Below are 144,179 nucleotides of genomic sequence, written 5' to 3'. Positions count from 1 at the left end.
TTTTTAATACGTTAGCGTAATACTGGGATATATGGCTGTGATTTTTTCAGTGCCAATATCAAACAATAATAAATAAAAAACACTAGGAAAATTTACATATATTGTTTTATATATCCATAAAAACTGAATAAGACGTCGTTCACGCAATTAGACGAAATTTCAGACTGCCTACGCAGGTTATCAGATTAGATAACGTGATAGATATTAGCTTAGATCAGGGTTAGATAGTCGGAATAGATAGTCATGTAGCAAACTACTTAAAAGGAAAGAGGAAATCATGATAAAAGGGAACCTTAATGTGTTTTTATTGAACTACTTGTTACATGTAAATTTTGTCGTTAAAATAATTGGAAGTCACGTAAGTGGTTCGTCAACGACTAAACCCTAACAGAAGCCTAGACCCACTGCAGTTTTTCAATGACAACTGGGGTTTATATATCGATCTACGGTTTCCCTTCGAAATTAAGCTCTATAGAACCCTTTGTGAATGAATAACTATTGTTTTCTTTTTTACTTTATTTGTAGCAATTTGTAGTCCTCCTCTCTCCACCCGCTTTTAGTAGAACCGATGTTGGGAACGTACTTTGTTGGCGTCTGTCAAAAAAAGAGAGAAAATAAAGAGAGAGAGATTCCCGAGAAAACTGAATAACAAAAAAAATATGGATAACCATCCCAAAGGTGATATCGCCATCTCTCCAGGCCGGAGGGGAGAGATGGCCAGGGCGTGTCATCAAACATGGTCGACGAGAACGCAAAGGGAAATAACGTGACGGTATGCAGCTAGATCTATACAGCCCTTAAATGTAAGTTTCCCAATACTCACAGTTTGTCTTTCAGAAAAATGGAAAATTATTCTCATGCTACTTAATATGAAGATGTATTAAAACCATGAAAAACACTTACTTTTTGTTGAAATAAAGAGTTAAGGGAAGCATCAACTTGTCACTCGAAAGAAGTACTCACTGCCAAGTGAACGCCGACGCGGTAGTTGTAAAACCACAGCCATTGGCTATCTCCGTGTATGGCCGTACATCCCAGTTTTACCCAAATTTTTCATTAGGCCTGCTGTAATAAATAAATGTTTATAAATTATTTTTTGTTATAATTACTACGAGAACTCGAACGAAGTAGTTGGTGCTAATCTTGTATCATTATTAGTGTATCTCTGCATTTGTTGTGATTCCTATAACGAATGGTGTGTAATTCATGAAAATGACTGATGGTTTGAGAGTGTTATAAAAATATACGCCTCCCATCAAACCCCAGCCATGCTCTACACGTGAATAATCAGGGACTGTGCAGACCAGTCAGTGATCCATACATTCTTCGAGAATGTGTTGTTAACTTAGACGTAGGCCTTTGCATCATCCTGCTGGAACGTACCGTTTGGTGCTTCAGCCATGAAGAATATGACAACAGGATTTACCAATCACATTTTGTATTGGCGAGCATTCAGCCTCCCTTCAACGGTCACATTGCCATATGCCACTGCTTCCTACTCCATGATACCAGGAGTTAGAGAGTTGTTAGTCACGTGAGTCGCTGCGTCAACGTTTGACTAGTTGATTGCGCACACTTTGGTGTTGATCTCACAAAGAGAAGTGGGAGTTGTAACTGGACACCACAGGAAATTACTCTGTGTAAAAGTCACTCTGGTTATACACCATGGAAGTCTCTGGAAATCTGTGATGTCCGCGATAAACGAAAGTTGGGAGCAAAGTTTGTCCTGGTAACCTCTACACTGTTGCCACATTTATTCAAGATGGCGGCTCTTCTTTGGTGGTCCCCTCACCTCCTTTCCCTGGGGTGTAGGTGTGGCAACGTTAAATTAAATTTATGTGCAAAACTAATTACATTCAAGAATGGTGGAAGATTAAAAAATACGAATTTAAAAAAATGTTTGGAAATTCTAATGCCGAGGTTTCAAATTTGTATACATACTTCATGATACTATCACCAGGGGATGCTGTTGGATCCCCCTCTCCCACTTCCCCTCTCCTGTTCCCCACTTCCGAATGCGCAGTAAGAAGACTCGGTCAGTACTGAGTAGCTGGAGAGGAAGGTACAGAATTTACTTTATTAATTTTGAGGGAAAAGATCAGTTCTTGGTTAGGAGATGCATGTATTGATAACTACGTGTCCTATTTACATATCATTATATGATTCAAAACATCGATAATTGATATGAATAACAAACAGCAAAAGATCACCTAATACATACCGCAAGTTAAATAGTTCATGCACGAAACACTATCAACTCTGAGCAGGTGTTTAGCACTAGAAAAAACTGTCATTTTAGTGTGCCAGCGCTCCGATTTCATACCACCTTCATGATCGTGATAGTGTGTGCTTGATGTCTGCAGTGTTATGGGAGCGTGTAGTCCATAGCCATCTACAGGTCATGACAACTGGGTGTGCAATGCAATGCATTGCAGCTGACTGTCCCAGGAGTTGTATCAGAGTGTCAGCGACTTAAACATGCGGCAACTCGTGGAATTAAGGCAAGGAGAGGCTAATCCCCTAGTGGTAACACAAATTACCGGCAACATGGTTCGTGTTTACCTGTTAGCTACACTCACTCACCTGGGAGGTGCCTACTGTTCCACCTACATCACCATCATCATCATCATCATCATCATCATCATCATCAGTGTTCTGCCAGGCTGTCCGGTCTTTTGCCATCCTCTTCAGCTCCACATAATTTCCTCTACCCTATATGTCGTCTGTCATGTTGAATCTTCTTCTTCCTCTCTGTTTGCTCCCACAAATCAGTCCTTCCAAAGCATCTGTTGCCAAGCTCTCCCTTCTCAATGAATGTCCCAACCAGCTCTTTTTCCTTTCTCTTATAACATTCAGCAGACATCTTCTCTCACCAACCCTTCCCAATACTCTTTCATTACTCACTTTTTGCATCCAGCTTATCGTCTCCATTCTCCTCCACTTCCACATCTCAACTGCTTCTAAGATGTTCTTGTCCTCTCGTCTCAACGTCCATGTTTCTGCCCCAGGGCTTTTTTTGTCGGTCAGCGAGACGGCTTCCTTTGATAGTTGTAAAATATTGAGAAGATAAATGAGTCTACGCCAATACCAGAATTCTTTTGGCATAGGCCTCGAAAGCCATGACGGCTTCAAAGGTCCTCCTAGGAAGACCGGAGATCACAGACAAACAATGCTAGCCACCAGACCTGTGTAATCATTCAGCAGCTGTTTGAAAGCCATACTTGGAGCTGGTGTGAGTTTTACGGGGGTTGGAACCTCCTCATCCTAAGTCGGTGGTTTCAAAGGTTTCCTAGAAAAAGTAATGCGGAGCATCTGCTGTCAGCGGCAAATGCTTCGAGCAACTGCTTCATTCTTCAAAGACGTCTATGACTATGAGGAAAATTATGAAGCTGGCTGCCTTGATGTGGCCGTCAAAGACTCTCCTGGGAGGCGTGCCCAATGCCAACAAAGATATTCCTATATCTCATGTGTTGGAACAGCTGATGACTTTGATTTAGATGACACCAGTCTCTCGTGATAGTTATTACTGAATTTACTCTCTAAACTGTTGCTACTGGAGTTGGAGCACTGTCTGCCACTTTCTACAGATGGACAAATTACGAGAATTTCAACGAAAAACTATTTTGTACAGATACAGATACATACAGCAGCCATATTGAACTGAGATTTAAACCCTGCAAAAGTGGTCAACAAATCATTAAATACAGACGCCTAGTCAGCTACACTGCTCTGCTACTGCTGAGGAAAGTTTGAATAATTCGACATGAAACCGATCTCCAACGAGCCTATATCACCACAAACGGTTGTACCACCATTCCATATCGCAACATCGCTTTAGTAAACACAATTCGTCTGGTTCCTCTGGCACAAAGGCGTCTGCTAGTAGCTGTGTTTCCGGTTCGCCCTGCTTCATACCGTGGTTTCTGCAACGAGTTGTGATCATTTTCAAAACTCTGGGATTACAAGAATATTTACTTTCTGAGGTCTCTTCTAACACATGAGTTATAGGAAGGTCTTTGTTGCCATTCTGCATCCCTCCCACGAGAGTCCTTGGGACAGCCAGCGAGCCGCAAGGCTCTCTGCAGCCAGTTGTTTCGACGTGTAGGCAGCTATGGACTATGCACTCCCACCATTCCGCAGGCACCACACATACATGACCATGATGAAGAAGGTGGCATGAAGTTGAAGTGCTGGCACACTCCAATGATTGAGTTGTTTCTAGCGCTGTACATCTGCTCATAGTTGATAGCACGAGTTGCATGAATTATTTTGCTTGTGGTATGTATTCGATGATCCTTTGCTGTTTGTTTTAAATATCAATTAGTGATGTTTCTGAATCATATAATGATATGTAGTTATACATGCACCGCCCACACCAAGAGCCAAGATTCTCAAGAAATGGTTCAAATGGCTCTGAGCACTATGGGACTCAACTGCTGAGGTTATTAGTCCCCTAGAACTTAGAACTAGTTAAACCTAACTAACCTAAGGACACCACAAACATCCATGCCCGAGGCAGGATTCGAACCTGCGACCGTAGCGGTCTTGCGGTTCCAGACTGCAGCGCCTTTAACCGCACGGCCACTTCGGCCGGCTCCAAGATTCTCCCTCAATAAATAAAATGAAAATCCCTCTCCTGCAGTTCAGCAGAGACAGTCCTTTTTCGGTCAATTCACACATGGGAAGTGGTCTAAGGGCGAGGTGAAGTGGGAGGGGGCGGAGGGGGGAGTTTATTAGCACCATCTGGTGGTGGTATTTTGAACTATGTTTCCATAATTCTAAATCCTTGCCATTTTAAATTTGCCGCCGTTTTTTTAAATTTCCTACCATTTCTGAATTTCATTAATTTGCATCATTTGTTTAATTTATTTGCTTACAAGTTTAATTAATTTGCATATCAATTTAATTCTGATGCTGTCACATCTACACCCCAGAAGGAGGAGGTGGGAGACCACCCAAGAAGAGCCGCCATCTTGAATAAATTTGGCAACAATGCGGGCTGAACCAGAATGAACTTTGTTCTCCAACTAACAAAGCATCCTAACTTTAGATCACTACATAGGTTTCAATCATATTTTCCTGAAGCTCATGCTGACACTCTATCGGTAAACTGTGCCCTGTTATCAGATGTTGTCATCCGTCGATTCGTCATAAGCAGTCAAAAAGTCCTATGACCTTATGGAGATGTAGTTCTTCTAGAACGATCGTTGCCTCCTCCGTATGCAACAACACTTTTGTTCTTCACATCATCACCAGTCGTTCTACAGGTGTTGCTTTAAATGTAACTGTCCATAAGATTAGTCAGTTTGATGGCAATGATTCGACCTTTCTGATAGTCTGAAAGATGACGACAAGCTGTAGGTGCAAGTGCGCTGTCCTTGCTGTATCTCGACCTCTATCTGAAAGGCCTCAGTGATTTTGGACATCAACGTGTATTTACACATTCTTTATCCGTTATTTGTTCTGCACCAAGAATACTGACAATAAGCTAGCACGAGGAGGACGATTTTCTTCAAACCAGCAGCCATGGGCGTGGCGTAATATTAGTTGCGTTGCATTCGATCAAAGTGGGCATGGTGCAAACTTTATGTTCTCTGTCAGTGGATGTTCTGTTTTAAGATATGAATAAAAATCAAGGACAAAGAATTTGAAAATTGACAATTATTTTCAGCTCATTCATGAGACATCATTAAGTACAAAATGCAGAAAATTATATATAATATGTGAACAATAGCAAAATACATTTAATATTGAACTTCCATTCTACGATATGTATCAACAGAAAATTATTACTTAATTCCTTGTGTATTTGCCACTACGCATTACACATCGTCATAATCCATTCAGTTGATTTGCTCTGTTTGTCACGTACCTAAAAAATATAATAGATCGTGACAAAACCAAATACATGCAAAAGTACATTTGTAGGATGTGAGGTCGCCAGTTATGCAGAACACCATTTTTTCTTAGTACCCAAACATGTTTCAGCACTTGTGTATTATTTAGTACAGGTAGCCTGTTATCTGCAAGCAAACAATGCTGATGAGAAACATCGTTTGATTGCAGATGACAATCTACCTGTAGTAAATAATACACAAAAGATCTGGAAAAATCATGAACACCAAGTGGAAAGTTATTAACAAAAAGAAACGAACTACTGTTTGAAGTAAATATCCACATAATTTTTTAATCACTTAGTAAATATGTTCACATTGCAGAATAAATAAAACGGAAACCCACTGATGATGGCACTGTGTAGGGAAGCAGCCTACTTACGCCTTATAAAATTCACATCAGTCTTTCCATTGTGTGCCAGCCAGTCCGCTGTAACTAGCTCTGACGTCATAAATGTTGCTCAATACTTTAAAAATCAAGTAAATAACCTGAAACGTTTCTAGCTTGTCAGGAGTAATACTAAATCAATATGCGTTGAATATCAGTTCAATAACTTTAACCATTTTCGAAATTTGGATGTTTCTCTGTAGAAATCATTGGCGCAACAGAAAAGAGCTAGAAACTTAAAAATTTATATTTAGATTCCTTTTGCATAATAATTTAGTAGAAACAGTATTCTGGATCTCACAAATTAAAAGTTTAGTTGAAATTCATGATTTTCTGGTTTTTGTCTTAGAAATTAAGGAAGCAAGATAGATTAAGTAGGCGAATGAATAAAGCTAGGATGTTTAAATTTAAGTAGAAGGGAGATCCGCTATAATCATAAAAATGTGAGAAGTTTCAACAGAATAACTATAAAACTATAGCTACAGCGTATCTCCAAAGAGCAAGTTCAGAGCTCATCTACTGCGTGTAGTGTAATTAAATTAATTCTCTCGCCCAAAATATTTGACTTAGCCACGTCAGACTTTTATTATGATTACTTACCTGTGTGCTGATTGCACATTTAAATTGAGAGCTTCATCGGCCATCAGCAAAGGAAGCAACGATTTATTCGATAACAAAGTGGTGCATTACTAGCCCAGCGGCTAGTCGGGAGAGCAGATTTGATCAGTTGTTCCCTTAGCCGTCCGCACCGCGGCTTTATATGCAAGAAAGCTGTGCGAGAAGAAGGCCCCAGTTCTCCTAGACGCTGATTAGCGCACCACCTGTGCCGAGAGTCGCGTCACGTCGATATCGTTGATATAAACAGCCACGGATGCAGTAATGAGTTACTCGGGATACGCCTAACCATGAAATCGTTCTCGAGTGAAGTGTTAATTTTGGGATGACGTTAATGATCTATCTTTAGTTTGCGTATCTCGTATTTTCACGTGCCGCCGCCGGACAGACATTCTACTACTATTACCGTGGTGTTTGATGAACATTATCATCAAATTATGGCGGGCATTCACTTAAACATTTAATTTGAACAGTTATAGTTGCATCAGCGCATTAGACTCTGAACTGCTCTGGTAGCTGGATTGTGTGGATTCTTTTTGGTCTGTGACTTTCAGAATATAGTGAACATTTTAGAGAGAATGGTTTTTGATTATGAATCCCAGACAATCTCCTAATTCCTCAGAGCTATAAGTTGTAGCTATAAATGTATTTCTCAGATGAAGTGGGCACTAGGAATTCTAATTACAGGCTTCACGTTTTGCTAATCACTTTCTGGTTGCCAATATTGTAGTTAGAGAGCCAGTGTTGAGAACGGCAAACAACAGCATTAAATAAATAATAGGAACATTAACACTTATTCCACCAGCCGCTCCACATATGGAGCATCAGCCGGGAAAGATACTGAGTAAAAGTGAAAGTGATTTTTAAATATTTGAATTCGGGAGTGAAATGCGATACGCAACTGAGTAATAGAACAGTGATAGTGTTACGTGTGCATATGGACGACACAATTGGATTTACAACGCATCTGGATTGACGGAGCTGGCACTGAGTCTACCGGCACTGCCTGCATCGCGAGAAGCCAGTTTCGCCTCACCACAGTTGCAGTCCACGCAAACAGCAGCAGCCGTCGAAGTGCCGTCTGCAGTTCAACGCGCCGCGTCGCATCAGTAATCCTGGTACGCCCCGCCGACAACGCCATACGTCGTGCAGAAGGTACTAAGTTAAGTGAAAAGCTGTTAACATTTTTACTAACCTGTACTAAAAGACTGTCGGCGATGGAACCGCCAAAAGAAACTGAGGTTAAACTTAAATCAGCACCTATGTCTGTTGAGGGATCTGTAAATCCAGACAACGGTTCAGGTGTAAATAATCATGAATATAGTAATGTTAAAGTGAAATATGAAGTATTGTCTCCTGACAGTAGTGTGAAAAGTGGCAATGATTCAATTATAGAGACCCCTGTAGTAAAGCAGAAATCAGAAATTGTTAATTTATTGGATGATACTTTATCTGGTAAGTTAAAAACGAAACAGTCATCAGAGGTGGTAGAGTTTAAAAAGGATAAGTTAGATATGACTGATCAATCAGATGTCTCATTTCGTTTTGCTGATTCTGATATTGGACCTAGTTTTTCGTCACCTGAGTGTGATAAGAAACCAGCTAGTGAGCAACCCAAAGATACTGGGGCTATTGATTTAAATGTTATATTACAAGCAATAGCTACCAGTAATGCTAAAATGACAGCTGAATTAAAGTCTGAAATAACTGAGGTCAAAAGCGGTAATGCTGAATTAAGGTATGAGATTGTGGCCAGCCGAGCTAATTTTAATAAACGATTTGAGGTAATGGACAATACCTTCAAGGCTGGTTGCAATAAGTTAAAAGAGGATCTGGTCAGTTTGAATTATAAAATTGATTACAATCATGAGGATATTAAGAAAAAGGTTGCTCAACAATGTATAAAACAGTAAAATACGAAGTTGCTGAGGTTCGCAAAGACTTCCAAATGGAAGATGCGAAGCTGGAGCACAAGTTAACAGAAAAGATCGAGGTGGAATCTGAACTGTGCTCAGATAGGTTTAAAAATGTTAATATAAAAGTAAGAACATGTCAAGCAGAAGTAGATGCAATCAAAACTGATACTACTGATATTGTGCAAAAAGTAGATAATGTTGAAATGAGAGTAGAAAATATTATTGCCAACATTGAGAGTAAAGTAGCTTCAGTAACTTCTGGTAATGGTAATATACAACACGTTGTAGCTTTCGGTTCGATCCAGACAAAAATATCCACCCGCTAGATTTCTGGAACGATTTTGAAGATGTGATTCCACCAACGTGGTCTGACGAGAGAAAATCTCATTTATTAGAAGCCATTTAGCAGGTGACGCCATGCGTTGGTCAGCTGATGTTATGATGAAGTGTAAAACATTAGCGGAATTTAAAACAGCTTTCATTAATGAGTATTGGTCTAGCAATAAGCAAAATGAAGTGTTGAGAGAATTTTGGAGTGGAAAACGCTTCAATGCAGGCAAGGAATCTATTAAATAGTTTGCTAGGTCATGGATTTCACGTTTGTCACATTTGGCGGAAAGACTGAAACCTGAAATAATAATACTAGGTCTTGAAGCCAAACTGCCATGGTATTGGCAAACTAGAATTATATCTGCCCCTACAGACAATCTTGATCGTTTCATTGAGTATTTGGAAGATGTAGAACGTGTTGCTGCCAATGAGGAGCAAGCACGTAATAACAGAAATGGTAATAACACTAGTAGTAATTTTAAGAACGAGTAGAATGGCAATGTAAACATCAGAACAGTAGGTGTTCGCCATCCTAAGAGAAGTAGGAATTGGATAAATAATTATCAGAACCAACAATGTCATCCAAATGATAGTAATTTTGTTCCGAACAAAATTATGCAGGTAAACAACAGTGCGGAAAGCAATATGCTGTGCCAGTTAACTATAATGGAAATAAGGGAAACAGTAGTAAATCGAGGCAGGAAAACTAGTTCCCTTCTATGAGGACACTGGCGCTCACCAGGCGGTTACTTTTCCTAAGCCAGTAATTATAGTAATTGGTAAGACAGATCAGAATACTCAGACTGAACATGTGGATAAGGGGTGGTATCATCTAAGGATACCTCAGAAATATTAGATCACTCACAGTATTTAATAGATACCATGTTACAGACGCTTTCTAAAGTGTGAAGAGAAAGAGAAGGCACAGCAGTGTAAAGGTAGGGAAGAGCTACAAAATACTGAATTGTCAGGTGAAGAAGCAGAAGAAATTCATGCTTATATTTACGATAAGGATGATGTGCTCTTATCTAATGTGCCTGTGCAGAATGTTGATACTGCACTAATAGATTTAAGACAGGAGGTAAGTGAGAATGTAGAGGATAGCCTATTGTGGGTCGATGAACCCAGTAGCTGTGAGCAGTTGTCACTTGAGAAGGAACTCGACGATAATGGTGACAGTGGTTTAGCTGTAACTAGTGTTATGCCCGGTCTGGAGGCGCAGAATCGCTCAGACTACAGTAATTTGGGTAAAGTTCAGCAAACTAAATGTAATGAAGTCGTGCGGTGTTTCGATTTAAAATTAATAGACCGACTGGAAAAAGCAGCTGAAAATGTAATTCAGGAAACCCCTACACACTTTGACCTAAATGTAATGAAGACAGATGTCGATCACTTTAGTTGGAGACAAATCCAAAAGGAACTATTGGATGAGTTAGAGGAACCACCTGTACAACCTAGAATAAGCCACCCTACAATAATAGTGAATATGTTGGGTATCAATGTACGTTGTCTCTTAGACAGTGGAAGTGAGGTGAGTGCGATATCTCAGTCCTTCTTTGATGCATTACCTAGTAAAGACAAGCTTACCGTAATGAGGGTATCAGGACTAAGAATAATTGGTGCTACTGGCAAGGTGCCAGAAACGGTAAAACAAGTAGCTTTGCTGCCCTTTAACATTAATGGTAATTTAATAGATCATCCATGCTTAATTGTAAATAATCTCAGTATTGAGGTTTTAATTGGCATAGATTTCTTGTCAGAGTGTTGTTGACTTTGAAAGAAGCTAGTTAAAAATGGTCTTGCCGATAACCGGAGTAATTACGGTATCTTTTATTGATAAACATGTAGTAACTATTGATGAAACTTGGGAGCTGCCTATACGAGTTCTGAAAAATAGGAGATGTTGGGACGAAGGTGTTAATCTTAGTAAAAGTAAGCTAAACGTAGGAGAAGAAGAAGAAGAAGAAGAAGAAGCAATTATTTTGGACAAGATAGAAGCTAAATTGCAGGAAATCGATAAAATTTCAGCTAATCAGAAGGAAGAACTGAGACAGGTTTTAAAAAGGCATCATAAGGTATTTTCAAATCGACCTGGCGTGGTCAAAGGTTACGAATGTCAATTAAAGGTGAAACCTGGCCAAGTGTTTTTCAGGAAGCCATACCAAATTCATGTAGCTAGGAAGGAGGTGGTTCGAAAGGAGATACAGAGAATGCTAGAGTGGGGTGTGATTGAAAAATCGGTCAGTGAGTACAATAATCCTCTTGTTCTTGTACCAAAAAGATACTGGAGTGTCAGATTAGTCTTGGACGCTCGTTGGTTGAATGAAATAGTGGTTAGGGAAAGTGATAGACCGCAGAACACGGACGAGTTATTGCAAAAGTTCCAGGGAGTGAAATTCTTAACTTCTACGGACATCTCGTATAGATATTGTAATTTGCCAATGGCGGAAAGTTTAAGGAAGTACACAGCTTTCTTGTACGAAGGAGTTTGTTACCAATACCGTGTGGTACCTTTCGGACTTAATAGATCTGTTTGTGCCTTCGTACGTGTGATATGCCATGTTTTAGGACCAGCCTTAAGTAATAAAATAACAGTCTACGTTGATGATCTGTTTATTGTAACTCCTACCTGGGAAGAACACATAGTTTTATTACAGGAAGTGTTAGAGGCTACTGAGAGAGGTGGCACGAAACTAAAGATTGAAAAGACAGAGTGCGTTAAAGAGGAAATAGGTTTCTTGGGATATATGATGAGTGTAAAGGTATTCTGTCTGACCCAGGCAAGCTAGCATTGAAAAATTTGAGGCTCCCAGAAACAAGAAGCAGTTGAGATCGATGTTCTGTCTTTTCGGCTTCTATAGGCGTTTTGTTGGTGATCAGGCTTTTAATGCACCCTGTCTTCACCTCCTGCTGAAAAAGAATACCCCTTGGGTTTGGACAGCAGGATGCCAACAGGCGTTCGAGGTGCTTAAACAATCTTTAATTAGTAGTCCTATTTTACATCATCCTGATTTTGAAAAACCATTCTGTATGTCTGTTGATGCTAGTGGCTATGGTATAGCTGTGGAGATATTCCAAGTAGAAATAGAGAACTAACAAGAAGTGCACAAGACTATAGCTTTCGCAAGTCGATTTTTACAGGCAGCAGAGAGAAATTATGGCATCTGAGAACTGGAAGCATTGGCAATTGTATTTGTGGTACAGTAATTTGAACAGTATCTATTAGGTCACAAGATAATTGTTTACAGTGACCATAAGGCGTTGATCTTTTTAAAGACCTGTAAGCTGAGGAATGCTCGTTTGGTAAGATGGTCATTGTATCTCCAACAGTTTGACCTTGAGGTTAGATATATTCAAGGGAAAGACAATCTGGTAGCTGAGGGGTTATCTAGAAGTGCGGAGCTATGTGATGACGCGGGAATTATAGCAACTGACCTAAGTGAAGTACGAATGTTTGCGTTGCACGAAGTAAAGGAAGAAAGTGCATTAAAGAGGGTGATTAAGAACTTGACACGTGAGCAGAATGCAGATGACCAGCTGAAATTAGTAAAGAGCTATCTGGGAGATGCGAACTATCATAAGATTTCGCAATACTACTGTCTGCATAAAGGTATACTGTTTAGGAGGAAAAAGGTAGGTGTTTCTGAGTGGGAGATGTGCTTTCCCTCACAACATGTAGACTTACTAATCGACTATGTTACCTGAGGTATGGGCACTATGGTGCAAAGAAATGCATTGTAAAATTAAAAGAGAAAGTTGTGTTTGACAACATGTACCGCAGTGTTGCCAAGCGTCTAGCATCTTGTGTAGTGTGCCAGAAAGTCAGTGCTGCTAACACTAGAATACAAGGGGATATGCATTCAGTAGAGCCAACTGAAACCCTAGAATTACTGGCTTGTGATTTGTTTGGCCCTCCTCCTGCTTCGAGAGGTGGGTGCACCCATGTTCTTGTTGTTGCGGATGGATTTACTAAATATGTTAAGCTATACCCAATTAAAAGAGCAAATGCGAAAACGTTGGTAGAAAAGTTGGAAAAAGGTTTCTTCATGAACGTTGGCGTTTCGAAGAGTTTGCTGTCAGACAATGGGTCTCAATTTACTTCTGATAGATTTAAAGAATGTCTGGATAAGGCCGGAGTGAAACATCTGAAAATATCCGCGTATTTCCCCCAAGGAAATATGAGTGAACGTATTATGAAAGAATTGAATAGGCTTTGCAGGACTTATTGTGCTCGGAAACACTCAAGTTGGGCAGAGCACATGAAGAATTTTGAGAATGTAATTAACAAGTTAAGGCATGATGCAACTGGTTTTGCGCCTTGCGATTGATGTTTGGCCAAGAACTGCACAATGCGATTGCAGATATGGTAGAATTCCCTATTCTAACGCAAATATCCATAGACGAGAAGAAGTTAAAGGCTAGGGCAAATATAAGAAAAAGAGCATTGGAAAGGAAGAAGCGTCATGACGCAAAAGCTGCACCCGCCAGTTTTGAAATAGTTCAGTTAGTCCTTGTCAAAACCAAGGAAGAATCAAAGAAAAAAAATGCAGAAATAAAGAAATTCATGTTCGTATACCAAGGACCTTTCAGGATCATAGAAAAACCACATGCCAAAGCATGTAGGCTAGAGTACCCTAAGAGTAAAAAGCTATTCCGTCTCAGGAACGTGATCGACATAAAGAAGTTAATAGGTAGTGAATGCTTTCTGTAGGGAGGAGATTGTTCTGTAACCTCTACACAGTGAGGCAGCTGTGCAGTCCCAGCTGTGTGAGATTTTCCTTCCATTTCAGGTCTCACTCATTCTTCATCTTTCCTATCCACCAAAATTTCGGCTCTTACTCTCAAATACTAAAATCTTCCGGTATGACTATCAAGCCAGCATTAAGCTAATGAATTCTGTAGGGAGGAGGTTGTTCTGTAACCTCTACACAGTGTGGCAGCTGTGCAGTCCCAATTGTGTGAGATCTTTCCTTTTCAGGTCTCACTCATTCTTCATCTTTCGTATCTACCAAAGTTTTGACTCCTTCTTTGCAATACTAAAATTTTCTGTCATGGCTATCAAGCCTGAGTTCTGTAACCATTCTATCCACCGATTAGTGAAGAAAATACCTAATGTGACAAACCTAACAGTGACATAAACAATAGAGAAGTATGACATAATTAAGATACAAATGTATTTGAGTAACAAGTATGTATAGAACCCTGGTAATATTGTAAGTACAAAGTGTTGTTTTATTGGAAATCGTCCCACAATAATATTTAAAAAAGATATAAAAGTTCGTTTATAAGCAGGATCTGAAGTGGCAATGAGACCTAGTGTATGCATTAGAGCTAACTAATAAATAGTAAGAGAGAGTGCTTAGTGTTATGAAAAATAGACAGATAAGTTGTAAAAATGAACTCACCCTACGTAGCAAGGAATGGCAGTGTGATAGAACTGAGTAGTGTTTGTGGTTGAGACGTGAAGGACACGACCCTGAAGTATTTATAAGGTTGGAGCTGGCCATTATTTTGGTGTTGGGTGTGTGGTGACACACCTACATGTATTGAGGTTATGAGTTGGAGCCGTGAATGCGACCATAGGTACCCTTATGTTAGATGAGACACAGCAGCTCACGGTGTCCTATAGGTTTAAGGAATTTAGCATTACGCTCGTCCATAATTACTTAATGTACTTTAGTGGTAGGTCGAGAGAGACTACCTGTGGTTTCAGCGTCCGACCGAGTGGAAATGGATTGCCACGTGAGCAAACTGATCAGCTGCAATACACTATAGTTATGAAATAAATGTGCTATCCTATGCTTTAAATTTTAATGGAGTGAGTATTACTTAAGTTCATACACTAGCAAAGTAAGTAAGTACATAATTGCAGATGTGGAACTGACACAGCAGCAGAAGACCAATAAGTGGATTTAGTAGTCAACTAAACGTAGTGTGTTTTGAACACTCAGAACTGTACTATTACCACAAGTTACTCACATGTACAAAGAAGCTGAGAAGACAATTACTAATCAAATATACTCATACTATCTCTAATAATAAGGTAATCGAAGATGAGTCAGCTAAGTAAATAAAATACAAATGTATCAAGAATGTACCGAGCATTAGTTCAGTGTTCTGGCCCAGAAATAATAAATTGAGATTAAATAGGATTCATGATTGTATGCCTTGAGCATAAATTTTCTCTAGTAAGTGACTAACGGCGTTTTGAGCCCTTTGTTTACCGATTTTATGACAGTTAAGTAACCACGAGAGTAAAATTGAAAAAGTTCTGTTAACTTTGTTCCAGTAACATATTGAAAGATAAAATGTATATATCCCCGTTTCATTGTGACCCACTCTTAGATATTAAGTGAACAGAGTCTGAGGCACTCTTTTTGTTTGTTCTGCAGGACAAACCAGATAATGGCAGCCTGGTAGCTGCGTTAAAGTGTGGAGTGACTTGGACACAACTCACGGTGACCCCTCCCCTTTCCCCATGTAATTTAGAGTGAACGTGAAGGACGCACACCATAGTAAATTCCCTCCTCTACCCTTGTGAATGGAAGGGTAGAACGCCAGCCAAAGCGGCTACAACCACGTGTGTAAAAATGAAATTGTCATGATTTGTGAAATTTTCTTTCAGGTTTAGAAAATACTGCTAAGATATAATTATCTGTTTATGTATCATGAATAACTGTGTTATTTTCTTTGTATTTGTGCATGTAAAAATATTTACAGACAATTTAATGGATTTAAGATTTTCGTAAGTTTACATATTTTTGTGTGTTTGTCTGTCTAAGGCAATATGTATGCCAAAGTGTTTCACTGATTTTGCTTAAATTTTGAGTGATAATGTGGCTTAAGAGGCAGGGAACATGCCAGCAATTTCAATAACTGAAGTAGGTAATAAGTTTTCTTTTAATATTTCTGTATGTTTACATTTCAATTTTAATTTTCATAGGGAGTTAAGCTGTACTCTTGCTCCCTTTTTGTAATTAATTTTTTTCATTTACATTCAAAACAATTAAGTAGTGGGTGATGTAGCGAAGCAGCCTACTCACGCCTTATAAAATTCACATCAGTCTTTCCGTTGTGTGCCAGCCAGTCCGCTGTAACTAGCTCTGATGTCATAAATGTTGCGCAATTCTTTAAAAATCAAGTAAATAACTTGAAACGTTTCTAGCATGTCAGGAGTAATACTAAATCAGTATGTGTTGAATATCAGTTCAATAACTTTAACCATTTTCGAAATTTGGACGTTTCTCTGTAAAAATCATTGGCGCAACAGAAAAGAGCTAGAAACTTAAAAATTTATATTTAGATTCCTTTTGCATAATAATTAAGTAGAAACAGTATTCTGGATCTCACAAATTAAAATTTTAGTTGAAATTCATGATTTTCTGGTTTTTGTCTTAGAAATTAAGGAAGCAAGATGTTTAAATTTATGTAGAAGGGAGATCCACTATAATCGTAAAAATGTGTGAAGTTTCAACAGAATATTTATAAATCTATAGCTATAGCGTATCTCCAAAGAGCAAGTTCAGAGCTCATCTACTGCGTGTAGTGTAATTAAATTAATTCTCTCGCCCAAAATATTTGACTTAGCCACGTCAGACTTTTGTTATGATTACTTACCTGTGTGCTGATTGCACATTTAAATTGAGAGCTTCATCGGCCATCAGCAAAGGAAGCAACGATTTATTCGATAACTTAAAGTGGTGCATTACTAGCCCAGCGGCTAGTCGGGAGAGCAGATTTGATCAGGTGTTCCCTTAGCCGTCCGCACCGCGGCTTTATATGCAAGAAAGCTGTGCGAGAAGAAGGCCCCAGTTCTCTCCAGACGCTGATTAGCGCACCACCTGTGCCGAGAGTCGCGTCACGTCGATATCGTTGATATAAACAGCCACGGATGCAGTAATGAGTTACTCGGGATACGCCTAACCATGAAATCGTTCTCGAGTGAAGTGTTAATTTTGGGATGACGTTAATGATCTATCTTTAGTTTGCGTATCTCGTATTTTCACGTGCCGCCGCCGGACAGACATTCTACTACTATTACCGTGGTGTTTGATGAACATTATCATCAAATTATGGCGGGCATTCACTTAAACATTTAATTTGAACAGTTATAGTTGCAACAGCGCATTAGACTCTGAACTGCTGTGGTAGTTGGATTATGTGGATTCTTTTTGGTCTGTGACTTTCAGAATATAGTGAACATTTTAGAGAGAATGGTTTTTGATTATGAATCCCAGACAATCTCCTAATTCCTCAGAGCTATAAGCTGTAGCTATAAATGTATTTCTCAGATGAAGTGGGCACTAGGAATTCTAATTACAGGCTTCACGTTTTGCTAATCACTTTCTGGTTGCCAATATTGTAGTTAGAGAGCCAGTGTTGAGAACGGCAAACAACAGCATTAAATAAATAATAGGAACATTAACACTTATTCCACCAGCCGCCCCACATATGGAGCATCGGCCAGGAAAGATACTGAGTAAAAGTGAAAGTGATTTTTAAATATTTGAATTCGGGAGTGAAATGCGATACGCAACTGAGTAATAGAACAGTGAATGTGTTACGTGTGCATATGGACGACGCAATTGGATTAACAACACATCTGGATTGACGGAGCTGGCACTGAGTCTAGCGGTGCTGCCGGCATCGCGAGAAGCCAGTCTCGCCGCACCGCAGTCGTCCGCTGGAGCAGCCGGTGCAGCGCCTGCAATTGCGGGCCACGCAAACACACAACAGCCGTCGGAGAGCCGTCTGCAGTTCAACGTGCCGCGTCGCATCAGTAATCCTGGTACGCCCCGCCGACAACGCCATACGTCGTGCAGAAGGAACTAATTTAAGTGAAAATCTGTTAAAATTTTTACTAACCTGCACTAAAAGATTGTCGGCGATGGAACCGCCAAAAGCAACTGAGGTTAAACTTAAATCAGCACCTATGTCTGTTGAGGGAACTGTAAATCCAGACAACGGTTCAGGTGTAAATATGCATGAATATAGTAATGTTAAAGTGAAATATGAAGTATTGTCTCCTGACAGTAGTGTCAAAAGTGGCAATGATTCAATAATAGAGACCCCTGTACTAAAGCAGAAATCAGAAATTGTTAATTTATTGGATGATACTTATTCCACCTGCCGCCCCACAAGTGGTGCTGAAACATGTTTAGGTACTGAGAAAAAACGGTGTTTTGCATAACTGGCGGACCTCACACCCTACAATTTTAACTGAAAACACGGTCAACACGACAAGCTTCAAATCCAAATGATAAAAAAGTACATTTGGTAAGTGGTATAGCTGTGATCTTATCTAAAGAAGAAGATCTTCATGGTTGCATAATGCATTGTCTCGAAAATTCTTAATTCTGACACATAACATGCAAATTACCAATGACATGGGTCCCATGCTACACGCCACAAATGTTGTGAATCACTGTCTGTGGTATCATATTGCATGCGAATTACGAATGAGATCGCGATATTCTGGGAGCCATAATCTAACGAATCGTTAATTTTTTTGTGATAACACACAGCATCAAAATTACCAACAACATCGCCCCACGGTTGGTGCCAAAATGTAGTGAACCGAGGATTCTTCGCGGCTCTCTGACATGAAGTGACATGTAGATGACTACTGAGATTGTCCCAAGTTCGGAGCCAATAATATACATCAGTAATTAAATGAAATAAAACAGAAAAGTTTATGCGATTACGGGATTGATAAGCGAATGGATGAATTAAATGTGAAATGAATTCGTTTATTTCGGTAAATTTTGCAAGCAAAACAAAAAAAAGGAAACAGATCTCAGGGCACAAATCCCAGAACCGATTTGACTGGGCGTGAACACGAGTTGGTTATGAAGGGTGGAGGAGGGATGAATGTACCATCTTACCAGTCTTCACAGATGCTTCTGGTGTAGCGGTAACTGCGGCAGGCAGATGGCCCAGGACAAACGTCGCCTCGGAGCTGTGGTGCGGAGAGTACCAGAAATTATGTCCGCACTGACAGACCTCCGTGTGTTGCCGTAGCCAAAGCAGCATTATTACGTCGTCGGGAGGCGGATGTAGGCAATAGATGGAAGAGAACCTACGTCCTCTTGCTTCGGCACTGTCTCACTGACTCTCCATCTCCACGCTCAATTATTTCTCGAAATTTTTCTGCTTTCGACGTTGCCATTGGCAGACTAAATTCTGAATGCCGCCCAATGACAGATCGTTGTTTCAGGTCCATCGCTTCCAGTGCAGGGTGGAAATTCTCTGTCTTGCGTAAGCTGGTGTGTGACTCGATAATTGACGCCTTTCTCACAATGTCACTGCCTCTGCTGTTCTAAATTCTGAAAGCAGCCACGCAGTACATCTTTGTAACAGCTCTCTCTGCGTGAGACCTGGACATTCTCAAGCTTATGTTTCGTGTGAAACCTGCTGGCATTCGTGATTTATAATGAACGTCTCTACTGTACGGAAAACAATTATTTTAAGCAAGCTGACTTCTTGTGCAATTCTTTAGTTCACACGACTCCCTCTGGGAATTCTTGTTTTTGTGTGCAGGCGTCCTGAAACGGTCGATACGTTCTTGTTTTCTGCGGTAGGCTTAATGGCTGCTGCTGAGCCATAAGACTCAGATGCCTCCTTGTGTGCATTTTGAAGCTTTTTCTTAGTGGCTTCAGGGGTCCATCAGTTTTCGGCGCACTCGTCATTGTGCGCCAGGCTCTTCGCAATGTGTTCATTCTTACGTGAGGCTTAATCGATGCTGGCTGCCTACTTGGTGATTGCAGAATGGCTCCAATATCTTTGCTAGCACATAACCACAAACTGCGAGACGCTTCTCTTTGTCATTGGGGTTGAGAGCCTGCACAAGTTGTACTCCACAGTCGCCATCTCACTCGCAAATGACAGTGAAACGGAATGACGGCCCTATTGCAGCAATTAGCTGAAGCAATCACAGCCCGCCCGCCGCCGCCGCCGCATCTAAAATCTTTGAAACTTCCTCTTTTCGTCGGTATAAAGGTAGTTCATTTTGGATTCGTACTCGAATACATACGAATTTTTGAAAACGGGTCCATCATTTAGAATAACCCTGTAATTTACAACGTTAAACGTGTTCTGCTACTGTTCATCTGTTATACGCCATTTGCTGTATTTTAGAACTGAAGGTGGCACGTCAATGAGCTGAAACAAGTTATCAATCAAGGAATTTCTCTGACGCTAACTTAAAATTTTTATAACACATTTTAATATGACAGATCGCCTCCTCCGTATTCCATATTGTCGAATAACAAGGTATATTCTGTTGTTTTTCTGTATGTACGCCGCGTGTTGAGTGTATTTCTTCACACGTACGCATCGAAACCTACAGTTGCATGTAATACTACGAGGTTCAGATTTGTAGCTACTATAGGTCGGAAATTATTTACTTTTTTTATGTTTTAGAAATACCTGAAGTGTGACATTTGTAAAAATATGTAATTACTAGTCAGTTAATTTGTGTGTACAGTACACAATACATAAAAATGAAATTTATGCTGTATCTCACTGATCAATGAAGAATTAGATTGCTCATTGAGACTTGTCCTTAAGCTATCACAGATAACTGACTGTTGTCCTGAAACTCTGTCTTCTTCTGAGAAAATGAGCGCTCCACATCACAATATGGCTGGTTACTGAATTTATAGTAGACCTCATCGTTCACATTCACATCGATATCCTCTTCTCGATGGTCATGTGCCACATTTTAAATTCTGCACACTGCTTGAAACCAACTACTGTTTTCAAACACATGTCTGAATTTTCTATGTAATATTTTTGTCACAGATGCAGCAAGACAGTTAAGTTTCCCTTCGGGATCATGAACAAGCGAAACTGTTGCTGAGAGAAAGATCAATCCCGTTTCAAGTTTGTCGATTGTGCTGCTACGGAAATACAAGTATACTGATATACGTGCGATATTGGGAAGTCGGGAAATGGCAAGGTACCGGAAACAATTTCAATCAGGAAATTACCACAATGCTTACATTTAACCAAATGACAAATATTGTGATACCTCTGCTGGGTGCCATTTTCGCCAATTCACAGTGTCAGTGGTCCAGGCGAGGAGAGAGCAAGTCCCAAGCAGTGACCGCTGAAGATCCGGATACTGGTGGCATTTTCCAAGAACAAGAGTGTAGAGGGGTCAATGCCCTCACCTCGCTTAAGAATGAACAACTTGTGAAGGGTCTATTGGACAATTTACACCTGTAGCCACTAAGAAAAAGCGTAAAGAATGATTTTTCTGGATTGCAGCAGCCTATATATCTGCCTCAGAAAGCAAGAACGTGTCGCCAATTCCAGGACCCTTGCAGACGCAAAAGCACCAAGAATTCGCACAAGGAGGCATGTGAAAATAAAAATCTGCAAAAGAAGCTAGCTTGTTTAAAAAATGTTTTCTGGACAGCAAGGACATACCTTGTAAATTATGAATGTTAGCAAGTTCTTAGACGAAAGACAAACTTGAGACTGCCAAGACCTCACGCAGAGTGAGCCGTAACAATGAAGTATTGTGTGGCTGTCTTTACATCTACTTAGGAATTCAGAAAAAACATCGAAATGTTGTACGAGCGAAGCTGGAAACATCCTCGGCGCCAGTTCCTGGGTCACACACCTACTCTTGCAAGACAGAGAATTTCCGCATCGTACTGGGAGGCGTAGTCATGAAACATCTATCAGTCATTTGGCGACACTGCAAATTTAGCCCGCCAGAGACAAAGTCGAGAGAAGGAAAATTTCAGGAAATCATTGAGTTTAGAGATGGATGAGAAATGAAGAGTCATTGAGACAGCTTGACTTCCGCAAGGCGTTCGATACAATTCCCCACAGTCGTTTAATGAACAAAGGAAGAGCATATGGACTATCAGTGTGTGACTGGATTGAAGGGTTCCTAGATAACAGAATGCAGCATGTCATTCTCAATTGAGAGAAGTCTTCCGAAGTAAGAGTGATTTCAGGTGTGCCGCAGGGGAGTATCATAGGACCGTTGCTATTCACAATATACATAAATGACCTTGTGAATGACATCTCAACTTCACTGAGGCTTTTTGCAGATGATGCTGTGGTGTATCGAGAGGTTGTAACAATGGAAAATTGTACTGAAATGTAGGAGGATCTGCAGCGAATTGACCCCTGGTGCAGGGAATGGCAATTGAATCTCAATGCAGACAAGTGTAATGTGCTGCGAGTACACAGAAAGAAAGATCCCTTATCATTTAGCTACAAAATAGCAGGTCAGCAACTGGAAGCAGTTAATTCCATAAATTATCTGGGAGTACGCACTAGGAGTGATTTAAAATGGAATGATCATATAAAGTTGATCGTCGGTAAAGCAGATGCCAGACTGAGATTCATTGGAAGAATCCTAAGGAAACGCAATCCGAAAACAAAGGAAGTAGGTTACAGTACGCTTGTTCGCCCACTGCTTGAATATTGCTCAGCAGTGTGGGATCCGTACCAGGTAGGGTTGATAGAAGAGATAGAGAAGATCCAACAGAGAGCAGCGCGCTTCGTTACAGGATCATTTAGTAATCGCGAAAGTGTTACGGAGATGATAGATAAACTCCAGTGGAAGACTCTGCAGGAGAGACGCTCAATAGCTCGGTACGGGCTTTTGTTAAAGTTTCGAGAACATACCTTCACCGAAGAGTCAAGCAGTATACTGCTCCCTCCTACGTGTATCTCGCGAAGAGACCATGAGGATAAAATCAGAGAGATTAGAGCCCACACAAAAGCATCCCGACAATCCTTCTTTCCACGAACAATACGCGACTGGAATAGAAGGGAGAACCGATAGAGGTACTCAAGGTACCCTCTGCCACACACCGTCAGGTGGCTTGCGGAGTATGGATGTAGATGTAGATATAGAAAGCAAAAGGACATGGGTTCTCCTCCATCCATCGCCTACATACGTGTCCCCACAACTCGATAACGCTGCTTTGGCCACGGCGACCTTTCAGAGTGGACATCGTCCCGGGCCCTCGCCGCACAACCGCGAACCACAGGGCAGAGCGGCCGACTCCCCACCACACAGCTCCGAGGCGACGCGCTATACCTAGCCAGCGCCTGCCGCCGTCACCACCACACCACAAACGTTTATGAGTAATGGTAATATGATGCATTCCCCCCCTCCTTACCATTCATAACATCCTCGTGTACCCCCCCCCCCCCCCCAGACGAATCGGTTTAAGCCCTGAGATTTGTCATCTTGTAACGTTTACCGAAATAAGTGCATTCATTTCATATTTAATTCATCTTAACATCTGTTTGATTTCATTTAATTCTTGACCCCCAACTTGGGGCTATCTCATTAATCATTTACACGTCATTTCATCTCAGAGAGCAGAGAAGAATTCCCAGTTCATTATATTTTGGCACCCAGGCTGGCGCCATCTCATTGGTAATTTGCTTACGATGTGATATCACAAACAATTCTCCGTCCTCTACATTTCGGCTACTCATCTCTCTGGTAATTTGCGTGTTACGTGATATCACAAATAATTCACAATTAACTACATAGAATTTTTTTTACATTCTCATTTCGAAAATTCATCATAAAATACTGGCAACGGCCGTGCCGCAGTGGATACACCGGTTCCCGTGAGATCACCGAAGTTTAACGCTGTTGGGCGTGGCCAGCACTTGGATGGGTGACCATCCAGCTGCCATGCGCTGTTGCCATTTTTCGGGTTGCACTCAGCCTCGTGATGCCAATTTTGGAGTTACTCGACCGAATAGTAGCGGCTTTGGTCAAGAATACCATCGTAACGACCGGGAGAGCAGTGTGCTGACCCCATGCCCCTCTTATCCGCATCCTCCTTGAGGATGACACGGCGGTCGGATGGTCCCGTAGGCCACTCGTGCCCTGCGACGGAGTGCTTATCATAGAATACTATTAGTCAATTTAATAGTAAATAAGACGTATTCAAAAATTTAGTGACAAGTATAACCTTCTGCTACATGAATTGTTTAATAACCTTTACGTCAAATATCGGTAAGATTATTAAAGAATAAAATACTTTTGACTAGTAGTCTTAATTAATCATTCGTCTCAAAACAATAAACAAAGTATACTTGTGAGTCACTTGCGTTGGAATAACCAGCCCACTGGCGTCTTGCGTTATTAAAAACAAATGGAAAGGGTAACACATAACGGACTACTATAACAAACAGGAAGCAGCAGAATCAAAAACAGAACTTAGACCGTTAAAAATCTAAATCCAAACGCAAATCAAATCTCGGCAGTGAAAGCGGGAAATATGCAAAAACAAGTTTTGCTAAAGCTTTCAAACATTTAAAATTGCAGCAGAGCAGAAACAAAGATAAATACGGTCGAGCGCTGTTAACTGTATTCTGCTTTGCCACTCCCGGAATCAACATAGCTCAGGGGCAACAAACAATAATTATATTAAAAGGATTCCACAGCTGAGATAGTAATTTAAAAAAAGAAACATGATATTTATCGGTTATCCTGTGAGTGAGAGGAATAATGATATATGCTACCGAATGGTTCAAATGTCTTTAAGCACTATGGCACTTAACATCTGAGGTCATCAGTGCCCTAGAACTTAGAACTACTTAAACCTAAATAACCTAAGGACATCACACACATCTATGCCTGAGGCAGGATTCGAACCTGCGACCGTATCGGTCACGTGGTTCCAGACTGAAGCGCCTAGAACCACTCGGTCACACCGGTCGGCTCATATATGTAATCACCTGCAATAAATGACACTAGTGAACAGCAACACGAAATGTCCATCATGGCTAATAGCAACAAATCAAAGTTCAACTACAACGTTTAACATGAGATTCTCGCCGAAATAACGATCTTCTGTGACCGTCATGGAATAACACTTTCATAGCAGTCGCTGTCGTGCACCAATTCTAATAGACTCGCATTCATTTCGTTCTGAAGGCACGTCCAGAAGTTAACAGCCAAGCTTGGACTGCAGATAACTCACCAAAAACAAAGACCTGAAGTAGAAGCTATCCGCTCGGCCACAACAAGTAGCATATCAGTCATGGCGGCTGCCCAGGTGAGGACGACCTCTCTGCCTACGTCGGAATACGTTGTTGTCCCCTCTGGGCAAGTAAGATAAACACGTACTCACGAGCCCGGCAAAGATGAAGGCACTGACACTCGAAGTCTAGGATTGATACTGTGCACTCGCGTATCTCAATATTCCTAGTCATTTTCTTAGCACTGTGTCACTTAAGATTTTCTCAAGGATTCCAACTGACGTTGCGTCATCTTCGTCCAATACATTAACTAGTGACGTTAAACGGTAAAAATTACAGCGCAATGCTGGACTACAGCGAGCCAAGTTCCCCACCATGTTACTACAGTGGATGCCAGGGGCACACTGGAATTTTTACAATTGAATGCGTGAAGTCTTCTGGGTGACTTACGCTGATTCGTTTGGGGAGTAAAAGGACAAAACTACGGGGTCATCAGTCCCTTTTTCCTCATTCAAACAGGTGTCGAGTTAGAAACAATTCGAAAAGGAATCAGGGAAAGTAAAAGGCTTAAAACTAACTTCGTATCACACTGAAAGACAAAACGACATTAGATAACAGAAAGTGGAAAACGTACCCTAAAAAGGAATAACTAGTGCAAGGTATTAAAAACTACAGCAGATAGCCTGGGCCAGCTAATCGTAAAAATAAAAAAGGATGACCCAGCCGCCCTGCAACACACTAAAATCTCAAGCCTGAAAGACAAGGCTAGAGGAATACAGATAGGGAAAAGACGAACACCAAGGTCAACAAACAACAAAGAAAGAGTGAGAAAGAGTTGAAATGGAGGAAGGGTGGAGGCCTGGGGGAAAAGGCCAGACGCCCATCCTTAGATTCTGTGATAAAAACACCCTCTCATGAATAAAACGTAAAACAGCATCATCCATTGAGGCATTCTCTCCCAACACCGTAGTCTGTGTGGTGGGAAGGTTAAAAGTCTGCCACAGAGCGGTTAAAATTTTTGCAATCCAACGAAATGCGGACGATAGTCATGTGAGAGCCACAGCGACACCAATGTGGGACCTCGCAATGGAGGAGGTGACCATGTGTTGGCCAAGTATGGCCGTTGTAGAGCCGACAGGGGACAACAGAGTCACTATGAGTGGCTTGCATGATTGAATGCCACTCATTCGTTGTCTCCTTGATAACACGTAGCTCATTTGGTGTACTGAGGGTGAGCCACTCAGCATCGAAAATTGCAAAAACATTACGGCGGAAGACCGATCGGAGATCAGTTTCTAGCAAGCTGATCTCCAGAGTTGGTTTACTGGTAGTCTGTTTGGCCAGGCTGTCAGCAAGTTCATAGCCAGGGATTCTGACACATCCTGGGGTCCAAATGAAGGTCAGTGAACGTCCACTGCTGCCGAGGGCATAGACTCCTGGATAGTCATTACCAAAGGAAGGCGAACAAAGCATTGTAGAAAGCTTATAGGCTGCTTAAGGAGTCACTACAGTTGATGAAGGACACATACGCTCAAGCATGCGACAGATGGCTACCAACACTGCAGTGAAAACACTGAACCAATCTGGCAAGGAGCGCTATTCAGTATGTCCAACGTGAGCGTAAGCGAAGCCAGCAAGGCTGTCAACAATTGATCCATCAGTGTGTACTATTTTTGAGCCCTGGAACTCGCCTAGGATAGAGAAAAATTGCCAGCAGAGGGCCTCAGGTGGAACTGAGCCTTTTGTGCCTTGTGATAAGTCCAGACGAAGCTGTAGCCAAGGCATCGACCATGGAGGTGTACATAAATGGACCCGTAGGAGAGCTGCTAGAGGGATAGTGTCGAGTTCAGTAAGAAGCGACCGGACACGGCGTTGAAGACCAGTCCCAAAAAGCGGTAAGTCTCCACTATATAAATGAGTTGGTCATCGAGGTAAAGTTGTGGATGGGGATGGACAGTACGACGACGACAGAAGTGCATGATGCAAGCCTTGTCAATCCAAAGCTGAAAGCTGCGCCTTTCGTATGGCTCCTTGCAACCAGCTTTCAGCCACATCAATAGAAGAGGAGCAGAAGGAAATACATAAATCGTCAGCGTGTAGAAGGGGAGATACTGTGGATCCCACTGCTACTGCAAGACCATCAACGGCAATCAAAAAGAGTGGGACACTGCAGGACTCAATTCTCTTGGATATGGGGTGCACTGTGGGAATCACCAAAGCAACTCTGGAAATGCAGAGAGACTAAAAGTTTCGTATAAAATTCGGGAGCGGGCCCTGGAGACCCCACTCATGCAGAGTAGCGAGGATGTGGCGTCGCCAAGTAGTATCTCAGGCTTTCGTCAGGTCACAAAAGGCAGTAATAACGTGTTTTCGCCGGCTAAAAGCCGATCGACTGGCAGACTTCAAGTGGACCCAAGTTGTCGGTGGTGGAGAGCCATTGTCGAAAACTGACTTGGGACAGAGTCAGAAGGTTCAAATGGCTCTGAGCACTATGGGACTCAACTGCTGAGGTCATTAGTCCCCTAGAACTTAGAACTAGTTAAACCTAACTAACCTAAGGATATCACACACATCCATGCCCGAGGCAGGATTCGAACCTGCGACCGTAGCGGTCTCGCGGTTCCAGACTGCAGCGTCTGAACCGAGCGGCCACTTCGGCCGGCAGAGTCAGAAGGTCCGAGACTGAAGGAGCCAACACAACCACCGGTTCACCATACTTTCGAGCAGGTTGCACGAATGTTGCTGAGGCTGATAGGACGATACCTACCCACATCTAGCGCGTTCTTACCAGGCTTTAGCACTGTAACGATGATCCTTTCCCGCCATTGCAACGGATATTCGCCATCGCTCCAGATGCAGCTGAAAACGGCAAGTATATGGAGCTGGTAAACCGCTGAAAGACGTATAGGAAAGGATGTCGTCTGGGATAGGGAATGTGTCAGGACAGTCTGCAAGGGCATGGAGAAATTCACACTCACTGAAGGGAGCATTATATGGCTCAGGGTGGTGTGAAGCAAAAGATAGATATTGTCATTCCACCCACTGTTTGAGGAAACGAAAGGCAGGGTGGTAATTCTCAGAGGCAGAGGTGCAAGCACAGTACTCAGCAAGATGCTCAGCGATTATGTGTGGATCGGCAGGTACAGCTCCATGTGTGGAAATTCCAGATATACGCGCAGGGGTTTGATAGCAGTAAAGGCGTCGGAGCTTGGTCAAAACTCGGGACGGAGACGATCGTGTTCCAATGGTGGAGACGTATAGTTCCCAACAGTCCCATTTCAACCGTCCTGATGAGTAGGTGGACCTGGGCACAGAGCCATTTGAAGGCAGTGAGGTTCTCAAGGGACGGGTGGCGCTTATGACACTGGAGGGCCCACCTACAGTCCCGCAGCAATTTCTTGCGACCAGCAAGGCACCGACTTCCACTGGGGTCAATCTGAGGAACAAGATATTGCCGATTCAGCTGTGGTAACAATGATAGTAGTGATGGTGTGTATCACCTCATTGATGTTGCCATTCAACGGGTATTCAACGATGGTAGTGGAGGTGAAAGCATCTCAGGCAGCTTTGGGAAAAGCTCATCTGGGTAAGCGCCCAGATAAATGACGCTGGGATAGGGACAGGAAGAGTGGAGAGTTGTCAGTACTAGTCGTGAGCTCTCCAGTGGATAGACAGGAGAGGGCTAGGATGCAAACTGAGAGATAAATGGCTGAGTACGTTCCATGTGCCACACGGAAATGTGTGGGGGCACCTGTGTTTAGGCAGCAAAGGTCGAGTTGAGTTAGCAGGTCCTCAACATCTTTGCCACGAACAGTAACCTTGTTCCACCCCACAAGAGGTTATGGTGTTAAAGTCACCCACAAGTAGAAAAGATGGGGGAGTTGGGAAATTAGTGCAGTCAATCCATGGGGCTGCGCTTCACCATCCGTAGGGAGGTAGATGTTACATATGGTAATTTCCTGCGTTTTCCTCATCCTGACAACCAGAACTGCTGAAGGTGTTTGAAGGGGCGCAGGTTTGCAGCATACAGAGGTAAGAACGTAGATACAATCTCTACCTGAGAGTCTGTCATTGTCAGTAAGGTTTTTGTAGTACTCCCGATAGACACGAAGGGTGGGGGGGTCTGGATTGCAGGAAACCAGGTTTCCTGAAGGGCAGCGCAAAAATCAAGTGTAACGCTTAAGAGTTATCATAACTCAACCAGGTGGGAAAAAAACCGCCACAGTTCCACTGGAGGATGAAACTTTCTGTGGTCAGGGAAGGCATGAAGTGACCAAGGGGGTAGTTTATGCATCAGCATCACTTGCTGCCACAGGTTGAGTTTTTGTATCGATTTCCATTGTGGATGAGGCGTCGGCGACATCCAGATCCTCAGAAGATGCTAAAATCTCCACCTTGTCCTGAGACACAGAACTGGCAGGGAGTGGCAATGTTCAGGCCACCGCAAGGTCCTGTTACTTAACAGACTTCCTCTTCGTTTGCTTGCTCTCTCGCTTCTCTTTAGGGGCATTCCAGAAGGACTTCTATGAAGTAGCTTCAGGCATGGAGGAACACCCTGAAGCTCTTCGTCCAGCAGCTTGTGGCTCCTTCAGCCACTTTGGTTTTACTGGATACCTAGGAAGCCAGAGTCCAACGGATCCCTTTTGTGTGAGAGGAGCTGGAGGAGGCTGTGGCCACTCTGGCTGTGGGGAGATGACCAACGTTATCAACGTTTGGAGGGGTATTACTCCAGAAGTAGGTGTATTGGGATCGCAGACTTAATGAATAGTTTTTCCCATTAGAGATCAATTTCTCCATATTAGGATGTACTGCCGTAAGTTCTTTATATAGCCTGTGTAAACCGTATGCAATACATATAACATGGATCTTTTCAGGGTAATAACCTGTGCCGGTATCTTATTCACATACGCTAAAGTACCTGTTGTTAATAGTGAAACACTGTCAGACTTTACAACATCTCGCCTCAAAATTTTCATTACTTCGTTAAATAATTTTGCAGCCACCACATGGTTCACAGTAGTCATTTCTTGTCTTTTTAACAGAAAACTGATCTTCGAAAGCGCTTCATCCTTTTTAATAGCCCGCAATGACATTCAAAATTTTCAAGCCCGTAGACTCAGAGGTTTCGTCTAACATGCCAAGATTTTCTTATTCCCACCCATAGAACGAATTTGCCTTGGAGCTTGTTAGTAACACTTTGGAAAATACTTGCTTCTCAACATCGACTTTTCAGGAGTGTCACAGTTTGAGTATTTGGAAATAAACTTCCTTAACTCTAGATTATTTACCTTAGGAACTGGCTAACACAAATGCTCTACATGAATCTTCGCAATAGACGCAAAATGTATCACGCGCTGCAGAAGAACCTGGATTTGCGTCGCCAAATACGCCTTGTCTCTTAATCAGGCGAGAAAATGTAGCTATATGTGTAACTTGAGATCTCTGTTCAGCCTTTATTACTTTACCACATGGGTGGCAGATCAGAAAACTTCCATCTGAACTAAAACTATCATCAAATTCTGCAACATACTGCTTCGGACGATAAACTGTTGTTGCTTTTACTTTAGGTACTTCAGCATTCCCATGCACTGCATAACACTAGAAATGGTCTACATCCGAATGGGTTGAAAAGAAAGGTCAGACACGTTGTGCAGTATAGCTATGGCATAGAAATCGCCTCCTATTTTAAGTGCGACCAATAATGAGCAGCAAGCCCTTCTTTAAGTAAAAAAAAAAACAGAAATAAAAGGAACTGAAAGATCCAGGTTACTGATAAAGAGATGTAGACATTGTGCTCTAATAACTGAAAATCGGGCGTATTCGTACTTATAGAAAAGTATTTAAAATATTTATTTCCATAGAAAGACATTTATTCACCTAAAAATCAATGCCTTACTTGTAACAGTTACAAATCTAGGGCAGGGTGTAACATGATTTATTCTAGCGTGAATGTTTCCTGATACACATTTCCTTAAATTTACTTATTCATTGGACTAAGTATTTTTAGTTAAGTTAAAACTACACTGTCAAAGACAATATCTACTTCGTTTTTCACATAGCTCCCCATGTATAAGATCCATTTAGCGTCGTTCCTAAGCCTGTCTCCTGTTCGATGACGACAGTTATAATCTGTATGCTCAAGTCCTGTTAAATAAATTAATACTGTAGGATATCCAAATTTTGTGCCTACCGTTACAATGGAATAAGCCATAGTTGCGAAATCTTAACAGTAATATTGTTTACAGAACGATGGAACTATAATAGGAACAACTGGGTTGTAAGGTACTACCCGCGAGGCAGCACTTATCTCAGTAAATAATTTTAAGATAAGCACATCTATATGCACAAAATCTGTTGACAGTTGAGCGCCCGTAAACTGCAGCATCTGTCGCTGCAGGAAAATTTTCTGACTATGTTTCCACGTGCCACTTTTTTAAAGAAAAAAAAAATCTTCTGAGGGTACCAAGAACAAAATACCGGAAGTGAAAGGTTATCTACTGCTTGTATATATACCAGACTGGCATTACAACAGTCAATAGGCTTGAAACAGACGGAATGGTTCACACTCTGATAAGACAGCGTGGATGTCTTTCTATTCGTTATTCAACCTGTACATAGAACAAGCAGTAGTGTAAACTATCGAGAAATCTGAAAAACTAGTTTCAGTTTAGGGAGAATAAGTTAAATAATTTAAAGTATTCCCAATGTCATTGCGATACTGTCAGAGGCGGTATATGACTTGGAAGTTCTATTGGAATGAATCGCGGCAGCCGAATTACGATAGGTCAATGAAGTCTAGGCGGACTGTCAGGTAAAGCTAAAAGACATATGAAAGGCTAAAAGGGGTAGACAGTTTTTGCCGTTTGTGAAGGAAAATAAACGAGACAGAAACAAACACTATATAATATGGGAAGTAGTAAAAGTCTTTTTCTGAAAGTATTTACCTGGAGCGTTGCTTTGTACGCAAGTGACACGCGGGCGATAAACAGTAGACGAAAGGGAGACTAGAAGCTATCTGATACAAAAGAATTATGATAGTTAGGTAGGAAGGTCAGACAACTAATGATGGGGTAGTGAGTCGACACAAAAAGACCAGCTGATAGGACAAATGTGAGGCGTCAAGGACTGCTAAATTTGCTATCATAGGGAAATGCATAGGATAAATATTATAAAATTACAGAGAAAAGTAATACTTGATTACAACAAACAAAACTGAGGTGAATGTGAGGAAGCTCCACAGAGTTCAAGAGAGGGGTCGAAGATAAAGTAGTGTGGAGAGCTGAATCAAATCAGTTTTCCACTTAGGGCCATAGGAGCGTGCATGGGCAGCAGAATATTTACATCGACTATTTTTTGTGGCTGTAATGTTCGTTTCGTTTTACATGCAAGCGTTTCATTAAAATGTGCATTACTTTAGTACTTTACTTTGTATTCTAAGTAGGATCTATCCTGTTTCTAATATATCTTATAACTACGTAAAACCATACCAGTGATCTCAGAAAGTTACCAGTTAGTTGAATGTAGTCAATTACAGGCATTGGAAAAGGAATGCACAAGGTACAGGGACACAGTACTAGAAGTGGCTAAAGAATTCTTGGAACAGTGGTGCGTAAAGGTAGCATGAAGCAAACAGATTGGTGAAATGACACAGTCAAGGCAGCCTGTAAAAGGAAAAAGAAGGCGTGTCAAAAATGGTTACATACTAGAACTCAGGTAGACAAAGAAAGTTATGTTGAAGAAAGAAACAAAGCCAGACAGATAATTGCAGCATCCAAGAAGAAATCTTGGGAAGACTTTGGAAACAGGTTGGAGACTTCGGCTCAAGCTGCTGGAAAACCATCCTGGAGTGTAATTAGCAGTCTTCGAAAGGCAGGTAAGAAGGAAATGACAAGCATTTTGGACAGATCAGGAAAACTGCTGGTGAATCCTGTTGATGCCTTGGGCAGATGGAGGGAATATTTTGAAGAGTTGCTCAATTTAGGTGAAAATACTATCAATAATGTTTCAGATTTAGATGTACAATGGGATAGGAATGATGATGGAAATAGTATCACATTTGAGGAAGTGGGGAAAATGGTCAATAGATTGCAGTGCAATAAAGCGGCTGGGGTGGATGAAATTAAGTCGGAACTCATCAAATACAATGGAATGTTAGGTCTTAAATGGCTACACAGGATAATTGAAATTGCATGGGAGTCGGGACAGGTTCCATCAGACTGGACGAAAGCACTATTCACACCAATCTTTAAACATGGAAACAGAAAAGATTGTAACAACTACAGAGGTATCTCTTTAATCAGCGTTGTGGGTAAAATCTTCTCAGGCATTGTTGAAAGGAAAGTGCGAGTATTAGTTGAGGACAAATTGGATGAAAATCTTAGAGGTTGTCAGGACCAGATCTTTAGCTTAAGGCAAATAATGAAGAAGTGGTACGAGTGGAACAGAGAAATGTATCTGCGCTTTATAGATCTAGAAAAGTCATATGACCGTATTCCTAGGAGGAAGTTATTGTCTGTTCTACGAGATTATGGAATAGGAGGAAAACTTTTGCAAGCAATTAAAGGTCTTTATATAGATAGTCAGGCAGCAGTTAGAGTTGACGGGAAAATTGAGTTCATGGTTTAGAGTAGTTTCAGGGGTAAGGCAAGGCTGCAACCTCTCTCCACTGTTGTTCATATTATTTATGGATCATATGTTGAAAATTAAAGACTCGCTGGGTGAGATTAAGATATGTGAACACAAAATAAGCAGTCTCACATATGCGGATGACTTAGTTGTGATGGCAGATTCGATTGGAAGTTTGCAAAGTAATATTTCAGAGCTATATCAGAAATGTAAGGACTATGGTACGAAGATTAGCATCTCCAAAACGAAAGTAGTGTCAGTGGGAAAGAGATATAAACGGATAGAGTGACAAATAGGAGGAACAAAGTTAGAACAGGTGGACGGTTTAAAGTACTTAGGATGCATATTCTCACAGGATGACAACATAGTGAAAGAACTGGAAGCGAGGTGTAGCAAAGCTAATGCAGTGAGCGCTCAGCCACGATCTACTCTCTTCTGCAAGAAGGAAGTCAGTACCAAGACTAAGTTATCTGTGCACCGTTCAATCTTTCGACCAACTTTGTTGTATGGGGGCGAAAGCTGGGTGGATTCAGGTTACCTCATCAACAAGGTTGAGGTTACGGATATGAAAGTAGCTAGGATGATTGCAGGTACTAGTAGATGGGAACAATGGCAGGAGGGTGTCCACAATGAGGAAATCAAAGAAAAACTGGGAATGAACTCTATAGATGTAGCGGTCAGGGCGAACAGGCTTAGATGATGGGGTCATGTTACACGCATGGGACAAGCAAGGTTACCCAAGAGACTCATGGGTTCAGCAGTAGAGGGTAGGAGGAGTCGGGGTAGACCAAGGAGAAGATACCTGGATTCGGTTAAGAATGATTTTGAAGTAATAGGCTTAACATCAGAAGAGGCACCAATGTTAGCACTGAATAGGGGATCATGGAGGAATTTTATAAGGGGGACTATGCTCCAGACTGAACGCTGAAAGGTATAATCTTAAATGATGATGATGATGATGATGATGATGATGATGACTATGTAAATAATCAGTACATTGAGATGCAGTCAGCATCAGTACTTTCGTCTCGATACTGCGATTTCGATGTAATTTTAGGTATTGGTACCGATAGAAAATATTGTTTAAAATCTGGCATTGTATCATCTCTATCACCATTCACATCAAATCAATTTGGAAGCCCATGGGGAAAAATAAGTTTGAGCTGCTCTATGCAGAAATTTAAAGCGGAGATCGGAGAAGTTCCTGTGTTAAATAGTGTCATGATTACGCACAGTCTGGGACTTAAAGGGGCACTCAGCACCTTTAATCCTAACAATGTCAAGGGAGGCCGGTGGGGGAGGGGGGGGGAAGGAGAGGGGGGCGATAAGTGGGAAGGGAGTATACTTTGTGCCAACCTTTCGAAAATATTTTAATTCAGTCACTTACTTCATATCTAAAAACTCTGAAAAAATATTTATTCTTTTTGATAACTTCTGCTACCAGATTTCATTTATGTTTTAATTTTTCAGTTATACTTAAAGCAAAAATTTGAGTCTCAGCGGCAGATGTCAGTTTTCCCAATGTATGTGGTATCCAGTACTTAGTATCAATATTTCCAGGTTCAGGCCTTTACTTTCACATCAATATTCCTTTAAAGAGTATGTTGAGAGTAAAATTCAGCAAAAATGAACGAAATTTGTTTTTTCAGTTGCTTTTTTTTGGTGGTCATAAAGTCGACAGCAAATGATACTGAAAGTGAGTTGATCTTGGTAATAGTGTTCTAAGCAGTATTTTTAGGTTCTGGGCTCTATTTGTGCATCATGATTACATTAAAGTACGCTTTCATATAATACAACAACAATTGACGAATTCTGTATTTTCTTAAAATTTCTTTTTGGATGGGCATAAAGTAGCTCCCCAGCTCCCCTTCGTAATGTCCGTTATGGAAAATAGCTTGATGTCGCTAGGGTTAATTGTGATGGAAGGCGAGAGAGTATGTCACGACACGTTAGTTTCGTTTAAACATCAAAGATGAGGATATAATTGTACAATTTCATTAACTATAATTTTAATGTCTCATTAAAGTCATTCTATAGTTACGTCGCTTCGCTGATTTAGCGGCCCATAATCTCACAGATACTGTAATGCACGTATTGAACACATTGCTCCGTTCCATTAGCATTCTGTGTGTAGCGTACATATCTGCACTAGCGTAATCAGTGGTGATATCATTTCCACTCTAAATATTCCTCTCATGTAACTCTCAATTACTGGACATAAAGGGCTGAACAATGGCGGCAAACAGAGCCTCGCAAAACCATTCAGGGGGATCCTCCGAACCACCATAACTTTCGTCGTTTACGATTAACTCCATACCTTTCACGATACAAAGAAACGGAGGAAAACGTTCTAGAGGAAATCGAAATTTTTAGTCATTTTAAAAATCAACCAGTTATACTTATCAACCAACAAACTGAAGACACATCAATAATTTTACTCGCTTTCTGCTTGCGGCTTATCAGCACCGAAATAGCATTTCCATTCACAATTCCCACACTGAAAGGTACGAATAATCATTTGTGGTTTCCACGCCAACAGATACAATTGTTCATGTCGTCCATACAATAATTTTAAATAACCAAACCAGGATCGTCCAGTTAAGTTTATCAGAGATATTCAGTACTAAGCCAGTTGAAGTGCAGTGTTTAGTACATCGAATATACATTATAGACATAACTGTCAAATAACGAGTTGTATTCGACTAAATAAATATGGGTGGACCCAAAAATGGAATAGAAATAAGAGGAATACTACCTATAGCTAAACGACAACGAAAAGATAAAGACAAACACAAACCTAGAGAACGACATACTGCACATGAGATCTGAAAGCGATGACAACACAGACAGTGATTCTGATTACGCCATATAAACATACGAAATGAATAGAACACAGATACACACGTTTGATAACTACATCTAGGTAGAATAGATTGAACTGGGTGTTGCTAATGATAAATCACTCAAAAAGTGGAAAATGTAAATAGAGATTATTGGTAATTGTAACTACAGATTCATCTAAGAAGTGTAAGTAACATGCACATAGACTAAGCAGACATGTTCGACTAATCGACTAACAGCATTTCATAGTAACATAGGAATAGCACAAAAATAACTAAGGCTACTGGTCCTTGGTAGGATGGATGAGAACTTGACCGTACTGAAACTCACAATCACTTTACATCACAGCTAAATTAGAGTAAGAAATTGACAACCTAATCAGCTACAACGTGATGATTCTTGACAAGATCTTCATCTTGGGTTTGCATTGGAACAGACATTACTCGACTTCCTTATAGATGTCTCTATTTTCTTTTCTTTCATTCTTCAAACATTTGTTATGGTTCAAATGGCTCTGAGCACTATGGGACTTAACATCTAAGGCCATCAGTCCCCTAGAACTTAGAACTACTTAAACCTAACTAACCTAAGGACATCACACACATCCATGCCCGAGGCAGGATTCGAACCTGCGACCGTAATACATTTGTTATGTAAATGCTACACCTCCCTTAAGTAATTTATAATTAATAATTTGCTGAAATATTTTTTTGATTCTTTATTGTTACTTTTATTTGTTTAAATATTGCGACATCCATTGCTAAAGCCAATACGAAAGTGTAATATGGATCAATTTATTTGTTATAAGATGAAAATTGTAAATGTACAAACAATTTAAAATGGTCACTAACAAGTCATTAACCGTGCTGTTCTGTTGTTCTGTTAGGGTCTATATGACCCAAAATGGCTATAATTTCCATGTCTTGCTAATCAGTTACACTGATAACTCAATGAAATTGGACGCCTTTGCCTGAAAATGTGTAGGCATACACGTATAAAAAATATTTTAAAATATATTAAATATTTTGCTCATAAATCGTAATAGTTAAATAACGTTCAGGTAATAGTGACCCGAATACCATGACTCAAAACAATTATCGTTAACTGTAAAATGTGTTTTCCTTTTCTATTATACTTTTTCGTTAATTGTAAATTCTGTTTTCGTTTTCTATTATACTTTATCGTGTTAATAATTTTCATCGTTCCGTTGTACTCTAAGCTACTCTATGTAATCAAAAGTATCCGGACACCTGTAAAACACACATTTTCATATTAGGTGCATCGTGCTGCCACCTACTGCCAGGTACTCAGTATCAGCGACCTCAGTAGTCAGTAGACATCGGGTGAGATAGTAGAATGGGGCGCTCCGCGGAACTCACAGACTTCGAACGTGGTCATATGATCGGGTGTCAGTTTTGTCGTACGTCTGCAAGCGAGGTCTCCTCACTCCTAAACATCCCTAGGTCCATTGTTTCCGATGTGATAGTGAAGTGGACACTTGAAGGGACACGTACAGCACAAAAGCGTAAACGCAGACCACGTTTGTTGAGTACAGAGACCGCCGACAGTTGAAGACGGTTGTAATGTGTAATAGGCAGACATCTATCCAGACCATCACACTGGAGTTCCAAACTGCATCAGGATCCACTGCAAGTACTATGACAGTTAGGCGGGAGGTGAAAAACCTTTCGTGGTCGAGTGGCTGCTCATAAGCTACACATCACGCCTGTAAATGCCAAACGACGCCTCGCTAGGTGTAAGGACCGTAAACATTGGACGATTGAACAGTGGAAAAACTTTTTGTGGAATGACGAATCACGATACACAATATGGCAATCCGTTGACAGGGTGTGGGTTTGGCGAATACCCGCTGAACGTCTTCTGCCACAGTGTGTAGTGCCAACAGTAAAGTTGGGGGCGGTTATGGTGTGGTCGTGTTTTTCACCCCTTGTTGTTTTACGTGGCACTATCACTGCACAGGCATACATTTATGTTTTAAGAGCAATTTGGGGATGGTGATTGCATCTTTCAACAGGGTAGAGCACCTGTTCATAATTCACGACCTGTGGTGGAGTGATTACACGACAGTGACATCCCTGTAATGGACTGGCCTGCACAGAGTCCTGAGCTGGATCCTACTGAACACCTTTGGGATGTTTAGGAACGCCGACTTCATGCTAGGCCTCACCGAACGACATCGATACCTCTTCTCAGTGCAGCACTCCGTGAAGAATGGGCTGCCATTCCCCAAGAAACCTTCCAGCACCTGATTGAACGTATGCCTGCGAGAGTGGAAGCTGCCATCAAGGCTAAGGTTGGGCCAACACCATACTGAATTCTAGCATTACTGGTGGACAAAAATGGTTCAAACGGCTCTGAGCACTATGGGATTTAACTTCTGAGGTCATCAGTCCCCTAGAACTCACAACTACTTGAACCTAACTAACCTAAGGACATCACACACACCCATGTCCGAGGCAGGATTCGAACCTGCGACCGTAGCGGTCGCGCGGCTCCAGACTGTAGCGCCTAGAAGCTCTCGGCCACCCCGGCTGGCTTACTGGTGGAGGGCGGCACGAATTTGGAAGTCATTTTCAGCCAGGTGTCCTGATACTTTTTATCACATGGTTTATTAACAAAGACAGTGCATTTACAAGAATATTCTTGTTTCTTGGTTTTTCCATGAAATTCTTTTGCACTTCTCCATTATTTCAATGACTATTGTTTCTGTTTAGTTTGACTTGTGACACCACGGCTGTCAGATCATAGACTGGTGCTGAATTAAAAGGATCAGTAAATTCCTCGACAGGTGAACTAATGCTTTCCAAATTTTAATATCATGAAAATGATGTGTCTGAATGCGAGTGCATTGATGACTGTGTCTACAGCCCACAGACTGTACAAAATAGTCTACAGTCTTTTATTTCTAATAGTCGGAATACAGAATGCGAGTCACATCCACCAGCTCATCACCTTCGAACATCAACAAGAGTACCCGGGAGTTAACATGTACGCGACCAGCAGAATAAGTGACGTAAAACGTTCATTTAAGTAATTTTTGTCAGTGATTCAAATTAAATAATAGACATGTGAAATACTGAAGGACAGGATATTCTTAGAACAACACGGAAAGTCACTGGCTGCAAAACACATTGGATCGAGGAGGCCTTTCGCAACAACTGAAGATTTCCTGACAATGGTCAGACGTTCAGATGTGAATGAAATCTTATGAGACTTAACTGCTAAGGTCATCACATCAGTCCCTAAGCTTACACATTACTTAACCTAAATTATCCTAAGGACAAACACACACACACACACCCATGCCCGAGGGAGGACTCGAACCTCCTCCGGAACCAGCCGCACAGTCCATGACTGCAGCCTGACAATGGTCAATTGCATCCGAAAACCTGACGATGTGCGAAGTATGTCAGAATCAGTGACAACAAGAAAACGTAATAAACGTGAACACTGTAAGCTGTGTCCATAGCAGTGACAATGAAACGAACGTATTGCGTGGAAAATGTAATAAACATATCCAAACTGTAGTGAATGATAATAAACGTTACAAAATAAAACTAACTGCATGCATTGCAAACTTTTGTTTCATGCCTACGATTTTGTTGTTATCTTCTCGTATGTGGTTACTCGTTTCCAAACTGCAAACAGTAAAGCAACAAAAAACAAAAAAGACAAAGAAAAAAATATGGAAAAGAAATGTAATGCTTTGTAAGAAACATGCCGTATTCAAAAAGGTCCGACCGAGCAAAAGGTTAAATATGAAATAAAGAAGAATTGTTTGACAGCATATCGTGCTATAAAACGGCAATATCCACAGTCAGCACGTGATGTGGCTGTATGATCCCACACGGTCGAGAGAACAATACATGTATCGCCTCAGGCCCTAGTCATATGGAACCACCAGGATTCTCCAAGGCAGTAAGTATGGCCCTTCTGAGCTCATTGATTCCATATTTGTGACTAGCATTTTGTAGGACAGTAAGCAGCAGACTCAGTAGCTCGCGATCCTGACAAAATCCAACACGTGCTGGTATGCGTTTCTTGCATGTGGCATTAAAGATCTTCTCACTCGAAAGCGGTATCTTAGACCCGCTACGGTCACAGGTTCGAATCCTGCCTCAGGCCTGGATGTGTGTGATGTCCTTAGGTCAGTTAGGTTTAAGTAGTTCTAAGTTCTACGGGAATGACGACCTCAGAAGATAAGTCCCATAGTGCTCAGAGCCATTTTTTTGAATGATAGACCAACTGCTTGTTCTTTATGTACATAAATCGTATGGCATTACATCTACTTACTTAATGCAGTTCTACTGAAACTGTAGTCCTTTGCGTATCTGTTGGGAATGCAGGAAGACGGCGTAGGTTGTCTTCAATCAGAAAGATTCCCAACAATTAAAAAAAAAATGTGTATTAAATATGAAGAAATACTCAAATGATACTATTTCTTCTGAAATATCCAGCACAATTAGACGGTTGACACTACTACAATTCCTCTAAAATATTAAAATTCTATCGCTGTGAGTGAGTGACGCCTATGTAGAGTCCAAAGCTGGCCTATGATACCTAAGAAGCCTTATTCACGGAGACGGCACTTTAGTGCCATTTTTAAAAATTTTTTTGTTTGAGTTACATATGATTCACATGCCCTGTGTAAAGGTACCAGGTGTGTCATTTTCTATGTCGCCAATAATTTTTGGTTTTTACTCCTGTCAGTTGTTCATTCCACAGCATTATTTGTGTACAGTTCCATTACTGCTTTCCTGCATTGTTGCTACAGTCTTTATTCAGTGTTGTTTGCTCCAGAACAGAGTGGCATTGTGGCAGAAGAAAATGTCACGTAGAAGTTATGAAGATGAACAGACAAAGGCATGTACAGCAGCTTTTAGATGAAGTTTTGGACGTAAGTGATGAAGATACTGCGTCTTTTTTTGGTGATGGCTAAGACGAGGAGACTGGAAGCGAATCCGGAAGTTCTGATGATTGAATCACATCAGTGAAGGTAGGAAGAAGAGTTATGTCCACCTTCAGTCAAAGAACCCGTCTTCACAGGTGTAAAAACCAGGCAACAAAGCACCTCTAACCATGTCAGTGCCATATCTACTGCAGTTAATTCCAGTTCAATTGAAGTAAGCGCAATAGCAGAAAGTTCTGAAGATGAAGATGGCACACTTAGAACAAATTCTAATGAGATTGTCTGAGGGCCAGTTATGGGTAAAAAAAAATTTTGATTTATTCATTCCAGTTCTGGTGTAAATACTTCTGTTGCAGTAACTCTTAAAGGCAAAACACCATACGATTTCTTCAAATATTTTGTAACTGATGAAATTTTAGAATATGTGACTCAACAAACTAATTTGTACGCAAAACAAGTCTTAGAATGTCATTCAGTAACTGTCAATTCACGACTGAAAAAGTTGACTGATGTCAGCAAAACTGAAACTGAACAATTTTTAGGATTTTTTTTATTGATGTCACTAAATGTAAAACCAAGGATTCCAAATTATTGGCCAAGAAATATGCTCTATCACAACAATGTAAAAAATGTTATCTCACGCAATCGTTTTGAACTGCCTTTACGTATGTGGAATTTTTCCGATAACAACCAGTACTCACCAGGAAAGATCTTATTCAAAATTCAACCTCGTATTTACAAATTACTGCAGAGATTTCAAAGTGCAGTTGTGCGCCGGAGAAAGAAGTTTGCATTAACGAAACACTTGTGCCATTTCGAGGAAGACTAAGTTTCATTCAGCATATAAAGAAAAAGTGCCATAAATTCGGAATTAAATTGTTCAATCTTTGTCTAAAGGGTGGCTTCACGTGGAGTATGAATGTTTACTGTGGGAAGAAAGCGAATCCTGGTGTTCCTCTTGCCACTTCTGTTGTTACGAGCCTTATGCCAAACTAAATAATAAAATAAATAATAAACGGAAGAAAAGTCGAATAGGACGGCCACGTTGAAACGTCCCCTTAGAAAAATTTATGAATTACTGCGCTGATAAATCCCCTACATTAGTTGATTTCTAAACAGATTAGCATAACTGAACGTACTCAGACATTTCGCTCTTTACTTATTCTGATCAACACTAAACTGACACACAATAGTTTTAGCGCAACGCAGTCTGACTTTCAATAATCCCTACAAAAGAATGGCCCTGACTAACAATAACCTATACCTTTCATGAATCACTTACCTCACAAAAATCTTCGTTACTCTAACTACTGCAATACAGCGAGCGCCAATACTGCCAGATAAATAAAAGATTCTAACTACTGAAGGCACTAACTTCTGAAAGGTATACTAAGCAAATGAAAGATTTTGATAGAGAACAAACAATTTATTTACGTTAATAGTGTGGTGAGTCACCTAACATTACCACTGGATATATTTCGTAAACCAAATCAAATACTGACATATCGATTCCACAGTCCGAACGTGAGGAGAGGGGCTAGTGTAATTGGTTAATACAAACCATACGAAAATGCACGGAAGTATATTTTTTGAAACAAACCTACGTTTTTTAAATGGAACCCCGTTAGTTTTGTTATCACATCTGAACATATAAACAAATACGTAATCAGTGCCGTTTGTTGCATTGTAAAATGTTAATTACATCCGGAGATATTGTAACCTAAAGTTGACGCTTGAGTACCACTCCTCCGCTGTTCGATCGTGTGATTCGGGGAGCACCGAATTACGTAGGGATCCAAAGGGAACGGTGACGGACCTTAGGTACAGAAGAGAGTGGAACAGCACATTACGTCCACATGCTAACACCTTTTTATTGGTCTTTTTCATTGACGCACATGTACATTACCATGAGGGGTGAGGTACACGTTCGACGGGCGTTTAATAGGACGTGGAGGACGCATAAATTGGCCAGCCCGTTCTCCTGATCTTACACCTCTGGAATTCTTTCGTGGGGTACGTTAAAGGAGAATGTGTACCGTGATGTGCCTACAACCCCAGAGGATATGAAACGACGTATTGTGGCAACCTGCGGCGACATTACACCAGATGTACTGCGGCGTGTACGACATTCATTACGCCAGAGATTGCAATTGTGTGCAGAAAATGATGGCCACCACATTGAACATCTATTGGCCTGACATGTCGGGACACACTCTATTCCACTCCGTAATTGAAAACGGAACCACGTGTGTACGTGTACCTCACCCCTAATGGTAATGTACATGTGCGTCAGTGAAAAAGACCAATAAAAACGTGTTAGCATGTGGACGTAATGTGCTGTTCCAGTCTCTTCTGTACCTAAGGTCCGTCACCGTTCCCTTTGGATCCCTACGTAATTCGGTGCTCCCCGATATACACGATCGAACAGCGGAGGAGTGGTACTCAAGCGTCAACTTTAGGTTACAATATCTCCGGATGTAATTAACATTTTACAATGCAACAAACGGCACTGATTACGTACTGGTTTATATGTTCAGATGTGCTAACCAAACTAACGGGGTTCCATTTAAAAAAACGTAGGTTTGTGTTAAAAAACATACTTCCGTCCATTTTTTATGATTTGTATTAACCAATTACATTAGCCCCTCTCCTCACGTTCGGTCGGTGGAATCGATTCGTCAGTATTTGATGTGGTTTACGAAATATATCCAGCGGTAACGTTAGGTGACTCACCCCGTATATATCAGTTCATTTTATCCAGTATTACAAATTTACTCTTTCTGGTGGACACATGTCCACATCGTACACTCTTAAAATTCTGCCATCTCTCTCCCCACCTCCACCACTGCTGGCGGCTCACCTCCAACTGCGCAACGCTATGTGCTGTTCACATAACCGCCCACCACTACGATATCGACTATTCCCACAATGCCAACCAGCCACAGACTTCACACAGCACGGTCAGTGATTTTCATATAGAGTGCTACGTGGCGTTACCAACATAAAAACCTAAACAGCCTACTTACATAGCCCGCATGCTCCCCACAAAAAAATTTACAAATTTTTTGGGCAGTGGCCAATACAGATTTGAAAATTTTTTTCGCAGTTACAATAACAAAGAAATCAAATGCACACTCTTATTGATACAATGTTGGTCAAAAGCTAAAATTTTCTCACAGTCCATAAAGACAGTCCTGATCATCACAGTAAAATTGCAGTGCTTTTTTTTCTCAGTCTGAGCAGTAAAAGAAAGTGCACACGGAAGCAGTGGATTTCCATGCAGTCTTGAAGAAGTAGTGTAGTCCTTCCAACAGAAAGACAGTGCTAACTCTTGACATGCAGACAGGTAATGGGCCACAACAGAGTAAACCCACAGCAGAGTCAGTCGAAGTTGAATATTGGTAGGTAGGTCATCACAGAGCAGACCCACTGTAGTCCTGGTAGAGTTTATGGTATCGGTGGGCCACCAGAGGTGCAGCCCGACTGCAGTCCTTGTAGAAATAATGGTATTGGTGGATCATCAAAGGTGCAGACCCACTGTAGTCCTTGTAGAGATGGCCAGAAGCCATCTGTTGCGACTGTGCACGTGCACAATCACCATCGTAGAGTCTTGCGAACAATATAGCAAATCCATAAACCACCATTTGTGCACTCACAAAAATTTTTTTTGTAATGGCCTTAGAACCAGCAATGCTGTTAACCAGTCCCTTGCAGAATTATTAACTCACGTGCAAACACTAACAGTCCCAACTTCTCACATATTGTGCATATACTATGACCAACAGAAATGTGTGCCACAAAATGTAACTTAATTTGAAGAACTGGTGTCTATACAATTATAAATTTACAACAAAAGAATACAATTCCAAAGGTACAAATACATCATCATTAACGAACATAACAATACAGATAACATTTGCAGTAGTACAGGCTTCACAAAAGAATAGAAATAAACAAATACATCAGTGTTACAGGAATGATGACATAAGTAAATAAATAAAATAATGAGAATAGTTTTTGAAACATTAATTTCACACATGGGGATTGAAACAGAACAGAATTAATTATGTCTGAACATCTTTACAAAGTAAATAACATAGCATTAGAAAATTTCTACAACATATTTCTTATCAGATAAACATATAAAGACAGGAAGAACACAAATACACAAGGGTACACACACACACACACTTAGAGGAATAACACAAAAGGAAAGGACAGGGTTTGTTTACAGTGATACATCCGGTACTGCAGTCCAATCCAAAACTTCATTCCTTAGATCTTCCCTCTTATTTCAACATTTGCTCCTGCCAAAAAAAAAATCATATCTAATCCTGTTGTCCTTAAGCCCTACTGTTTTGTTCATATCCTCTTTCAAAATAAATATTTCTCATTGTACAATACTCATTTTTGCCCAGATCTTTTTCATATAACTTCTCAATGCATTCTTTCCCTGTTCTTCATAGTTAGTTTGTTATATAGTCTATCCCCTCTTAAGCTAACTTAAAGCTACTGAGCTCAGATACATATACCAAGGGACGAGGCAATGCAGCAGCACATAACAAATTAACACAAACAGCAATGACAAAAAAAATGGAAATTGGCAAAGCAAGCAGCAGTAAATCTAAATTAGCAGAGCAAATGCAATATTACAACTAATATAAGGCAATGTGCAGCATAAGAAAAATAAATCAGTAGTAAACCTGGCTTAACAGAGTAATACAAAAAGAAATTCAGTAGCACTATGCGTGGCAAACAGCAGCAGCAAATGCAATAACTTATATCTAAACATGACAAAGCTTAAGCAGAAAAAATGTGACAGTAATGATAGGAAATGTCTAATAACTGTGTCACATCTTAACACTAGAGTGATGCATCACCGCGACTTACTCTACGAACCAAGTTACCCAGTCATTGACAAAAATTATGTATGCAAATCTCTTTTTGTGCTCACTCGTTTTTTTTTTTTTTTGGAAGTAGATCATAAAATTATTATTCACTGGATCTGTAGGCATAAAATATCTATATTAGTGCATCTATTAAATTTTATTTTTACCAATGCTGCAAGGCAGCTAGAAACTATATATAAAATGAAATGAGCAGATATATATACAAACTAAGGCATGAAACTTAATTCACTAGGCAAATGGCGTCTCCAAAGGCAGTAAAAAATCTCTCAACTAGAAAGACAACAGATGTTAGGCATTTTAGTAAATATCATAAATTAAGAGCTCCACAGTGTACTCATATGTTTTCAAGTTGAGCATGTCGTATTTGTGATGCTTTCTACAAAGAAATGTCAATAGCGAGGATAATTGACTTTTTTTTCTTCACCTAATGGCTTTCTTTTTTCAGACGCTATCTTTCAGCTGGGCGCTCACAACGCATTATGTCAAGGTCACTTACCTTTTTTACCGAAATTTGCAACAGAAGTTTCCACTGCAGTGACAGTTTGGTACAAATAAAATTTCACAAGTCAAGAAATTACAGTAGAAATGTGTAGACACAAAACCCTATAAATATAACGGTGTCCAAAAAATTTTCGTCGGCATTTTGATACATTAGGCATGTACACACATATCATAACTCTTAAAGTACTATTCTTGCTTTCCAACATCCTTTCTCACAAATCAGAGTCCCTAACCACTACTCATTATTCCTTACCTTATTACACATACATATATCCGTTGGCACTTCTTCAATATTTCATCATAATAGATATGTAGCATAATCAAATTCCTCATATAGAATCAGCCAGCTGATCATAAACATACCTCAACAGCATAATACACGTCGTCATCGTAATAATATCGTAACACCTCAGTCAAATCGCAAAATCGCCTTAGCTTCCTCCAATAATTTCAAAACCTAAAAAAAATTCTCTGCTCAATTCAATACTGCCATCTACCTCAAACGTACTTTAAAAATCATGATCCCACACCAAATACATCATTCAAAGCTCACATAGTATCACAGTGGTTCCAAAATAATATGAACAGTTCACACAGTACAGACAAAATACAATTTCATAAGTGTGAAATTATCCAACTGTGTAATTGCTTAAACATCTGTCACTGATGTAGCAAAAAAAATGTTTGTCTCTCTCAGTTAAATGATCAGATATCTGTGTAATTTGTGTGTTAGAGAAATATGGTACCGATGTGTAAAGTTGTATAAGTAAATACCATATTAGCTAGGGGTCCTTGTGCTTGCCAAACAGATGGTACACAAAGTAAGCGTGTACCCCCCCCTGAAGATTAATGTAATTATACCCTCAGGTGTTACAGATTACAGCAATGAAATGAAATTTATTACGAAAAACCTTTGTATCTCCGTAATTCAAAAACCTTTAAAAATAAATGTTTTAAGTACAAAATTAATCACTCAAATACGTGTACTGTAGTGCTAAACTGTGCATCTTGTTGTAAGATAATCTCCGTCATTACTTACGGGTAAAAAAATGTGCCAAGTGTCGTAATTATCGTAGTCCGTAAGCAAAATTCTGTAGAAATCAATGTACTTACCTCGTAATAAACAAAAGCGAAATGCTATGCGTATGGATGTCGTAGTTATTACGCTTATTACCGTGATGAAGTAAGTACTGTACTGTAATGTATTGTTGTGCTATGGAAAAGGCTGTCTCATTGTAGCTATACCACGAAAGTTACTACTGAAACGTTTTACTTTCCATAATAATACAGAAAAACTGTGCAGATATAAAACAGATACAGTGCAAAAGCAATAATATAAATTGTGTCACTCATTAGTAGCATCATGATATCATCATGTAGCTGTCAAACTAACCACTGTGTCATCTGGTATCTCTCAGAAAGTACTTTAAATCCAGCATGTATATTCAAGTAGATCATAATGTTGCATTAATCTCATTAGTAGTACCGGTATATGTTGTAAGTATGTAAGCCTTATAGTCGTTACACAATCGTGCAACTAACAATCAAGAATGTACGCACAATAGCACTGTGCCCTCTGTTCACTATAACAATGCATTTGTAATTACTGTCTAAATAAGTTGCCCACGTTCTTGACTGGATAGTTAACTTTAAATCATTGTTGCATGTTAACAGTTTCTAAGTGTGTCAAAGCATACTAGTAATGTGAAGTGAAAAATTTTATAGCAAAGACTAAGTTAAAAAGCAGATTATCTCTCAATAAAAGGTATTACATGTATAATGTTGTGCTATCTTTTACACTTTGTAGTACGCAAAGTCGGTACGGAATGCTAAATTTTTCTCAAGGTTAGCGTCTATGTTATTTTTCTCTGAGCCAGCCGGCGCACGTGGCTGCCTGTGGTGTGAGTCATTGTCTGTCTCTTTGTTGGCGCACGTCGTTACTGGGATTTGGAGATCTAACTTCTACAAATTCACCTTGTCGAGAGGGCCCGTCCTGTTTGAATCCCGCCAGTTCTGATGAAATTCAGGTCTGTCGTTACGATTATATCGTCTATCGTCATGTCGGTAGTTCCTGTAATGCATTTCTTGCCGGTCACATGGTCAAGAATTTCTCCATGAATCTTAACTGCACTCTGAACTGTTGCGTCTGAAGTTATTCCGTCTCCCTTGATAATAATTATTTTGGTTCCCATAATGTCTGTTCCCTGATTGTCTCTGTGATAGTCATTACCGTGGAGTGGTGATCTTTCCCTGTAATTATTACTACTCAGCCAATGGTTGTCATACGGGTGGTGTCTGTTTTGCTCACGATTTACGCTGTAAGAATAGCCTTCTTGTGTCCAGTTATTATTTCTTTCATCGCGGAATTGTGACGGATGTGACCAGTAATTGTTGTGTTCTTGTCTTCGCGTCCCGCGATTGTCAGTGTCGATTTCCAAATCTTGTAAGAGTCCCAGAAAAGCTTCAATGTAGTCTTTGCAACATCCTGCCAAAAAACAATATGTTGTAAATGTTCAGGCAATTTGATTAATCAAGTGTGGATGAGTTCTGAGGGGCTGTATGGGTTTGACAGGTACTGATTCTTGTGCAACATGTCTTCAAAATATTTCACAATACCGGAAAATTCAGACTGTTCGAAATGCTTCATCATTATGATGCTATGTTTCACTCGGTCTTGTGTAGCTTGAGACCAATATGCTGAGAGGAAGGCATGATAAAATTCTCCTTCACTGTGACAATCGTGAATGACCGATCGCATTCTTACAGCTGGTTCATTCTCTAAGTAGCCAGACATAAATTCTAATCTGTTCTCCAATGACCAGTTTGGAGGAAAACAATGAGAGAATTGATGAAGCCACACTTGTGGATGAATGTCGTTGCCAGAATTCTTAGATGTTTTGAATTTACGTGTAGTATGAGCAGCTTATAGTCAAAATCATCATGTCGGCGAGTCGCATATCGGTCATTGTTACTTCGTCTCGGCGGTTCCACCTCAAAATTCGGTGTACCTTGCCAATTTCTTTCATAATTTCCGAAGTGCACTGTGTTATTATTTTGTGGCTGTTCCGTATTTCTATGACCCTCTTCCCGTATTGGAGTGCGAGTGTCCTCTGAAATATGTAATTCTTGTATTACTTGTGCCAACTGATCTTTTACTTCCCGGATTTCTCTTTTGTATGTGTCCTGATTTGATTTTGATTTTGTTTGAATTTTCTAATTTGTTCATACTCTTCTGTGTCAGTGAAGGCTACGGGTCTTGTGTCATACATATCATCTTCTACCTTTGTAGATAAGTTAGTGAATGATCCGAAAGTTCGGCTACTTTCTCCGATAGTGAAATTTCCTCAGTGTGTTTTTCTGAACCAAGTTTCAGAGTGTCCATTTGCAAGTTGCGTAACCGAATCGGTGGATGCAACTGAGTCAATTTTAGTTTGCAAGGTGCCGAGATTTTCATGAACAATAGTTTGCAGTTCTTTTATGGCTGCTTCGTGATTCTGTAACGCATTTTCAAGACGCGAAAAAATAGGTTGGAAATGTTCACAAATTTGTGTTTTTACGTCATTACAGACTTTCTGACATTTCGATTCGATTTTAAGTATCTCAGCAGTTAAACCTACACGTGTTTGTTCAACCGTGGTGTCAAACTTTTGAAGCTGTTGCTGTGACTGTTTTTGATTTTATTCCATTGTGTCTAACTGTTGCTGTGTTTGTCTCTGGTGTTGTTCCATTGTGTCTAACTTTTGAAGCTTTTGTTCCAACTGTTGCAGTAATTGTAATAACAATGCACCGGTGTCTGAAACATGTTCCTCAGTGCTATTTGAACATACAGATTCTGACAAGCAGAAAATGTGTCTTGACTTAATTGAGAAAACAGTGAGGACCCAAAACCTGAATCTACAGTATTTGCAAGATTGTGTCCTGTCATTTCGGATTCCTGAGGCGAGCTGTTGCCGACCGATCGATCGATAATGCTTCCCTGTTCGCTAATTGTTTCACTGCTTGCACCATTATTTGCCGCCCGCTCCATTTCCCTATGCACAATTACCAAATTACTACTTTTAATATCTGTTAATTCATTACACAGTGCTGCTGATAAGCTATAATCGTAGTCACTATCATTTCTCAGTTTACTTTGGAGCCTAGTGTTATGTTTTTCACACACCATAATTATCACGTATTTCACACGACAACAAGAAAAGCACAATTTGAAGAGCAAAAACAAGAAAACATTAGCAAAAATGGTTCAAATGGCTCTGAGCACTATGTGACAACTTCTGAGGTCAAAAGTCGCCTAGAACTTAGATCTAATTAAACCTAACTAACCTAAGGACATCACACACAACCATGCCCGAGGCAGGATTCGAACCTGCGACCGTAGCGGTCGCTCGGCTCCAGACTTTAGCGCCTAGAACCGCACGGCCACTCCGGCCGGCGACACATTAGCATCGCCCTGAAATAATATCTCGTTAGTTGCAAGCGCAGCTGCGAAATACTTGGTGCAAATCTACATGCATGCCACAGCTGTTTTACTGTGCAACAATTGAAACGTCCCCTTTGAACAATTCTACAGGACTGTGCTTAAACTGACACACAATATTTTGTTAGCGCAACGCAATCTGACTTTCAAAATTCCCTACAAAAGAATGGCCCTGACTAACATTAAACTATACCTTTCACAAATCACTTACCTCACAAAAATCTTCGCTGCTCAAGCTACTGCAATACAGCGAGCGCCACTACTGCCAGCTAAATAAAAGATTCAAACTATGGAAGGCACTAACTACTGATAGGGATAGTTAGCAAATGAAAGATATTAATAGAGAACAAACAATGTATTTACCTTGATATCATCATATATAAATATAGCAGTTCATGACAAATTTCAAAACACTGCCATCTCTCTCTCCACATCCACCACTGCTGGCGGCTCACCTCCAACTGCGCAACGCTACGCGCTGTTCACAGCCAGCTGCCTAACACTACAATGGCAGATAACAATGCAAACTAGCCACGGACTGCACATAGCACAGCCAATCATTTTTCATACAGAGAGCGCTACGTGGCGGCGGCGTTACCAATATAAGAACCTAAACAGCCTACTTACATAAAGAAAACATAAACAGCCTACTTACATAGCCCCCATGCTCCCCACAAAAAATTTTACAAATTGGATTGGGCAGTGGCCAATACAGATTTGAAAAAATTTTTCATAGTTACAATAATAAAGAAATCAAATGCACACACTTATTGATACTATGTTGGTCAAAAGCTAAAATTTTCTCACAGTCCATAAAGATAGTCCTGATCATTCATCATAATAGTAATTACAGGTTTTTTTTCACAAAGTCTCATTAGTAAAAGAAATTGCACACAGAAGTAGTGGATTTCCATGCAGTCTTGAAGAAGTAGTGTTGTCCTTCCAACGGAAAGACAGTGCTGACTCTTGACATGCTGACAGGTAATGGGCCACAACAGAGCAAACCCACAGCAGAGTCAATCGAAGTTTTGAAGAACATTGGTAGGTAGGTCATCACAGAGTAGACCCACTGCAGTCCTGGTAGAGATTACGGTATTAGTGGGCCATCAGAGGCGCAGACCCACTGCAGTCCTTGCAGAAATAATGGTACTGGTGAGTCAGCAAAGGTGTAGACCCACTGTAGTCCTAGTAGAAATAATGGTATTGGTGGGCCACCAGAGGTGCAGACCCACTGTAGTCCTTGTAGAAATGTCCAGCAGCCATCTATTGCGATTGTGCAGGTGCACATTCACCATCGAAGAGTCTTGCGGAGAATATAGCAAGTCCATAAACCACCACTTGTGCACTCACAAAGTTTTTGGAATTGTCCTAAGAACCAGCAATGCTGTTATCCAGTCCCTTGCTGAATTATTAACACATGTGCAAACACTAACAGTCCCTACTTCTCACATATTGTCCATATACTATGACCAACAGAAATGTGTGCAGTGAAATGTAACTTACAAGTTAATAATATGATGAACTGGTGACAATTACAATATTATAACATGAGAATACAATTACAAAGACACAGAAAACATCATTAAAAACATAGCAATACAGATAATATTTGTAGTAATACAGGCTTCACAAAAGAATAAAAATATACCTATACATCAGTGTTACAGGAATTATGACATGAGTACATACATAAAAGATCAGACTAACTTTCGAAACATCAACTTCACACATGAGCATTGAAACAAAACAGAATAAATAATGTCTAAACATCTTTACAAGGTATATAACATATTATTAATGCCAATTATATTTGAGGGTAACAGTATTCCTCATCATAGTGAATGTAGCTTAGTATTAGAAAAATTCTACAACATAAATCGTATTAGCTAAACACATAAAGCCAGGAAAAACACAAATACACAAGAGTACACACACATATAGCGGAATAATACAAGGAAAAGTACAGGGTTTGTTGTACTGCAGTATTTTGCAAACAAAACTTTCTTTACTTCTTGGAGATCTCCCTTCATTCATCATTATTCCCAAAAAGTCGTATCTATACCTCTTTTCTGTATTCTAACCATATTTCTTTCAAAATAATTATGGCTCATTGTACAATACACATTTTGGCCCAAATCGTTTTCATATAACTTCTCAATGCATTCTTTCCCTATTCTCCATAGTTAGGTTCTTATATAGTCTACCCCCTCTTAAGCTAACTTAAATCTACTGAGCTCAGATGCTGAACTAAGGGATGAGGCAATGCAGCAGCACAAAACAAGTAACACAAACATCAATGACAGAAAATTCAAATTGGCAAAGCAATGGCAATATTGCAACTAATATAAGGCAATGTGCAGCAAACAAGAAAAATAAATTCGTAGTAAAACTGGCTTAAAAGAGTAATACAAAGTGAAATTTAGTAGCCCTATGCATGGCAAACAGCAGCAGCAAATGCTATAACTAATACCTAAGCATGGCAAAGATCAAGCAGAAAAAATATTACACTAAAGACAACAATGCAGATAAGGGAAATGTTTATTCACATCTTAATATCTATATCATTAAAGTGGTGCACCACAAAACTAATTCTGCAGAAGATATTACCAAGTAGTTGAAAAGAAAATTATGAATTCAGTTCCTGTGAAGGTAAGTGTCTTTTTGTGCTCCCTCATTTTTTTGAAAAAAATTATTTACTCGATCCATTTACTCGATCTGTAGACAGAAAATATTTATATTAGTACATCTATAAAATTCTATTTTAACCAATGCTGCAGTGCAGCTAGAAACTAGATATTAAAAAAATAGGCAAAGCAAGGCGTCAAACGTCATTCACTAGCCATATGGCATTTCATAATGCAGTAAACAATCTTTCAACTAACAAGACAATAGACATAAAATGTTTCTCATCATTTCATTTCAGCAAATATCATAAATTAAGAACTCTATAGTGTAATCATGTTTTCAAGTTTGGGGGTGTCGTATTTACGATGCTTTCTACAAAGGAATGTCGATAGCGAGGCTAATGGCCTCCCTTTTTTTTTCTACCACCTAATGGCTTTTTCTCAAGGCGTCTGGCACACCTGGCCTCTCAACGAATTACGTCACGGTCACTTACCTTTCTTACCGAAATATTTACGACAGCAGTTTTCGCTACAGTGACAGTCTCATATAAAAAAATTTCACAGGGCAAGAATTTGCGTTACAAATCCGTAGAAACAAAATCCTATTGACATAACAGTGTCCAAAAAATTTTCGTTGGCATTGTAATACATTCTCGCATTTGCATGCATTTCATAACTCTTAAAATACGATTCTTGGTTTCCAACAACCTTTTTCACAAACCAGAGTCCCTAACCACTACTCATTATTCCTTACCTTATTCGTTGACACTTCTTCAATATTTCATCATTACAGATACGTAGCATAATCAAATAACTCATATAGCATCAGCTTACAGATCGTAAACATACCTCAACAGCATAATACACATCGTCGTCATAAAAATAACATCATAACACCTCAGTCAAATCTCAAAGACGTCGTAGCTTTCTGCAATAATATCAAAACCAAAAAAAAATTCTCTGCTCATTTCAAATGTACTTTAAAAATCATGATCTCATACTAAATACATCATTCAAAGCTCTCATAGTATCACAATGGTTCTGAAAAAACATGAACAGTTCACAAAGTACAGACAAAATACAGTTTCATATGTGTGAAGTTATCCAACTGTGCAATTACGTAAACATTTATCACTGATGCAGTAAAAAAAAATGTTTGTCTCTCAGTTAAATGATCAGATAGCTGTGTAATTTATGTGTTAGAGAAATATGGTACCGATGTGTAAAGTTGTATAAACAAATACCATATTAGCTAGGGCTCCTTGTGGTTGCCAAACACATGGTACACAAAGTAAGCACGTACCCCCCTGAGGACTAATGTAATTATACCCTCAGGTGTTACAGATTACAGCAATGGAATGAAATGTATCACGGAAAACTTTCTTTGTAATTCAAAAATCTTTAAAAATAAATGTTTTAAGTACAAAATTAATCACTGAAATGCGTGTCCTGTAGCGCTAAATGTGCATCTTGTTGTAAGATAATCTCTGTGGAAGTGTCGTAGTTATTTTCCTCCGAAAGCTAAGTTCTGCAGAAGCCAATGTACTTACCTCATGATAAACAAAAGTGAAATGCTTTGCGTAGAGATATCTTAGTTATTACGCTTATTGTTGTGATGATGAAAGTACTGTGCTGTAACGTATTGTTGTGCTATGGAAAAGGCTGTCTCCTTGTAGCTATACCACAAAAGTTACTAATAAAACATGTTTTGATTTCCAGAAGAATTCAGAAAAACTGTGCAGATACAAAACAGATACACCGCAAAAGCAACATTGTAAATTGTCACTCATTAGTAGCGTCGTGATGAAACCGTGTAGTTGTCACTTAAACTAACCACTGTGTCGTCTGGTATCTCACAGAAAGTACATTAAACCCAGAATGTATTTTCAAGTAAACCAAAATGTTGCATTAAAATCTCATTATCAGTACCATTATGTGTCCTAAGTATGTAAGCCTGATAGTCGTTACGTAATCCTGCAACTAACAAGCAAGAATGTACAAATAAAACACTGTGTCGTCTGTTCACTATAACAATGCATTCGTAATTTCTGTTTAAAAATGTTCCCTAGGTTCTTGATTAGATATTTAACTTCAAACATTGTTGTATGTTAACAGTTTCTTAAGTCTGACACAGCATACTATTAATGTGAAGTTATGAGTTTTATGGCAAAGACAACATGTGAAGTGTGGTGCAATCCTTTACTCTTCATAGTACTCAGAGTTTGAACTTGAATGCAATTGTCAGGCGGTATACGTCGGTAAAGAATACTGGAATTTTTCTGAAGGTTAGCGTCTATGTTATTTTTCTCTGAGCCAGCCGGCGCACGCGGCTGCCTGCGGTGCGAGTCATTGTCTGTTCCTTTGTTGGCGCGCGTCGTTATTGGGATTAGGAGACCTAGCTTCTACAAATTCACGTTGTCGAAAGTGCCCTGCTCTGTTTGAATCCCGCCAGTTCTGATGAAATTCACGTCTGTCGTTATGATTATCTCGTCTGTCGTCATGTCGGTAGATTCCATAATTTCTTTCTTGTCGGTCATGTGGTGGAGAATTTCTTCCTGAATCGTCACTGCACGGCGGACCGTTGCGTCTGAAGTTATTCTGCCTCCCTTGATAATAATTGTTTTGGTTCCCATATTGTCTGTTTCTAAGGTAATCTCTGTCATATTCACTACTTTGGAAATGCGATCTTTCTCTGTAACTATTATTACTCTGCCAGTGGTTGTCATATGGGTGGTGTCTGTTTTGGTCACGATATGTGTTGTGAGAATAGGCTTGTCGTGTCCAGTTATTGCTTCTGTCGTCACGGAATTGTGACGGATGTGACCTGTAGTGATTGTTTTCCTGTTTTCGCATCCCGCGACTGTCTGTGTCAATTTCCAGTTCTTGTAACAGTCCCTGAAAAGCTTCAATGTCGTCTTTGCAACGTCCTGCTAAAATAATATGTTGTAAATGTTCAGGCAATTTGAGTAAGCAAATGCGGATGAGTTCTGAGGGGCTGTATGGGTTTGAAAGATACTGATTCTTATGCAACATGTCTTCAAAATATTTCATAAGACTGGAAAATTCAGATTGTTCGAAACGTTTCATCATTATGATGCTATGTTTTACTCGGTCTTGTGTGGCTTGAGACCAATATGCTGAGAGGAAGACATGATAAAATTCTCCTTCACTGTGACAATCGTGAATGACCGATCGAATTCTTACAGCTGGTTCATTCTCTAAGTAGCCACACATAAATTCTAATCTGTGTTCTAACGACCAGTTGGGAGGAAAACAATGAGAGAATTGATGAAGCCATGCTTGTGGATGAATGTTGTTGCCAGAATTCTTAAATTTTTTGAATTTACATGTAGTAATGAACAGCTTATAGTCAAAATCATCATGTCGGCGAGTCGCATATCGGTCATTGTTAGGTCGTGTCGGCCGTTCCATCTCAAAATTCGGTGCACATTGCCAATTTCTTTCATAACTTCCGAAATGCCCTGTGTTATTATTTTGTGGCTGTTCCGTATTTCTGTGTCCCTCTTCCCGTATTGGGGCGCGAGTATCCTCTGAAATACGTAATTCTTGTATTACCTGTGTCAGCTGATCTTGTACTTCCCGGATTTCTCTTTTGTACTGTGTATTGATTTGATTTTGATTCTGTTTGAATTTTCTAATTTGTTCATACTCTTCTGTGTCAGTGAAGGCTACAGGTCTTGTGTCATTCAGAGCATCATCTACCTTTGTAGATAAGTTAGTGACCTGATCCGAAAGTTCGGCTACTTTCTCCGATAGTGAACACATTTCCTCAGTGTGTTTTTCTGAACCTAGTTTCAGAGTGTCCATTTGTGTTGAAATCGAATCTACTGTGTCCTTCAAGTTTTCCTGAGTTTTTGCAAGTTGCGTAACCGAATCGGTAGATGCAACTGAGTCAATTTTAGCCCACAAGGTCTCATGATTTTCATGAACAATGGTTTGCAGTTCTTTTATGGCTGCTTCGTGATTCTGTAATGCGTTTTCATGCCGCGAAAAAATAGGTTGAAAATGCTCACAAATTTGTGTTTTTACGTCATTACAGACTTTTTGACATTTCGATTCAATGTTATGTAACTCAGTAGTTAAATCTTCACGTGTTTGTTCAAGTGTTTGTTCCAATGAGTCTAACTTTTTAAGATTTTGTTCCACTGTGTAACTTTTTCAGATTTTGTCCCATTTGTCTCTGATTTTGTTCCATTTGTTGCATTAATTGCAATAATAATGTATTAGTGTCTGGAATCTGTTTCTATACGCTTTTCGGCAGTGCATTTGCACCGGCAACATTCACATTTTGACAAGCAGAAAATGTGTCTTGACTTATTTGAGAAAACGGTGATGACCCAAAACCTGAATCTACAGTATTTGCGAAATTGTGTCCTGTCATTTCGGATTCCTGAGGCGAGCTGTTGCCGACCGATCGATCGATAATGCTTCCCTGTTCACTACCTGTTTCACTGTCTACACCATTGTTTCAGCCCGCTCCATTTCCCTATGCACAATTACCAAATTACTACTTTGAACATCAGTTAATTCATTACTCGGTGGCGCTAACACACTGCTTTCATTTTCACTGTCATTTCTCAGTTTACTTTGGAGCCTAGTATTACGTTTTTCACACGCCATTATTGTCACAGTATTTCACACGACAACACAGAAAAACACAATTTGAAGATCAAAAATAAGAGAACACATTAACATAGCACTGAAAATAATATCTAGTTAATTGCAGCTGCGAAATACTTGGTGCAAATCTACATGCATGCCTCAACTGTTTTACTGTACAACAATGAAAGACTGCAACTACAAAGGAGATTTTCTCTACAATTACGCGCTAGCAATAAACAATAGCTACACTCATTACACAAACTACAACAAAAAATCAGAAGATTCCAGTGAGGTATCCTCGGCTAAGGGTCGACATGTGACGTATCCCCTTAGAAAAGTTGATGAATTACTGTGCTGATAAACCCCCTACGTTATTTGATTTTCAAACAGCCGAGCAGACCTGAACGTACTCAGACATTTCGCTCTTTACTTTCTGATCAACACTAAACTGACATACAATATTTTTAGTGCAACGCAATCTGACTTTTAATAATCCCTACAAAAGAATGGTCCTGACTAACAATAACCTATACCTTTCATGAATCACTCACCTCACAAAAATCTTCGTTACTCGAACTACTGCAATACAGTGAGGGCCAATACTGCCAGCTAAATAAAAGATTCTAACTACTGAAGGCACTAATTTCTGATAGGTATACTAAGCAAATGAAAGATTTTCATAGAGAACAAACAATGTATTTACCTTAATAGTGTTCAAAAGTATATATATATATATATATATATATATATATATATATATATATATATATATATATATATATATCAGTTCATGATATCCAGTATTACAAATTTACTCTTTCTGGTGGGCAGATGTCCACATCGTCCGCTCTTAAAATTCTGCCATCTCTCTCCACACATCCACCACTGCTGGCGGCTCACCTCCAACTGCGCAAAGCTATGCGCTGTTCACATCCAACTGCCCACCACTACAAAAGCGACTATTCCAACAATGCCAACCAGCCACAGACTTCACACAGCACAGTCAGTGATTTTCATATAGAGTGCTACGTGGCGTTAGCAACATAAAAACCTAAACAGCCTACTTAGAATGTGAGTTATATATAACTCACGAATTCAAATGTCAATAACTACTCTTGAGCTAGTGAAAACCGTAGGCTACGAACATGGTTTGTCACTGGGGCCATAACCTACTATAACGCCGAGTCAAAGAATTCTCCTGTGAGGCCGGCCGGTGTGGCCAAGCGGTTAATGGCGCTTCAGTCTGGAACCGCGTGACCGGGCATGGATGTGTGTGATGTCCTTAGGTTAGTTAGGTTTAAGTAGTTCTAAGTTCTAGGGGACTGATGACCTCAGAGGTTAAGTCCCATAGTGCTCAGAGCCATTCTCCTGTGAGTTACAACTGCACCACGGAGCTTTAAATGGAAAAATGTCCGTGTGTTTAATTCACGTGGCCCGAAGAGAACATTTCTTTTGAGTTATATTTAACTCACGTGGCAGTCAATGTGCTAGAGACCTCAGTGCCGTCAGCACATCCCTCCCTCCTGAATCGAAGTACCGTCGTCGGGAAAGTAGGAGGAAAAAGTTGGGGGGGGGGGGGGGTGGTGAGAAGCCCTCGTGCCATGTGTAGATGAAGATACTGGCCTCAGAACTGAGGTGGACGGCGCCCGCCAACCAGCACACCGGTATCTGTCTTGCCAGCCCGAAGGAACGTCCACCGGGAGACTGTCAATGGGGTGGACACCCAGGCCAGGTCTTCAGGGACGCTAGGAGGCGAGGCTTCCCTGGCGGTTCTTGAATGTGTCTGCGACTTACAAGACGTCATTGTGTCCACATCCGTGGGGGCCGGATTGTCCTGCGACGCCGCGTTGGCGTCCATGTGGGCCGGCAGTGGGTAAGATGATGTCTCTTGCAAAGGCTGCTCGAAGGGATGGGATGTGGAGCCGGTTGCACGTTGGTGGTGGGGCAGGCAGAAGGAGACGGCATGAAGCCAGTGTGAGACCCTGCGGCCCGAAGGCCGACTAACTGTCTGGTGAAGCCAGGGGTAGGGGGGAGGGAATCGGCCGGAATCTAAGTAAAAACTATGGCAGAATCACCATAGTCATCGTAAGAGCAGTGTGTCAGATGGTTCTGGTGCCGACAACAGATGCGACCAAAAACTGACGTGATATTGTAGCCGGCCGTCGTGGCCGAGCGGTTCTAGGAGCTTCAGTCCAGAACCACGCTGCTGCTATGGTCACAGGTTCGAATCCTGCCTCAGGCATGGATGTGTGTGATATCTTTTGGTTAGTTAGGCTTAAGTAGTTCTAAGTCTAGGGGACTGATGACCTCAGATGTTAAGTCCCACAGTGCTTAGAGCCATTTGAACCATTTGAGATTGTAATGTGATCGACCATGAATGGCGACCCCTGTGCCCAGCTACCAGGCATGTCCCTGACTGTCAGGCACTATGAATTTTGGGTTTCTTCGTACAGTAATACATTGAGATAGGCATCCTTTACATCAGTTTTGGAAAAAATATGTGGCAGATCGAAGTTTAACAATGATATCTTCAGGGCGACCCAGAGGAACAGTGTCAACAATGGTCTGGGTGTTTACTGTGGAATTGAAGTCCACACAAATTCTAATATCTCTAACTTGTCGTAATAGTCTGCAAAACGCTAATGCCTTGCAAGCGACATTGCTCTGTTCCAACTTTGTTACGAAGTGCATGAGCAGGAGAGCGCGCCTTACAAAAATTTGGACGTGCCTCTGGGTGAATAGTAATATGTGCACAATAAACTTTCGCACACGCCAGAGATCCATCAAATAAAATTTGAAATTCATCACATAAGGCATTAACATCAGTAAAAGACGCCAGGTGCAGCACATTGTCCTGTATGTTCTGTCCAAAGAGATCAAAAGCATAAAAACCAGAAATGTTTGGACTCTAAAATGGATGAAGGACGGTAAATGGCATTGATTTGTGGTGTTCTTATGAGTATCATTTAGGACACATGTTCCTGAAATGTCAATTTAAGCACCATCATCAGTCGTCACCCATGTATTTGAAGGGAGCAGCGTAAAAGATGCACAAGCGTCCTGTTGAAATTGCACATCGTGCTGACCAGACTTCAGATAAATAAACAATTCGAACCTACTAACTTTTGATCGGCTCTGGTCAGGTTTTGCTTTATTAGCAGTAGCAGATGCGGGTGCAGATTTACGACGTCTGCGTCGACTTTACATTCTGATGGCATTAATAACATTTATATTCATGCGTTTCACATGCTGTCTACATGCTGAAGGCTTTCGCGAACGTAACTTTTGAGAGCAGACTTGCGTACATGACCAGGTTTGCTACATAAAAACATATAGCGTCTTTATGAACACGAAGTTTATGTTCATGGTGGACAAAGTACCGCAGGCATGATTTTAATTTATTTGCGGCAGATGCACTTAATGACTGTTCGCGCTTGCGCAATAAAGTCTCTTGTTTACGAGAACGCTGTGCCTGTGTCACCCCGGAGAAGTGTGGCTGGGAGCGCTTGCTGGCAGCTGTTTGTCGCGGCACTTTGCCAACAGCAGTGGCTACAGGAAGCCGCATGGCACTGTTTTCTGAAACACAATTCTCCCATGATTCGAGAATCCACGCAACTTCAGAGAGGATCGTATGCAGGTGCTGCAATATTTTAGAACGGATTCTTTCATCGGAAATGTTCTGAGTAATTGCATCACGGAGCATTTAATTAGAAATTTATTTTCCACATGAACAGTCAAATTTGCAATTTCTGGTAAGGCCACTTAGCCCAGTAAGCCATTCCTTGTAGGCTTTTTGTGGTCGTTTTGAACTGAGTGACAGCAACGAGAATTTTGCTGTTATAGTAACCTATCAGAGTTGTAATAATACGTTCAAAATTAAAGTGCACTTGTTCGCATCAGACTGAAGAAAAATATTGACAAGGAAACAGAAGGTCTCCTTACAACCTGACTTTAAAAAAATCATCAGAGAATCTCACGTTTGATACTATAGCCCGCGAAGTAGTTGTTGATGGTAGCTTTTCTAGTCTTCTACCTCCTCGTCATAACTATGATAAGATGGCACAGTGATTTTGTTGCCTTCTTCCACTTGCCTAAGCAGCAGTGTTCCAAGATCAGTCATGACTTTCGTCACCTGCAGAGACTAAGACAAAAGTGTTTCATGGAAGGTCACGCTCTCGTTTGGCATCATGGTAAATTCCGTTATTAATGGTTCTGTCAACAGTTATAGTACTTATTAGGCTACTAGATTCGTACCTTGTAGGTTTATGTTCAAGCCTAGTCTACTGAGGCTGCACTGACAGTGCCTATTAATAATAACTGAGTGTTTATTATTAAAATCGGGCACTGGCAGTGCAGCGTTAGTGGCCTTGGATTGAAACTGGAGTTTACGTTTCAAAACCAGTAGCCCCATAAATGCTGTGACTGTTTACAGAACAATTAATAAACACTTCAAGGACTTTAAATAAAGTTGCTGCTCCCTATCAACTAAACGTTAAAACTGAAGACTCGCGGTAAATGAGGAGCTACTTTTCTAAACGGACTATGTACCAAAAATTTTTCGAGACGAACGAAAAACATACACCGCAAAGAATAGTCCATTATTTTTTACCTATTTTACACCACATACTTAGGTATGGCTGTTGATAAAAATGTGTTTAATGCAAGGAATTGCTTCTTACACTTTCAAGCTATGAGCACTTTAGTGATGGACAAAATGAGTTTTGTTGGGTTCTGTTGGTCAATCTGCCTTTTGATGTAATCTATTTGGACATAATGCGTTTCGATTAGTTTTCAGTGACATAGAACTGGTAAAAATAGTTTTTATTTTCTGGAAATATGTTTTGTAGCACTCAGTAAAACATTTTCACATCAGATGTAGGAACAAGAACGAAAATGTTCATTTACAATAACAAAGCTCACAATATTTTTCCCAAATCAGACTCCTCTGCCAATCACTCACAAATACACTACTGGCCATTAAAATTGATACTCTACGAAGATGACGTGCTACAAACGCGAAATTTAAGCGACAGGAAGTAGATATTGTGATATGCAAATAATTAGCTTTTCAGAGCATTCACACAAGTTTGGCGCCGGTGGCGACACCTACAGCGTGCTCACATGAGGAAAGTTTCCAACCGATTTCTCATACACATACAGCAGTTGACCGGCATTGCCTGGGGAAACGTTGTTGTGACGCCTCGTGTAAGGAGGAGAAACGCGTATCATCACGTTTCCGACTTCCGTCGGATTGTAGCCTATCGCGATTGCGGTTTATCGTATCGCGACACTGCTGCTCGCGTTAGTCAAGATCCAATAACTGTTAGCAGAATATGGAATCTGTGGGTTCAGGAGGGTAATACGGAATGTCGTGCTCGATCCCAACGGCCTCGTATTACTAGCAGTCGAGATGACAGCCATCGTATCCGCATGGCTGGAACAGATCGTGCAGCCACGTCTCGATCCCTGAGTCAACAGATGGGGACGTCTGCAAGACAACAACCATCTGCACGAACAGTTCCACGACGTTTGCAGCAGCATGGACTATCAGCTTGGAGACCATGGCTGCGGTTACCCTTGACGCTGCGTCACAGACAGGAGCGCCTGCGATGATGTACTCAACGACGAACCTGGGTGCACGAATGGCAAAACGTCATTTTTCGGATGAATCCAGGTTCTGTTTACAGCATCATGATGGTCGCATCCGTATTTGGCGACATCGCGGTGAACGCACATTGGAAGTGTGTTTTCGTCATCGCCATACTGGCATATCACCAGGCGTGATGGTGTGGGGTGCCATTGGTTACACGTCTCGGTCACCTCTTGTTCGTACTGACTGCACTTTGAACAGTGGACGTTACATTTCAGATGTGTTACGACCCGAGGCTATACCCTTCATTCGATCCCTGCGAAACCCTACATTTCAGCAAGATAATGCACGACCGCATGTTGCAGGTCCTGTGCAGGCCTTTCGGGATACAGAAAATGTTCGACTGCTGCCCTGGCCAGCACTTTCTCCAGATCTCTCACCAATCGAAAACTTCTGGTCAATGGTGGCCGAGCAGCTGGCTCATACAATACGCCAGTCACTACTCTTGATGAACTGTGGTATCGCGTTGAAGCTGCATGGGCAGCTGTACCTGTACACGCCATCCAAGCTCTGTTTGACAAATGCCCAGGCATATCAAGGCAGTTATTAAGGCTAGGGGTGGTTGTACTGAGTACTGATATCTCAGGATCTATGCATCCAAACTGCGTGAAAATGTAATCACACGTCACTTCTAGTATAATATATTTGTCCAATGAAAACCCTTTTATCATCTGCAATTCTTCTTGGTGTAACAATTTTAATGGCCAATAGTGTAGTATATGTGGGCAATAATTTCTTTATATGGAAGGGTGATAGTCTGAGTGAGAAATTCAAGTATTTTATTTTCTCCCCAGTTGTTTCCATATCTGAGGCTTAGTAGTTTTTCCATGTCGTCTTTCTTTTCTTGCTTCAACCTCGTCAGTGATAACACTTTGGAGATATTTGATACTTTGTTCAAGCTGTATCGATGTTTACCTAATGGCAAAAAGCGCTTTGAAGGATCATCAGAACAGTAGGTGATGTACTTTTGATTTTCACATCAGTTATTCTTTCACCTACCATACATTTAATCATATTGATCATTTTCAGGTTACTGATCTCAGCTACAGACTCCACGACGTCTGGATGTGACTTCACCTTGTTTTCGCCTCATGTTGAAGACACTCACCACAGCACTCCATGAAAACCCGACAAATCGTGCAGTTTCCGAAATGCTATCACAATCTACCCTCGGTGAAAGACAGATTGCGCTCTCTCATCCTGCTCACGGACAGCACGCTCACTGATGCTAAATGCACAGTGAGTGTGTCTGAGTAGCAGTCATTCCTCGCCAGGTGCCGCTGTCATGGCCTAAATGGGTCTATATCGAGAGCAGGTGGTGGTCATAACGTTCAGTTTGATCAGTGCATACGTAAATGAATACATCCACGTGATCTGAATAATTGAAGTGAAAGAAATGTGAGTCCAAAGGGCATCCTATCGTTCAAGATTATTGTTGAAATTTTACAACAAAGTTCCAGCTCTTGGCGTCACTTCATGCAATTCTTTCAAACTTTATTTAAAAGCGTCGAGTGGGTACTTTCGCACAATACGTCGTATTCACTGATTGTTCCCTAGCACTACAGTCTCACGCACAATTTTTCACAGTAAGAACACTTTTTCAAGATGTGATCACATCTGCCTTGTCCCATACAGATGCTGTTGAGTCTCTAATATTTGAGACAGTGGAAATCAAACTCTGCAACCTTCATCATTGCTTTATGATTTGGCCGGACTCTCTGAGATGGATGTTCATTACAGCGTTATTTGCACTTGTCAGTTCCGTTGAAAACGTCTGTGACGTGAAGGCTGACCCGAGTAGTGTGAGTGACTTCAGAGCCATAGCTGGTGGATTCTGAAAAGACTTACTGAGAAAAAATTATGTGCCTATATCATCTTAAGGATTTTCGTAGAAGAAGCTCTCCCGATGATTATGGGAAGTACAGCAGGTGGCCCTCCGGGAACTGCAGGTTCTTAGAAACAGATGCTGTTGCTGCTGCTACTGACAGCAAGAGAAACGATACATAGGTAGGAAAATACCTTCTCTCGATCGTACAAATACATGTACGGTTGTTAAGATATTTTATTTGTACTTCGAATCGGCGTTTATGATACAGCTGATTTAATTCTCAAGCCTTTCAGTCCATCTTTCATGATTTGTGTGTTTAACTATAATTTTACGCACTGGTGCAATACCGCCTAGTAAATAAATACATTTATGAAGCCTGACGTAAGGAAGGGAGACAGCGGCCTTACTGTAAATAATTAACAAGAAACTTTTAATGCCTAGACCACAATTTAAATATTACAAAGCATAAAAGGTAGTTTAAGTAGTGTGTAACAAAAAATGAAATGAGCATTTGTGAGCCATGCGTGGCTCGTGTTCGTGCCATTTCCTATTTTACAACTTTTTTTTTTTACCGTACTGCCACATCGTTATGTTAATTTTCAATTACTGATGTGATTGAGTTGCTGCCTTGCCTGCCCTTATAGAGCGGCAGCAGTAGCGCTTATCGATATAGGCCCTGCCGTATTATCTTCACTGGACTGCTATTACTTTCCGGACATCGTGTGTTGTGAGTTAGTTCAGAACTGCGAGTGTTTGAGTTAGAACGTGGCAGAAGTTCAGTGGGGGCGCGGCAGGGGTGAGGTCCGGACAGCCATGACTCGCCCAACGGTTGCCGATACACATGATTGGAGTGGGGACGACTTTGGTTGGTCGTCGGTCGGTCGTCTTGTCGGACGACGCGTATTTTGGCCAGCCATCGTTTATGGGTTGGCTGTGTGTGCGCCAACTCGTGATTCGTCCTTGTTATTGGACTGCCACTGCCGTTGGCATTGTCTGGTTCTTCATGCGAGTGTTCGTCAAACTGTGTGTAGTTTGTGTGATTTTGACTGACAAGTTATTTTAAATGTTGTCGGCGTACTGGCTCTCAGTCGGTCGGTTGGCGTGGAGCAGCAAGGAATTCTCAGCGGGGCGGAGTTTGGCCGGGACCCGCTGGCGATCTCTACGTGGTGTCGTAGTGTGTGGCGCTGTTCCCATTGCTACGAGGTCCGTGGCTAGCTGACCCTGAACACGAAAGTTGAGTTGTTATTTAACCTACCAGTAAATCAAGACTGTTCACATTGTGTCGTTTGGAGTTCGTTGTCGGCTGTTGGGATATTCCCGCGAGCAACAACGTGGTTTTCAAGTTCGAAAATTCTAGCCACCCTCCATTGGCGTTTCACTGTATTTGGTTATTTGAATTGAAGTGCACCAGCGGTATCTTCTGCCTTGTGGCCGTTAACATTCCGGTTACCTGCCCTGGGCGTTGACGTAAATTTCAGGCAGTGTAGTTTCCTCATCGTGTTGTTGCTGTCCAGCACGGTGTGTAATCTGACAGCTCCGTTTACGATTGGTTGTTGGTGCCAATATCTTCTACGTTGTTCCCTGTTGTGCCTTGGTCAGATGAAGTGGAAGTTATCTTCTGGGTGGTTCTGCTGACTGTCGGTCGGTTGGGTTGCCGTTGGATCGTTATTGATTGATCCGACTGCCTATCTCACCTAGGCGAGCATTAGTGTTTGAATACAGGCCGACCCTCTAACAATGCACGCCATTGTGTGGACTGCCTTTTTTTAAAATTTGTTCTTGTTGTTGGTACTTGTTTGGCTTCTGGCCGGTTTTGTGCTTTTAATTAGTGTTGTTTTACTCTTAAGGTCTTCAGCCTAGTTTAAGGTACTGTTTCAAATAAGCCCTTTGGCATTTAAAACATTTTTGTATTTTTAAGTGTTTGGCCTTCAGCTGATTTGAATTTAACTTGTTTTATTCAGCGTAACTAAAGAACTGATTTAAGATAAGGCTTGCCTTTTAAATTTCTGATTATGCTTGCGTTTTAAGTTATTGGCCTTCAGCCGTTTTTAAATTAAAGTGGCTTTCAGCCGGTAATTAAATCGCAAAGATTAAAGCTGTGTGTTTAAAAATATTTTTTGGGCTCTTGTAATTTTGATCAAATAATAAAGTTGTATGTTCGAGTCTGACAGCCCTTTATTTTGGCCCCTTTCCACAACTTATTCTGTCTGTCCGGTCCTGTGGGTGAAGCAGGCATTGCTGGCCAGCAGGCTTCATCCGGGGAAGTTCGGCCGCTGAGTGCGAGTCTTATTGCAGTCGACTCCTCATTGGGCGACTCACGTCGCGGCGATGAGGATGAAGACAGCGTAACACCTAGCCCACGAGCGGAGAAAATTTCCAACCGGCCGGGAATCGAACCCGGGCCCGCTGCGTGGGAGGCAAGCACGTTACCAATCAGCTAAACAGGCGGACATTGTGTTTATATTAATGATCCTGAGATGGTTCAAATCGCAAATGCAACTGGTTTGAACAGTTTCAATACTGAACATTACGCAAAGATATGCATTCGTGTTAGAAAACAACCGGATTAAGACAATATTTATGTTTAAAGCATCGTTGCGGAGAACCAGGTCGTAACTTGTAACCTTGTAAGACACAGGTAAAAAGGGTGGGGGGGGGGGAGGTTGCATAAGTAAAATTGCGTGAACCGTCCATTGTATGCACTTCTAAAACAAGTGATACAGTGACGTCACTGCACAGAGCTTTCTCACTGTATCACCTGTATGCATATAAAGAAGGATCGAAGCAAATTTACTTATGCAATTTTAAATTCGTCTCTCTAAATTATGGTTTACGACCTGTTTCACCCTTAACGGTGGTTTTAATACCGGGATTGTTTTAGTCTTTTTTTTATACCAATGCATATTTTTACGTGATATTCAGTACTGATACTGTTGAATTCGTACTTACCTGCATTTACGGATTGAATGATATGAAGATGGTTGTTACGGACAGTCGAAAATAGTATGTTTTAATTGCCTAATGTAAATTGCGGGCTAGGCAGTAAAAGTTTCTTGCATATATATTTTTTTTAATTTTAAATAAATCATAAATCATAATCTAATTACTAGATAGTAGTACGCCAACAGAGACTGTCAATCAATGTGTATAAATCCGCTTCGTTTTTGACGTAGCAAACAAAACTGTTTCCTGTTGTGACAGAGCTAATCTGTTTCGCATACACGGCCAAGCGATATAGACACAAATTCGCGTGAAAATCGGTGGCCGAAACAGAAAATAAAAGAAATTGGAAAAAAATAAAGTGGACAGGGTCGGGCGGACGTGTGTTTAGCTGCCCCAGATCACAAAGTACTTACACGCGCCCGGGCGGATGGAACTACTATGCGTGTAGTACGGACAAGTGGCGGGGTTGTAGTGGCGGCGGCGCTGTTCCGATGCGGATGTCGCAATCGATTGTGACGCGCGGCCGCTCGCGCCTGTGTCACATAAATTAGCGGCAGCCGTGCCGGGTTGCGTTCCCCTGAGGGGAAAGCCCGCGCGCCGACCGCAGCCAGCGAGACCGGCTCAAAAAGCGGCCAACACCGCACGACCGACGACCACGACCGTGGTCGCCCGTGGGCCGCTGGGGAGCGCCGCTGTTGTCGCAGCGCGCTGCATCGCTCCGCCTGCCACTGTCCAGTTTTTCAGCGCTACCGGCTCCGCTCCCCCCACCCCTCCCTCCATGTCCCTATCCACTGCACCGCCAGTGCCACCTAGTTTTTGAGTGCCCCCTCTCCCCCCACCACTCCACACCATCAGCTCACAACGTGTTGGGCGCTCTCGCGTCACTGCACAACAGGTTACCGGCGCGCGCTACTCGTGTTCAGTGCTTGCTCCCAGCGTCACCCAACCCCCTTCTTTTTTCCGTCATTGTTGCTGCTCGCCTCCCCTGTGCTTTTTGTTTTGGAGTGCCATTAATTCACCGTTCCTGCCCCCCCTCCCTACGCCGACGGTGACGACGATAATGCACTCGGTCGTGTGCAGTCCCGCTCTTCCGCTCCGCGCGGTGTCGGCTAACTGCGCGATAAAAGCCTAGTGCCTCGGAAGCCAAATCGCAGCCGGCAAATGCTATAACGGAGCGAACTGCTGGACTGTCTAACAGACACGGTTCAGACTGTGGAGGAGTGAGCACAATGCGCCCTTTCGTATTAAACGGCCGGTGGTAATAACACGCCTTGACGTTGAAGAGTGTTAGCGTAAATTTCACAGTTTCTGTTCTCACATGGCATCCTCAGACACGTCCACGAATGCAACATATACATCATAAACGTTAGGGAGGGGTGGGAGAATGGGGAGGAGAGTAATGGTTTATTACTGTCTACTTCCCTCCCCCACCTACACCAGTTATTCGTATTTTAATAACACTATCACACAGACAACATGTTTTAATACAAGGTTAATAATAATAACAATATTCTTTTTATATCAGTGCATAGTACATCATTTTAACACTATGTCGTCCGGAGACACCACTGTGGTGTCGTGTGCGAAATAGCACTCAACGGCCCGTGACACCGTAGTGGTGTCGTGTACATAGTGTTGCTCAGTGACCAGTGACAACACAGTGGGGTCGTGCTCATAGTATCGCGCCGTGGTCGGTGACAGCACTTAAGAAGTATCTTTTGCTTTCTGTTGGCGTTTTGTTTAGGTAACAATAAGCTACACACGTCAACAAGTTTTTTTTGTTTTTATAATTGTGCCCTTTCATCATGACAGACGAAAGAGACTAAGATTATTTACGATGAATGCGCGGACGTCTTGTCTGACGTTCCGAACGACTTGGCTGTTTGGGAAGAAGACATTGAATATCAAAATATTTAAAGTGAAGCAGAATCGTGGGGAGATGGTGAAATACGACCAAGAAGAATTCGGCGAACGCTATGGTTGCCGACTGATTCGGGTGAATCAGAAGAAGACAGTGCATAGTGGTCAGACATTGATTTACCGAGGACCAATAATATATTTGAAGGATTCCGGGTCCAGACATATTTCCCAAAGATATACAGAGCGTCGAGGAGAACTACACTCAAAATAGCAATAGAAGGAAACTGGATAAGAAAAATGCCAAATTTGAAATGGTGGAAATGGCTCTGAGCACTATGGGACTTAACATCTATGGTCATCAGTCCCCTCGAACTTGGAACTACTTAAACCTATCTAACCTAAGGACATCACACAACACCCAGTCATCACGAGGCAGAGAAAATCTGCTGACCCCGCCGGGAATCGAACCCGGGTGTGGGAAGCGAGAACGCTACCGCACGACCACGAGCTGTGGACGGAACTTCGAAAACAAACGATACGAATGTTCTCTAGAATACGTAATGCCACTTTGACTGACACTCAAAGAAAATGTGGAAAAGAGAATTTCATAATAAAAACTTGAAAGTGTATTAGACTACAACAAATACATGAAAGGAGTGGATCGGGCTGACCAATAGTCGAGTTATTACCCTACATACAGAAAAACTATAAAATGGTCAAAAAATGTTTGCATGTACCTCTTTAATTGCGCTTTATTTAATGCGTTCCGTATATGGCAATATTTCAATAGAGTCCACAAGAGTCTCCGATTACACGATTTTTTATTGAAAGTGTGATTCGTGGATAAAAGATCATGTACCTGCTTCTGAGCAAATCTTGGGAGTTGTCACAACATCGCGTATGTTTCATCATGATCCGATTGACATACTTTCCGGTCACATAAAGCAACAATACCTAAAACTGATTTCCGAAATGAATAAACGAAGGAACTGCCATGTGTGTTCCAAAAACAAAAAAGGAGAACAACAAACTTAACGTACAACTCTTGTGGAGTTGCGTTACATCTTGGAGACTGTTTGCCGCATATCATACGAAGGAGAAATACGAAGTTTCAAAGACAATGCGAATAAACAAATATATGTGAACAAACAAATTTTGTATTCATTTACGTACGTATATCCTGAAAATTTTATGAAATTAGCGGAACAGGGTTGTGAACTTAACTTAACAATTTAAAATCTCCCGATAATGACAAGAACTGCCGCCGACAAGCCAAGTAATTCAAATTAGCGCAGCCGGCATCAAGCGAATACATTTGTACGAGACGTACGGGTGGGAAAGTGTTATATAAGCGTACAACAATCTGTCTGCGCAAATGTCCTCGCATATCACAACTGCGTAGGTGGATTTTAGCCGAACACAAAATGATATTCACGCAACCTTGATGTCAAAGATGGAAGGGTGTGCAAAACTCGTCAAATCTATGGTTGCTAATCTCATTTGTGTAGACAAATCTTCGGTTACAGACCGACCTTAACGTGCAAGAAATGGCAGTTCAGGAAAATTGAGCATTTGAAAAACATAAATCCCGAAATTTAATTTCAGTGCATGTTGAACCGTGATTTATTTTCAAAAATATTCGTAAGAACTTATTTTATTTACTAGCGATTCATCAAGAACATCACATTATGTAAGAAAAGAAGTAGTTCCCAGGGAGTAACTGATGAAGTCATAAGCAAATTCCTTTTTAACAAATGGTAATTTATTCACTTTAATGGTGCCTAAAGCTTTTATTTCTTTTATTTATTTTTTTTGTAAGAAACATTTAAAATTTTAATCCGAAAGTACCCTCTAAATATAAAGTTACAATTTATTCAGAGGCAGAAAGAAAAATTTTTTACTGTATGAGCTTTCGGGCTGAGAATCTTACCGTTCCCTTTTGACACGGCCGTAGTTACGACCGCTCACAACAGCCTCTGAAAGACTGCATTGGTGCAAATCTGTAACACACCAGATAACTTTAAAAGTTCTAACAATTCACACAAGCACACAAACTACGCACCCCTTAGGAGGGGAAATGGTACAAAACACTCAAAATATTAACCTTACCACCGAAGGTGCAACTATATTTTAACTTCTAAGAAAAGTCTTACAGTGAAAGGGTGGCATCTTTATATACTAACATGACCATTTAAATAAAAGCCCATGAATTGCAATCTTATATAAAATTATACAAGGCTGGCCAAACAAGTTAACATGCTCTACAGTACACAGATACCGCCTCAAGATGATAGGCAAGACCAAAACATATTTCAGGAAAAACTCCGTTACACTCCAAGCAATAAATTCATTAACACCAAATCCGACAAACATGACAGAGGCAGCTACTAACGTACAGTATATTGATAGGGAGATTACCGAACAACCTGAATCGCTGGTTGCTCTAACCCGCCCCTACTTCACAAGGGAAAAACGGACCACCCAATTTATACACAACCACCTTTCCGCGGGTGGGCAAGCGGAGATGAATGGTGGGACGATCCCAAAGCAAAACGGCTGGCGACCTCACCAAGAAAACAAGTAGAATTTAACAAGAGTAAAGCAAAAAACATATCACCAATCACTTAACTTTTAATAAACTGCGATTTCTCGAGAAGACCCGGTGCAGCACCCCAAATCGCTCTCCCGAACCGTCCGCTAACAGCCGCTTCATCGGACGCAGGAAGGCGCGCCGATCTCCCGTCACATGGCGTCGCAGCTCGGACCGGCCCACAATGTCGTGGGTTGACTCCTGTTGCTCTTGTTGCTCTCGTGTCGACCGCGAAGACACTAACCCCTCGCTATGCGGCGCGGCTCACTGGACTCACGTGGCGACCTCACATGCATCGATGCTCAAGCCGGACAAGTCATCTTGTGTCGCAGTGCGCGACCGACCGACCGACCGACCGATCGATCCAACCGCCTTGACCATTGCCTGAGCAAACTCGAGGAGACTGGCGGCTTAAGGCACAGAGTCAGTAGCAGGAACTAAGCCCCTACCGAGCGATCACTCGCTGAGTTCTCTTACTGGCGGAGTGGAAAGACTCTCATTTTGCCGGCTTTAAAGGTTGATCCCAACGAAAGACATACTAGCTCTCCAGACGACAGACAGACATTATCTGCCTCACAACTGCAGATGAGAGACTGACCCAGACTGACCCCACACTGACTGACTGGCGAACTCATAGCGCCCCTTAAATGCACTTTTTTTTCTTTATTGTCATTTTGAAACCTGTATACAGGCAGGCCTTCAGCAGCATACTACGCCGCTCTTTGGCCGCAGAGAAACACAAAGATACAGTGAAGACAATGAGAGAAAAAAAGATGGTGGACATATAAACGGAGACAAACACTTTTTAAAACACAAGGTGCCGTTCACGGGCGTAGAGTCCAACATAAAATTGTTCAGACACTTGGACACAGACAGAAACGAAAATTGTCACACGTGAACGTAGGTGCACAAAACGAATAACACTGAACCACTTCAGCACAAAACGACGACACACACAGAACACGAGACGTTGATCTCCGGCGCGCGAATGTTCACTAACCATGTATGAGTCCGGGTACGTGCCAAGAGAGGAGGAGGGGCGGTGGGAGAGGGAGAGGGGAGAGCAGATGCCAAGGGCAAGGGAGATAGGGGGAAGGGAGGAAGGGGGAGGGGAAGCCTGGTGGGAGAGGGGGGGACGGAGGGGACGGGGGGAAAAGGAAAGAGAAGGGAAGGGAAGAGAAGGGAGGGAGGGAGCCTAAAGGAAAGGACACAGGAAGTGGGGGGAGGATCAAAGTTGATAGGAGGGGTAGATGGAGGGGAGGATGACATCATTAGGGAGGGGGAGCTGGCGGAAGCCACCTTGGGAGAGGGTAAGAAGGGTGGAGAGATGGATACCGGGTGGGACGTGGGAATACAAGCGCGGCAGCGGGTGGGGGTGGGATAGGATGGGTGAGACAAGTGGATAAGGAGGATCGAGTTTGCGGGAGGTGTACAGGATCCGTATCCTTTCAAGGAAAAGGAGGAGGTGGGAGAAGGGGATGAGATCATACAGGATCCGCGTGGGGCAGGGGAGACGGATGCGATAGGCGAGGCGGAGAGCATGGCGTTCAAGGATTTGGAGGGATTTATAAAAGGTAGGGGAGTCGGAGATCCAGGCCAGATGGGCGTAACAAAGGATAGGGCGGATGCTTAAATGCACGTGAACAGCAACATTTTCCCTTTCCCACAAGAAGGAGACACCAAAGCTACGATTGCCACAGCGGCGCCACCGCCAGAAATGGAGGGTGACTGCTTCACACTACGCGCTGCAATGCACTCTTCCAAACAGCAATTTTTACCACGGGTCACTTGTGTCACGCTATTAATTTAAGTAGTGTAAAAGCAAGATACTGTCACAAGTCTAAGAACGTCATAATTTACGCTACATTTGTTAAATCGAAGTCTGCCATCACCAGGATCAGTGTTTCACTAAACATACTATTACGATCACAGATCCATGGACCTGCAGAATATAGCTATGAAAGCATGTTAATTTGCTCGCTGAACTCCGATGTCTCTTGCAGCACATGAAAAATTATTAGTAATGGCACGCAACAGAACAGAGAAAAGAAAAACGTGGTAATTGGAGAGGAAATTGTAGCTAATATTATGTTAGGAGTAAATGAAATTTCTGGCAACAGGAAGGACAGTTCAGAGATGGATAATTGAAGATTATATTCGTTTTCCAGAATTCTTTAGACAAATCGATCTGACATACGCAAGTAAGACTGTACTTCAGCCAGAAAAGTATATTGAATTGTAAACTTTTCATTCAAAGCGGTTTCTCTAAAGAGCGCTATAAAACGAGTTTTAACTGCACTGGTGTATATGAAGAGCCGAAAAACTCAACAGAAATCTAAAGTAGAATATCAATACACAGACATACGAGTTGACTGAATACTGTGACTGTCATCAGCAAATCAGTTTCGACAATATGAGGAAAAAATAAGTAGTAATGCTCCTCCCGGCAGAGATGTTTCCTCTGCCAAAGATGTTCCTGAAGACTTTATGACGAAGTTAGCTGGTGAATGAAGTTGCCTTGCAGTGCTATAAAATTTAAGTTACCATGAGAAGTCAGTGCTCTTACACGTGATGTTTCAGTGTAAGATTGAAATTCCGAAATTCTACAATTCGTGGACTGTCAAATGATTATCCACTCAATTACTGCATTTTACCAAACTATCAATATGTAAATGTAAAAAATGGCTTGTTGAAACAGTTCGAATTCCATGTTGAACAACTGGTCCGCCTATAATTTGATTCAGTGTGAAGGAAAGTATGGACATACAGCATCCAATATGTTCAATCTTACTAGAGTACTACAGCGTTGAAACCTACCTTCGCTTTAATGTCAGCTTTACCTTGTATTTCACTGTTTCTTTTTGCTCAAACTTTCACCTTATCTGATTAGATGTGAATGTGATGAAAACAGTAGTGCTTCCGTTTTTGTAAATTAGGCAGGACCAGCACATTTTGTTTAGACTAATGATTTGTTAATTTTTCACACTATTTTGTCCCTATCTTGCCCCAAATTGTAAGATAACAGAAATTCGCAGGATGGTACCTTAGAAACGAAGAACACATACCAGGTTATCTTCCATTAGTAATGTACAGCTTACCTAATCATTTCGGACAGAACACATATGACATGAAGAAAAAACTAGATGCGAAGTCCATCACTACTCATATGCCATTGTTGGTTATGTGCCATCAATCTTTGTTATCTTTTCCTTTAGTGTCATAAACCAACTGTTTGGAAAAATACTGTTAATTAACTTCTTCCACTCTAGCATCTACTCTGTGATGAAGGGCGGTGTCGCATGCAACTACAGAAACAAACATGTAAACCATTACATTTCATTCTCCCAGATCTCCATGGAAAAATACTCCCACCGTTGAACTGCCAGGGGTAACGGCGTGTTGATGACGCTGGACTCCGATGAGTTTCGTGAATTTCTACAGAAAGTACAGCATGGAAAATTAAAATTACTCGACGTATTAATGCTGGATGAAGACAACCGGTAGTGCACCATACCACTGAGTCACACGTCCCTGATATGAAGTATAGATGCCCACCCCCACTACCAACGCTCCAGCGCTCACTCCACATTCATACCAATGTTCACCGTCTCACAATTTAAGGTTTTGCATGACTTGAGAAACATATCCAGTAGTACTCGAAGCATAAAAGAAAATCACTTCGTATTGTTATTTTGACATTCTGATAATACTTTACGTTGACATACGGCACAAGTTTTTAAGTTTACGGTTATAACGTACATGTGGCTCATTAATATGTAGGTCAGTAACTGGTAAAAGTAGCACCGTTACAGAAAAATTAATCAACACCATGTGTCTTTAATGGTATAGTGTCACAACAATAGATACTAAAACCATATATAAAAAGTATATCACTCTTATCCACATTAGTAAACATACAAATAACCATATGTATCACTGTTTACGTACAAGCAGCCCTGCCAAAAGAAAGGAAAATGCAGAACCGAAAGGTACTGATCGTAAGCGTGAGGATAGTCTAAAATACCACCTACTGTCATAAAAAGCCAGTATTGTCAATGAACGGAACAAGTTCTGTAGAAACGACACATAACATCTTCTGGTTGCTGTAGACGATGTCTGAATACCAATTAAGTTTAATTTGAGAAGGACTGGCAAAATGTAAATGGTGAGGATTGTCATTGACCTATCTGTCAGCTCGTGTCCCAACCATAGCTGGTACCGAAATAATTCTCTTTAACACAATTTCGGCTGATGGTCGATTAATATCATAGACAGGACAACAGACGGAAGCTACAGACAAGGGAAAATGCATTTATTCTGGTAAATTGTACTGTATTGTCCATCTAATAAGACATAATGGACTTGCGAGACAGCTTGACACACGAGTGTAACCGCAAGAAAGCCAGGTCCTATGGCTTCTTGCTTCAGGATCAGAATATAAATTATAGATGGTTCAGTCACATGAAAGGGTTGAATTAAAACGGTCCAGCTCTTGAGCTACGAGAGAACGTGAGGAGAGGAAACACGGAGAACATTGTTCACTAGCATGAAGGGTAACTGAATCCAGGGCAGGGAACTTCAACCATTCCGGTATCATCGTAAATAACACCTGGTCTACAGCGTACTGAACAATTAGCACCATAGCTACGAACTCTGCTGAGTCTGAACACGGAGACGAATTTAAGTATCTGCAGCCTCGCGAGCGGAACACGACTCACGGCAGCAATCGTAGCACAAAGCATGCTCACTGTCACTAAGATGACGGCTGGTCCGAAACTCACGATCTTCGTAACTACTCACCTCAGTTCAAGTAGACCAACTAATCATGGCGATTCTCGCCACTTTTATGGCCGAGGAGTCCTCGATACAGTAAGCTTTCGCCGACAAGAAGTGGACCGTGTCGCCAACCTAAGCAGCATTACTGTTGGTCCCGTGCGCAGCGGTTGTAAATGCTGAGGAGGAGGAGGAGGAGGAAACCTCCACAAAACGGAGAGAACTCGCATGTTCTTCGGCGTCAAGTATCCGTGGCCTGAATCTGAAACTAACGGCTGGCTATCTTCTGCATTTATCGCGAATCTCTTTCCCAGGGCAAAGTCCCAAACGACTGGAAAAAGCGTGGGTGTCTCCTGTCTATAAGAAGGGTAAAAGAAATGACACACGAAATTACATACCAATATCCTTAACGTCGTTTTGCTGCAGTATTCTTGAACATATTCTCATTTCAAATTCCTTAACGCATGCTGTATTAAGTACCTCTGCCTAAATACCTGTTACTGCTCTCCAGGCTTCAAGAAAAACGTGATGTGACACAGTAATTGTCAAGAATATAGCGGAGCATATTTGATATAAAATTACCGTTTTATGTATAGATTATTTACCGCTTTGTTTGACTGCAAACCCTGAGTGGTGCCATCTGCGCATACAGTATACTTCTGAAAGTCCAAATACACGATACCTTCTTAGTTCACCTACCTTCCGACTGAACTATCTTATACCTCTTCTAACCGTAAAACTTGCATTTTTGCTGTGTGCCCCAGTTACACACAATATTCCCAATATTCTGTTTCCATTCATTTGTTGAGCTACTCGCAACTCCTTCCTTGAATATATATCCCATCTCCCTCTAACTAGACCTGTGTTTTGCTAAGCACTTCCTACAAACGTTTTTCGTAAACTGCCTGTCTCAAGAGCTCTTCCTTTTTATGCTGTATTTATCAGTTTCTTTATCCTAATGTAGCTACTCGTTTCAGACGTTCCTTGCTTCTTCTGTACAATTTTTTTTTACTTTTGGGTCATCAGAAGTCTGACTAGTTTGATGCGCCCCACCACAAATTCTTCTGCTGCACCAACCTGTTCTTCTTAGAATTGCGCTCCCAGCGAACGTTCTCTTTTATATCCTTCCGTAACACCACATCTCAAACGCTTCGATTCTTTTCTTTTCTTGTTTACCCACAATACGCGATTCATTTCCATATTATGTGTGCTACAAACGTACACGTCTTCCTCAAACTATGTGTGACGCCTCTCACTCGATTTCTTGTGACCAGGGATACCCTCTTTTCCTGTACTAGTCCGCTTTTTGTGTTCTCTTTGACTCGTTCGTAATGTGTTATTTGGTTCCCAGGTTTCATATCAGCTGCTTCGTGGTCCCCAGTTTTGAAGTAAGGTTTATCACTTGTCTCATAGGCGCTATGCCTCATACTTTCGTCTGTCTATGGTTTGCTTTCAATCCATATTCTGTGCTCAGCAAATTTTTCGTTGTATCATCAGCTCCTTCACTTCTTCCTCACTTTCTTTACTGACAGCAATATAACAGCAATGTCCGTACGTTAGTACTGTGCCATGTCGAGCGGCATGGTTGTCTTGGCTGTGGTCAGAAAGTGATGTTTGGCGGCGTGCCCCTGCCACTTCGAAGAGGTCTGGCCCCACGTGGACGTAACTGTCGCGAGAATTGCTGAAACTGAGGTGGAGCAGAGACAGGTGAGGGAGTCAGTTACTGCATGGCCTTTACAAGAGGCCTCCAAGCTGGTACACCAGGGAACTGTCTACAGAAAAGTGCCAAGAATCAGCTCATGACATGTCCACATTGCGGTGTAACGGCCGGTGATATTTCCCGTACTAGAAGAAAGCGATTCCAGTTTAGGTGTTCCTGATTTCAAGAAGAGCGTTACCTACATGATTTTGTTGCCGATAGCTGCAGCTTGGTCAGTAAATAATATTATGTAGTGTGCATCGTAGATTACGAGCAGTTCATTGACCGTATTCGTTAGGAAGTAATATGATGCATAGGAAATCCATAGTTAGTGTGCATTGTGTTATGGTCATTCTTTGATGGCAACCTAGGCGTGCCAATGCACTCTCTAAAAGCGAGAGCCATTTTCGTTTTATTATTCAACGCAGTGAGCTGATTGATTCCTATTATTCATTGTAAAGAAGGCGATCTTGCTTTTATTACGAGCATGTCTGATTTGCTTTATTTCATTTCAACGAAGAAAATTACCTTGTGAGAGTGATTCATTTACATATATTGTTTTACAGAAGATTTTATTGAGATATATCTGTATGTAGTCCTGTAAGTAGTTGACAGCAGCTTGCGGCAGTGACTAGTTGGTGATAGGGGTGTTCAGTTACGTTCTATATGGGTGATCGTAATTATGACAGTTGCTGTTAATTAAAAAATTAGTAGCGTCCTGCTTGAGACAGTCACGTCGTTTAAATATTTGGGCGTAACTTTGCAAAGCGGTACGAAATGGAACGACCATGTGAGATTTGTAGTAGGGAAGGTCAATAGTCGACTTGGGCTTATTGGGAGTATTTTGGGAAAGTGTGGTTCATCTGCAAAGGAGGACGCATACAGGGCCTATTCTTGAGTAACACTCGAGTGTTTCGGATCCGCAATAGATCGATTAAAGGGAGACATCCAAACAGTTGAGAGGCAAAAGAATGGCTCTGAGCACTATGGGACTTAACATCTGAGGTCATCAGTCCCCTAGAACTTAGAACTACTTAAACTAACTAACCTAAGGACATCATACACATCCATGCCGAGGCAGGATTCGAACCTGCGTCCGTAGCAGTAGCGCGGTTCCGGACTGAAGCGCCTAGAACCGCTCGGCCACCGCGGCCGACAGTTGAGAGGCAAACTGCTATGTTTGTTACCGGTAGGTACGAACAATATGTAAGTGTTACGAAGACACTTTGGGAACTGAAACTGGACTCCCTGGAGGGGAAGCGACGTTCTACTCGAGGGACACTGTTGAGAAAATTTAGAGAACAGCCATTTGAAACCGCAGAATTATTCTACTGCCGCCAACGTATATTTCGCGTAGGGACCATGCGATAAGATACGAGAAATTGCTGCACAACACTTCATATTTCCCAGCCTTTCAACTATTCTACGTTCTTTTTCTCCTAACGCTAATACTTGCATTGTTACTATGCTTCCCATTTACACACAATATTCGCAGCGTTCTGCTTCCTTTCACCTGTAGAGCTCCTTCCAGTGATTTTTAAATCCTTCTTGAATCCACAGTACACGTCTCTCCAAGCAGACCTGCATTTTTCTACTCATTTCCTACAAGCATTTTTCATAACCTATTCGCCTTAATACCTCTTCATTTTCTGCTCGCCACACGGCAGGTTTTTCCATGTATCTAGTACTCTGGTCTATGCTGTTCCATCACTTAGGATAAAAAAGTGTAGTGTCGACTATAGCAGTGACTGCGTAGGTCAGTTAACAACAAGCGGTCCCAAAGTTCTGGACCTGACCTTTATCACAGGTCGTCACACAGCTGACAGGTGGCGTGTACTGCAGTGCCCACCCGTTGCGCTGGGCTTCGGCATTGGGATGGAGAGGCAGTGTTGTGATAATCGACCTTACAGCTCCAGCTGACAGGTGACAGGACAGCGGCTCCCAGGTGTGCCTACCAATAACGTGGCGGTGAATGCGGCCTTGATGTGGATCGTTTCCTACTCCAAGGTGCTACTCCGGGCGGGTGTAAAATGCAGGTGCGCAACGGAAAAATATTGAACGCTAAAATGATGATCTGGCCTTGTCTGACTACCCCCTGAAGCAGATCTTAGGATCTCTTAACGCTCTTTAACATATAAATTGCAGCCTCAACTTAAATGCATGATTAAGGCAACTAATACTACTAAACGATAAACTATGTTTCTTATTATACATTTATTGTAGATTAAAAAACAACCGTTTATTACCAATGTCTATATTTCCTAACTAAAATTTCTGATCAGTTGCCAACTCGACCCATTTTTATGGCCACGCGATCTAATAAATAACGCGAAATGACTGACATCATCCACATACCAAACACTAGAAGACACTACTTTCAAAGATGATCTACTGTGGTGTGGAACCTCATTGGAAATACACTAGCGTGATCGCAGCTGTTTAGCTTTATAGCCCTGATAAGCCAAAGCAATTAGCTGTATCACCGGTTTGTCGGAGTTTGCGACGATGGAAGAACTCCAGCCACAAAATAAAACTCTTTCTAACACTAGGACGACAGTAGGCGGTCCTCTGACTAACACAGTCTAATTCTGTCTTCTCCTCTCTGTTCTACAGACGAGAAACGCGAACTCCCAGCCACAAGAACAGAGGTCAAATAACGTCTCAACGTAAGTATAGGAACAAGAAGTGCTGTCAATCACTGAAGGCTACTTACTCAGTGACGACTTCGAAGCCGGAGGCGAAGTCCAGAATCGTGTAAGTTGGCAACAGTACAGTGCCTAACCGTTCTAACTATAAACTCTCCTGAGAGCAAAGACAGCAAGTCCACCTGTACCAACAAAGCTGATACTGAGCGACCGTCACACACAGGCGCTCAAAAACTGAAGAATTCTCTCCGCTGCTGGCTCCCCAGCAAAGCTCGGCTCCCTATCCTCGTTAACTCAGAAAACAAATCATTCATCTTGAAACCACGGAATATTCTTCCTCTCTACAGATTCTTCCGAACGCAGACCAACCATATTTCAGTCTTTGGTCGTCCAGCACGGAAAGTTTGCGAGGAAATACCCATACTCATACAGTGGTACGCTTCTGAGTAAAAGCCGCGGAAATAACCCAGCCTGCGTGATTTCCGAGGTGATGCTTCCTTGTTCCTCTCAGCTGCGTCCAAGATTTTCATAGTTTCCGAAGTATAACCCTTCCGGCCTAGCTACAAAACCGGCCAGCCGCCGCTGTATTGAGTTTCCGCGCCCAGGTGTCCAGACTGTCCGTCTTGGCACTTCCTGTATCAAGCAGGACCAGCACACCTGTCTGGCCAGTTTTCCACCCAGGGCTTGAGTTCCTCCTGCCGTCTCATCTCCACTGGCGATTCAACCTCTACTAGTATAGGCAATCATTCATTACGCCGTTTTGATAATAAAGACACTCCGTCACCTTTCATGCAAAAGCGTTAACAATTATTTACATAGCGTACGTGATAATGTCAGTCCTCTTTAAGTAATCATACATACGACGTAGAGCCTATCAAATGACTCCTAACTGTGGTTGTAGCTCACGGCAAAGTATGTAGATGAGTGCTTGTAAGGTGCGAAATTATAGCCACCTTACACTACTAAATATATTGATTGCTACACAATGCGATTTAGTTATTTCCTTATGTGCACTGTAAATAGTATTCACAATAAACATTAGTATATGAAACGTGTCAACAAAACAAAACATAGAACACATATTCTAAGGAGCGAGCGAGGTGGCGCAGTGGTTGGAACAATGGACTAGCATTCGAGATGGTGACGGTTCATATCCCCATCTAACTATCTAGAGTGAGGATTACCTTGATCTCACTAAATCGCTCCAGGCAGATGCCGGAATGGTTCCATTGAAAGAGCATGGCCAATTTCCTTCCCCATTCTTCCATAACCCAAGCTTCTCATTTTCTTTTTTTATTTATGGTAAGTTCCTTTGGGACGAAACTGCTGAGGTTATCAGTCCCTAGGATAACGCACTACTTAATCTAACTTAAACTAACTTACGCTAAGGACATCACACACACCCATGCCCAAGGGAGGACTCGAACCTCCGACGAAGGGAGCCGCGTGAACCGTGGCAAGCGCATAAGACCGCACGGCTACCCCACACGGCACCGAGCTTCTGTGGCCCCGAGCTTCTACTCCGTCTCTTCTAATGTTTCAAATGGCTCTGAGCACTATGAGACTTAACATCTGAGGTCATCAGTCCCCTAGACTTAGAACTACTTAAGCCTAACTTAACCCAAGAACATCACACACATCCATGCCCGAGGCAGGATTAAAACCTACGACCGTAGCAGCAGCGCGGCTCTGGACGGAAGCACCTACAACCGCTCGGCCACAGCGGCCGGCTACTCCGTCTCTAACCACCTCGCTGACGACGGGATGTTACACTCATATTTCCACATCATTCAATTCATAAATAAAAATATTTATGAGGCTACAGGCTTGCCGCTTATATTTTTACTGTACAGGGTAGGGCAAATAGAAGTGGCAAGGAGCAAAGTGTTCCAGGGTACAAAGAAACACAGCAGAGGAAAGGAATTGTAGTACTTACCTGAGTACAGCGGATGTTGAAAGTGACCACCATTCATCTCTTGGCAGGTTTGGACCCTGGTCAGCAGGTTGGTGGAGGTGGATCGAAGCTGGACTGCTGGAATTGCGGCATTCTCATGAGAAATGTTCTTCTACAGTTCTTGAAGATTATGTGGGTTATTGAGATACACTTTAGACTTGAGGGCTCCCCACACAAAGTAATCATGTGATCTGGGTGGCCAGATAGGACCACGACCAGAGTGCACTCATCTACATACTTTGCCGTGATCTACAACCACAATTAGGAATCATTTGATAGGTTCTACATCGTATGTATGATTACTTAAAGAAGACTGACATTGTCACGTACGCTACGTAAATAATTGTTAACGCTTTTGCATGAACAGCTCTGACAGGCGTGAAGATTGTGTAAATGTGCTCCACGATTCGGCTGGCGGTATTGGCAGTTGCTCCGTCCTGTTGGAGTGTGGTTGTATGCATACATTCACGTCCAATCGTATCCACTCGTCCGAGCCACTTTTATTTGATCCACCCTGTATACTGGGACAATTATTTCTGTTCAAGAATTCTTATATGGTGTAGAAGATGTTGTTAAGGAGAAACGTCATTAATCTACATTTTAGAATTCTACTAATCTCAGTCACACGTTTTATCTCCTTGGACAGACTGTCGAAGAGTTTTTAGTTGCATATTCCATCCCTTTCTTTCTGTGACCAGTCATCTTCACTAACGAATAATGTACATGCTTTTATCCGTCTCTTGTTATACATATAAGTATGTGTTACTCTGAAGCTCAGATGCATTGTTGATCATAAATTTCGTAATTGAATAATTGTTCTATGAGGCTGTAGTTAATATTCCTAGCTGTTTAAGAAGTACCTTAAGATGAATATATGTGAACTTCACACATAATCTGGTGAACATCTTTTGTGTAATGAATACTTTTTACCTAAGTGAGTAGCTACCCTAGTATATCATCCCTTAAGTTAGCAACGAATGATAATACGGAAACCATGTTAACTTATTGACTTCTATATCCCCGAAGTTGGCAATTATTCTTATGGAAGAGTAGCCGAACATAAACGTTTTAGCAGGTCTACTGCATGGTGCACACCTAATAACTTGCAACATTCTGCACAGTTAATTATTTCTGGTTAATGCACTAGTTTAATAAAATGTGAGAAGCTTTTGACACTAAAAAATTGAATTAACCGTGCTGCTTTATTAGAAAAACTTTTCATGTTGGCAAATTTGTGTCAAACCAGTTAAAAACTTTAAAAAGAAAATTATGTCCTTTATGATGCTTCTTCGCTCGGCTTCACAACAATGCTCGTATTATCTACAGTGAGGTCAAATTCTGCCGTACTCTATTCCATCGGCCAAAGAGATTCTTCTTTCCTGGCACAAGTAGAATGGACTGTATTTCCACGTGAATTACAATGCTCCTACCTTCCACGAAACTGGAAAACCTGCACTATCGAAGGCTATGTGATCCAGACGAAGTATAAACCCATGAAGTTTTGGTATTTTACGTACGAACCTCCAGTTTGATACTAAGACATACACAGCTGGATCCAGATGAAGTTCATTCTTTAGTGACATCCTTCTTTGTTCGTTTTTCAAGCACAGCTTATCAGGCTCTGCAAAGGAATTCTGCTGCCTAGGAAGCTAAATTAAGCACGATGTACAAAAGGGGAAAAGACCAGCACACTGGAAGAGAGCGGTTCTCGCCAAATAAACCTTTCGTATCTAACATATGGATAAGTTCTGAGAATGTACGTCTCCAGCACAGAATTGTACGGTAGTGATTCAATGACTGGAAAAATCTTATAAGTAGAGAACAGAAGCGTTTGCTATGCGTTGTTACAGAACTTTGGTTCTCAATCTAGGTAGTGAAACCGTGAGGAGTAAAATAACATTTTACGAGGGGTAAAAAGAAATGGTTCAATTGTGTTTGCGTCAGGAAAGTAAATAGTTTGTAAAAGATCATTAGTATTGTCACGAGTTTGTATGGATGAAGTACTGATTACGTGAGTTACCAATATTGCTTTTCTTTACATACTGGCATTAATGCGTGATCCACTGTAGTAGAAGTTACAGCTCGTGAAGCGAATGTACCCAATTAGCTCACAAAGTTTCGAAACTCGATAAACAAAAAATAGAAAAAGTGTTCTACATTGTCTTCCACTACTTGAGTTCAGTGCACAGAATGTTCATACAACTACGTGAAGCTGTCAGAGAAATCCTTCTGTAGGCGGTCGTTCAATTAGCACGTTACACTTCCTCGAATGTCGGTTATGTCGTCAAAGCGTCGACCCTACATGTGACTTTCTGCATATTGTCGTTTGGTGGTAGGTTCCTTTTGATAATACCACGTCTCGTTACTCTTTATGATTTTTTCCAGAAAATAATTCTACGCATGATGCATATCAGTTACGCTGTGGAAGGAGTCCACGTCGTTTTCGTTCGTAAGTAAAGGTGTGCGACAAACTTCCCACACACTTTTCTCTTCAGAAGTTTCCATTGCGATATGTGACACAACAACGTTGACACTCAATGGTCGCACGTCGCCTGTTTAACAATGCCTACTGATAACTCATTGGCCAAATGCACATGTGTCATTTACTATTGTTAGTTCTTCCTGCCGCCGTACTTACTGCGCTGAACTCTCTTATATGCCAGGAAATAAATGAGTCTTGGGACCTTACGGACGAACGGTATATGAACATCTTTCTCACACATTACTCCTACTCCACCCACACCACACATAATTTTGTACTTTGTATTTTGCATCTATAACATTAAAATTCTGACAGATGCATTACAAATCCCTGAATATCTCTTGAATGGCTTCGCCGAATTATAGAAAGTCCTGAAAACAAGACAGAAGTTTGTTTCCTGATTCACTTCGCAACAATAAACGGACAAATTGACAATACAGGAAGGTAGTAAGTATGTTATGGCTCTACAGAGCTATAAGGTCAACACTATTGTTATTGTTATTAGTGGCAGTTGTCAGGTACAAACCGTTGACAGACTGAAGGTTTCTGGCCTTTCAGAAGGAAAGAGTTCTGCAGTCTGGTGATTTTCAAAGAGTAAGTATAGTGCACACATCTTTAGTTATCTGATTTTTGCCATAGGGTGGTGGGGTTTCGGGTTCCGCTGGATAGGTCAGGAGTCCACTACACGCAACAAGCGGCTACACGGGTAGCAGGGGTTGTGTGGCGTGGGCTGGGCGGTTTTTTAGGTTAGATGGCCTTGGGCAAGTACAGAAAGGGCAACAGCCTCAACGGGTGCGGGGCAAAGTCAGGACATGCGGGAACCAAGCAGCAATCGGTATTGTAATTGTCAACTGTCGAAGCTGCGTTGGTAAAGTACCGGAACTTCAAGCGCTGATAGAAAGCACCGAAGCTGAAATCGTTATAGGTACAGAAAGCTGGCTTAAGCCAGAGATAAATTCTGCCGAAATTTTTACAAAGGTACAGACGGTGTTTAGAAAGGATAGATTGCATGCAACCGGTGGTGGAGTGTTCGTCGCTGTTAGTAGTAGTTTATCCTGTAGTGAAGTAGAAGTGGATAGTTCCTGTGAATTATTATGGGTGGAGGTTACACTAAACAACCGAACTAGGTTAATAATTGGCTCCTTTTACCGACCTCCCGACTCAGCAGCATTAGTGGCAGAACAACTGAGAGAAAATTTGGAATACATTTCACATAAATTTTCTCAGCATGTTATAGTCTTAGGTGGAGATTTCAATTTACCAGATATAGACTGGGACACTCAGATGTTTAGGACGGGTGGTAGGGACAGAGCATCGAGTGACATTATACTGAGTGCACTATCCGAAAATTACCTCGAGCAATTAAACAGAGAACCGACTCGTGGAGATAACATCTTGGACCTACTGATAACAAACAGACCCGAACTTTTCGACTCTGTATGTACAGAACAGGGAATCAGTGATCATAAGGCCGTTGCAGCATCCCTGAATATGGAAGTTAATAGGAATATAAAAAAAGGTAGGAAGGTTTATCTGTTTAGCAAGAATAATAGAAGGCAGATTTCAGACTACCTAACAGATCAAAACGAAAATTTCTGTTCCGACACTGACAATGTTGAGTGTTTATGGAAAAAGTTCAAGGCAATCGTAAAATGCGTTTTAGACAGGTACGTGCCGAGTAAAACTGTGAGGGACGGGAAAAACCCACCGTGGTACAACAACAAAGTTAGGAAACTACTGCGAAAGCAAAGAGAGCTCCACTCCAAGTTTAAACGCAGCCAAAACCTCTCAGACAAACAGAAGCTAAACGATGTCAAAGTTAGCGTAAGGAGGGCTATGCGTGAAGCGTTCATTGAATTCGAAAGTAAAATTCTATGTACCGACTTGACAGAAAATCCTAGGAAGTTCTGGTCTTACGTTAAATCAGTAAGTGGCTCGAAACAGCATATCCAGACACTACGGGATGATGATGGCATTGAAATAGAGGATGACACGCGTAAACCTGAAATGCTAAACACCTTTTTCCAAAGCTGTTTCACAGAGGAAGACCGCACTGCAGTTCCTTCTCTAAATCCTCGCACAAACGAAAAAATGGCTGACATCGAAATAAGTGTCCAAGGAATAGAAAAGCAACTGGAATCACTCAATAGAGGAAAGTCCACTGGACCTGACGGGATACCAATTCGATTCTACACAGAGTACGCGAAAGAACTTGCCCCCCTTCTAACAGCCGTGTACCGCAGGTCTCTAGAGGAACGGAGGGTTCCAAATGATTGGAAAAGAGCACAGATAGTCCCAGTCTTCAAGAAGGGTCGTCGAGCAGATGCGCAAAACTATAGACCTATATCTCTTACGACGATCTCTTGTAGAATTTTAGAACATGTTTTTTGCTCGCGTATCATGTCATTTCTGGAAACCCAGAATCTACTATGTAGGAATCAACATGGATTCCGGAGACAGCGATCGTGTGAGACCCAACTCGCTTTATTTGTTCATGAGACCCAGAAAATATTAGATACAGGCTCCCAGGTAGATGCTATTTTTCTTGACTTCCGGAAGGCGTTCGATACAGTTCCGCACTGTCGCCTGATAAACAAAGTAAGAGCCTACGGAATATCAGACCAGCTGTGTGGCTGGATTGAAGAGTTTTTAGCAAACAGAACACAGCATGTTGTTATCAATGGAGAGACGTCTACAGACGTTAAAGTAACCTCTGGCGTGCCACAGGGGAGTGTTATGGGACCATTGCTTTTCACAATATATATAAATGACTTAGTAGATAGTGTCGGAAGTTCCATGCGGCTTTTCGCGGATGATGCTGTAGTATACAGAGAAGTTGCAGCATTAGAAAATTGTAGCGAAATGCAGGAAGATCTGCAGCGGATAGGCACTTGGTGCAGGGAGTGGCAACTGACCCTTAACATAGACAAATGTAATGTATTGCGAATACATAGAAAGAAGGATCCTTTATTGTATGATTATATGATAGCGGAACAAACACTGGTAGCAGTTACGTCTGTAAAATATCTGGGAGTATGCGTGCAGAACGATTTGAAGTGGAATGATCATATAAAATTAATTGTTGGTAAGGCGGGTACCAGGCTGAGATTCATTGGGAGAGTGCTTAGAAAATGTAGTCCATCAACAAAGGAGGTGGCTTACAAAACACTCGTTCGACCTATACTTGAGTATTGCTCATCAGTGTGGGATCCGTACCAGGTCGGGTTGACGGAGGAGATAGAGAAGATCCAAAGAAGAGCGGGCGTTTCGTCACCGGGTTATTTGGTAACCGTGATAGCGTTACGGAGCTGTTTAATAAACTCAAGTGGCAGACTCTGCAAGAGAGGCGCTCTGCATCGCGGTGTAGCTTGCTGTCCATGTTTCGAGAGGGTGCGTTTCTGGATGAGGTATCGAATACATTTCTTCCCCCTACTTATACCTCCCGAGGAGATCACGAATGTAAAATTAGAGAGATTAGAGCGCGCATGGAGGCTTTCAGACAGTCGTTCTTCCCGCGAACCATACGCGACTGGAACAGGAAAGGGAGGTAATGACAGTGGCACGTAAAGTGCCCTCCGCCACACACCGTTGGGTGGCTTGCGGAGTATCGATGTAGATGTAGATGTAGATTTTAAATGCGAGTGCAGGGGGCCGATACATAATTTTGTCTGTTTTATTTCTTTTCTGCGAAGGAGTTGCAGGTAACACTTATGATTCATTGAGAACTGCTTCATTATTTTATGAATAAAGTTTGTTGCAAAGAAACTACAATAAATTCCTAGTTGACTAATCAGTTCACAGTTTAATGAAACACCTGCAACAATTAGGTATTTTTTGTTTTCGTCTTTCTAAAAGTAAAAGGTTTCATAGAAAATTCTTCTTCATTCGAATGTTTAATTATGTGCTATGCTCATAATGGTGTACTCTGGGGTAATGGTATCAGAAAGGTCAGGAACCATTGTTACAGAAGTATGCCGAAAGTTTAGGGGACAGAAAAGATATCAGAGACGGATATTTTTGTAGAATCGGCGAGGAAAGGAACATGTGGAATACATTAACCAAAAGTAGTGATACAGTCAGTGTGCTAAGACATCAGTAACTAACTTCCATAAAAAGAAAAAGAAGTTGAGGACGACGAAGATTGGAGTATATATGGAGTAAATAATTGAGGACTTTGCATGTAGGTGGCTAAGGGAAAAAGGACGACATGGTCAACACGTTCTGAAGATTACCTGCTTGCCTTCGCTATCCTGTCCGTCGGCTGTTGTGTTTGATAAATTATTTTTATAATGGTTCCGAGCAAGATATCACTATTTTCTGCTGTAATAACACACAAATGAACGAGATAGCTATTGTTTCTCCATAGATCACTCATGATTCCACCACTGGATAGGATGTCACACATTACTTACTGGCCGGCCTAAGTAACCGAGCGGTTCTAGGCGCTACAGTCTGGAACCGCGCGACCGCCACGGTCGCAGGTTCGAATCCTGCCTCGGGCATGGATGTGTGTGATGTCCTTAGGTTAGTTAGGTTTAAGTAGTTCTAAGCCCTAGGGGACTGATGACCTTAGAAGTTAAGTCCCATAGTGCTCAGTGCCATTTGAATCATTACTTACTGTTTCCTTTTACCGGTCCACGTGATCCAACACCCTTTTATTTTAGAGTGGACAGTGTGTTCTTCGTCTTTGCCAGAATGAACAGCATCACACTCAATGAGATGGCGTGATAGTTAAAACACTAGACCTATATCAAAGAGGAGTGGGATTCACGACCTGCTTAACTATCAAGATTGGTTTGGGGAAAAAAGTAAACAAAAGTATTATGCGTGAAGGCGGAAGAACAATCCCTTAATCTTATCAGAATTGTATATACTGGTTTCTTAAGCTGCTTGATGATGTTCCCGGTTTCCCTTCTCTGCAAGAGACACGCTTGATTTCCATTGTTGTTCAACTCTAGATTTTCTCAGCTTCGTTGACATCTGGTATCGACAGAATGTTGAACTTTATTACTTCTACCTGCTTCCCTTTCTTCGCTAGTATTCAGAACTTAGACTTCCCGCATGAAAAAAGGACTTTATATTGTAATGTAGTATATCGTTCCCTAGAAAAGTGAGTGCTCTATAGAAGTCAACAATGGGCTATGGTACCTTGCCATGTGAAACCTACATATGTGGCACACCAACTAAGGAGCTAACCTGAGTCTGTACTCCGACCTCCTTGTGGCCCCATTGACAATCACTGCTAGAGGAACTAATACGAAAATTTTCTACTACTGGCATTTAGACCGCAACGGCCTTGCCGCAGTGGCTACACCGGTTCCCGTGAGATCACCGAAGTTAAACGCCGTCGGGCGTCGTCGGCACTTGGATGGGTGACCATCCAGGCCGCCATGCGCTGTTGCCATTTTTCGGGGTGCCTTCAGCCTCGTGATGCCAATTGAGGAGCTATTCGACCGAATAGTAGCGGCTTCGGTCAAGAATACCATCGTAACGACCAGGAGAGCGGTGTGCTGACCACACGCCCCTCCTATTCGCATCCTCCACCGAGGATGACAAGGCGGTCGGATGGTCCATATGGGCCACTTGTGGCCTGTAGACGCAGTGGTTTTCTTTTGTGGCATTTAGACCACAGTATTGCCGATTCCTCTAGACCACAATCCCTCCTGTGAATTCAGAATTTCTCAAATGCTATTCTCGCCTCATTTGATCCCACCACCCAACAGTCGTGTTGCAATCTTTCCACAAAGCTTCACGCTAGACTGTTTTATTCCTAAGCCCTTAGCAACTTCTGGAAACGACGCTTAGCCTTTCTGCCAATCAACATTCCACATTGCTTGACTTCTGGTTCAGTAATGAGCATTACCACTGCTGGTGCACATACGCTAACTGTTCTAGCCATCATTGCCACAGTGAACGTCTAGAAATTCCCATTGATACCATAGATTACTTTATGACGTTTAGGCTACTTCAGAAACTTCTCCAACGGCATACTGTAGGCCTAAAACCCTACAGTCAATAAGTCATCTTTAACAGTTCATTGGTAATGCAACTAAAACGGTAAAAGGGTGAACAATAAATAATTAATGAACTGCAAATTTCCATCTTTGTCATGAAACGACATGGAGATTACTAACGAAATAGCACCACCCGATGCAGCTAATAATTGACAACTATGTTCCCGAAATCAAGCGGCAAGGTTATGAAATTCAGAGACTGATATGCAAATGGCACTGATTAATTACAGGAGTTTGCTTTTATTACAGTACCTTTTATATAAAATTACAAAATCTCAGAGCCAATTTGATGGGCGTGGACACGACTCAGTTATTAAGGGGAAGGACGGGAGGAATGAATCATCTCACTATTCTTCACCGTCATTTGGTAGTGTGGTGGTGTCGGCGGCAGACGCTGGGTTAGTCCGGCACGTCGCTTTGTAGCAGCGGCGACCAGTCGACAGTTCTTAGCGGTGTCCCAAAATTCCGTCGAGGTTACACGCCGATCCCCGTGTTGACCCCTCACGAGCGTATGTAGCGTTCCTGAAACGGCGATATCACGGCATCGCAAGGCGGGTGTGAGGGCAAGAAAACTGTAGAGTTGAGTGCTGCATTCCTGGGCACAGGACCATAAGGATTCGTCCATTCAGCAAGGAACAGGAGGAGAGTAAGTCAAAAAGCGTAAATAACTAGAAACCAGCCTCGATTGCGTAAAAAGCGCCTAGTGTTAACCTAGGTTTCGGCGTAGATAACTGCACCTTCTTCAGAACAATAAAACCCACAAGTGCCTAAGAAGACCTTTGTCAATGATTAAAAGAACACCATAGCTGTAAATTTATAAACGAAAAAAAGGAAAATACAAACAGTACATATGTACAAAGTCTAAACCACTACTTAACTTAATGGTGTAACCTCCACCTCACACCGGCCTACGTTCGATGGGCCATGACCCGCCATAAACTGCAGCGATGTTGAAGGTTCTTAAGTCAAAAAGCGACAAGTATCGTTAGGATAGGGGTCAGGATCAGACTCAAAGTCTGCAGGCTGAGCAGGCGGTGGGTGGATGAGTCTCCAGTACTCTTGGTTCCTGGCCGTCTCTCCACTTCTCATCACTCTACTTAACTCACAGACTGTACTAATTTCTCCTCTTCTCGGCGTTGTCATTGGCGGACTAAATTTGCAATGGCTGATTGTCGTTTTGTGACCACAGCTCCCAGTGCTGGCTGGAAATCTTTCGTGGTTTAGTGTGTGACTCTGAAACTGGCGTTATCCTCACGTGCTCACCATCGAGGCTGTTCACAGCATTGGTCTAGCACATTGTTCCGATGTTTTTCCATGTTCACTAGTTGCTGTAGAAGCAACCACACATGTGTTCGCACGAGACCTGGAGAGTTTTATGTTTTTGCTTCGTGTAAGAATCTGCTAGAGTTCGTGATTTAAAAGCTACCTTGTTACTGTCCAATAGGCAGACTTTTTTCACAGTTCTACAGTTTCAAACGGCTCCTTGTACGAATTCTTGTTGCTTTGTGTCCACGCTCTTTCCAGTCCATGAATTATCACGCATTTCTCACTTTTTAAGGCAGGCGAATACCGATTCAGCCAGCCAGGAGTTACACACGCCTCCATGTGTCCATTCTTGACGCTCTACCATAAAGCCTTCAGAGGTCCACGAACTATCGACACGTTTCTCGTTGTTCCCTAGGCCTTTCCTAAGGCGTCCATTCTTAAGCAAGGCTAGGGCATTCGCCAGCCTGCTTCCTGCAGATCTGCAGAATCCTTTATGTCCATATCTCTGCTGCTCACTGTATAAACTCTGACTTTCCCCTCATCCAGGGCCGTTAGCAGTGGGAGTCGGCGAAAGTGTCAACTGGCGGAGGCATTAACAGCTCGTTGACGTGACTCTTAACCATTTCGCTTGACCGATCATACACGGCACTTCAAAGAGGAATAGGAAAGGAAAGAAATCTTCATTTCCTAAAAATAATACAAGCTCTTCACTCACTAATGTGGGATTTTGTGAGGATATTACATTTTCAATTGTACCCTATCGTGTTAAGCCCAGTCGACCACTTACACAAAATATTGCCTTGGTGAATCAATACAAGACACACAGAAATAAACAACTAAACAATACACGGGGAACGAAAAACCCACTGAACAAGGTGATAACGCCACATATGTAGGTAAAACACGTACGAAAAACATGGAACTCAGACCCACGAAAACAAAAGTAAATCATTCACAATAGTACTGTCCATGATGGTGGTATGTGTCACAAATGAAAACATGAGAAACACACAAGACACTTAGAATTAAGACACGTGACATAAAAGTCGACCTTACACGATAATAATGTACGTAACAAGACCTATAATATGGAGACAAAGCGGGTTTCAGTTCAAACGTTTGGTCACACGAAACAGTGAATATTGATGGTACACATTCTCGGGCTGTCATAGGTCAATCGAAATAGGTTGGTATGGGTAACACCTTAACATTTGTACCAACGGTCCGCCATGTTCCTCCTCAATGAGTTTGGCTCACAGTAAACCACGTTAACAGTAACGATATGGTGCCTTCTGTTCTACCGTAGAGCTTACAGTCATTATGAAAAATGTAGTCATCATCTGTCTCTGAGAGGCCTCTCTCTTATTCACTAAGATTCATAGTGTCATCTGTGCGAGCAGCGTGAATGGACTCGTATATCAACAACTACAAAAAACAGTGCGTGTTACTAACTTTGTATACTCGAACGATCTTAGCACACCCTCCACTTCTAACGTGCAAAATAATCGTATTTACCAAGACTGATGCTATCAGCTGTTTGAATGACTGGAATGCCAACAATTAAAAGAGAGGTCATGCGTGGAGCTAACTTTGTATACTTGAGTGCTCTTAATCTACCCTTAACTTCTAAGATGCAAAATACTCCTAAGATGCCCCTGTCCACAGCTTTGCAAAAATAAAATATTTTCTTGACCCATTGCCAGCTATTTCTGGCTCCTCTGCCTGCTACAACAGAAATCTCATTAGATGTTGGTACATGTGTGGATCCTACCATCCACACTGGCGTCATTCCATTCTTTTTAATATGATACAGTAAAACAATATGAAGAAACTTGTACCCACTGCATTACAGTTGAGTATATACAATCAAACAAAAAAATAATCTACATTGAAGCGGTAATGCACTAGCGTAAGCAGCATTACAATCCCTTGTAATGGGAACTCTCATGTTATCGAGCACAATACACGTACACACAGAAATTAGTATCTAAACGTAATAAATGTGCACTAATTACTATGAGAGAATACCAACAAAATAAAAGATGTTGTTAACTGCTGTCTAGAATTATCTATAATACTACTGCTGTACACTAATCTTTTGAGCCACGTATTCCCTCAGGCTGGAGGCATTAAATATCCCAATCTCGCATTCGTCCTCATAATTAGTGCAGGCATTTGGTGCTATCACCTGTTGTAGCACGTATGGTGGTACAGGTAGAAGAACTTTGCTGTCTTTTTTTTTTTTTTTCGGCGTCCTATGGCCTACACATTTTCACAGGGACTCGATCCTCTATCGGAAACGTTTTCTGGCTTTTTTCCTTCTGGTGTGTGTTTTTTTCGACTCCTGTCGGAGGTTTGACAATCCTATCACCCACGAACTTCTCTGGTTCCTGGAATTTTAGGTCTATTTGTCCGTAACCCGTATTGCGATGAACAACTTCATTGAAGTTAACTCTCCATTTTCAGCAGATCTGGACCCAGGCTTTGTGTCTTTCAGAAAGTAATGTATTAAAACATCCTTATAAGTGATGTATGTATGTATCATTCTGTGGGACTTGATTTATTGTTTCTAATTGAGGAGAAGTCACTTTGAACCCTGCATTTCCTAGTCTTGCTTTTCACCCCTGGCACATGGATATAGTAGCAGTGTCTGAGATAACTCTCTTGGGCTTACCACATGTGTGCACGTAATTTTCCATGAAACGTTTTACACAACCATTCGTTGTGATGTAGTTTGTGGTGTAAAGCCTAACGAGCTTAGGAAATGCGTCCTCATCCACTGCCGCCTGAACTGCCCCTTCAGCAGAGGGTTATAATAATCAATGCACTTCAAGCCATTTGGAGCTCCTGGCCATTGTCGCATACAACTTCGTCGCTCCACATTGCCCAAGGTGCTGATGACAGCGCTCGGTTAAATGCTCCAAAAGTGCCTCAGAGAGCTAAATTTTCCACCTTCGTTCTTTCACATGTCACCGGATACATAACCTCCGCTCGGCCTTGCGCTATAGGTCAGTTCTCCTAGTTCGCGCACCCTCTCCATCAAAGCCATAAAGCAGAAAGTCCTTTACCCCCCAGATTTCTGGATGTTGGCCTTCAGTTGTGGGTAACTCCCTTCGAATTTGTCAGATGCAAGTTTGGTCCCACTGTTGTAGCGTTTCCATTATAACACCATTAATTTCTCACTTGACGTGTTCATTGCTTTCCTTCGGCGAAGGATTTCGGCTTAACCTGTCAGCAAATTTGTCATGTTTACCACTGCAATGAATGATTTCCAAATCATATTCTTGAATCACCAGGGACCACCCCACACACTGTTATTCTTGTGTCTGACGGTTCTTAGGAACATTAAAGTGTGCTGGTTTGTTTATAAACGAGTTTTCCGGCCAAGTAGGTAACTCCTAAATTGTTTCGTAGAATAGACAATGGGCGCATCTCTAGTTCGGTAACGGAAAACAGTGTCTGTACGTCCACTTGTCCCTGGCTACTTGTTGCCACAAAGGGCACATTCCCAACCTTTCTTTTATGTTGTAGAAAACACACAATGACTTTCGCACTTGAATCTGCGTAAAGTTGGAAACGTACCGTGAAGTCAAAGTGCGCCAGACAAATACTTTTATGGAATACAATCTTTACCTCCTCATTTCCAAAGCTCCGCTTCTTGTCCTTCATCAACAGTGCGTGTACAGGACCCAACAGATACGTTTTGGAGGGGATCCGCCTTGAGTAAAACATAATTGTATACTTTCTTCTGTTTCCGAGATATGTTTCGGTGAAGTTTCAGCATCATGAGCAGGCCTTTATTCTCTTACAATTAAACAGGAAAAATGCTCTATCCTATTTGTACAGACCCAAATTTGACTTCTTGATACAGTATTTACAAATTTTAGAAACAGAATGTTTAACACATACCTAGTTACCACATACTGCAGTTTTCCGTGTTTTTTATGTTTTTTCTTACACTTGTTTGCTTTCATAGTTTGTCATCTGTCACTATATAGAACTTAACGTAGAAATTTTATTTACTTCAATATTTAATGAAATGGGATGTTAAGGTTACGCCAAACATTAATTAATTCTACTTGGAAGATAGTTTGTTTGTATATGTATGTGCATGTGTGTTTCTCATTGTCCACAGAGGCCCTAGTAAGATGTCTATTCTTAAGTCAGCCGAGGGTATTCGCCAGCCTACGCGTTCCGTGTCTGCAGAGTCCCACTTCGTCCTGGCGAGTGTCCACGAGCAGAGCTATTACAAGAACATAAAGGAAGTGAATATAAATATTAATAAATAATTCGAAAAACTGTGCCCTTACCCGAATTTAAATTAAATTAACAGTTCAAGTTAAGTAAAACTAGTATCGGTATTTCGCAAGAGTACAAAAGACTAACTTCAAGAGGTTTTGCGTACGGAATGTATATTAATACAGAATCAGAATAAATGATTTAATTAACAATTGTAACGACAGAATGCATGGATTACATAGACAGTCACAACAAAAACATATATATCAAAGCAATGGAGGAACAGAAGGGAACTCAAGGTATGGGAGTCACTGGAAAATGTGAGGATTAAATAAAATTTAGAAAAATGGAAGTACTGAGCCGTGTTTGGTGATCAGATATTAAATCAAGACTGTGAGTCAGGTGTCTATTGATTTCCAGATCTTTGTTTGCTAAGTGATGGACAAGGGACTGTGCCTGGTAGCTGTGGCCGTCACTCACTACTGAAATGGTGATAATTACAGTCTCTTAATTCAGCCAGAAAGGAAATCGGGGAAGGGATGGAACAATGGGGATTTTACACACTTCATTCACTGGTAGAAAACAAATTTCTTTTACACAGTGTCAATCACTTAGCAGCAAATTAAACCATATTTTAATTAATTAAGAGGCCAAGAGGTGAAAAAAAATCAAATTTAAATAATTTACAGAAAAATTTTAAGTTAATTTTAACACCAGAATAGGAATTAATATTCTTTAAATCAAAGACACGCCATATATAAAGCACAGAACGTAATAAGGCAGACTTACATCTGAACAAATGTACCCGAACAACCTTCATCATAAAACGACAACAATAAAATGTGATTTGAACATAAGTGATTAAAAAACCTAACATCATACTCAGCAACAATAAAAAAGAGTTTAACACCGGTAGGTAAGCAAGATAAATTTAAAATCAGAAAAACACATCAATTGCAGATTTAACACTTATTTTTCAATAATAAAAGAATTATTTGGTACATATTGGGATCCCAATGAACATCAAAATTTTCTTAAGGTGAAGGCCACAAGCTAACGGATACAAATTCAGAATTACTGCAAGTATAAACTCACCTTGAACAGGAAAATTAAGAAGTGCGGCTATGGTTGGAGGAAACAGTGAGAAGAACAGACAGCGGCGAGAGCTGCCGAGCGGATGCACTCAAAATGAAGTAAAGAGCCGCCCGCTAAGCAAGCCGATAAGACATGAGTCTGTGGGGTCCGATCGTAGGTAACACGTACCAGCAGTGCAGTACAGGAGTTTATTAACGACAGTTTCCTGCAGCACAAATAGTTTTAATTAGGCAGAATTACAACCCACAGCTGTGCATCATACAAATACTCTTAGAGTAGAGTTAATTAATCTGAGCTCATATTAAAAGAACGACAACTTAACTGTCAATTAACAAGTTAACCAAAGAATTTAAGAAACCAGTACCAATATTTAAAAAAATAATTTCAGCAATAAGAAATCAATATCATAAAAATTTTCCTTTCTACAAAACCATTAAAACACCGTCATGGACACTCACGTGACATTCAAAACTCATCAGTACACACGTCAGCCCGTAGAAATTCTGAGAAAACAAATCAGTCTTGGAACAGACTAAAATTTATCTGAACCACTTAAATCGTAGAAACGCACTTTATTATTTATTGGATAACATAGGCCTTTGGCATTAACTTCGAAGAAACCAGAACACCAAAGCAAATTACAAATAGGCGAATGAAACAGCAAAACAGACACACGTTCTGACACGAACAATTAATCTTCCGTGGTAACGAGTAATACAAAATATTTCACTGCGCATCCAGTTGAGACTTACATGACCAATCATTTTCTTCAAAAATCAGAAAAATTAATGGAAGGCGGATAAAAACAGGTAATGCATTTGGTAATGCATACCTCCAATATTCAAAATAACTTTTCTTCTGGAAGTTCACAAGCACCGCGCATACATAAGGTTTACACATAAAACATATTATAATGAGATTTCAGCCAATGAATCAGTTCAAAATTTCCATGAGATCTTGAAATCACATTGCCTTCCGAATACCATGGAGGCATTGTCATCCATACCCAACAAACAGAAGGAAGATAGACCAACATGACAGTAAACACTGCCCAGAGAGCTCGGCTCCCTTCTGCAGCACAAGCCACGTCGGTACTCGATAACTTACACGGGGTTACATTACCCCAATATTTGTCGCCCACCAACGGCTAACAGTCACGGCGAAGGAGACGCATGAAAATCTCGTTACAGCTTCGTTCCTCAGCTCATACTCCAACCAAACGGGCCATCATGCCTGGAGCTGCCAAACCAGAGGGCGCTGCGCACCAGAGGCAGCGTGTTAGTCAAATATCATATGAATAATGATATCGATGCACCGGGAGAAAGCCGCCACGGCTCAAGTACATCCTCATCAAATGTGGACTCATAATTCTGCTACCACTAGCTGCGATTATATTCAGGCAAGCTGGTTGCTGTGTCTCTCCCTCACTGATCAATATAAAACTTAACACAATCAGGACAAGCAATTTTGTATTCTCCAGTGTTCACTACTAATTCTTGGGTCTTATCTTTGGTATTGAAAGTAAATTTTAGGCCTTGATGGTTATACGTGTTCATATACTAAAAAAAGGAACGCTGTTTTCTGGGTAAGTCCCCACAGCCTAAGTGCCTTCAAATCATTAAGACCCTTAAAAGAAGTTACACGAGTAAGATATCATAGCAACAAAACAAGTAAAGGGAATGCATTGTACTTTAGAATAAATATGATTATGTGAAAAGATCAATGATTTTCTGAGTCCCAAATTCTTCCAAGTCATTCCTAAGGACCCTACTGATTTACGCAAAAATGAGATTAATTCTCATTCCTGCAAAATCATATTTCCTGATTTCGAATAAGGCTGTTGACAGACATGAAACCAGTGCCTCCTTAGCTGCAAGGGCGTCCAAAACTACATCAGCAGCGAAGCCATCACTCCAGTTGTATCATCATTCACTTCTCCAGCTTACAAACTAGATTCTAAATTAAATTCAGTTAAAGTTAGGCTAAATTCAATTAAAATTAGGCTAAAGTCAAATGAAAGCATGATACTTTATACTCAGCGGGCATTGTATTGAATAATAAAGGTCTGTCCATCTAGCACAGTGCTAAATCAATATCCTTCGATATGTGGAGTTTGAGCTCCAACATATGAGCAGAGGAATGTGTTGATATACCGACAGAGATGATGTGAAGGTTGATATGGTCCATCTCACATATAATATCCCACGTGAGTAATTCCACTTGAAATGACGCACTTTCCAGTTTTATGTCAAATAATTTCTTGCTGTTTTTAACAAATAATAAATTTTATGACTATTAAAGTACTCATCCTTCATTGGTTGAAAATGCTGTGCTCACCGCTTTGACAAAAGATGTTGGGTCCATCGGTTTTTAACTCTGCAATGGAAACACTATTCCACAAAACTTCTTCTCATTTTATTTCATATTTTGTCTGTTCACAAAAGCAAAGCACACCACACATATTATTACATGAAAGAGAGCTCTCAGTGCAACACCGTTTGGGACAGAAGACATTCTGTGAGTGCACTCGATGTGCTTACAGACATACATATGAATCACAGGCTTTCTGATTCCAGACCAGCCTGATTTGGCCCACATTCCGTTCCATGTAATAAACCATACCTTTTCTAAGTGTTCCAGAAGCTATATGTTCAAATTGAGTATTACAGTGGGATCCTGTTTTTGTGTTACTAACAACATTAATCAGTCATACCTTTTTATGCTTACAAAATGCCAAGGATCAAAATAGTAATAGAATAGATTTTCCGTAGTTCCCAAAAGATGTTCAACAATGTATTGAAAGGCGGCTGTTCTTCCAGACAGCTTCAATTTCACATCTCGGATCATCTGTGCTATTTTTTTCTTTGTAACTATTCTTTAATCAATGTGTCCTCACAAATGGGTAATAACAGCGTCTTTTAATGGGAGACTAACTGCGGTTAGTGAACATCAAGCAGCACTTCTGCATCAGTTAATTTTTTGGGCTGGATTAACTTCTGCGAGCTCGGAGTCGAGACAGACTGTAAGTTCGCTCGTCGGTGGTGACCCATCACAAAGGCAAAGGGGAAACTTAGTTCTTTGGAGAACTGGCTGTGCTGGAGGTAAGGCCGTACAATAGCCTTGTCTCACGCCCGCCAGACTGGCGCCGCACCCCTCAGGGGCGGAGAAACTGTGAAAGTGTGGACTGATCACGAGGAGGGTGGTGGAGCTTATCTTCTGCAAGCCGGTGCAGGGCATTGGCCAGGGAGAAAATGATGTGGACGATGTTAACAGAGCACACGATGATATGGGCAGAACACTGACTCCTGCAACAGAGCGGTGCCGGATTACCCACACTAGAAAGATGACTTCCCACTGGAAATGGTGAAACTCATGTTGATTGACCGTGTGGTTGATGATGTCAGAAATAGTTGACTAGTTTTCGTGGGAAAAGCTCCGATTGTCTGACTTCACGTTACACAGACGATGAAGGAAGTGGTTGTGTTGGTGTAAGAAGAAGAACTAGTTGGTATTGAAAAAGCATGCTTTTTTAAGGGATTTTTGGCGCGGTACTGGTGGAGCCATCCAATCAAAGCTTCGCCATGACAGACAGTCAGATGAGCATGTTGTACCGAGTAGAAACGTTTCGTAGTCGGAAGGGCGGGGTGCACCGAGCAGGGAAGGAAGTGCGCCAGGTGGCGAACGAGGGAGTTTGATCCATATAGGCGCAGGACCCCGTGCTGTTAGTTAGTTTGTATGTGGAAGAGACTGGCGGTGGCAGCCACTGGCATTATGAATTCAGATAAACAGCAGGTGCTTGCTGCAACACCATTTATTGTAACAATATTTGCAGCTTTGCTATTACGAAAAGTCAAGTGCCAGTTCACTGTCTGTGGACAGCTTTATTCCACCAATTCTGAGTTGGTTAGACAATTATTGCTAGAGTATTTTGTCATTTCACAGTCGTAGAAGAATTCTGAATTCTTTTTACAGTCAATTTACGTTATCCAAAATTTCTATCCACGATACATAAGGGGTTTCATTTCTATTTATATCATACCTTTCCCAACGATAGTTTGTGATGCACATTATGTGCAGAGCTTATTTTCACCCATTGCATTTTGGATTAATTGTTTACGTCGTGAATTGTGATATCTGGTTTACTAGAAGCTCTAATGTCAACCCAGTGGAAAGATTAACACAAAACTATTTGCAACTGCAGGACAATCACTGGATGGCTTAACTATAGGATCCCCTCTTAGTCTACCTTTAGGGTAAATATTGGTGAGCTAATGTGAACAAACTTTGCTGAATGTAGAACCTTTGACTGCAGATATTAAATACTGGTTGAGATATGCACATGATGTACTTCCTATATCGAAAAACACCACAGTACAGTGTGACAGGCTTTTTCCATAACTTAAACAGACAGCATAAAAGTATTCAGGTCACTCAGGAGACGGGCTACAAATGTATAAACTTCCTAGATATAACCACTTACATCAGAACACAATTTATAGAAAAACCGCAACTACATAATAATACTTTATTTTTGACAACACCCGACAACACAAAGACGTCCGCGTTCCAACTCAGTGGTGCACGATCTCATACATGTTCCCACGCTCAAAGAACATTTCAAAACAGACTTCATAAAATTTATTACTTTAACCAATGCCTACAATTCTTTTCGTGATTGATCACATCTTCCTTGGGAAACGAAAACACAAAATTGTGTTCCTCTGTGCTCTCCTTGCTATTCCTTTCCCTGTCTGGAGGAACTGATATATAATCTCTGCGTGTAGCAGAAACATTGAAATCCTGCAACTAGCTACTATGTGAGGGACAACACAGACCAGTGTAATTTCAGTAGCAAATATAAGACCCAAAAACTAGCCAACGGTGGAGTATATAAAATTACTGGTCCTGATTGTGATAAGTTCTTTATTGGTCAATTAGGTAGAGACATAGCATGTGGGTGGGCGGAATGTGAACGGAGCTGGAGGCTGCAGAATTCACAGCTGCTGAGCTTGTACTGAAGGAGGGAAACAGCTACCAGCCACAGTTCCATGTGCTTCAGTCACCAAACAAAGAGAAAAAATCTCAAAAAGTTCGAAGCACTGAAGATTCACAGATATCTACTGATATACTGAATGAAAAACACAGCACAGAATCTCATCTGTTCTGATCTTCATCTAATTCTCTCAGTCTTCCGATGCTTCCCACACCTTCTATTCCTTTCTATCTCCCTGCTTTCCCATGTTTCGATTGCCTATGTAATCCATCTACTCTGTTATTACAGTTACCAGTTTCATATTTTACTCTGTTTCTGTACCACGTAACATATATAAAACTTTTCCAAGCTGTTCTTTACTACTCTTGCCTATTACTAATTTTATTTTATTGGGATTGTTAATTTCATTTAAATTATTATCCTTTTTGAATATGACTTTAATTCTTTTCCTGCTTCCCTTCCTTTCTATTTATTTAGTGTTCTACCTTTTACCTTTTTAATTGAAATATCACTGAACTATAAAAGGTGACATTCACTATGCGCTCTTGCCTCAGTCTAGAGTAGCACCTTCGCCAGTGTTGTTTACAAATTGTGTAACTACTTCGACGATGATAGCTCGAGTCTGGATAACCATTTAACTGAATAAATGAGTGTTGTAGGACATAATCGGTATTGTTCTTGTCATTTATTTGCGTTAATATCTATAAATGGAAGACTTACGGAAGACAAGAAAATTATTTACGTATATTGGTAATCGTTCCATTCGCTTAGCGCAATAAAGATTACAGCTTTACTTGATGGCACGGAGCGCCCAGCAAAGTTATGTACAATATGGAGAAAAATTGTATTGAGCAAAGAAAAACGGTTGCGGTATGACAAAATCACTTAGCTGAAAGCACTGGTCTTTATACTTAAGCAGTTCATCCATGGTAGCAACCGCCAGATTCACAGACAAAGGAACAAAGTCTAGTTACTGTGTTAAAAAGCAAGAAAATACTATATCCATCAACCTCGTGAACAAGTACTATCGTATTTGGAATTAGGCAACAGTGGAGAGACGAAGTGCAACGACCCACAGATGCATGTTGTGGTGTCACCGCCAGACACCACACTTGCTAGGTGGTAGCTTTAAATCGGCCGCGGTCCATTAGTACATGTCGGACCCGCGTGTCGCCACTGTCAGTGATAGCAGACCGAGCGCCACCACACGGCAGGTCTCGAGAGACTTACTAGCACTCGCCCCAGTTGTACGGACGACTTAGCTAGCGATGCAACACTGACGAAGCCTTTCTCATTTGCAGAGAATATAGTTAGAATAGCCCTCAGCTAAGTCAATGGCTACGACCTAGCAAGGCGCCATTAACAGTTTATAGTCTTGAACGTACCGTCCAGAACGATGTACACAAATGATGGATTAAAGTTAAGTATTCCAGCAGCTACGTACTTCTCTTTATAGCATTCATTACGTATCCTGTTTCAGACCTCACGCCAGCCTGCGTGAGTTTAAGCGCGTGCCTTTCGGTTACCCGTCACTGTGGACTGGCTGTCTTGTCAGTCCACAACACATTTGGCTTCAGTTTTCAGCCGGCAAAGCCCTTTATAGTAAGCTGCGCTCTTCTGGTAAAAATTAAATAAAAGGAATCCGAAATGATATCGCGAAGTACTCCTTCGAATTACATTCCTTAAAGATACAGATTCGGCCTTAGTACATGTTGAAACAACCAGATCACAACTGTAGTATGAAACAATGAACTCTGCAGAACACAACCTTATACTCTTGTGTCCCGAACAAGCGTTGTCAAGACTTGACGCTTTCCACGGCTCGTATCCTAACGGGAGGAGGAAAAGAATATTATGCCATCGGTCTCCATAAGAATGTTTAAAAAAAACGGTAGTACTTTTACGAGATCGGAACAACTATATCCAAATGAAACGAAATAAAAAAATTAAATAATGGAAAAAGTTTAAAACGTAAATCGTGAATGGTTGTAACATACACAAATTGACACAAGACAAGAATGATTACAACGTCGCAGAGTCTCGATGAATCCTTAAAATTTCAGTTCTGAAAGCTGTTTGGACATCACATCTTACATGCAGCTCATCACTGTTTTTTAATGCCTTCTAATTAGGAGTATCTGTAGTGCAACAAGATTTTTATGTGACATAGAGTTCTTCACAAAACCATTTGCCTTAGATTGCACTACCCTCCTTCGAATATGAGTGTTCTTCCAGAAACCTAGTTTCCGGTATCACATCCAAATCTAGGTGATTACCCTGTAATTCACAGTTAAGTGTTTCAGAGAGTGGAACAAACTTCATTATATAATGTAGGAAGATTCTCCTTAGCTGAAACTGTACTTATTTCAATTACCGTATTGATAGCGTTACCTGACGGGTTAGTAACACCAAACTGTGAAGAGAGGGCAGAGCAAGAAGCCTCGCAGAAGGTTATGACCCAGCCCCCACCACATAATCGCCATTCGATTTCAACGGGTGGTAGCAGTCGCAGCAAGTACGATGTATCGTCTTAAGTTTGCATAGGGAAGAGTATTCCCTTTCGACTCATGAAGTAATTGGAGGGCAAACGTACGTTAATGGTTTTTTGTAAGAAATTGTGGGTGTATATCTTAACTGTGCAAAGTGCCGCGTTAACTGTAGTCTTGTTGGCGAAGTAACAAATCAGTGCGTCAGGGGCGATCCACCACGCAAGGCATATGGTGAATGCTATTTATCGACCGAAAATTTAGAATTGTGTCTTTTATCGATATCTTTATTTCAACAGACTTCTCAACAAAGTGAGTATCGAGCGCCTGTAGTCGATCTCGACTTTACGTAAGAGCCCAACAGCAACACCATGGTCTGGTTGGAGAGCAGGCAGCGACTACGTATAATGCCATAGTTCGCAGCAACTGAAGAAGATGACTGGGTCATCTATGGTATATTCTGCATAACATGCAATCAAAAAGTCTGGTGTACAGCCGAAAGGACACACTTAATCAGTCACACTGACAAAACATGAGGGATCAATTCTTCTGTGGTATGATGGTTCCAGTAGAGTATGCACTGATGAAAATCCATAATATATGTTGTTAGAATTTGTAGATGGTTTTAATGCCTGGCAAAAGTAAAAATTTTCCTTTTCTGTCGGAAAGAACATCCCAGCAAGGACGCCCACAACCATCTTTGCTCAGTAACGCACTTGTTCATGTATGTATCGAACGCTTCTCAATTTGATAAGATACACTGATGCCCAAAATTAAAGCAACAAACTGCTATTTCCCTGTCCTGTGTCTAAGTCACGATGATGTTGTTGTTGTTGTGGTCTTCAATCCACAGACTGGTTTGATGCAGCTCTCCGTGCTACTCTATCCTGTGCAACCTACTTCATCTCCCAGTACTTCCTGCAACCTACATCCATCTGAATCTGTTTAGTGTATTCATCTCTTGGTCTCCCTCTACGATTTTTACCCTCCACGCTGCACTCCAATACTAAACTGGTGATCCCTTAACGCATCAGAATACGCCCTACCAACCGATCCCTTCTTCTGGTCAAGTTGTGCCTCAAATTTTTCTTCTCTCCAATTCTATTCAATACTTCCTCATTAGTTACGTGATCTACCCATCTAATCTTCAGCATTCTTCTGTAGCACCACATTTCGAAAGATTCTATTCTCTTCTTGTCTAAACTATTTATCGTTCACGTTTCACTTCCATACATGGCTACACTCCATACAAATACTTTCAGAAACGACTTCCTGACAAATATATACTCGATGTTAACAAATTTCTCTTCTTCAGAAACGCTTGCCATTGCCAGTCTGCATTTTATATCCTCTCTACTTCGCCCATCATCAGTTATTTTGCACCCTAAACAGGAAAACTCATTTACTACTTTAAGCGTCTCACTTCCTAATCTAATTCCCGCAGCATCACCCGATTTAATTCGACTACATGCCATTATCCTCGTTTTGCTCTTGTTGATGTTTATCTTACATCCTCCTTTCAAGACAATTTCCATTCCGTTCAAATGCTCTTCTACGTCCTTTGCTGTCTCTGAAAGAATTACGATGTCATAGGCAAACCTCAATGGTTTTATTTCTTCCCCATGGATTTTAATTCAAACTCCGAATTTTTCTTTTGTTTCCTTTACTGCTTTCTCAGTATACAGATTGGCTAAAACCCTGTCTCACACCCTTCCCAACCATTGCTTCCCTTTCATTCCGCTCGACTCTTATAACTGCCATCTGGTTTCTGTACAAATTGTAAATAGCCTTTCGCTCCCTGTATTTTATCCCTGCCATCTTCAGAATTTGAAAAAGACTATTCCAGTTACCATTGTCAAAAGCTTTATCTAAGTCTGCAAATGCTAGAAACGTACGTTTGCCTTTCCTTATTCTTTCTTCTAAGATAAGTCGTAGGGTCAGTATTGTCCCACGTGTTCCAACATTTCTACGGAATCCAAACTGACCTTCCCCGAGGTCGGCTTCTACCAGTTTTTCTATTCGTCTGTAAAGAATTCGTGTTAGTATTTTGTAGCCGTGGCTTATTAAACTGATAGTTCGGTAATTTTCACATCTGTCAACACCTGCTTTCTTTGGGATTGGAACTATTATATCTTGCTCACTAGGTAGTAGAGTTTTGTTAGGCTTGGGTCTCCCAAGGCTGTCAGTAGTTCTAATGGAATGTTGTCTACTACCGAGGCCTTTTTTCGACTTAGGTCTTTCAGTGCTCTGACACACTCTCCATATTTCATCTTCATCTACATTCTCTTCCATTTCTATAATATTGTCCTCGAGAACATGGCCCTTGTTTTGACCCTCTATATTCTCCTTCCACCTTTCTCCTTTTCCTTCTTGGCTTAGAACTGGGTTTTCATCTGAGCTCTTGATATCATGCAAGTGGTTGTCTTTTCTCCAAAGGTCTGTTTAATTTTCCTGTAGGCAGTATCTATCTTACCCCTAGTGATAAGCGCCTCTACATCCTTACATTTGTCCTCTTGCCATACCTGCTTAGCCATTTTGCACTTCCTGTCGAACTCTTTTTTGAGACGTTTGTATTCCTTTTTGCCTGCTTCATTTACTACATTTTTGTATTTTCTCCTTTCATCAATTAAATTCAATATCTCTTCTGTTACCCAAGGATTTCTATTAGCCCTCGTCGTTTTACCTACTTGATCCTTCACTATTTCATCTCTCAAAGCTACCCATTATTCTTCTACTGTACTTCTTTCCCCCATTCTTGTCAATCGTTCCCTAGTGCTCTCCCTGAATCTCTCTCCAACCTCTTTCAGTTTATCCAGGTCCCATCTCCTCGAATTCCCACCTTTTTGCAGTTTCTTCAGTTTTAATCTACAATTCATAACCAATAGATTGTGGTCAGAGTCCACATCTGCCCCTTGAAATGTCTTACAGTTTAAAACCTGGTTCCTGAAACTCTGTCTTACCATTATATAATATATCTGAGGCCTTCAGGTATCTCCAGACTTCTTCCATGTATATCAACCTTCTTTTATGATTCTTGAACCAAGTGTTAGCTATGATTAAGTTATGCTCTATGCAAAATTCTACCAGACGGCTTCCTCTTTCATTCTTTACTCCCATTCCATATTCACCTAATACGTTTCCTTCTCTTCCTTTTCCTACTATCGATTTCCAGTCACCCATGACTATTAAATTTTCGTCTCGCTTCACTATCTGAATAATTTCTTGTATCTCGTCATACACTTCATCAACCTCTTCGTCATCTGCGGAGCTGGTTGGCATATAAACTTGTACAACTGTGTTAGGCGTGGGCTCCGTACCTATCCTGGACACAATAATGTATTCACTATGCTGTTTGTAGTAGTTTACCCGTACTCCTATTTTCCTATTCATTGTTAAACCTACTCCTGCATTATTCCTATTTGATTTTGTATTTATAGCCCTGTATTCACCTGACCAAAATTCTTGTTCCTCTTGCCACAGAACTTCACTAATTCCCACTATATCTAACTTTAACCTATCCGATTCCCGTTTTAAATTTTCTAACCTACCAGCCCGATTACGAAATCTGACATTCCACGGTCCGATCGGAAGAACGCCAGTTTTCTTTATCCTGATAACAATGTCCTCCTAGTAGTCCTCGCCCGGAGATCCGAATGGGGGACTGTTTTACCTCCAGAATATTTTACCCGAGAGGACGCCATCATCATTTAACCATACAGTAAAGCTGCATTCCCTCGGGAAAAATTACAGCTGTAGTTTGCCCTTGCTTTCAGCCGTTCGCAGTACCAGCTGAGCAAGGCCGTTTTGGTTAATGTTACAAGGCCAGATTAGTCAATCATTCAGACTGTAGCCCCTGCAGCTACTGAAAAGGCTGCTGCCCCTATTCAGGAGCCACACGTTTGTCTGGCCTCTCAACAAATGGTTGCACCTACGGTACGGCTATATGGCTATCTGTATCGCTGAGGCACGCAAGCCTCCCCACCAACGGCAAAGTCCATGGTTCATTGAGGGGCGGGGGGAGGCGGGGGGGGGGGGGCACTAAGTCTAAGTCACGATATAATCATACAAAGTGTCAAAAAATGACCGCACATTCGTGTTCAGTATGAAAGATGGAATTTCGATCAAAGGAAAACTACGCAAACGATGACGTCAGGGCACCTAGCAAACGGACTAGTGTTTGTCGGGTACTCTCACGTCCATAATCGCTGTGTATACAGCCAGAGACGGTGCAGTATGGCACAGAGAAGACGTCTGCCAGACTCTCTGCGATGGATGACCAGAGGAAGAATGGAAGCAGGGCAGTCGCAAACTCATGTGGCCCGATGGCTTAACGTTAATTGTTCTGTGTTTCTCTGGTATGGCGAGAGTTTATAGAGACGGAAACCCTATCCCAAAGACCGGAGCAGGAATGACCAAGTGTGACATCAGAAAGAGAGGACCGTTACTTGGCTGCAAGGGCACGACGGTACCATCTTAGTAATTCCGCAGCAACTGACATCGAATTTCCCAGAATCCACTGAACGTGTTGATTTGAGGATAACGGTGCAACGAAAGTTTCGACAGAGTGGCGTTTATTGTCGGAGACTTGCTGTCTGTTTACCTCTGGCGTGCCTACAAGTAAGGGCGTGACTGCTACGGTCGCAGGTTCGAATCCTGCCTCGGGCATGGATGTGTGTGATGTCCTTAGGTTAGTTAGGTTTAAGTAGTTCTAGGTTCTAGGGGACTGATGACCACAGTAGTTAAGTCCCATAGTGCTCAGAGCCATTGTTTTACAAATAAGGGAACGTCTAGACTGGAGCCTTCAACATGCCACCTGGACAGTCGAAGAGTAGGCCAGTGTTCTTTTCACAGATGAGTCCTAGTTTAGTCTGGAGGGTGATTCTCGATGGATTCGCATCTGAAGGGAAAGTGGAACACGATTTCCAGATCCGAACATTGTGAAAAGAGACCGATATCGCAGAGGATCACTAATGATGTGGGCAGGGATTATGTTGACCATTCGAACAACTGCTCATGAAATTGTACAAGTGAATCGGAAAGCTTCAACTGCTGCCAAGTATTGTGACGAGCTCTGGAATCTCATGTGCGGTTGTTGCGAGGTGCTGCGCGGCCAGACTTCGTACTGATGGACGTCAGTGCTCGACCTCGTAGAGAATGAGTGGTTGATGAGTTCTTGGGATATACTGCACACATGGCATGGCCTGCCCGCTCTCCCGATTTGAATCCCATAGAGCATGTCTGGGATGAACTAGGGAGACCAGCTGCATCAAGTCTACATCCACCAACCACTCTCCAAGACTTGCGAGCAGCTCCGCAGGAAGAGCGAGTTTTGTCTTAACATGATATTGATGACGTTATTCACAGCATGTTCGGTCATTGTCACGCCTGTATTGCTGCCAGAGGTGGTCACATGCCATATTGTGTACATGAACCAATTGTAGCAAGGTGTGTGCAAATCTGTAGAGTTGAAAAAAACGAAGAACATTTTCGTCTGCTGTTATGTACGTTGCAATTGTTTATGTTCTGTATTCTTTACGTTGTTTCTGCTTTGGTATCACCTGTTTATACTGTTTTGTGGCAAAATTAACACAACCTTGCAACATTTCCGTGTTCACAAAACTGAGTTTTAGCTCCAGCTCCAACAGAAGGACTATACACCGCTACCTGACATCAAAGCCGTGCAGTATCTAGTCACATCTGCTTCTGTTAATATAATGACTTCCAATCGAAATCTCTGCCAAGGCTGGGGGACAGTTATGGTACTTGAACTTGTCATTTATATCCGGACAATGGTCGCTGTGTCGTGTCGTCATCCGAAGACAGTCAGAACCCTCCCCTCGCATCTGGATCCCTTTCGAAACAGTTACTGTCTCACTAAAGCGAAAAGTTTGCGAACTTCCTATATTTTTCTTCACTCAACTAGTGGTCATCAAAAACAGTAAGGCGATAAGTCACATACGGTTATATTTGTAATAAAGTAAAACAACTGAATAAGTAGAAAAACAGTACTGACGATGGCGAGCCACGTTGCTAAAGTTGTTCCAAACAACAACATTTCTGTGTAATGAAATATTTTCAGTGTTATTAAGATAAGAGAATGACAGTGAGTAGAGCAACACTAGGAAGTTATTTAGCTTTATCGATAAAACACGCATCTTCTTAAAACGTTTACTTTTCTCTTTAAACGACACAGTTACAGAAGTGCGCGCCTGTAACTTCAGATTTATGGATTTGTTGTGTATTTATTTATTTAACCTGATCAGAACGGGACCTTCAGAACTTCTTTCTCACGGAACTGGGATGTTATACACACGGTACTTTTTTTTACACACTAGTTACCCAGGAAATAATAATAATTTTAATGTGATAAATAGAAATAACACAATATTAACAGAATGTCCATTCAGTCACATGGACCTTGCCTAGGGGGTTGGGCGGATCCCAGGTGGCGGATAATGAACGTTCCACCAGATATGGCGGACAGCTGCAAATACAGAATAAGCAGTCCCGGACCAAGACAAAGTAAAACAAAATCCACTTTGCGTCTGTCTTGTAGCAAGCGGCAAAGTGGTCAGTGTCTGTTCACCAGTGGTGATGTTGAAGTTTATATTCTGGAACTAATCCATCAAGTTTCAACACTCTGAGTTCACTCAGTGAGTCTACTCAACCCCACCTGATCCCAGGTACAACCATTACGGAGCATTTTGATAATCACTGGTGCACCTTGTGTTTCGAATTCTGGGGCGGCCAAGTTGAAATGCAGTGTAATTCAACAGAGGAAGTCGGTGTCCTCTGACCAACTTAACACCAAAACAAATACATTTTTTGCAATACATAACATACAAACACTTTTGCAATTAGGTAAACTTCACTAATTGGGTCACACATTAAAAGATCAGAAGATTAAAATTTTGGCTCTACAAGAAACACAAATGACGGACAATAACAGCATGGATTTCGGTAATTATCGTCTTTTTAAAACTAAAACTGTTAAATCAGTACTTAATAATACACAACATCTGGGAGTTGCTTTTGCAGTTTCCAAAAATACTTTAAGTCAATAACGTAGGTAAAACCCATTAATAAGAGTTTAATGACAGTTTCTCTTAAATGTGCAAATAAGGAATACACTTTAATTAATGCACATATGCCAGTCAATGAGGATAACCCCAAAAAACCTGAAGAAGTTAATGAGGCTTGGGAAATGTTAGACAGCATCATCTCGAAAATTACCTCAAACCATGTTAAAATTATAATGGGTGATTTTAAAGCTCAAAAAAGAAAAAAACAAATAAAAAAACGGTGGGTGGATTTCCTGCGCATAAATGGACAAACCAAACGGCCAAATGTTTGTTGAAACGTGCCAAAAATTTTAGCCTTACAATCATGTCAATACATTTTAAAAAGAACGCTTCTGAACAAAAACCTTGGCGGGCATCCAATACATTTATTGAGGAATTTTAAATCGGTCATGCAGCAATTTCATAAACTAACTACAAAGATATTTTAAATGTCCCTATTAGGATAGAGGCTCATATAGATTCTGTCCATTATTTAGTACCAATAAAAGTGAAACTTCAATCTCAAAAACTCTTCAAAACAAAAAATGTTATCCCAAGATTAGACACTGCTAAAATAACGCCAACTATAACAAGCGAACTTGCCAAAAAGCAATGCAAGAATCGGCAAAGCCTAAAAGGAAATTTCATCACAACAGCACAAAATTTAATTCCTCTTCGAAAGAAACAAAAACACCCTTGGTGGAAATCGATTTGTGAAACAGCAGGTAAGTCTAGGCATGAGGCACTCAAAAACTGGACTAGTAACAAAATTGAAAATATGTGCAAACTGTAAGAAAAGAAAGATCTAAATTAATCCTACAGACTAAAAGAAACTACCAAAATGCCCAAATTTTAGAAATCGAAAAAGACTTCCAAATGAACAATGCAAGAAGCTTTTATAAAACACTCAAAACAAAACTAACTGGTTACTAACCTCAAAATCTTTGCTTCAAAAATTAAAATGGCTGTTTAGCTCTTAACAACCAGAAAATTGTAGGATACTTGCTAATTATTTTGAAAAACTATTAAACTGTTCGGAACGAGCGAATAAGTTAAAACCCCAGCCAACCAACAACACCACCCCTAACTCTGAAGTACGTGATGAAATCGAAATAATTAAACAAGTTAAGCGACTTATAAAAATAAAGCATCTAGAGAAGACAATATAATTGCAGAACGACCAAAAATCAGCTGGCCCTAGCGCTATAAAAGAGATCGCTCAACTAATAGGACATATCTGGCAAACATAGAAAATACCTCAGGACTGGAAAACTGCCTTAATTCAGACATTGCATAAAAAATGTGATAGAACCGATGTTAATAATTACCGAAGATTCTCTCGTCTCCCAACCGCATACAAAATTCTCTCGCATTGTTTACTTGATCGAGCCCAAGAACAGTTAGAAACTAAAACTAGTAAATACCACACAGGCCTTACACCAAACAGATCCCGTCCGGAAAAAATTCTTAATATAATCCTTAGGCACCAAAGGATTTCTGGTAACAATATTGTATGTACATTTGTGGATTTTAAGAAAGCCTACAAGTCAGCTGATCGCGAATCTCTTTATCAAATTTTAAAGGAGCAAGTGCTAGATAATAAAACTCTAACAACGATTAAGTAAATGTTAACTGACACTAGCTCTAAAGTTAAATTCATTGCAGAAATTTCTGGACCATTTGATATAAAGACTGGTGTTAGACAGCGATATGGACTCTACACATTACGTTTTAACTGTGTTATAGAAAAGATTATTACAGAATGGCGAGAGCAAAAGTCGAGTCAAAATATAATCAATCAGTCAAGTTAGGCAGAAGTAATATTAGAGTAAATTGCCTTGGCTTTGCAGATGATCTGGCACTTTTAACAAGGGATATTGACACAGCTCAAAAACAAACTGAAATTTTTAAATGAATTGCGGAAAAGGTAGGACTACAAATATCATTCGAAAAAAACGGCATATACGACGTGCAACTAGCAAGTGCTAATGTTTATGAACACAAAATATGGAAAAATAAAAAGGGTTTCTCAGTTTAAATATTTGGGGGAAATCATACCAGAAAACGGTGTGGAAAAAGCTGTCAAAAATAGCAGCTGCATTCAGATTAAAACAAAATATTTATAATAAGAGAACCACTTTCTAAATTCATTGAACTTAGACATCAAGCACTGTAATAAAACCTGAATGTCTTTTTGGACGAGAAACTCTAATTCATTAAACTTAGGATCAAGCACTGTAATAAAACCTGAATGTCTTTATGGAGCAGAAACTCTAATTCATTAAACTTAGGCATCAAGCACTGTAATAAAACCTGAATGTCTTTATGGAGAAGAAACTCTCATTATAAATAGAAATAGGGATATTGAAGAAAGTGAAAAGAAAGAAAAAATGGTTATTAGGAAAATATTAGGCCCCAAAGTTAGTGGTGGAGGAACTTACAGGCTGAGAAGTAATAAGGAAATAAAAGAATGCGCGGACATACATGGTGACATGAGAAGACGAAGACTTAAATTTTATGCGCACATTAAAAGAATGGTATCCACTAGATTGACAAATACTAGAATTCTACTTGACAAATACTAGAATTCTACTAAAACAGAAATAAGGCCAAAACTGAGTGAATTAAACGGATCACAGCGATTAATGGGGATCTTAAAGTAGCTGGTATAATTCGGGCAGACATTAGAGATAGAAAAACGTTCAGCCAAAAGATAATTGCTTGGAAAGTTGGTCAGAGGGAAATTAGGAATCAGACTGGAACACTGTGGTCTGCTGAAAGAAAGAGACTTCATTCTGAAAAGGCGAAACAGTGACATTGATGGATTGTACTTCGTGTGGTCCTGTTGGGCTTATATGTGAATAATAATAGTTAACAGAATGAAAAATTAGTTGAATGTATCTAATGGCAATATGACTAGCAGTACTGACCAAGAGCACGTAGAGTTAATAGTAGCAGTACGAAGAGGCTACTGCTGCTAACAATATCAATAATTAATAATGATAGCATTCGTCTCACAAACAAATTATATTTATGAGAACCCGGGATAGAACGGAGGACAAAGTTGTAAACATTGATTAAAAGTACAAAAGTGTTAAATAAGAGAGTTATCAATTTTTAAATGAACACATTATGATGTATTAATCACAAAAATACAAGAACATTGCCATAAAAAAAAGAACAATATTTTTTCGCTCAAAAACAGAAAGTTATGTTATTTGCCCTATTATGCCCTGTGCACGGGGCAGATTGGGGTTGTAAGTACAAGTGATTATAAAAACGTATAAAATTATTGTAAATGCAGAAAATATTGGCTTGTTCGGTATTTATTTAGTTTAAAGTGATTGTTAATGTCAAACTACAGTTTTCATGTATTGTTTCCTCTTCTTAAAGCTATTTAGAAAATTCACGCATGAGGGGAGACTCATCATCTCTGCTATCCATCCCTGCACAAGAATCATGTGCCCATTTGTTTGCACATGGAACAAGCGACCTAACCTTCAAATGATTTTGAATAACACTCACCACAATACAAACATTCACAGTCAGAACTTTCCTCATAATCACTATCTTTAGTATTGGATGCACTCTCCTTTTTTTCCATTTATCTTCAGGCATTTTCTTTTCTTTTTGGAATCCTTAATTTTATTCTCCTTCGCAAGTAGTTTTTTCTTTGCTCTTTCTTCTTTGGCAAAGTTCCGTTCCTCTTTTTCCTTAATAATGGCTTCTAACTCTTTTCTGTATGGAGAATCAGTTAAAACAACGGTCTTCCCCCTCTTCCGTTTCGCCCTTTTCGTGTTTTCGTTAACTTTTGGCAAGGGCATCAGAATTTCATGTGAAATACGAAATGAGGAGTTGTCAGTTGTTATCCAAGAGCAACCAGGACTAGAACAATTAGCCTCAATAACTTTTGTCATTCTTAGGCGGCAGTTCATTGTTACAATTCGCTGGAACATCGCCAGCTTGATCATCCGACCCGTTGGCGTCATCTTTTTTAGCTAGTGTGCTAGGTGAAGGCAATTCCAATCGTTAAGCTCCACGTACAATAACCTCTTTATCTGACGGCCTATCAAGTCCGATGTCAGTTGTGTCTGCCGGGAGAAAATCTCCATCGGTGAAAATGGGTCCGTCGGCCATATTCCAGTAGCTTCGAAACCTTTAATAGCCGTTTTCATTGTTGCACTTTTGATGCAAGCTGAACCAAAAAGCGTTGAAATTTTGAAATTTGAGTTATGACTTTCCCTGGGTTGCTTAGTAGCCATTTTCGAATCTCATCACTATAATGAAGACTTAAAGGCTTCATAAAAGAAACATCAAGTGGCTAAAGCCTGTGAAAGCAATGTGGTGGTAAATATAGCAACGAAACGCCACTGTCCCTTGCGTAGTCTATAAAGTCAACGTTCTTGGTATGTGTTGAGTGGCCATCTAATATAAGAAGAACTGGTAAGTCTTTTGGTGCCTTAGAAAATTCCACATTTTTTGGAAACCATACAAAGAATGACTCTGAGGTCATCCATTTGGTGCTGTGGACCTCAACCCAACCTCCTGGTGGCAGTCCTAACTCAAATTCTTTTTGCTTCTTCCTTCGTGGAAAAATAAGCATAGGAGGCATGTAAGCTCAGCTTGCTGACACAAATGAGGCAGGTTACAGTTTCGCCCCTTTCTGCAGATGTTAACGATCATACTTGACGTTTCCCCTTGCAAGCTATGATCTTTGGTTGATTTTTAGGGTTAACCGAAACGCCTGTTTCATCACAATTAAATATTTGAGAAGCCATTAGTTTGTGTTTGTCTATTACATTTGTTAGTAATGAAAAAACCTATCGACAGCTACTATTAAAACCCATGGTTCTTGCACCAAATGTTGCTCCGTGTTTGTGAACAGATAAAATAAGACGTCTTTTAAGGAATCCGTTGGCCCAATCTTCGTCTGTAGTTTCATTTTTAAATCTATGAACAATGCCATTTTTTACAGCCAACTGATAAGCTTGGTTCCGCAAGTCTTTGATTGTTAAGCCGAATAACCTTTTTGAGTACTTAACGAGCTCAAGTTCCCGTTCTTCTGCAAATACGATTTTAAACTTTCCAGCCATTTTACCAATTTTGTAGTCAGGGTTTTCACTTCTTGTTTAAAGTATCTTTCCAGAGTTGTCTGGGGAACGTCAAACTGGTTTGAAGCCTTCAAATACCCATAATGGCCGGAATTAACTGCCTCCACAGCATTTATCATGGCCTCAGTAGACCATGACTGCCTATTTGTTTTTTCTCTTATACACTCGAACCATCTGAAATCGAAAGAAAAATAGATTAGGAGCCTAATAAAAGCAATCTCTTTGAGAAAAATGTAGGGGGGCAGAATGGGGTACTTCCCCATTCCGCCCCAGGTTATGGAGGTAAGGCCACTAAACAAAGATACGAAAACAAACATTTAACCACATGAAACTAAAGATTATTAAACATATTTTAAGCATCTACTAAGAATAGTCGTATTGTAAATAAGTATGTATATCTTTTCTTGCTTCCAATTCGCCAGAAGTTACAAGGCAGGACCAAAAATTAGCATGACGAAAACTTCACGATCCAACGCTTACGAAAACCAAACAAACAATGCTGCCAAGGTTGAGCAGTAACTGACTGAAATACTTCTGCTTACTGCCGATCGTTGGCAGCACCTCCTTGACACGAATATACGCACATCTTCATTCTGCCCCGGTACCCCGTTCTACCCCGGGTTCCCCTTAGATGTACAACAGTGCTATTTTATGAGCTCGCGATCTGATAGAAAGAGAAAAATTTAGGTGGACAACACCACATCCGAGCTTTCGGAAATGAGGATTATTTGGCTGGAAAAATGAATACCTAATTGTGACGGGTTAATGTATGCGTACAGGAAAAAAAGGCAGATTTATTGTTGTTTAGTAGCTACTGAATAACATTCGAAATGCTGCAGTACAATCAAGGTAAGTATGCGTATGATAGACTCTTAAAACAAAACAAAAACTGAAAAGGCAGTAGCGATGACACCACGTAGCGTGTGTAACAAGGGACGAGTATTGTTCCTTAAATTAACTCAGTGTGTGCCATGTTTTTGTGACAGAGTGAATTCGTGTTAATCAACGCTTAGCAATTTGTTTTCTATACGACAACTTTAACTCTATTTACCGTGTTTCCTGCCATTGTTAACCTGACAGCTTTCACGCAAATCGCCAGCTGTGGGTGCAAAAGAGATGGACGTTTTGTGTTAACAATTCTGTCTCTAATCCACCTTTCATACTCTCCTTGTCATGCTTACACTGTTTCTGTTTATACATACAACATGCAACCTGTAACATGAGCGCTTTTTTCCGAATGCGACAGTTGTGGATTTCTGTGAATTTACTTCAAATTGAGAATACATTTGGTTAGTTAAGTGGACAGTTATTGCGAAAAATGTGTGTTCACTCACAGCGGGTTCTTTAATCTGTATTCAGGTTTTACGTATTCTAAGAACGTTAACTTATTTGCAAAGTCAGAAAAGTCCCTCTATTTTAATATTTGATGAGCTGGAAATGTCCTGTTCGAAATTCATTGCATCAGTTATTGATGTTACTTCGATAGGTGATACAAGGTTTCTGGTGCCCTTACGTCTTTCGCTATCTGTTGGATGTAATAGTACAGAATATCGAACGCCAATGGTCAACAATGTATATTTCATCTACAGTACAGGGTTGGGGGAGTATACGAACTTATTTTTATACAGTATTTGGGGAGTGGTTGTTATTTTCAGCCGGCCGGTGTGGCCGTGCGGTTCTAGGCGCTTCAGTCTGGAACCTCGTGACCGCTACGGTCACAGGTTCGAATACTGCCTCGGGCATGGATGTGTGTGATGTCCTTAGGTTACTTAGGTTTAAGTAGTTCTGTGTTCTAGGGGACTGATGACCACAGATGTTAAGTCATGGGACTCAGAGCCATTTGAACCATTTGTTATTTTCATTAATCTGGGCTTAGTACAACACAGGTTCCGCTCTAAAAGAAATACTGTCTGCAACTACTATTGATTCTTGGATCGAAAAAAATTTTATTATATCATTTCAAATAAATTTTTATAGTACATTTTACTACTTTAAAACACACAAACATAAAGATGTGTAGAATAACGTACACTACTGGCCATTAAGATTGCTGCACCATAAAGATTACGTGCTAAAGATGCGAAATATAACCGACATGAAGAAGATGCTGTGATATGCAAATGTTTAGGTCTCAGAGCATTCACAAAAGGTTGGCGCCGGTGGCGACACCTACAACGTGCTGAATGAGGACGTTTCCAACCGATTTCTCATACACAAACAGCAGTTGACCGTTGTTGCCTGGTGAAATGTTATTGTAATGCCTCGTGTAAGGAGGAGAAATGCGTACCATCACGTTTCCGACTTTGATAAAGGTCGGATTGTAGCCTATCGTGATTGTGGTATATCGAATCGCGACATTACTGCTCCCGATGGTCGAGATCCAATGACTGTTAGCAGAATATGGAATCGGTGGGTTCACGAGGGTAATGCGGAACGCCGTGCTGGATCCCAACGGCCTCGTATCACTAGCAGTCGAGATGACAGGCATCTTATCCGCATGTCTGGAACGGATCGTGCAGCAACGTCTCAATCCCTGAGTCACCAGATGGGGACGTTTGCAAGACAACAACCATCTGCACGAACAGTTCGACGACGTTTTCAGCAGCATGGACTATCAGCTCGGAGACCATGGCTGCGGCTACCCTTGACGGGGCATCACAGACAGGAGCGCCTGCGACGGTGTACTCATCGACGAACCTGGGTGCACGAATGACAAAACGTCATTTTTTCGGATGAATCCAGGTTCTGTTTACAGCATCATGATGGTCGCGTCCGTGTTTGGCGACATCGCGGTGAACGCATATTGGAAGTGTGTATTCGTTATCGCCATACTGGCGTATCACTCGGCGTGATGGTATGGGGTGCCATTGGTTACACGACTCGGTCACCTCTTGTTCACATTGACGGCACTTTGAACTGGCCCTGGCCAGGACATTCTCCATATCTCACCAACTGAAAACGACTGGTCAATGGTGGCCGAGCAAGTGGCTCGTCACAATACGCCAGTCACTTCTCTTGATGAACTGTGGTATCTTGTTGAACCTGCATGGGCAGCTTTACCTGTACGCGTCATCCAACCTCTGTTTGACTCAATGCCCAGGCGTATGAAGGCCGTTATTACGGCCAGAGGTGACTCTTCTGAGTTCTGATTTCTCAGGATCTGTGCACCCAAATTGCGTGAAAATGTAATCACATGTCAGTTCTAGCATAATATATTTGTCCAATGAATACCCGTTTATCATCTGCATTTCTTCTTGGTGTAGCAATTTTAATGGCCAGTAGTGTATTTCATTACGATTCGATTACAAGAATGATATTCACTTTCAGCTACTATATATAAGGTCTTGTGGTGTAGTTAGTCACTGCCGTTCCAGTGCATTCACTTCCCCTTTTGGGTTTTTATCTCATTCCTAGTGGAAAAGAGATCCTCACAGTAGTAGACAGAACAGTAAAATACATTCACACCTAGAATAACGTGATCTGATAACACACTACCTGATGGAAGGAATCCGGATTCATCTGTGTAATGCGGAACTGACCACTAGATACCGCAAGAAGAGGACCGCCAATACTAATGGAGGTGAAGCATGTTGAGTTGTCAGCAGAGAAGCAGCGACAGCGGAATCGCTCAGTGAGGTGAACTCAGTGATTTCAAGCTTGAACTAGTCGTTGGGTGTCGGCTGGGCAAGCTGTTCAACTCGAGGTGTTGGTGATGTGACTATGAGGGGGAAACGCGAAAGATCAACCACAGTTACACCAAGACCATGCTGACCTCATGTACCATCAAGCATTGCGGAGGATTGTTGTAAGAAATCGCATCAATTCAGTGAAAGGGATCACTCGTGAGTTCCAGAGTGCTATCAGCAGTCCAGATAGTACGACGACTGTGCGTGGGGAGTTAAAATGAATGGGTGTACAATGGTCGAACTGTCCCTCGTAAGTCACACATTTCTATCCCACTAGACAGTGGAAGATTCGGAACGAGTGATTTGGACTCATGAATCACTCTGTACCCTGTGACGTCCTCTGCAAAGTTTTGGGTGTGGCGAATGCGAAGAAAACGTTACATGCCGTCATGTGTAGTGGCAATGGTGAAGTACGGAGGATGGGGTGTTAAGGTATCGGAGTGTTTTCCGTGGTCAGAGTGCGGTTCCCGTATTGCGCTTAAGTAAACGCTAAATGCGGAAGGATATGAACATATTTTGAACTGTTCGGGAACGATGATTGTATCATAATGATACTGCACCCTCTCATAAAGCAACATGTTAGAGGCAATAGTTTCTGGACGTTAACATTCCTGAACGGACTGGCCTGCCGAGAGTCTAAACCTGAACACTAAGTACACCTTTAGTACGAATTAAACGTCGAACTCTCGTGTTTCGGTTCCTGAAGAAGAAAGGGCTGCCATTCCTTAAGTGCCCCAGAGAGCTCAACCTCCCATAAATGCGAAGGAGCACATTTGATAAGGTAGTGTATCTTCGGACCCAGTCGCATACAAAAGTAGTCAGTGCTAACTTGATATTATCAGCAGATGGCGTCTCAGTTTGACATTGAAATATCGTTCTTCCTTGACAGCCAAATATGCAAGAATTCTTGCTTCAGTTAAACTTGGTTCAAATGGCTCTAAGTACTATGGGACTTAATATCTGAGTTTATCAGTCCCCTAGACTTAGAATGCTTAATCCGAACGAACCTAAGGACATCACACACATCCATTCCCGACGCAAGATTCGCACCTGCTACCGTAGCAGCGGCGCGGTTCCGGACTGAAGTGCCTAGAATCGTTCGACCACAGCGGTCGGCTCAGTTAAACTGTCTTCATAACTGGCCCACAGAAAAATGATCTAAGATTTTCGCGAGAGGAAACTTTTTATTGTGAGAGATGCCGGTGGAAATGAAATGGTCGTGTGGGGAAGTTCGGCCGCCGGGTGGAAGTCTTATTTCAGGTGACGCCACATTGGGCGACTTGCGAATCAGTAATTATGAGATTAGTACAACACGCAGTCCACGAGCGGAGAAAAATCTCCAACTCGGCCGGGAATCGAACCCGAGCCCGCTCCATAATAGGCACACACGTTACCACTCACCTGAGCACACAGACATTCCAGTGGAAATATATCGTTACTCATTTGCAATGATTGGTTTTGTTTTGGTGAATGGTCAGCTCATTTGCTGGAATCATTTCCTGCCGGATAATATAGTCTCCCACTCAAATGTATCAAGAGTCATATCCTCTAGATAGGAAACCTTGACAATGAATGCTGTTGTTCTGCTCAGTGACGTGCAAGCATCCAAATAATGTATGCGGAGAACCACCGCCCCTGTTGACTATACAGTCTGTCTTACTTAGAGAGGGCAATAATTTAGCTGTGCAACGGGTAACGCTAACGAGGTAAAAAAAATGGAGTAATAATGATAGTTCTCAGTGAGCCACTCAGTAAATGTGGCATTATGTCGTCCACATCCCACTTATACAATCAAAAATCTTACTTAGTGCCATCTGAATTCTGGGACGGTGAACAATGTCTGAGTGGCGGGACAAAATGGCGGGAAAGAATCTATTGTGACTAGTAGTAGAAGTATGGTATTCTGACTCACGGCAGGTATTGTCATGGATTAAGCCTCTTCCACTTTTGTCTGTCCATAGACAGTCTTTTCATTTATGAATATTTGTCTCCTTTGATATTGTCTAGCATTTGATATCTTCTTTTTCCTCTTCCCCTTTTTCCCTTCACCATTCCTTCTATTCCTTCATTCAATAAACAGTCCCTCCTCAAACAAAGTCCAAACCAGTTCCGTTTTCTTTTTCTCATGACTTTCAGCATGCTTCTTTCTTCTCCAATTCTTCTTAATACTTCTTCATTCGTTACTCGGTCTTCCCGTTTCACTTTTTCCGTTCTCCTCCACATCTACATCTCTAGTGCCTCCAGTCTTCTTTCATCTTCCTTCCTCAATGTCCAGGTTTCCGCACCATATAGAGCAACGCCCCAGATGTGTGACTAGGCTACAGACAAAACGGGCACCAATCTCATATTTTCTGAGCGACATGGCGATTCATTTGGCTTCAAAACTACGTATATTTTGAGTGAAAAGAATGTATCAGAATAATAGTCTAGCTCTGGAGAGGACAAGAAACTATGGCTACAAGTTAACCAAACAATTTCATCATGAGTTACTACCAAACTCTTTCAAATACAAACTGTGCGATCTAATATGTATATCGCGACTGCACAAGGGAATACTGCTCAAGAAGTGGCCTCATTCTTAGGTGACTGGGACTGTTCACTCTTTACTAACCCTCATGCACATGGTCACACAATTGTATTGAATCACACACTGAAATTCCTTCTAGCTCAAAAGTATTAATAAAACAAAGTAAGTCCCACTGCATATACAACAAAAGAGCTTGTAAGCCGTGAGTCCGAAAAGAACAACAACCTACTTCCAACGATCAGCTTAACAGATTCAACAAAAATTCTTTCCCCCAATTGACAAATTCCTTCACGAGTTATAAGTCCTGTAACTGACACAGCCAAGGGTGGCGCATTCGCACATAATACAGAGCATCGACCGGCAGGTCAGCTCCGCTCGATCTCACCCACCTTGTTGCCACCGTGTTATAATAACCTTCACACGAATCTTTTCTTAAGTATACCACACTCGCACAGTGCCTACTATCATTATTTGCATGCTTCACATTGCCTCGTGCCTTGCCCATCTACGAGCTGCGAGAGCAATGACATTTACTCGCCACGTGTCCGTTCCTGGGAGTTAGGTAGAAGTCACTCGCAAGCTGTTAAACTTACAACTACACACTGAAGGAACCTCACTGAAGCTTCGTTTCCATTCACCGTGCGGCTGATGCCCATGTGGTCCGCCAGGGACAATGGGTTAGTTACTACAAAATCGTGCTCGTCTGCCTGACAATTACTCCACATGGAATTATTTCAACTTAGTATTACCCCTCCTAACTTGAACTAATACGGAGCAAGGACTCAGCTTTCACCTATTCTGTTCAGACTCCGACCACTAGGTCTGCTCGAGCCAAAGTAATCCATTACTCACCATGAAATGGTGTTTGACCAGGCAAAATATTTTTCACAGAGAGTAAACCTAGGACTTATTCTAGCACACACAACAAATATTTGAAACTTTTCTCTACGCACACGCATGATTTCACCTCCAATATCACGACAAAGGCCTAACTAAAAAGATCTTTTCCAGCTGAAAGTCCTAACATGAAATAAAAAACAAATCTCCCCTTTTGCTTTCTGCAAGTATTTCTTGTGAAAGAAACGGATTAGCAGCTGATTTATCTTACAAATCTCACATACAATAGAACCATTCTCGAGACCGTCTCAACTTCACTCCTCCACAGTGGGCGCCCAATTGCCTAACATGGCACCCCCGAAGCCCCACTCTCCTTCCGGTCTTTATGGAGGAGAGATCTGGACCTCCTAAGGGTAGTCGACCATCGCACATTGCATCGCTAGTTCCGTTTGCGTCTTTGATTTCTGATCCCATTGGTGGTGATCATAAGTTGGTAACGAATAACAGCGACAGAATCCATGACTTCCTCCCCCACATGTAGCAGATTGCACACTCACGGAGGCGGACACACAGATTACCACACTCAACACAAACACGAGAAAATTATCCAATACAAAAAACAAAGTATGAGGACACTCAAGGATTGGCGAAGTAGGTGCAAAAAAACTGACCGCGGTGGCCTAGCGGTTCTAGGCGCTTCTAGAACCGCGCGACCACTACGGTCGCAGGTTCGAATCCTGCCTCGGGCATGGATGTGCGTGGTGTCTTTATGTTAGTTAGGTTTAAGTAGTTCTAAGTTATAGGGGACTGATGACCACAGATGTTAAGTCCCATAATGCTCAGAGCCATTTGAACCATTTGCAAAAGAATAAATAATTAACTACACATCATCCACATTCCCTCCACAGACTTTGTGTATATCACAGGAAAAACAGTCGATCGAGACTTGATGTCTGAATTTTGCAAAAGCATTGCGAAATAGGACAATCTTACACTTTCAATTATAAAAATTTGTGAAGATGGACCCGTATTTCAATTAACAACATTTATAAATTTGGGGTCACATATTGTCGCGAAAGATTCAGTACATTCTGATGTATTAATCACCGGTTACCTTCAGTTTCTGTCATACTTGGCATTTACAAATGCACCGGTTTCAGTGCACGGCAAACATAAATATACGTAATTAGTAAACTATCATAAACAGTAGGGTACACATGTGGCAGAAGGTTGATGTTCTCTCAGCTTCAACCTTCTTGTTCCACTTCCAGAAGGCATACAAGAAAATAGTTTGTCGATACCCCTCTGTAACAGTCGAAATTCCTTTAATTTTTCTTTTATGGTCAATTCGCGACACTTAAACTGAGGAGACAAAAGTCCTGTTATGGCGATATGCACATACACATGCATCATAGGCATAAAAGGCCAGTGCACTGCCAGAACTGTAATCTCTACTCAGGTACTTCATTTGGAAGGGTTTCCGACGTGATTGTGGCAGCACTGTGGGAATTAACAAACTTTGGACACGGAATGTTATTTGGAGCAAGACGCATAGGACATTCCATTTCGGAAGCCAACAGGGAATTCAATATTCCTAGATCCACAGTGTCAAGAGTGTGATAAGAATGCCAGGTATCATGCGGTACTTGTCACCACGGACAACGCAGTGGCCGTCGGCCTTAACGACCGGCGTGATTCTGGACAATTCGTGTGAGTGATTAGGCCACACTGATCGCCCAGCTTAAGTCCCATAGAATATTTGCGGGATGTAGTTCGTGCACAAAATCCTGCACCGGCAACACTTTCGCAATTATGGACTGTTATAGAAGCAGTACGACTAAACATTTCTGCAGCGAACTTCCAATGACTTATTGAGTCCGTGCCACGTCGAGTAATCCTAGAGTAGTTTGGAAAGTCGTCTTCAGATGTTTAATAGGTAGGCTTTCCGTAAAAGATAGCACGTTTCCCGTAGTGTATACTGTTATTGTCTGTTGAACATTGATGAAATTCATTCATACTGTTAAATGGCTATGTGATGAAGAGCTCAGTTGTTTCCTTAATATTCTCTGTATCTTAGGCTAATTCGGGTCGTAAGTTTACCGAAACGTTGGACAAAGCTCAAGATCGAAAGTTTTGTACATTATTTTACGTGAACGTATCTTCCATAGGATTCTATCAAAAAATCTAGACTACAGCACACCTCGTCGGATTCATGTAGTTTCATCGTAAGGCTCTCCGGACAGACTTACGTGTGACGTTCTACTGACTGATCAGTAAAGAGAAAATCTACATCTGTACTCACTGTACTACCTACCCACGTTCCACTCGCAAATAGTGAGTGGGACGAACGATTGTCGATTAGGCTCCGTAAGTCACAGTCACACTCTTTTAGTCGTGGTCATCCGCTCCCCGTAAGCAGGCTAAGTAATAATATATTGACCGACTCTTCTTAGAATGTCTGTTGTCGAATTTTCAATATTAAACCTCTCCATGATGCAAGCGGCCACTTTTGAAGCTGTTAGCAGTCGAGTTTTAAAGCTCACGTTTACTAAACGATTCCTTCACGAAACGACGCTCTTCGGCGGATCTTCTCTGTCTCTTCTACTAAAACAGGACACCAGATTATTTCATCAGTTTACGAACATTACATTTGCTTACACATTGAAATATTTAGTCACCTAAAAATGGTCCTTTATGCCAGGAGAATGACCACGACAATTGAGACTATGACGAAACAGTATCAAGTTCCTATTGCAGCAGATCACTCGACGCTACACGAAGCCCTTGAGTCGATTTCTCTGCTGACCAAAAACAGTCATGTTGCTAATGATTTGTGCAGCCTTGACAAAGTATAAAATGCGATTAGCACGCTGATGAATGCAATACGATATGGGTGCCAATCACGTTGTGCCCTTCTCTTTCTCTTTGTCTCCTTTTCCCACACACTCCCTTACTTTTCCTTCTTTTCTCTTTCCTTCCCTCCCTCCCGCCCTCCCTCCCTCACTCCGCCCCTGATCCCCCCCTCCCTCTCTCTCTCTCTCTCTCTCTCTCTCTCTCTCTCTCTCTGTCTCTCTCTCTCTCTCTTACACACACACACACGCACACATACGTAAGCTGTATCAATTATTGTTAATGATAAATAATGAAATATCTATCATAACTAATTTAACCCCTACCCCCCCCCCCCCCCCCCGAACCATAGACCTTGCCGTTGGTGGGGAGGCTTACGTGCCTCAGCGGTACAGATGGCCGTACCGTAGGTGTAACCACAACGGAAAGGTATCTGTTGAGAGGTCAGACAAACGTGTGGTTCCTGAAGAGGGGCAGCAGCCTTTTCAGTATTTGCAGGGGCAACAGTCTAGATGATTGACTGATCTGGCCTTCTAACATTAACCAAAAACCCCTTGCTGTGCTGGTACTGCAAACGGCTGAAAGCAAGGGGAAACTACAGCCTAGAAGAAGGGATCGGGTGGTTGGACGTGTTCTGAGGCATCAAGGGATCACCAATTTAGTATTGGAGGGCAGTGTGGAGGGTACAAATTGTAGAGGAAGACACTAAGCAGATTCCGAAGGATGTAGGTTGCAGTATTTACTTGGAGGTGAAGAAGTTTGCACAGGACAGATTAGTATAGAGATCTGCATCAACCCAGTCTCTGGATTGAAGTTCACAACAACAACCAATTTAAATTCAAATTTTATATTTAAAAACAGAATCCACGCAACGATACCGTGAATTAAAGGTTTTAATAACATATTCAGGTGAAAGTAAATCAGTTGTAGCTATAAGCTTATGTTCCCGTTGTCAGACTGCTGGAAATAACAAGGAACTGACCTGTTTTATTCAGCTGGCGCGTTTCACGGTTCAAATGGCATCTGTCATCTTCTTCCTGATTGTCACTCATAGGAATTAGAAGAGGACAGCAGTCATGTTTATCACAAGATTCGTATCGTGAGTGCTTACGTGCTATGGTCGCAGTTTCGAATCCTGCCTCGGGCATGGATATGTGTGATGTCCTTATGTTAGTTAGGTTTAAGTAGTTCTAAGTTCTAGGGGACTGATGACCTCAGAAGTTAAGTCCCATAGGGCTCAGAGCCATTTGACTGCTTACGATTACCTGCTGTGTACGACTGTCTAACACTGCAATCTGCAGTCGGGGTACACGTTGGAATCTGTTCGCAAGGGTGTACCTAAGGACCTCACTAGAGGAGCCAACAGTTTATTTTGCCTCGTCTAACAGCATGCCATGGTACAGTAGCGTGAGGATATTAATGTGTACCCCGACTGTAGTCGCGTGCCTGCTAGAAAACATACTTTTAGTTGTGTAAATCTCCGTCTCCGGTAACTGAGTGTTCAGCGCGACAAAATGTCAAAACTAAGGGCCCGGGTTCGATTCCCGGCTGGATCGGAGATTTTCTCCGCTCAGGGACTGGGCGTTGTGTTGTCCTAATCATCATCATTTTAACCCCATCGACGAGCAAGTCGCCGAAGTGGCCTTGAACCGAAAGACTTGCACCCGGCGAATGGTCTACCCGACGGGAGGCCCTAGTCACATGCCAATTACATTTCATATTTTAGTTGTGTAAATTTATCTTTTACGGGGTGATAATAGTAATTTCCAGTGTTGAATGACACAATGCCAGTCTTTCAATTGAACGACACCTGGACGACTTGCATATCTCTTCTCTCCCACAGTTAGCCTACCGGTGAAAGAAGACTTACAGTTTAAAGTGGAATTTGAGTTACCTGTCGTTCCTGACCACACTTCATATCATAGAGAGATGACGGCTAGATTAAAGGCAGAATGTAAATTTCCAGGGTCTGGGAGGAATTCGATCTCGATACTTCGAGATTTAGACACATACGCTTTACCGCTAGAACAGCGGACCAGCCGATGAGGTGATTAAAGCTTTATATCCACCTTTCGTAGGTGACCCTGGAAGCAGTCGTGACTGGAGGTGAGACGCGTCACAGTGCTCCTGCATCTCACGCGCTACTGACGTCAGTCGCCGGAACCAGATTGAGGAGGCGCTCTGCCCCCGCGCCCACAGGGCGACGCCTGGGGGCGGGACCCAGTGGCGGCGCTGCGACTGCCCCCGACAAACCAACAAAGGCCGGCCACCTTTATGAGGGCACATAATTCACGGATAACGTTAATGCTTCCCCCCGGTCCACTCGCCTGAAAAATATATTTACGTTTCCGTTTTTTGTTCGCCTCTCGAGGGCCGAGCCATTGTCCTGCCGCGCCGCGTCTTCCATTATTTCGGGCGGCGGCGTTTTCTTGCGCCGCCGGGCGGGGCCGGGCAGACCGGCCGCTGAGGACTGGCGATGGCGACGTGGAAAGTCCCCCGGGAGAGGAGAGGCCACGCTCTGCCGCCGGACGGCGCCAGCTGGGACGCTCGGATTTCACCAGCTGTCCGAGCCGCTATCTCACCCTCACACCAGCAGACATCTAAGCGATCTTTCTGTTTCTTGTCTTGAGCTCGTGGTCTACGTGTAACGTATGAAGGTCACTCCAAAAGAAATGCACACTATTATTTTTAAATACTTTCTTATTCTACATGTTTGAAAGTTTTACAGTGTGTAGATACATCATTAAGGAACAATATTTTCATTTTTCCACATAATTTCCATCCCTATCAACAGCCTTACGCCATCTTGGAACCAGCGCCTTTATACCCGCACGGTAAAATTCTGGACCAACAAGTTGGAGCCACGGTTTGTCAGCGTGCACAAGGGAGACTTCATCTTCAAGCCTTGTTCCACGAAGAGAGTCTTTCAGTTTCCCAAAGAGATGATAGTCACATGGAGCCAGGTCAGGACTGTAAGGCAGGTGTTTCAGTGTTGTCCATCCGAGTTTTGTGATCGCTTCCATGGTTTTTTGACTGACATGTGGCCCGGCATTGTCGTGCAACAGCAAAACATCCTGCTTTTGCCGATGTCGTCGAACACGACTCAGTCGAGCTTGATGTTGATTCAGTGTCGTCACATATGCATCAGAATTTATCCTGGTTCCACTTGGCATGATGTCCACATGCAAGAGTCCTTTGGAATCGAAAAATATCCGTAGCCATAACTTTTCCAGCAGAAGGTGTGGTTTTGAATTGTTTTTCTTGGGTGAATTTGCATAATGCCACTCCACTGATTGCCTCTTCGTCTCTGGTGAAAAATGATGGAGCCATTTTTTATCACCTGTCACAATTGTCCCAAGAAATTCATCTCCACCACTCTCGTACTGTTCCAAAAGTTCGCTGCATACAGTTTTTCATGTTTCTTTGTGAGCCACAGTTAACATCCTGAGAACCCACCTTTTTTAACGCCAACACTTTCAGTATTCTGCAAACACTTCCTTCCCCTATCCCAAAGTAGGGTCACAATTTGTTCACTGCGATGGGTCTGTCAGCAGTCGCCAGTTCGTTAACTCTCTGCACATTGTCTGGAGTGTGTGCAGTACGAGGCCTGCCGCTGCGAGGACAATCCTCAATATTGCCGTGTCCGCTCTTATCACGTAACCTGCTTGCCCACCGACTAACTGTACTGCGATCGACAGCACTACCTCCATACACCTTTTTCAACCTCTTGTGGATGTTTCCCACTGTCTCGTTTTCACAGCACAGGAATTCTATGACAGCACGTTGCTTCTGACGAACGTCAAGGGTAGCAGCCATCTTGAAGACATGCTGTGACGGCGCCACTCACGGGAACAGGTTTAACTAAGTTTGAAAACAAGCGGGAAGAATGTATCTACATACTGTAAAACTTTTACACAAGCAGAATGAAAACCGTATTTTTACAGAAATAGTGTGCACGTCTTTTGGAGTGACCTTCGTATTTGATGAGTAGTCAAAAATTTCTTGGATCTAAAGTTCGAAACAAACCAATGATTACCAGAATGAGATTTTCACTCTGCAGCGGAGTGTGCGCTGATATGAAACTTCCTGGCAGATTAAAACTGTGTGCCCGACCGAGACTCGAACTCGGGACCTTTGCCTTTCGCGGGCAAGTGCTCTACCAACTGAGCTACCGAAGCACGACTCACGCCCGGTACTCACAGCTTTACTTCTGCCAGTACCTCGTCTCCTACCTTCCAAACTTTACAGAAGCTCTCCTGGTAGAGCACTCGCCCGCGAAAGGCAAAGGTCCCGAGTTCGAGTCTCGGTCGGGCACACAGTTTTAATCTGCCAGGAAGTTTCAAACCAATGATTACATTTTGAAAAAAGGCGTCAATACGGGCGGCCAAAGACTTCTCGTGTAAGAATCTACCCTCACTCTACCAACGGCGTTATCAGGGGGGGCGAAACATCGGGCACTGTCTTGCACTTGCGAATCCACCACTTAACAACGGAAGAACCAACAATGATCAACTGCATGAGCGTGCAAAAGGCAACGGAAATCACTGTATTAAAGACACATAGAGTATATCCATAGAATATGTGGCCTGTAACTGACGAAAGTGTTCATCATTACCTCTCCACTGGAAGTGATCCCGGACTAGTCCCAAAATCAGATCTCCAGTAGGGGCTGACAGGGGGAATGTCATTATGAGGAAAAGGTGCAACAACCAACGATAAGTTAATATTCTGTGAATCTGAGCATGGAACGTCTGAAAACTGAAGGTGGTAGAGGAGCTAGAACATGTGAAACAAGATATGCAAAGGCTCATTCTAGGTGTAGTGCGAGTCTCTGTAATGAACTGGAAACCAAGAAAGCAATTGTAGTGAGACGAATAGAGAGTCATACCAAAACTATCAGAAAACGGTCTCTACACAGTTCAAGAATCACAAGGGGAGGAGTTTCATAGATACAGGAAAATTCCATCTGGCTTACATCATGGTCAGACATAGACTCCGAAATAACGCACTGGATTGTATGATTTAACCAGGAGGTGATACAGAGTCAGTCCGCGATTCCGTAACGTTATTGAATAGACTAAGCTGAACGAACTATTCCAGATGAAGTAGTGTGGAATGAAGTGCGATACTGGAGTACTGAGGAATTAGGAAACGTGTTTAAATTTCGCTAAGGATGTGGATACTGCAGAAAAGAATACAACTCTTGGCAGTTCAGCTCAAGAGGAGTGGGCATCTCTCAAAAGATCAGTCACAGGTTTTCGACGAACAGATATAGGTACGAAAAAGGTAACTTCGAAGAAACGTGGTAACTTCGAAGAAACGTGGCGTATCATAAGAAATACTTCGATTAATAGACGGAAGAAGGAAGTATAAAAATGTGGAAGAAAGACAGGCACACAGCAGTACAAGCACTTCGGAATGAAATAAATAGGAAGTTGAGGAAGGCCTAAGTAAAACGGTGCAGTAAAAATGTGAATACATCAAAAATAAATATTCGTCCAAAGATCTGCTCAGTACATAGGAATATGAGAGCAACTGTCGGTGATGTTAGAAGCAAGAGTGCAATGGGAATTCTACTGTTGAACCCAGAGAACAGAGCTGAAAGCTAGGAAAAGTACATAAAACTAGTATGTGAGGGGAAGGAATTGTCTGACGTCGCGATGGAAGAAGTGGAGACATATGGAAGAGATACGGGATGTAGTATTAGAGTCAGAACTTACATGATCTTTGGAAGACGTGAGATCAAATAAGGCACAATCAGTGGGGAAGTGGCAACCAAGTGACTATTTAGGTTAGTGTGTAGAATCAACGAGACTAGCGTCACATCATTAGACCTCCGGTAAAATATCATCAAAACAATTTCGAAGATAACAAAAGCAGAGAAATGAGAGTGTTATCGCACAGTCAGATTACCAGCTCATGTACCCAAGTTCCTGACAAGAATAATATACAAGAGAATGGAAAAGGTAATTGAGGATCCGTTAGAAGAAGGTCAGTGTCACTTCAGCAAAGATGAAGTCACAGAGATGCATTTATGATATTGCCTTTGATAAATTAAGTATGGTTTAAGAAATATCAAGACAGTCACAGGATTGTGACAAAAAATAAAAGCACCTACATCCGTCCTTATGATTTTATTTTATTTTGTCGCTACGAGCTTCAACGCTTCATTGCGACATCTTCAGGCTCTTTTTGATGCGGTACCTCTGATATGATCCCCATGCATAACCGATCAGTAGCCAGCACTATTGGATACGCAGATAATGTGTCAGCGCTCCAACCATCAACTGCCAACAGTTGTCAATTGATAGTTGGAGCGCTGACAAAAAAATGGTTCAAATGGCTCTGAGCACTATGGGACTTAACTTCTGCGGTCATCAGTCCCCTAGAACTTAGAACTACTTAAACCTAACTAAGGACATCACACACATCCATGCCCGGGGCAGGATTCGAACCTGCGACCGTAGCGGTCGCGCGGTTCTAGGCTGTAGTGCCTAGAACCACTTGGCCACCCCGGCCGGCGAGCGCTGACCCATTATCTGCGTATCCAGTAGTGCTGGCTACTGATGGGTTATGCATGGGGATCATATCAGGGGTACCGCATCAAAAAGAGCCTGAAGATGTCGCAATGAAGCGTTGATATTCGTAGCGACAAAATAAAATAAAATCATAAGGACGGCTGTAGGTGTTTTTCTTTTTTGTCACGATAGTAAACGATAGTCGTCCCAGAGACCTCCTGCTAAAAGGATGGACATATAGAAGATTCAGAGGATTTTTCGACCTGCGAAAAACGTTCGACAATGTGAAGTGTTACAATATGTTCGAAATTCTGGGAAAAATGGCAGTAAGCTGTAAGGGTAGAAGTGTAATATACAACGTGTTCGAGAATCAAGAGAGAACAATAATATTGGAAGAAGAAGAAAGAAATGCTCGGATTAAAAGGAATGTAAGGCAGGAATGCAGTCTTTCGCCCCTACTGTTCAATCTATACATCGAAGAGACAATGACGGAAATAAATGAAGGGTTCAAGAATTGGATTAAAATTCAGCATGAAAGGATATCAATGATAAGATTTGCCGATGATATTGCTTTCCTCAGTGAATGTAAAGAAGAATTCGAGAATTTTTTGAATATCAATGATAAGATTTTCTGATGATATTGCTTTCCTCAGAGAATGTGAAGAAGAATTCGAGAATTTTTTTAATTCAATAAACAGTCTAATCACTAATGACTAGAGAACGTGGTCTGAGAGTAAACTGACAAAAGACAAAAGAAATTAGAAGTAGCGGAAATAATAATCACGAGAAAGTCAAAGTCAAAAGAACCAGAAGTAACGCAAAATGAACGAAGCCAGGTGGACATGAAGAACAGACTATCACAGGCAGTGATGCCAGTCCTGGCCAAAAGAAATATTCTAGTATCAAAGAAAAAAGTCTAAGAATTTACATTTGGAGCATAGCATTGCAACTTTGGAAACAAAATAACTCATGGCGGACGAAGCAAGGAGAACATAAAAAAGCAGACTAGCACAGGCATAGATAGAGGACATTTCTGGACAAATCAATTCAACTAGTATCAAGGAAGGAATTTACGATAATGTACATTTGGAGCATAGCACTATATAGTAGTCATACATGTACTGTGGAAAAGACGGAATAGAAAACAATCGAATCGTTTGGGATGTGGTTCCACAGAAAAATGTAGAAAATTAAAAGGACTGATAAGGTAGGAATCAGGAGGTTCTCCGCAGAATCGATGGAGCAATGAACATACGGAAAACACTGACAAGAAGAAAGGACAGGATTACAGGACATGGGATAAGACATCAGGGAATAGTATCCATAGTACTAGAGGGAACTGTAGACGGTAAGACTGAGACTGGAATAAATCCATGAAATACTTGAGGATTTAGGGTGGAAAAGCTACACTTCCATGGAGATGCAAGATGTGGGTATGTAACCAACTAGCTTTGCCATGGCTGAAAAGAAATATTATTTATCCACTCTTTATTTGTATCCGGGGAAAATGAGTTAGCAGGTGTAGCAGCAGAGAAAGCCCGCAGGGAACTCATTGGACACTTTGTACCATACTCCTGCAAGTTTTTCTCTAGCTGTTGAGCCAAAAACCATGCAGCTGTAAGAGAAAGAGTCGCAAAGCTTGAGGAACAACAAGGCGCAATCCATGAAGACAAGTATCCGACAATGACGCATTGCCCATTAAATATCCTGTCTATTAAGGTAAGTCTCCCTACATACGAAAGGAAATCCTGCAGTCTGTTATGCATGTGGTGTATGGCCCATCATAATTCACGTTTTATTAGAGTGCGTTTTATATTTCAACAAGATAGCAGCGGCTAATGTAAGCCTCATTTTTAGATGATAATGAGACGAATGTTACAAAGTTTTCATAATTTTGTGTATTGTCTTGACTCTAACCTAAGATCTAACGCTGGAGATTTTAGATTCCTTTTTCATATTTAGTGATCAGTGAGTCACATACATATGCCATAACTTTTTAATCACTTTTTACTGGACACTTGTCCATATTTTCAACTAATATTTTAATCACTTTCACAGGAAACAGCTTTACAGTCGGCACGCGCGCGCGCGCGCGTGTGTGTGTGTGTGTGTGTATGTATGTAAATCTACACAAAGAACTATCCACCAAATGTTTTATTTCTTAAAATTCACTATAATGTTTTTAACTCTCAGCCATTTAAATTAAATTCGTCTCACATTTTTGTGTGGGTGCTAAAGATGGCTCTGAGCACTATGGGACTTAACTACTTTGGTCATCAGTCCCCTAGAACTTAGAACTACTTAAACCTAACTAACCTAAGGGCATCACACACATCCATGCCCGAGGCAGGATTCGAACCTGCGACCGTAGCAGTCGCGCGGTTCCGGACTGCGCGCCTAGAACCGCTAGACCACCGCGGCCGGCGGTGCTAAAGACCTTGAGGTCGTGTGCCACGCAACCCTACCATAATCGTCACGATCACCACCATTATACATCCAAATGGTCGTGTTTACTTCTTTCTGACTTAATTAACATCCAATCTGAAGGCGCACAAATTTCACCACCATGCTGAAATTGCGAGAATCGATATAAAGTTCATCTATTCATCAACTGGTATGAAACCATAACAGTTGACTGGTCCATATGATCAATTCAGTTGGACATGAAAGTTTTCATTATTTCATATTCGTTGATGTACGGATGTGTTGTCTCGTGTACAGGCGGTATTTGCATGCTGTACTTCCTCCTTTAAGATAAAGTGGTTTCATAGCTGTTGATTGATGGATAAAGTATACCAAGTTCCAACTGTATTTTGGCACTGTAGTTAGACCTGTGAACTGAGGTGTTATTGTATACGTAAATGGATGTACCAGATACATGTTACCTGGGTATCATAGTTTTTGTTCGATGTATGGTTCTCGCACATTTAATTGATCCGGTTAGTCGAAGAGCTGTGATTCTTGTTACTGGGTGGATAAGCTGTCTCTTGTGCATTCGGTTTCATGCAGAACAATATAGGGGTACACACCAGGAACACGATGGGACTTTGTGTTAGAATAGCAGTAAACCATTTCTTTTGATCGCCACTGGATTGCTGCCATGGCCTCGCTTTGGGGACTCAACGAATTTCTTGTTGGGTAACGTGTTTTTATTCATTTGTTACAGATATTGTTCCTGTTTTCATAAACAGTAATGGAGTGTTCACTTGGCATAAGTGTAGGACGAGAGGTTTGAAACTGGTTCACCGATAGATCTGCCCTCAATTTTAGGTGATAATGATGTTAATGCGGCATGTCTTCTACGATCGTGTGTGTGTATGTGAAAAAGAGTACAAGGAAGCGTATGTGGTCTTTTGTTATATTTTAGGTTGGGCTCATTTTGTGTACTATAGCCCCATTCGCCACACACAGTCAGCGTATGGGCGCTGATGACCGTGATGTCGAGCGTCCCTCAGATCCAGCATCAGCAAAAACAGAACTCACAGCTTTTTAAGTGTTGCCATCCATCCATTCGCAGATAAGTGCTGGGAAATGGAAGACAGGTACAGGTGACAAGTGAACAAAGCTCTTGCGTTCTTGTTCAGTACGGCTCCCGTACCAAGCCCGAACAAGCTCATCGTAATATACGTCTTCTCCTGGTCATGTAAGTTAGCAAATTTCGACATAACTTCCATATCCTCACAGCGGTAGCAAGAAGGCCAATCTCCTGTGACGCTCCCTATATTGATTCTTAGTTTTTGCAACATATTCCAGATGTGCTAAATATCCTCCCCGTAGAGGTGTGATATACGATTTCTCATCGTAGTCCAATGATAAAGTCTTCTCAGACGATCAGCCTGGTGGTGTACTCTTGTCATGACGTTCTAATCACTTTCGTACAGTCATCTTCAGACAAAGTCTCGTATGGAGTGTTCTGCGTGTCTTATCACTGGATTACGCCACCATTCGGCTGATCGACCGAGATGATTTGACCATTGTCATCGATATTGCACAACGTTCTTTCCACGAACAGTAAGAGACTGGAATAGAAGGGAGAACCGACAGAGGTACTCAAGGTACCATCCGCTACACACCGTCAGGTGGCTTGCGGAGTGTGGCTGTAGATGTAGATGTAGATGAAGTGTTATCAGTGAGGTAAATGCAACAAATGCTGCTTGAATGGTTCAGTATTCAAAGACTATTCACGACAACAACGAGATAAAAACCTCATGCTTGCAGCAAATGACAAGTTTCACTACCAGTTCTAGACACAACAACTATTTCAACAGTTATGACTCATAAAGGGGGATTGTAGTGATACCGTCAAACAACGGAATACAGTAATGAGGCTCGAACTGCAAGTTGCCGGTTGCTTACAATACTTTAATTCCCTTACAGTGTGTAACAGATAAATCTCAGTCTCCAGATACACATTCCAAATGTAAGGAAAGGTAATGTATATACTGCGAAGTTTAATAAATGTGCTGCTACTATTTTCATTTACTATTTCACACCAGACAAGAATTCCTCCTCTTTTTGGTGTAAATACTAAGACAATGTCGCAGCTATTTTGGGAAGTTAGAGCGTGACTCTTACAAGCTGACAGTAGCTACCGTCTGGTCATCAGCGAGTATAACCGTCATTATAGTACGAAGTATCTTCATTATTCCATCCCTAAAACACACGACCTACACAAAAATTCGAAAAGGCTATGGGCATGCGCTAGCAACAAGGTTGTGTATTTTTAGGGAGTATATTTCTCTCAGCGGGTCCTCGAAAGTCATAAAAGTCTTGCAGCATTTCGCTTTATGGCGTCACAGGATTTATTTATGGAGGTACTTCTGTTCGTGCCGGGCAGTTGCCTTTTAATCTTGACCCAGTTCACTCTTGCTCGTTATGGCGAGTTCTTCCTGCACTGGTAGACCATTTCCATGACTCATTTTTTTCGGTCTTTCTTCAGGTACGTGTCAGTTTGAGTGAAAGTTTCTGCATTTTCTGATCTTCCAGAATTACATACACATAAAAGCTGCATAGGAAACCAGCGGCCAATGGAACGTGTGCGCTAGTCAAGCTGAAAGACTCTGCCCTTGTACGGTTATTACCCCAAAGAATTTCGAGCAAAGTTCTCCTCTTCTGATGATATCGAAGCGGATGAAACATCTACCCTTACCAATCTCAAAACGGCTGAAACAGAAGAGACTAACGCACTTCATTTCAGTGTTTCCCATTTGTAGTTGCACCCACTTTCATTATCCTGGCGATATTTCTGATATTTTGACACGAGATTATTGGATAGTATCTCTAAGTAACGCTTCGTTTTATGTAACTATACGTAACTATCCGGGATCGAAAAAAAACATTGCCAGTGACAGCAATGAAAATCCTAATCGCCAAACACTAATGTTATTCCTACACCGATGTTTTAATTCCATTAAAGATAATTTTAGCGTTGACAGACGGCTTTCATGTTACTTAAATGAAGTCCATGTGTATTTTGTGTGTGACGCACTACATATCTGAGAGACCAAAAGAACGCTTAATATAAGTAAAACGGTGGGTTAGCACGTTGATGTAGAAATAATCTAGAAAAGTCTGAAAGGCAACATCCGCTGACTGCAGATCACAAGAAGAAAAAATGTATAAAATATTTCGAAACATCTCTGGAGAAGTTCGTAGACAGCGGACGTTTTTAAGTCTAACCCAGTGATCCCAACACACAACGAACAAACACACTACTCCATACATAGCGCATTACTTCCAAAACATTTATAATTTCTAATCAAACTAGCTCATACTCTCATCAATGTGATGAACAAAAAAATTCTAGTTATTACATATCCATGGCTTCCCAGGAGCAGTGCATCTAAGCTATGTACGAGCACTGCCATCTGATGAATGAGCAATGCTTCCGAAACGTTTCTTAAATAAACGGTCGAATCATATTAATGTGACTACTGCCTATGTTCGACGACGACGTGCAGCAACTGCTCACAGACGGCAACTAGTAGCTCTAGAAGTGGAGGTTATACACTGCTGGCCATTAAAATTGCTACACCTCGAAGATGACGTGCTACAGACGCGAAATTTAACCGGCAGGGAAGAAGATACTGTGATATGCAAAGGATTAGCTTTTCAGAGCATTCACACAAGATTGGTGACACCTACAACGTGCTGACATGAGGAAAGTTTCCAACCGATTTCTCATACACAAACAGCAGTTGACCGGCGTTGCCTGGTGAAACGTTGTTGTGATGCCTCGTGTAAGGAGGAGAAATGCGTACCATCACGTTTCCGACTTTGATAAAGGTCGGATTGTAGCCTATCGCGATTGCGGTTTATCGTATCGCGACATTGCTGCTCGCGTTGGTCCAGATACAACGACTGTTAGCAGAATATGGAATCTGTGGGTTCGGGAGGGTAATACGGAACTCTGTGCTGGATCCCAACGGCCTCGTATCACTAGCGGTCGAGATGACAGGCATCTTTTCCGCATGGCTGTAACTGATTATGCAGCCACGTCTCGATCCCTGAGTCAACAGATGGGGACGTTTACAAGACAACCACCTTCTGTACGAACAGTTCGACGACGTTTGCAGCAGCATGGACTATCAGCTCGGAGACCATGGCTGCGGTTACCCTTGACGCTGCATCACAGACAGCAGCGTCTGCGTTGGTGTACTCAACGACGAACCTGTGTGCACGAATGGCAAAACGTCATTTTTTCGGATGGATCTAGGTTCTGTTTACAGCAACATTATTCATCGCCATACTGGCGTATCACCCGGCGTGGTAGTATGGGTTGCCATTGGTTACACGTGTCGGTCACCTCTTGTTCTCAGCGACGGCACTTTGAACAGTAGACGTTACATTTCAGATGTGTTACGACCCGTGGCTCTACCCTTCATTCGATCCCTCCGAAACCCTATATTTCAGCAGGATAATGCACGACCGCATGTTGCAGGTCCTGTGCGGGCGTTTCTCGATAGAGAAAATGTTCGACTGCTGCCTTGGCCAGCACATTCTCCAGATCTCTCACCAATTGAAAACGTCTGGTCAATGGTGGCCGAGCAACTGGCTCGTCACAAAACGCCAGTCACTACCCTTGATGAACTGTGGTATCGTGTTGAATCTGCTTGTGCAGCTGTACCTGTACACGCCATCCAAGCTCTGACTCAATGCCGAGGCGTATCAAGGCCATTATTACGACCAGAGGTGGTTGTTCCGGGTACTGATTTCTCAGGATCTATGCACCCAAATTGCGTGAACATGTAATCACATGCCAGTTGTAGTATAATATATTTGTCCAATGAATTCCCGTTTATCATCTGCATTTCTTCTTGGTGTAGCAGTTTTAATGGCCAGTAGTGTATAAAGACCTTAGGGGAGGGGGAGGGGGGCAGCGTGGGGGGAGGGGGGATGCTGTCACTGTCGTAATGCGGAAATAGAGCCATTCACCTAAATTCCAAAAGAGCTTGATCATTGGCTTCAGGGTCAAGGGGGAAGTATTTGTGAAACGGATAAATATGTAAACTGTTTGCGTGTCGCCGTGGTTAAACTATGCCGTGCATGGCATAAATGTATCTATCCAAAAGCGGAGCCGAGGCAACTGTGGTGCATCACGGGCTATAGTTGACAGGGGTGAACGACGGCTGTAGTCGCGTATATGGGCGAATAGACGTTCTGCTGTTGTGAAACTGACCACCCAGATGAATCGATAGGCTGCAAAGAGTGTCTCTTGAACGACAGTTCAGGAAACGTTGCTGCCTATGAGCCTCGAAAGCAGGCGCCTTTCACATGCACCCATGCTGAATGTCGTTCACCGGCGACGAACTCTAGAGCTTGCAGGTCAGTACCGCTACTGTACTCCCACGAAGTGGTGACATGTGGACTTTTCAGATAAATCACGTCTTACGCTGCATTGACCAGATGGGTGTTGGCGTGGCTGCAGCAATTGTTAGAAGGATACGTGTCCGGGGATAGAGAGTTACGGTCTGGGGAATGTTGTCGTGGCATTCCCTTTGTGGTCTCGTCATTCTGGCAGGCAAAATGGATCAACACAAGTATGCATCTGTCCTTGGCTACCAAGTACACCACTACACGCAGTTTATTTATCCTCGGCGCTATGGCATCTACCAGCAAGACAGTGCAACGAGTCGCACAGCACGCAATGAATGTGTGTGGTGCGAAGAGCACCAGGATGAGTCTATAGTACTTCCCTGGTCACCAGCCTCCTCGTATTTAAGCCCAATCGAGAATCTGTCGGACTATCTCGATCCGCCTGTACTTGCCATGGACTCTGAACCGAGAAACCTAGCACAGCTAGCCACGTCACTGGAGTCAGCAAAGCTCCAGATCCCTATCGGTAACTTCGAGAACATCAAGGGCACTGTTCCTGCAAGGCTTGCCGCCGCAGTACATGTGTTGTAGGTAAGCTGTTAAGGCTT

Source organism: Schistocerca piceifrons, chromosome 6 (genome assembly GCF_021461385.2).
Source record: "Schistocerca piceifrons isolate TAMUIC-IGC-003096 chromosome 6, iqSchPice1.1, whole genome shotgun sequence".
Lineage (NCBI taxonomy): Eukaryota > Metazoa > Arthropoda > Insecta > Orthoptera > Acrididae > Schistocerca > Schistocerca piceifrons.
The sequence above is the reverse complement of the archived record's forward strand: the minus strand, read 5'-3'. Positions refer to the sequence as shown.